The 101,420-nt window shown below is 34.4% G+C and overlaps 11 protein-coding genes and 1 non-coding gene across 19 annotated transcripts; 4 read left to right on the top strand and 8 right to left on the bottom strand.

The window, feature by feature from the left end:
• Positions 1–11,109: 11,109 nt before the first annotated feature.
• LOC109007831 (ankyrin repeat-containing protein At5g02620-like) lies at positions 11,110–13,798 on the top strand. Its single transcript, XM_018987683.2, has 3 exons — positions 11,110–11,632; positions 11,909–12,324; positions 12,579–13,798. Exons 1-3 carry the CDS (start codon positions 11,176–11,178, stop codon positions 13,665–13,667), a joined length of 1,962 nt encoding a protein of 653 aa, XP_018843228.1. The 5' UTR covers positions 11,110–11,175; the 3' UTR covers positions 13,668–13,798.
• Positions 13,799–16,355: 2,557 nt separating this feature from the next.
• On the bottom strand, positions 16,356–20,107 carry LOC109007852 (nuclear pore complex protein NUP35-like). 4 transcript variants are annotated; one of them, XM_018987716.2, is made up of 5 exons: positions 20,031–20,107; positions 19,577–19,677; positions 18,437–19,045; positions 17,359–17,470; positions 16,356–17,039 (listed from the first exon to the last, which is right to left on the bottom strand). In XM_018987716.2, exons 3-5 carry the CDS (start codon positions 19,006–19,008, stop codon positions 16,728–16,730), a joined length of 996 nt encoding a protein of 331 aa, XP_018843261.2. In that variant the 5' UTR covers positions 19,009–19,045; positions 19,577–19,677; positions 20,031–20,107; the 3' UTR covers positions 16,356–16,727. The 4 variants fall into 4 exon arrangements, with proteins under 4 accessions (XP_018843261.2, XP_018843262.2, XP_035539422.1 ...); XM_018987717.2 differs by having other exon boundaries at positions 19,577–19,712; positions 20,031–20,083; XM_035683529.1 differs by having other exon boundaries at positions 18,437–19,038; positions 19,577–19,712; positions 20,031–20,083.
• Positions 20,108–20,885: 778 nt separating this feature from the next.
• On the bottom strand, positions 20,886–21,482 carry LOC109007854. The gene is made up of 3 exons (XM_018987720.2): positions 21,408–21,482; positions 21,176–21,256; positions 20,886–21,062 (listed from the first exon to the last, which is right to left on the bottom strand). The coding sequence occupies exons 1-3, from the start codon at positions 21,480–21,482 to the stop codon at positions 20,886–20,888; spliced, it is 333 nt and encodes a 110-aa protein (XP_018843265.1).
• A 2,485-nt stretch (positions 21,483–23,967) lies between these two features.
• LOC109011205 (GATA transcription factor 9-like) lies at positions 23,968–25,605 on the bottom strand. The gene is made up of 2 exons (XM_018992310.2): positions 25,242–25,605; positions 23,968–24,710 (listed from the first exon to the last, which is right to left on the bottom strand). Exons 1-2 carry the CDS (start codon positions 25,536–25,538, stop codon positions 23,997–23,999), a joined length of 1,011 nt encoding a protein of 336 aa, XP_018847855.2. The 5' UTR covers positions 25,539–25,605; the 3' UTR covers positions 23,968–23,996.
• A 4,025-nt stretch (positions 25,606–29,630) lies between these two features.
• On the bottom strand, positions 29,631–31,853 carry LOC109016601 (protein transport protein SEC13 homolog B). 3 transcript variants are annotated; one of them, XM_035683530.1, is made up of 2 exons: positions 31,625–31,853; positions 29,631–30,767 (listed from the first exon to the last, which is right to left on the bottom strand). In XM_035683530.1, the coding sequence occupies exon 2, from the start codon at positions 30,748–30,750 to the stop codon at positions 29,845–29,847; it is 906 nt and encodes a 301-aa protein (XP_035539423.1). In that variant the 5' UTR covers positions 30,751–30,767; positions 31,625–31,853; the 3' UTR covers positions 29,631–29,844. The 3 variants fall into 3 exon arrangements, with proteins under 3 accessions (XP_035539423.1, XP_018854538.2, XP_035539424.1); XM_018998993.2 differs by having other exon boundaries at positions 29,631–30,818; positions 31,625–31,802; XM_035683531.1 differs by having other exon boundaries at positions 29,631–30,770; positions 31,625–31,802.
• An 8,470-nt stretch (positions 31,854–40,323) lies between these two features.
• LOC109011208 (homeobox-leucine zipper protein ATHB-15) lies at positions 40,324–49,724 on the top strand. Of its 3 annotated transcripts, XM_035683507.1 has the most exons (20): positions 40,324–40,602; positions 40,670–40,905; positions 41,528–41,828; positions 42,357–42,516; positions 42,736–42,836; positions 42,935–43,025; positions 43,328–43,423; positions 43,506–43,619; positions 43,710–43,793; positions 43,968–44,123; positions 44,229–44,303; positions 44,470–44,576; positions 44,664–44,856; positions 45,353–45,538; positions 45,708–45,788; positions 46,691–46,825; positions 46,917–47,242; positions 47,955–48,060; positions 48,909–49,058; positions 49,394–49,667. In XM_035683507.1, the coding sequence occupies exons 3-20, from the start codon at positions 41,623–41,625 to the stop codon at positions 49,538–49,540; spliced, it is 2,514 nt and encodes an 837-aa protein (XP_035539400.1). In that variant the 5' UTR covers positions 40,324–40,602; positions 40,670–40,905; positions 41,528–41,622; the 3' UTR covers positions 49,541–49,667. The 3 variants fall into 3 exon arrangements, with proteins under 3 accessions (XP_035539400.1, XP_018847857.1, XP_018847858.1); XM_018992312.2 differs by having other exon boundaries at positions 40,324–40,905; positions 49,394–49,724; XM_018992313.2 differs by having other exon boundaries at positions 40,324–41,828.
• Positions 49,725–50,497: 773 nt separating this feature from the next.
• LOC109007855 lies at positions 50,498–51,913 on the bottom strand. The gene has a single exon (XM_018987722.2). It carries the CDS (start codon positions 51,749–51,751, stop codon positions 51,182–51,184), a length of 570 nt encoding a protein of 189 aa, XP_018843267.1. The 5' UTR covers positions 51,752–51,913; the 3' UTR covers positions 50,498–51,181.
• Positions 51,914–53,714: 1,801 nt separating this feature from the next.
• LOC109007856 (casein kinase 1-like protein HD16) lies at positions 53,715–59,374 on the bottom strand. Its single transcript, XM_018987724.2, has 16 exons — positions 58,645–59,374; positions 58,091–58,225; positions 57,906–57,979; positions 57,748–57,817; positions 57,569–57,624; positions 57,394–57,465; positions 56,927–57,021; positions 56,769–56,835; positions 56,519–56,648; positions 56,226–56,444; positions 55,995–56,131; positions 54,895–55,069; positions 54,666–54,756; positions 54,391–54,551; positions 54,113–54,301; positions 53,715–53,991 (listed from the first exon to the last, which is right to left on the bottom strand). The coding sequence occupies exons 1-16, from the start codon at positions 59,011–59,013 to the stop codon at positions 53,932–53,934; spliced, it is 2,100 nt and encodes a 699-aa protein (XP_018843269.1). The 5' UTR covers positions 59,014–59,374; the 3' UTR covers positions 53,715–53,931.
• A 975-nt stretch (positions 59,375–60,349) lies between these two features.
• On the top strand, positions 60,350–60,422 carry TRNAK-CUU. The gene has a single exon. It is a non-coding gene; the product is annotated as a tRNA-Lys (tRNA).
• A 10,206-nt stretch (positions 60,423–70,628) lies between these two features.
• On the bottom strand, positions 70,629–71,201 carry LOC109007832. Its single transcript, XM_018987684.2, has one exon. The coding sequence runs from the start codon at positions 71,199–71,201 to the stop codon at positions 70,629–70,631; it is 573 nt and encodes a 190-aa protein (XP_018843229.1).
• Positions 71,202–72,372: 1,171 nt separating this feature from the next.
• On the bottom strand, positions 72,373–74,292 carry LOC109007833 (1-aminocyclopropane-1-carboxylate oxidase-like). The gene is made up of 3 exons (XM_018987685.2): positions 73,638–74,292; positions 73,076–73,430; positions 72,373–72,654 (listed from the first exon to the last, which is right to left on the bottom strand). Exons 1-3 carry the CDS (start codon positions 74,177–74,179, stop codon positions 72,424–72,426), a joined length of 1,128 nt encoding a protein of 375 aa, XP_018843230.1. The 5' UTR covers positions 74,180–74,292; the 3' UTR covers positions 72,373–72,423.
• Positions 74,293–87,771: 13,479 nt separating this feature from the next.
• On the top strand, positions 87,772–95,716 carry LOC109007857 (NADP-dependent malic enzyme). Its single transcript, XM_018987725.2, has 20 exons — positions 87,772–87,968; positions 88,286–88,563; positions 89,786–89,906; positions 90,010–90,084; positions 90,742–90,893; positions 90,997–91,102; positions 91,278–91,343; positions 92,450–92,545; positions 92,661–92,732; positions 92,817–92,900; positions 92,987–93,085; positions 93,379–93,426; positions 93,555–93,608; positions 93,704–93,802; positions 93,909–93,998; positions 94,092–94,169; positions 94,363–94,437; positions 94,528–94,618; positions 95,159–95,287; positions 95,380–95,716. The coding sequence occupies exons 1-20, from the start codon at positions 87,939–87,941 to the stop codon at positions 95,466–95,468; spliced, it is 1,932 nt and encodes a 643-aa protein (XP_018843270.1). The 5' UTR covers positions 87,772–87,938; the 3' UTR covers positions 95,469–95,716.
• Positions 95,717–101,420: the final 5,704 nt, after the last annotated feature.

Here is a 101,420-nt window from a genome sequence, read left to right as displayed (position 1 = left end):
TTTATTTTAATGTGTTTGAATTTAAAAAATATATTTTATTAACCAATATTGTCAATGTATCATTGCCTATATAATATATATATATATATATGAAAAATATTAAATGTACTTTAGAAAAATTTGCAAAAAAGTTTATTTCTCCACATGTCAGTTATTGATATACTGAAAATCATGAAACTATTTTGAATTTTAAAAAAATAAGTATTATAAATAAAAATATAAAAAAATTATAAATATATGTAGTAATACTCTATATATATAATAATTAGGATAGTACAGAAACCTTTTTAATTCAATTCTGCTATATACAGTCGCCAACTATAGTCGGCGTGCAATCGGTTGATGACGTGGCAGGTACTGTTAATTTAAAAACAAACAAAAAAACAAAAACAGAGTGCAGATTCCATTCCTGTTTCACTTCTCCACTTCGCATCTTCTTCCTCTAATTTTCTTCGGTGATTTGTGCTTCTTATCTTCAGCCAAGGAGTTCTAGTCGCGAAAAGATCGTCTGAAGGGGGATCCGCCGAGTAATCCAGCCGTGAAAAGATCGTCTCCGCACAGTACTGTAGAATAGAAAAACCCCCACCATTGTTTGCATCCGATTGAGTTAGGGTCTTTGCAAAGAAGGTTGGTTTTTCATGCGCTTCTGACCCATTAATCCCTCCAATCCCATCATCTTCAAAGTCTGGCTCATTGGCATTCACTGGAATCAGTCTCATCTTGGCGAAAACCTCATTGGTCTCAAGATCGGCCATGTATTTCGCAGCACAAACTCTGCAAGGAATAAACGGCACAAACCTCGGGCAGCTCCAGAAATCGACATTTTCGCAGGCATGCTCGGCGTGCCCCTGAGGGAAGTAGAAGACCTTGGCGTTGACCGAGGGCATTCGCACCATTCCACTGGCGTAGGCATGCCATAGTTGAGGATCTAAGCACTTTTCTACCCCCTTTAACTTCTCCTTCAAATCCATAAATATAATTATTTATTAGAAGATAACCTAAGCCTATTTCTTACAGAAACCACAAATCGACACTGGATTTCATGATTAACAGATTTCTCTCAAACCCATTTCGACTATTTCTCCCAAATCCACTTTTCAGATTTTGTCCGAGTAGCTCTTGTAAACCTTTTGGATCTCTTCCATTCAATCTTTGAACTCAAAATTTTCATCAATCTTCAGAGGCTTTAGACCTTCAACCTTGGTTGCAGACTCTAACTCTTCTTCTTCTAAAATAGTATGAAGTCCTCCAGTTATTTGATTCCTCAATTCCTTCTCATGAGTGACAAATAAATATACATTTATGAGTGATCTTTGTACTGCTAATTCAGCATGAAGAACTATAGATCTAAAGAAGTTTAAAAAAAAATGAAGTGGCTGAGCAGAGCAGAACCTGAGAGTCAATATGCAATAAAGGTTCATGAGTTTGGATGGTTTTGAGGAGGCTGTGCTTCGTACGTGGAAGGTGCGTAAACAGAAACGCAGAGAGCACGAAGGAAGGAGGAAAATTGAGGAAAGCCTCAATACGGTGCGTCCAGTTTTTTGAAATTGTGCGTTTGCATTATTCCACATTAGCAGGCATTTATGCACCGCTTACATGAGGTGCTTGTACTCATCATTTTTCATTTTTCTTTTTAATTCCCTGCCTGTCTCTCTACGTGTAGACTTGTCCTTCCTTATATCCATTCATGAAAATGTTGTAGTCATCGATATAATGTCTGAGGATTTCTACTGATTTGCTTTGTGTTTTTTCATTTATTTTTATTTAATGATTATGTAAGTATTTTTAAATAATTTTTTATTTTTTATTTTTTAAATGTTCGAAGGGTCTTAAAAAATGTTTGAAAAAAGTTTTCTTCTTAGGATGCTCCGAGCGGGCTGCCAACCTTTACTGCCTGGCAGACTTTTTTTTTTTTGTGATTTTTTTAAAATATTCTTAATCATTAAAAAAATATAAAAAAAATACATAAATTTACTAGTAGTTATTTTTTTAATTATTAAATAAAAATCAACTAAAATACATAAGCGATGTCAATGTATATATTTGTATATTAGAATATACCTAGAATATTAGGTCATATCCTTACTTTCCTAGAATTATGCTAGATCATATCCTTAATTTCCTATAATTATGCTAGGTTAGAATCTTTCATTTTAGATGTATTTCCTTATTTGTTTTGATCATATTCCACTATATATAGGTCTCCTTTATATAGTTTGATACACACAGAAATATCAACTTCTATGATTCTCCAGGATTCTCCAGACGTGAGGCTCCTACTAACCCTCTTTGGCAGCAAGTTATGTCTGATGAATTGAATGCTCTTGTCAAAACACATACTTGGGATTTGGCAGACTTGCTTCCTGGTAAAGCTACAATGGGATGCAAGTGGATTTATAAAATCAATACCCGGGCAGATGGATCCGTTGAGCGCTACAAGGCTCGACTTGTTGTAAAGGGGTTCACTCAGGATTATGGGATTGACTATGATGAAACTTTTGCTCTTGTTGCTAGACTTATATCTGGCAGATCTTTACTTGTTGTTGCTGCTGTCCGGCGTTGGGAACTTTTTCAAATAGATGTTAAAAACGCCTTCTTTAATGATGATCTCACTGAAGAAGTTTACATGCAGCCTCCACCTGGCTATGAGCATCCTCCACATAAAGTTTGTCGTCTTCGTTGCGCACTTTATGGGCTCAAACAGGCACCTCAAGCTTGGTTTGAAAAATTTTAGTCAGTGGTTTCTCAACAAGGCTTTCTTTCTAGCCCATATGATTTTACACTCTTTCTTCACACTATTGGGACAAGTACTATCCTTCTTCTTGTTTATGTAGACGATATAATTATTACTGGTGATGATATTGATGTATTCGAGATCTTTAAACTTTTCTTAGTCATAATTTTGAGATGAAGGATTTGGGACATCTTAACTACTTCCTCGACCTTGAAGTTACTTCAAGTCAGGATGGTTATTATCTCACTCAAGCCAAGTATACCTCTGATTTACTTTCCAAAGCTGGGTTGACAGATAACAAGATAACCACTAGTCCACTTGAGTATAATACTAAGCTCCTGGCCACTGACGGTTCCCCACTTGCAGATGCAACACTTTATCGACAGTTAGTTGACAGTCTCATTTTTCTTACTGTCACCATGCATGACATTTCATATGTTGTTCGTCTGGTCAGTCAATTTATGAGCGCGCCTCGGTCTACCCATTTTACTGCAGTTCTTTGAATTTTATGCTACATCAAGGGTACTCTGTTTCATGGTCTAAACTTCTCATCTCACCCTTTTCTGGAGCTCCAAGCCTATTCTAATGCAAATTAGACTAGCATGATCCTACTGATCGTCGCTCCACCACTGGTTATTGTTTCTTACTTAGTACTTCTTTGATTTCATGGTGTAGTAAGAAACAGTCCGTTGTTTCCCGTCCTAGCACTAATTAAGGTTGAGTATCGTGTCCTTGTTGATACGACATCTGAACTTTTATGGTTACGCTAGCTTCTAAAAGATATGCGTTCCTCAATCAATAAGTTCTCATCTTCACTATGACAATCATAGTACCATCTAGATTGCGCACAATGATGTGTTTCACGAGTGTACCAAACATACTGAGATTAATTATCACTTCATTAGCCATCATCTTCAACATAGTGTCCTCCAGTTACATTCAAGTTTCTTCTAAAGATAATCTTGCTGACATTTTTACCAAATCACATTCACCTGGTCAGCTTGGTGATCTTGTTTTCAAATTCCAGTTGATCACTTTGCCACCAAGAGTTTGAGCGAGGGTTGTTAGTGTATATATTTGTATCTTAGAATATACCTAGAATATTAGATCATATCCTTAATTTTCTAGAATTATGCTAGCTAGATCATATCTTTAATTTCCTGTAATTATGCTAGGTTAGAATCTTTCCTTTTAATTGTATTTCCTTATTTGCTTTGGCCATATTTCACTATATATAGGCTTCCTTTGTATAGTTTGATATACACAAAAATATACATTTATATGATTCTCCAGAATTCTCTATATTTCAACAGACAAGATTGATGGAGCAAACTCACGGGACCTTTTTAACATTTTCCTTTCTTCTTATCATCTCACTCATGATGCGTACGTTTCGTCTCTTCCGTCATTTTATTTCTCCATGACCACCGGCCGTTACATAAAGTTCACTACTCATCCTAATTAGGAGAATTAAGTCATTTCTTTTAGGTGCTACTTTGTGACGGGGGATCGGTTCCTTGACCTAATTCTCCCCTCCCTATAGTACTAGGCCAGGCCGGCCTCTGCTACTCTGTCGCCTCTTCCTTTCGTGGATTTTTTTCCCTGGCCTTCTTTTGATCCTTGTTTTTCTTGAAAAGATTTTATACCTGCTCATTTCCAAACAGTACTGGAAGCCAACCGACCGCATATATATCACACATCCATCCATGTCCTTCTTTATGATCTCTAGCTGCTCATCTCACACATAAATATGAAGAGCTAGGTCTTTGTTTCGGACTTAGAAAGATGTACGTTAAAGCTAACCCTTGATTGGACAAAATAGGCCGCAATTATTATGTATTATGGTTGTTGATTGTGACGAAGAAAAGAAGAAGTACTGAAGCAAAAGTGAAGGTAGCTAGCCGCATGCAAGCACATTGTTTTACATAGTGGTGACTGGTGGTCGGCCAATTAATAATCGATACATACGACATATATATATATATATATATATAGTACCACAACATGATTTGATCTTTTGTTTGTTTGTTGCGCTGTTTAATTAGCAAATTGTAGTTGTACTACTGTGATGCTTTAATTGTAATTTCTGTGTCGTTGTGTTGTTATTAATACTGCATGGGGTTGTTTTTGCTGTTCTGGATCAGTAATGTTCACGTACGTAGCATTGTTGAATGACGATGTTTTTGTACAAGGAGCTGTAGTACTACTCATGATCTTTTGGCTAATGAAATTTCAATTACCCAATTTAATTTTTCATCTCATGCATTTCATCTATACGTACGAACGTACCAACGTAGTACCTAGCTACTACTCCTACCATGCAGCTGCGTGCGCGCTATTTACGATTTGAAATGAGAAAACAATTCCGACAACCTGAGCTAAGGTACTAGACAATATGCACATTGTTTAGATAACATCGAAAATAATTTTGTACAAAGCCCTTTAAATAAAATCATGAAACTCGATCGTATAAAAAGTAGATTATGACATGTCTCCTTTTTAACAAAAAAATAAAAAAAAACTACACATGTCGGATATTTAATTGAAACAACTCATCATATTCTTCCTGCCAACTCCGGTCATGCGTACTATATTATATATATGTACCATTAAAAAGGAGAAAATAATTCTGACAAACTGACGATCGAAAATATGAACCCATGACCTTGGTTGATGATCACTTATTCATGCTATCAAGAACCCTAGCTAGCCCTTACCTCTCAATTTTGGCTTTACTTTCAGGAGACATGAGTGGGGCATTATTATTGTGCATACGATTCATATTGAAAATGACATTTCCTTAATTTGCAAGTCTGGTTGGTAATTGGTTAATAGATGGACCGACGAAAAGGACTTCAATTAATTTCACAGCGTCGATCGATCCATATGCATGATCCCATGCAATCTTCTTCCTCGATCGATCAATTAATTTCAATTACGTTGAAATTCCATATCCTCGTTTTTATATTTTATTAATTTCTACCTAAAAAATAGACCACCATGCAATCATTATACCGCGCGCGTCGTTCAACGTTATTTTCAGTTATGTCATCCCGAAGATCAGATGATCAAATTTTGAAAGATCTTGGCCAAGTCCATGATTAAGTACAAGGTATATACACATGATCAAATGTTTTCAAAAAAAAAAAAGCTTGCATATATTCAAACGGATCTCTTAATACTTATGAGTTATGTGATAAATCCACTGTTGCGGAGCGTTCTCCCCGTTGATTTGGATTTGCATACAATAAATACGAAATTAATTTGGGTTAAAAAAAAGCTAAGTAATTTCACAAACTTACAAGTCATGATATGGTTCGTCAATCATAAAGTTATTTTTATTATAAAATAGATTTAACGGATGATCAATCAATTTACGAAATTACTTTTGTATAATCTCTTTGTACTTGTAGTACTTGATCTCTTTTCGTAATTTAGACGTATATACCATCATGGCTTATACATACATACATATACATATATTTTTATAAGTAGTGCTATTTGAAAATATTTACACTATACACCATCTATATATATAGTATAATTTAATTTGTAAGATTTAAATTTTAAAATTTAAATTTTAAATTAAATTATGTCACTTGTAGTATAAAAAATTTTAAATAAAATTATTATTATTATAGTACACTGTACTGAAGCGGGAAGGAATGATTTATTTCGTTCGGGCTGTCATGGCAGCAGTGCATGGAGGTGATTCGAAAAATACAACACAAGCATTTACTATTTAATATTTATCGTACGATACAACTTCAAACCCCATCTGATTTCAAGGACGTCGTCCTAACAATCTGTGATCTCCTTATACGTACCTAATAATTGATACTATTCATTGCATAGTTGAAAAGGCCTCTAGTAGTACTGTAGATCAATGCATGCAGTGGACTGGATGGATTTTTCTACTTTTTAGAAAATTAAATTTGATACGGGAAGGATAATTAGTTAGTTAATTATAAATTAATGTTTCACCTATTTCAATTCTAGTATTGAAATGGACGTTTCAATCGTTATTATATATATATTTTTTAAATTTCATTATCCAGTATAGATAGTAAAAATATTTACGACCAAATCATGATATTATATGTCATAGTGATCTATTACATGAATTCAATCATGGTTGATGATAAATCTCTAGTCTTTCGCATGATTTTTCTTTTCCAGTTTAATTTGGTACGTAAGATTCATAAAGAGTCATGCTATTTACTGTATTGATCATATTCTAATATTTTCATTGTATTTTATAAATATGATTCTAATTTCATCACTTACGGATTATTTTTTTATTTAAAAAAAAAATCAAAACTTGGTACGGACAATACTACCTAATTAACCATAGTGAACTTAGAATATGATGATAGTATTAGTATATAATATATTTAATAATTTTTTGAATAAATTAATAACATTGATTTTTCATATCTTATAAGTCCGAAGCGTGTGATGAGGGCGGGACACTTGGGAAGAACATAATTCTAAGCATTTAATACAAGGAATTTAATCGCTCGCTGTCGCAAACGGCCAGATGAGATGACAGCGCCATATGTTTAAAAGCCGAAAGCCACGTTAATCGGTCCCTACTGACGGCCGGCCGACTACTCTTCAGACTTCAGTATTTTAACCTACTAAATGTTGATAGATTTAAAATCAAGGTGGTCGGTCCTACCTATTCTCGATCTGTGACATTCTAGTTCATAATTGCCAAATTAATTTACTAGTTTACATGATATTTATATGTAAAGTTATTTTTATTATAAAATAGATCTAACAGATTATATAAAATAATATTTTAATTTATGAAATTGTTTTTTTGTAAATATATATAGCAGTCTTTTTCGAAGAAAACACTTGATAAAATGTATATGAGGAAGAATGCGAGACAACTCATGATCATGATAAATTGATAATACTCTTTCGCAATGTTGTGTACTGTGGAATATATAGTGGTTTGAAATGAAACCACCGGTCGCTGAAAGAGTACTTTAACATTGATTGAGATGGAAACTTGAAAAGGGACTCATGATTTTGATGAAAAAAGGGAGAGATATTAGATCAGGAAAGCTGGCAAACAAGCTAGCTTCTCAATTATTGTACGTACCAGTAATTCTTCATTGGGGATGAGGAGGTCATGAAAATCAACTACTATTAATTAAAGAAGGGTCTTTTGTTAATCAATCAAAGGATGGAAACAAATTTTGCAAATTAATTGGGCATGGTAGGGTCCCCCAGCTTTTACAAAGACGATTTTGATCAATGACCCTTTTTTTTTTTTTTAAATTTATTGAGCTGATTGAAACATTATAACTTAAATGCAGTCACTTCATCATTATCATCTCTTTGAAATAAGATTTTCTGGTTGTTAAGGTGATTCTCTACATGAGCTGAATTGGTTGTAATATGCAAAAAAAGGATTGTGATTTGAAACAACGTACAACATATATACTCCATTTTATTTCATGTTTCTCATATGGAACATGGTAGTGATGGATGATGATATCATGCTTACGCTGGAAAATGCGCATGTCATGAAAGATAAACATTAATTAATTCATGTAAAGGTGGTGTTCTTTTATCATTTCTCTAGTAATGGTAGAATTAATGACAATCCAACCGCATTTTATTTACAACTTATCAATAAAATAATACTTTCTTTTTTAAAAAAATTAAATATATCAACTCAAAACTAAAATTAAAACAAATATTTCAAAAAATATTATTTTATTTGAAGACAGTAGAAAAGTTGTAAAGGTTTTGTTGTTTTATCATTTCTTATATAGATTTTTGGAAACAAAATACAGGTTTGCGTAATCCTCATAAACATTGCACATGTATCGAAGCTTATGAGAGTTTAAAATAATTTTATATAAATAGATAAACGTCTCATAATCATTTAAAAAAGAGTGACGTTTATTATTAAAAAATTAATTTTTTTTATATGAGTTCTATATTTTATTTTCTTTTTTTAAAATGATTATGTGATAAATATATAATTCATAATTATAAATATATTTTCTCAAAAATTTATAATTTTTTTTCCTCATTTTCGGTTCTAGTGGAGTAAATAAATATACCTTTAAGGCCCCAATTACTTGAACAAAATATTACCTTCATGTTACATCCAAGCCCACACTTACTAATCTCAAGGCCTTTATTCCTGGCTAGCAAAGCTTATTTCGGCCCACTCTCTGAAAGTACAAACCCTTGTTCTGGGCCTACAAGGCTCTCTTTCGTGAAAGACTTTGAAGATATTTTTTTTTTAATGGAAAGTTATGGTGCTGTAATATTATATAAGATGTATGTATTAGTTATTATTCGTTTTTATATTTTATATTTATAATTTTTTTTATAAAATATGAAATAATAAATAATGACTGATAAAAATAATTTTTTATTATAAAAAAGTAATATTTCCTTTGGTAAGACTTTCGGAGTTTTTTTAATTATGGTGTAGTTTATAGAAAAGGCAATGTTAATTGCTTTATAGAAAGACGCGTTTTTTAGGGCCCCTCAAGAGCAAAGTCCAATCTTTTACAAAGTTATAATACGTATTAAAGTAATAATGTTATTTATTTATATATAATTAATCACGTGTGCCTTTGAAAGACTTGAGAGGAAGACAAACAAAAAAAGAAACTCAACGTTTAATTAATATATATTTGTTTATTTTCTAATAATTAGAAAGATATAATCATTTTCTTATATAAGTTATATGGGATTAATAAAAATGAGAGGGAGGGAGAGAGAGAGGAAAAAAAATGAGGGAATGTCTGATGCATTAAATTAACCTTATCTTGTGTTTTTAATTGAGTTTTTTACTCATGCCCATGTGGATTTATTTTACTTATATTATTTTTTTAATTTTTTTACTGGTTTTAAATTTAAATGGTTTTTTTTAGTTTAATATTTTTTTAATTAGCAATTGCATATATTTTTATAAAGAAATTATTAATCCTTGATAATACGTATAGGGAATGCATGTATATGTATAAAAATGGATTTCTAAATTTATATAGTAATTTCGAAACTTATAAAAAGAGAAGAACAGATTTCAAATGGAAAAATAAAAATAAAAAATCAGTTATTATTATATATGTATAGAAACGAAGAGGTCTTTCAGAAAAATCTTCCATCAAAACAAGATGTCCGCGTCTCCGGATAGAAGAAAAAGTCCTGATGTGTTTTTTTTCTCCCATATAAAAGAAAACGTCTACGCGTAAATAATAAATATTCTGGCAATCTTCCTGGAAGATACTCGGATCTTAAGGCTGCATTTCTGGGCCGGTGACAGACGATACGTAGGAAGTTGCCAGCCAATTTTTTTCTCATTGTCGTGAAAGTTTCTTGAGGTCAAGCCACGAGAGTTGACGTCAACCGGCTGGAATTAAGTACAGCCATTGCATGGGACCTTAAAATGTGTCTGAATATTGAAGTGAGTTGAGTTAAGTTGAGAAAATAAAATATTGTTAGAATATTATTTTTTAATATTATTATTATTTTAAGATTTAAAAAATTAAATTGTTTATTATATTTTATGTTAGAATTTAAAAAAGTTGTAATGATGAATTGAGATGGAATCCAGACTCACCCAATAATTTCTGCAATTTTTTTTTTTTTTAAAAAAAAGGAGTTTTTCATTACAAATTATTAGCGTCATATAAATAATGTCAGCAATATAAATTATGTATTTTTCAGACTGACTAGGCTTCGTTTAGATTCGAAACACACTTTAATTCATCTCATCTCATTATTATAATTTTTTCAAATTACCACACAAAATATAATAAACAATTCAGATTTTTCAAATGCCAAAACAATAGTAATATTAAAATAATATTCTAATAATATTTTATTCAACTCATCTAAAATTATTTCAACTCAGCTTTGAATCCAAATGACGTCACAAATATTAAGGCCTGTTTGGATTCAAAAAGTATTTTATCTCATATCATCATTACAATTTTTTCAAATTCTTACACAAAATATAATAAATAATTTAATTTTTTTAAATACTAAAATAATAATAATATTAAAAATTAATATTCTAATAATTTTTATTTTTATTTTTATCTTTCATCTAAAATTATCTTATCTCATTTCATCTCTGAATTCAAACCATCCCTAAAAATTTTGATACAAATAGAACTAGGAAGCTGCTGCTCCATTTAAAAAATAATTGCAGAAATTGGTTATTAAAAACTATATTTTTAGGAGGAAAACTTATACAAGTTATTTATTTATTTTTTTTAATCGACACAATAGACTTAATTAAAAAAAAATTCCAATCTTTGCTCTCCTCTCTCTCTATATGTATCGCAACGTTTCATTCTCTCTTTGCTAGCTGCTTTTGAAGTGGATAAGTTCTTTCAACTGCTAGATTTATCACCGCACTGAACAAGGTTTTTCTCTAGTCTTAGCAGCTTACAGGAATGGATCCAAGACTATTAATGGAGGCCGTCGCAAAAAACGATGAAAACACTTTCATCAATTTAGTTCGCGAGAATGAAGATTTTCTCGATCAAAGAACAGCTGAATCCATGAACACGGTGTTACACTGGGCATCAAGATTCGGAGACACTGCATTGGTGAAGGAAGTTTTGAAGCTGCGGCCCATGTTCGTCGATGCAGAGAATGCTAAGTTAGAGACTCCACTACATGAGGCTTGTCGTCACGGTCAAACTGAGGTCTTAAAGCTGCTATTGGAGGCCAATCCCGAGGCAGCTTGTAAACTTAATGCTGAAAACCAAAGTCCATTTTTTGTGGCTTGCAGTAATGGGCACCTGGATGTGGTGAAGATCCTTTTGAATCAGTCCTGGTTGGTAGGCTTAGAAGATGAGGGTCTTGATGCAACTTGTCTTCACGTAGCTGCCTCGAGAGGTTTCAAAGGTGCGTACGTAGTAGCAACTTCATGTAGTCCAGAGAGTATTTGTTTGAGTTTTGTAATGTACAAACAAATTTGCGTACCAATCTATTTATTAATGTTGTTGCATTTATATTCTAAATTCAAATTAGTACTGTTTTCAATAAAATCTATTTTCTAACCAATCATATTAAATGAGTGCACGTATTAATACGCATAATCGTTTATAATTAGATTTTTCCTTCCTCCAATATTTTAATTTTTAACTAATTAATACTCCTGGGTTTGCTACTTTTTGGAAGATATTGTTAGAGAGTTATTAAATGTGTGCCCGGGCCTTGCTATCACGTTTGACAAGAATGGATATTCTCCATTGCACTATGCATGTAACAGTGGGCACCTGGAAATAACAAAAATGCTGTTGTATCTTGGACTGGACATCGCTCTGCAGTTCAGTAGCACAGGTTACATGCCACTGCATTTGGCAGCCATGAACGGCAAAACTGAGACTTTTGAAGAATTTGAGCGCATGGCTCCCATATGCTTTCACCATCTCACAAGACAAGGAGAAACAGTTTTTCATTTAACTGTGAAATACAAGCACTACGATGCTTTCATGTGGTTGGTGGGTGCCTTCCATGATACTGATCTCTTCCACCGCACAGATAAATTGGGCAACACTCTATTGCATCTTGCTGTCTCTAGAGGATGTTCTCAGGTAAGGAATGATCGTATTTATTTTTAGTTAAGGTTGTGCTATTTGGATGAACTGCAATATTCCAATATGCTGATGGCATGATCTGGCAATTGACCTGATTTACAGTTTGGAAAATTAAGAACTTGGTCTCTCCCTCTTTTTTGGGTCGCTTCCCCAAGACCACTCTTGTTATTGTGTTTTCATGTGTGTATGTTTGTGTGTTCTAATTGGACTTTCTTCTTTAATTCTTCTCTAACCCTTGAGTTTTGTTCCAGATGGTGGCGTACTTGATCAATGAAACAACACCGAAGATCAACTCCGAGAATTGTGAGGGACTCACAGCTCTTGACATTCTCGATCAGGCTGACAGAATGGATAAATTTCCTGATATTAAGGACTTGTTGGAGAGATCTGGTGGAAGAAAAGGTGCTAGAATGTTGAGTATGACAAACGAAGTCGATGATCCATCCAACAAAAGAAACAGTTCTGAAGTAAATTCAATCCACCATCAAGTTGAAGAGACAAACGAAATTCAGGATGATAACACAACAAAACCAGAGTATTCACCAAGGAAGACAGCTAGTCATTTGAGCAATGCATCAAGACACAAGCGCCTCAGCAGAAGGAGACGGGAAGAACTAGCAAAATTCTATAATGACCGTCGATATAAAAGACATGACATATACTGGGAGGCACTGCAAAATGCTAGGAACACAATCACTCTAGTTTCAATCCTGATTGCTACAGTGGCTTTTACTGCTGGCATGAACCCTCCTCCTGGTATTTTTTCCCCGGAAGGAAAAAAGGAAAATTCAACATTGAAGGAAAAAACAGCTTTCAAGGTCTTCATAATAAGCAATAACTTAGCATTGTTCACATCTTTAAGCATTGTTATAATTCTAGTCAGCATCATTCCCTTTCAGAGAAAACTACTAATGAGGCTGCTGGTGATTATCCACAAGGTCATGTGGGTGGCTGTGTCATGCATGGCTACATCTTATTTTGCAGCCACGTGGATGATTGTACATCGTCCTGGGTTGGAATGGATGTTTGAGGCTCTGATCGTTATCTGTGCAAGTACCATGGGAACTCTATTCCTCTATCTGGGACACACTTTGGCTACACACTGGTTGAGGAAGTTGAAGTGGAGGAAAGACAAAGGTAAAAAGGATGGGACTGTTGCGCCCAAGCCTACGTCCTCTGATGGCAAAATCCAGTCAACATCTGCCAATCCCAACATCAGAGTCGACGTCCGGCCTAACTCCAGTGACGCTGATGTTAAAAAAGAACGCAGATCACAATCCAGTTTCTCCACCAACTCTGACATTAGTAGTTCCATGTCCCGAGGATATCACCCATACTGAATGATCCAAATTGAGGGAAGGGATAATTATCTGCCATTGATGTAGCAATGAGGTTGTTACAGTGAAACCCACGCTCTGACTACTTCAAAAAACATATTTTGGTACTTGAGAATTTCTTTGTGATTGCATGTTTTTTCCCACCACGCCCCCCCCGCCCTTTTTTTTTTTTTTTTTTTTTTTTTTTTTTTCAATTCCTCGGAAGCATTAAAAACTGTGACGATTTCGAAAATGTAATTCCTGGTCGTCTTGCCAATGCCAACATCATGTGGTGATATATATACATATATATATATATATTTAATCTGGCCGGGGATAATGCGAATAATAGAGGAATTATTAATGCAAGTGATAATAGCCGCATTATCACTTGAGTAAAAAATGAATATATCCGACCCGTATTATTTATCTCAAATACACAACTTTTTAACTTTAATCTCAACTCATCTCATCTCATCTCATCTTATCTCTGAAAACAAATTTGTTCCCGTAATAAAGACGAGCGCGGGGGGAGTTTTTAAACAGAGAGAGCTCAGATCCCTCCGGTTACTAATCCTCCAGCTCGTAATCATTTCAATGATATGTAATATTATGCACTGCATGCCTTTTTCATATAATTATTAAAAAAATATAAATACAATAACACTAACATGATCTAGAATAAGCATCCTCTGGTACCTTAGCGAATTAGATGTTTCAGATTAGATAAATACATCATTTGGGTTATACGACATTTAGGCCCTGTGTGTATCTTGAACTGAGTTGAGATAGATTAAATTATTTTTTAATAATAGTAAGTTGAGATGATAGAGTGAGTTTTGTAGAATTCATCTAAGATGAGTTTAGATTTATTTAGATGTTAATATGAGTTTAGATATATTTATAGAAAGTTAAAAAAGATTGTGAGTTATATGTGTAAATAGGTATTGAGTTGAAAAAGGTTGTAAGTCTTACGTGTAAAGAGATTTTGAATTAAGATGAATTTAATAATTTTAAAAATTAAATATTTAAAAATTTAGATGTCATTAAAATTAGATTAGATTCTAAGTTCTAAACGGGGTTAATATTATGGAAAATGCTGGAAAGCCCAACTCCCGTTTGCATTTTCCGTCTAACATAGGAAGTTGGCATTCCCGTCCTTTTTTTTTTTTTTTTTCCTTCTTTCTTTTTTCTTTTTTACTTTCTTTCTTTTTTTCTTTTTTTTCTTTTTTTTTATCTTTTTCCCTCCCTCACCCAGATCTCTCTCATGAAGACTCTCCCTTCCCAATGAACTCATTCGCCGCCTCCCATCCCATCTCCCCCGTGTCTCCATCTCCTCTCCCTCGCGCCTCTGTCTCCATCTCTCCTGCCTAGTGAACCCATCTCTCTTGCCCGCCAATCACTGCCCAATTCTTCTCCAAGGCCATTCATCACGTCTGAGTAGAAATAACTGAGCAACTCAGGTCTTGGATATCATCAAGAACATCATCAATTAGTGCTAGAATTTGACTATACAATTAAAAGTTCTTTAACATTTCCAAAAACAATTAAACGTTTGGCAATTGGCACTGTTCTACAAAAGCATATTTACATTTCAAGACCTAAAATATATCCTCATTACTACTTACTCTCCAAAGGCCTCATTCGGGATGAAAATTTTCTTTTTTTCCTTTCACTTGCCAAAACTAATATATATATATATATATATATGAATCTATCCCTCAAGGCAAGGAACTGTATAAAAAATGTATACAACCCTACGGATCCACCGCAAAAGCAAACACACAAAATATAGACAAAACCTGCAAAAAGAAAGTACACGTTCTACGGACTAGCGCACAAACCCCTCTGATGGCGAAATACCAATTTTTTTTTTTTTTTGTCTTTTTCATTCCCTCACCCAGATCCCTCTCACGAAGATTCCCCCTGCCCACTGAACTCATTCGCCGTCTCCCATCCCATCTCCCTCGCGTCTCCATCTCCCCTCCCTCGCATCTCTGTCTCCATCTCCCTTGCCCAATGAACCTGTCTCCTCTGTCACGGCAGTCCAAATCGGACTCCTTAACATTTTCCTAATATTATTAGTATAATATTTTCAAATAGATTTGACCCCACATAAGTATTTAATACTATGTCCGTCTCTTTACATTAGATCATTCAATTCAGTCAACAAATCAGAAATGATCTCGATTATAAAATCTAGAGAAATTATATAAACAAGCCTTACACCACACAATTTTATTTAATTAATATGTAATTGGTCACTTTTATCATTATATTTAAACACACATATTTAAGTATTAAAACAAAAGGAAAAAAATGAGTGAACAGTGTCATGGAATTGATGCTTTGATTGGTTTGGTTTAGTTCAGTTTTTTTTTTTTCTTTTTTTTGGAGTCGAGTTAATTTGTCAAGTGTCATAATTTCTTGTTTCACACAGAAAAGATAGTGTTTCACGTGAGTTGCTATTCAAAATTAATATAAAGCATCGGCCTTTCTTGACAAATGATATCTTATTTTAATGCTAATCAAGACTTTCTTATTTCTCGAAAACATTACTATGAACATATTCAGAAGACAACTTACTCCCGTCAACATTTGGAGGTGTAACCGGGCGTCAGAAATTCTGAATCTGAGATGTACTTAATGCGAGGAAAAAGATGTATAATTTTTTTTAATCTATAATTTAGTTGTAAATAATGTTTTCCGTAATAAGCTTTTCATTTTACGAGCTAAATTTCAAACAAATATTTCCGATCTTATGTTTCATTGTCCCTTTGCCTGTACAATTACAACGACCTACTACATTGGTAGGTAGATTAACAAATAAATCAACCTCAGATATTCACATGCTAAGGCATCTTGTTGCTTTCACGTTACAGCTTTCCAGATGGCATAAGTCGCATATCAACCTCGAACTAAATGGTACTTTCAATCTTGCACCATTTCAACAAAAAACCAAACATTTCTCCATGGGAGGGACCAAAAAAAAAGTGCTTCAAGCTTACAAGTGCTAAAACTCTATTCTGTATGTTAAATTACCTGCGACGTTGCACATAAATGGCTAAAAGACTGTTGGCCCGCCTAAACTCCAAACATCAAATCCACGATTTTGGAGGCCAAAGATTCTGTTGGGGAAGCAATGGCCCCTCTGGACTGCCTTGCACTGGTATTGCCATTTTGAAGATAGTAAGGACGAGTAGGGGCCTTTGATGTGTTCAGGTCCGAGGATTTTGTGGATGGTGGAGTAGGTGGTAAGGTCATGAATCCCTGATTGCTAAGCCTTTCATCCAAAGCCTGGCGTTGCATCGGATCCAATGTCTTGACACCAACGATTAGTACCCCATTAATTTGCATGCTATTTTTGCTGAGAGCCTTCTGAGCATCAAATCGATTCTGCACCGGCAAAAACAACAAAATCAGTACATACTTTGTCCAAACTCCAAACATCAGAAAGAATAGGAGAAGGCCCCAAATGGGTCAAGATAAAACAATTATGAAGCAGCTATCATCTTCTGAGTTTAAGTCCCAATTTGGCATACACTTCTAATCAGTAGGACTGACAAGAATGCTTTTCAAATTTACAGCGTAATAGTAACGTCAAAGGCCCAAAGAAAAGATGGAATAAAGAGATTGCTGGTGTTTTATTACCACATCTATCCAACTTGCAATGACAGGAAAAAACACAAAAAACCAAACAAAGAACCAAACAAACCTGATACAGAATGTGCATCCAGTTGGCATATCTTGGACCGGGAACATGTTTCAAAATCACACCACACTTTTCAAACTCCCTTAATATTAGGTTTGTATCAGCTGGGGAAAACCTGGAAAGGGAAAAAGAAACAGTATTATAAAACTACAATATCATAAATGAATAAACAAGCACATTTCGTATATTTACATGGTTGATTACTAAGGAATATGACAAATAAAGCTTCAAAGGGTTTATGACTCAAGTAAGATGCATATATGCAGACCTAGAAGCTTCAAGCTGTAGAACTTTATGTTTCAAAGCTGGAAAACAACCATGAGGGATCTTCAACCTTGAAACTAGTCTATTATGTATACGGAAATTAGAAGCCCCAAAGATGCCTCAATGAGCATCAAATAGTCAGTCAACTAATGAGCCTCTTACCACCAAAATGTTTATTCATGTCCTTCACCTGCATTTTGAGACCACAACTATTCAAGCCTTCTATTGCCTTGGGTAGAGATATATAAACCCCATCAGCCTATTTCCATTCACTTTAAGACAAGGCGGCTACTTGATATAAGATCAACAGCATGAAAAATACTGTATAAGATAAAGAAGAGAACACCATATATACAAATTTCAATTGGTTGTCCATTTAAAAAAAGAAGAAGAAGAAGAAGACAAAAGCACTTATGTTACCCCTATAACTTAAATAGTGTTGCAGAGAACCATCCTACAAGTGCTTGTAATGCATAATTGGATCTCCTTATGTAATTTATTGCACAAGATATAAAGTATTCAATAAGCAAAGTGTAGGCACATAACTCAGTAATCACAATCTTCACAAGAAGGTTTGGCAAACAATAAATGTAAATCTCCCATAAGAAGCAATGCTCCCAGTATGAATAATGTCAAACTTTTTTTATATTCCGTGTCAAACTTCCAACACTGCAAAGCAATGTTTCCTAAAACTTTCCATTGATACCACCCTTTGAAGAGCCTTGAGCAGAGCAGGGATGAGGAAAGATTAAAGACAAATAAGATATAGGCATAATCATTAAAATTAAAAAAAAAAAAAGAAAGGTTAAAAATATACCCATAAACGGTAACCCATTCTTCCACATCGAGATTCCATGTGGGTGAGCAATTCCTCTGCATCGCCGGTCTTGCAACTTCCCTTGGTGGCGGAAGTGTGATCAAAGCACCAGGCTGAACCACACCCTCAACAGGTGAACTCTTTCCTTTCTCATCTTGCTCTCTACCACTCTTTGCAGATGACCACCAACTCAAACCAGCAGAACTCTGTTGGTTTTGCTGTGGACCCATCAGGGCATAAGAAGTGCTTGTCTCTGATTTGGTTTTCCCCGAAGTCAAAAAATTCTGACCAGAACTTTGGAGCGGAGTTCTGGGGTCCGATTTGACTTCTGGAGACATTGGGTAATCTGGAATTCCAGATTCAGGAGAAAAATCTGAGCGGTCTTCCAAGGTGTAAACAGGAGGAGGCGGAAGATCTGACCCGGCAAAGTTCTCACGCCATAGAGCAGATACTGCAGCTGCCTGGCCTGGACTTGAAAACTTCCCTCTCCTGGCAGAAACAGGAGATGCCAAATCTTGGAAAAACAATGACTGTCTCCCAGATCTGGGAGTTTTCTGTACTGTGTTGCTCATCTTAGGATATTTTAAATTGAAACACACTATCTGCAAACTGATAATGAACTTATTACCCACTGTTTAGTTTCCAAGAAATTACTAAGAGGAACATATTCAAGTACTACAAAATAAAGTTTTCAGTAAAATTCAGTGGCGTAGTTCATTCCACAGGTCAAATGGGTCAAAATTAGAGAATTATGAGGTCCATTCTCAGATTAAAAATAGATACTATTAAATAATCTATTTTCTTTTCATTTCAGCATTTTCTCAGCAATAAGGCATACCATAAATTGAACAAGGACTGCTCGAAGATTTGTTGAAAGAGGTGAAAAACCGTCTAAGAAAATACAGCTTATACGGCTAAACTTCACTGATAACTAATTGAAATTTTCACTAAAAAAGTCTCAAATAAAGCAACATTTCTTGGCAATTGATCCGTTTATTTTGCACGAAGTGGCAGAGAACAAACCAACTACAACTAACCAAATTGCCATTAGCATTTATTTTATTTGATTTTTTCAGAAACCATAGCGAGTGCAATAAAAACCAAGCAATAAGCATATAAAAAGAATAGACCTTAAGATACCTGTGGTTTGTGAAAGTAGCTAAGTATTAGATGCGCAAGTCCAGGCTCTTGAAGCTAAAATCCCTCAATAATGCACAGAAGTTGGACTGCAGAATATAAGCCTATATAAAATTTAAGAAATCCCTCTGTTTGGTAGCTAAGAGAACGAATAAAAAATAATATTAGCAATTTAGAACCTAATAACACTCCACTCAGTAGCTAAGCAGAGGACTCATTATCAGAGCAAAATAAATTTATAATCTACAACTTTTGTCCTCTGTTTGGTCGCCAGGAAAACCAATAAATAAATGACAAATCACCTCAAATAAACGAAATCATGTATACCAATTAAGGCTAGTGAAACTTCGGAAGTTCAGAATTGCAATAAAAGGAATCCAAATTCACGTTTAAATTCGCTTCTCCCGTTTTCTCGGCAACCGAACAGAAATGAGAGAGAGAGAGAGAGAGAGAGTACCTGGCCAGACTGGAGGACTGAGCTCTGTTAGATCGATTGGGGTTTCAGGTTTCTGAAATCCAAAACCTCAATCCAATTAAAATTTGATCTTCGATATTTATAAAGAGTATGTCCGAGATGACGTAAATACCCAACGTCCTCTTCCATTTTGGTCTTAAGCTGTTCGCTACCATTAAGGTTACTTTTGTCCCCTTGTAATCTTTTTTGGGAAAAAACAAAATCTTTTCAAGTTAAGTTCTTTTTCACATGCCTAGAAAAGGATGGATTGTTTCCACTCAGCATATTAATAGACGTAAGATTCATCACTGCCAAGTGCCAACTGTTCGATCCTAATGGCCTTATAATCTGATCATGACAATTCCATCTTCCGTGTTTGCATGAACTGAATAAAAAATGGTCAATTTCTTTTGAACAACCCATTGTCATCCCAGTTTCTAGCATGTATACATGCAGTCGGAGATGATCATTAATGGAAACAGACAGATCAGATACCGAATCGAAGCTTAATGAGATGATATAGCATTATTCATCAACCCTTATAAGGTATTAAGGTTCCCCCATAATAATCTGATCATTACCTTATCACAAGAAAAATAATTTAATTTGCAGCTTCTACCTCTCGATCTAAATGAACTGATACTTATGGTGTGCATGCAGCAGTACTAGACACCTCTCATGCAGGAAAATTGCCATGGGATAATGAAATAGTTTTATTGCGAATTATGATGATCTTTCCGTATGATTATTGTATATACATTATAAGAATTTCTTATGATCATGAGCACCAAACAACATATATAACAAACAAGTTTCAAAAAAAAAATAGGGGCGGAGAGGGGTGGCCCTCAGCCTCACTTAATCCGGGGATTCTGCATCATTTTCTGTAGTGCAGGCGCACAGGCAAGATCTTCCAATGATGTGAACCTTCATCTCCTTGCCCCCAACAGGCTGATCATGAAGCTGCTGCTTTTCCCCTCCCGTTTTTCTCTCTGCCTGATCATGATAATTTACTGGAATCAATGGCCTCGATTCCTATATACATTGACATAAGCATCAGCATGCATGCAGCATGTTAGCATGGTTACAAAGTTAGAATAACACTTGGAAGAATTAATATATGTTGTTTGCTCGGACTTCATTCAGACCTCATTAAAGCGCACCCGATCAGTGAATAGGGCGGATGCTTCATTTGGTTCCATCCTTTGAACAACATCTGCAGCCACTTCCTGCAGTACAAAATGGAAAAAGGCTGGTGTTAGATCATCAAGTACATTATTCAAATCAAGACAATTTTGTCTAACGTACCTATGAGGATAATAAGAATTGAGGTGAAAGTTTTTTTTTTTTTTTTTTTTTTTAAAGTGATATTTTACGTACCCTGGCGTGGTTAAGTTGTAGTTGATTCAAGGTCTTGGGCTCCATTTCAATGGAGCAACGGATGTTATTAGCCATATATAGCACAGAACCCAAGTCTCTTAATAAAAAGAATAATTGGGTAGCATTAGCAAGTGCAGGCTGCCAGTACTCTTACTACTGTTATTGTCACCGTCTTAATTCAACTAATTCATAGATTTGTCTATGTATATATATATATATATATATATATATGTATAGCCACAACGAACAGGCAATTAATGACATGATTTTATATATTTTGGTCACGGATCGAATCACTTGATTTTTAAGTGCATGCAGGCAGAAGCTAGCTAGCTAGAGGTTATATGAATAGAGCATTCTGCTCAACTACTCTCCCTAGCTGATCATTCATTCGCATCCCGTGCAATATCTCTGTACAAATCTCATTCATGTCACTTCTACTTTAAACTGCAAAAGCAACTACGTACGTACACAATCACGGATTGAAATCTTTTTCAGGGTAGGATCGAGGAACAACATTTATAATATTAGCTGTAAATTTGGTGAAACAGCAACCTTGATAGACGTTGTTTATATCATTCTGATTAGTGAGATAAGCTAAAGCTGGCGAGTATATATATATATATATATATGGACCTGATTGGGAGGTTCAGTACTACTGAGCTGACTATATATGTCATGTCTATCAAATAAGTTTGGAATATACAAAATTAGTAGTACTGGCCTGCTGCTTTTAGGATCATTACATATCTACCGATATTGGCCCACCATGGCCCATCAAATATTATCTTCTAAATTCAATTAATTACGTACGCTGCAAAGTACGTATATACCATATATATGTATAGGCAACCAAAAGAGAACCCATGATGATTCAAGAGACGCAGGAAGTCGTAGTCAACACAAAGGGTGGTGGGAGGGGACAAGACCCATCTCATCTTCTTATCAAATAACATGCAAATTAATAATCCCTAGACAACCAACAGCTAGCAATGACATTATTGTCAAATTTTGGATACATTTTCCGAAACATATACGAGAATAATAATAATAATAATAATACCAGTCATGTAGTGGTGCATGTGCTAGGTTCCATGATCCACATCTATGCTCGCTCGTATCACATGTGCTGCATATACACTCTGCTCCCATGCATGCATATTACAACATACCAACAACATTAATGTACATACATGATTGTCCTTCTGCGTACGTACTTTCCCTTTAATTTGATGATCAAGTATTGTACGCTAGCTCTGTATTGCTGCGTACGTTTGCATGAAGTAGTACCAAGAGAAATACAGTAAAAATTTTGCATTTGCAGTTTAATTCTAATTTACTACTCGGATTGTATTTACATAAATAATTCAAAAAGTAACAATTAGCCAACTAATTAAGGCGCCCCAACTATCTCTTATAATTAATTTCCATTTTGTACACAATCCAATGGAAAAGCTGTCATTTCTCGTTAGACCAAAAAAGGCATACACCATTAGAATTCAGTTTTGAGTAAGGAAAATCAACCACATAAAATAAAGAGATTAATTGCAAAACCATACACGAGTATATAAAAATTACAAGCTAAAACTATCAGATTTTGCAATAATATAGAAATTGACTGACTATGATCGCCCTGGTTTGATTCACAACCTAGAAGAAAGGATATAATCGAAATGACTAGGTAACTACATAATATAAGAGTGGACCCCATGGAATATCAAATGTCTAGGAATGAGTGGACAGTTTTGTGTGACCATGTCACCCCTCAAAACATTAATCCAATTAATTAATTAATTAATTAAATCCCTTTTCTTTATTTATCACTCCCCCACATCACATCACATCACATGACCCTATACCATTTACCTTTTTTTCTTTTAAAAAAAAATATTTAATTGGCTCTCTTTCTTTCCCTCTCGATCTCTCCCCTCACATTGGTGGAATGAATATTATTTAACGCACTTTCAGGTAGATGGTACGTACAGAAGACGATTTATGATTTGAGTTACCAACAAGCATAAAATCCAACTCGATTTTATTTTATGGGCACTGAAACCCATGTTCTTCTTCCCTCTGCTCGACTTCGTTTTGTTCCCTAGCTTTCATCGCCCCCAGCGTTTGGTCCTCTTCATTCATGATTAAAAGCGTCCTCATCAGCCATGATTGTTAAACAGCCTTAAAGTAGCATTTTTCATTACTATTTTGCATTTCTTTCTTTCTTTTTTCCTTCCTTTATAAGTAACATTTAGGTGTGATTTGAATTTAAAAATAATTAAAATAGATTGTGAATAATAATAAAAATTTGAAATTTTTAAAATAAATAAATTCATATAAAAATTTTACTCTCCAATTTCCAACGATAGAAAGTAAAACATATATATACCTTGGAGGAAGGAATTATTTGATTTGGAATTTGTCAAAATACGTCTAAATAAGCAAATTCAAATACGGTTTTGAATTCTACAACGAAATGAACATTTTCTTCCAACCTCCCCCGCATTTTTTTTATTTTCAAATTTTTTTTTTCTCTTGGCAAAAAAAAAAAAAACTAGGTGTTACTTCAAAGTTGTAAAATTTAAATTAACCACTCTAGATCAAATGTCTAAAATCGGGCCCACTATGATGATGGATAAAGTAATCATCACCACCGTTGGGAACACCAAAAATTGAACTTCGGCTAAAAAACTGTTGGTGCTGAGCTCTTTGCAACTCTTTCTGCCTCCTCAATTCCAATACCTTCCGATGCGAATTGGAGTGCTTTGCCGAAATAAAAGTTGGACTGGCGGCGGGCCGATACTCGGGCACTAGCCGACCCGATTTATACCGGACTCCACAAGCGTTACAAAGGGTTTTGGGTCCCATGGGCCCAGTCCGCCACTGCGGGGTCTTTTCAGACGCACAGTGTACACACTTGCGTCCCGAGGAGAAGTCCGACTCGTTTTGTTTGTTTCTCTCCTTTTCATTAGACGGCGTCGGATGTGGGGAATCAGGGGATGGTGGTTTTTGGTTTGGCGTGTCAAGTTCGGATGGGTTGGTGAGGTGAAGGAGGCGCGTGGACCAGTCACAAGGGGGTGCGCGTGAGCGCTTGCTTCGGGCCTTACCGGGGAGTGGAGTTTCGGGCTGGAAAAAGGGGGCGGTTCGGGGAGGAAGCGTTTCGGAGGAGGAGGAAGCTTCGGGCGTCTGAGGTTTCGTGGCGATGGTAGTGAGACCTGAAAGGAAGTGGAAGGCTTCGAGGTCTTGTTGGGCAGAGAACGAGTCCTCCACAAAGTTCGATAGCCATTCCAGCTCTGCCAACTCGTCGTGCTGTAATAATACAAAAAGCACCAAAACCGAAATTAATATCCATTATAAGAATAACATACTTGATTCGTACTTGAACAATCTCATGCACTTCACGCGCAAAACTGAATTTTGCTCGAACGAGAATGCAATACATTTTTATTTGTAGTTATATTTTTATTTAGAACATCATTTTATTTTTTTATTTTTTTAAATTTTATAATTTTTAAAATATCATTAACTTTCACGTAAATAAATTTTAATACATTTAACATTTTTCTGATGAGAACTTTTTTAAAAATATAAAAATTCCACTTTGGAAATGCAGTCTTGACCTTTGGAAGCTGAATACTAGAACCGTAACGATGACAAAGCAACAAGTTATGAATAAATTAGAAAAGTATTTTGAGGTTATCAGAACAATCTGCGGGAAAATAGTGGAGTTAACTCTGATCAAATTGGTTGAAAGCTTAAGCACGTGAACTAAAAATCGGAAGAGCGCTAGTACTGGTAGAATAATTCAATTTTGTTCTACTACGTGACACGATGAATTACCGGAACGCAGAGTTCGTTGGAGAACTGAGAATCACTAACACTCCGGGAGCTAATGTTGCTGTAGATCAACTGAGGTTCGTTAGCTGAATTGCAGCTGTCGACAGCAGTTACGATGGAAGAATCGTTAGAATTCCCAGCGACATTGTCGAAGAGACCGTCCGTCATCACGGCGTCTTCGTTGGAAAAGTCCAGGAGGTCGTCAACGGTGAAGTGGTCTCCTGGCTTCTGTTTTTCCGGCGAGAATGGGGACGCTCCCGCTCTGAAGCAGCCTCCCATAAATAGCTCTGGCACTTCCATCGTTCTAAATATTTATTTGTATGAGAGAGAGAGAGAGAGAGAGATTTGTGTCCGAGAGGTCGTGTCTGAGAAAGCGAGAACGCAGGTGGTGGGGTTTTGAGGAGGAAAGAGAGGGGTATGAGTGCAAATTTGATAAATTGGAGCATCTTCTTACATGCAGCAGCAGAGAGGTACGAATTAAATAAATAATGGAGAGGTGACTTGCAAGGTCTGTAAAGTTATCATTATTATTATTAATTAAATCAATTTAACTGTTTTTTTTTTATCATGAAAAACAGGAAGTAAAAACTAAAAACTATATATATATATATTTCCAAACTAAATTATTTGAATTACCATGCACTACTTTTTACTTTTTATGAATTTATTTTCGATGATTAAGTAGATATTGCCATATTGGCAATGATGTCCTCAGCATTTTATACACGTATTTAGATTTGGTTCCTAAGGGTGTTCAAGTAATTAGGATAGAATCATAGAACGGTCCGGGTTCATTTTTTATATGCTAATGTTTTTAATAAAAAAGCACTTTAGAGTTTAGAGATTTTGTATTTATATCTTAGATTATTAGAATTAATATGTTGCACTCTGGTTTTCAAAAATAATAGCATATCTAATTGTGACGATCAAGATGAATGAAGATATTTTATTTGATAACTGAGTACCAATTACAATCAGCCATGACTCAAATTGGAGTTACTTACTATTAGTTACTTGAATTTTATAGTGAAATTGGAGTTTAAGCTATGACTCAAATCCAATTTAAATCAACGCTTACGGTGTAGATTACTCGTGTATAATTTTCATCAAGTATGATGTTATTTTGATCACACTAAAGTAGAGAAGTCACATTTAAGGGCTCGCTAGGTGTTACCATGGGCCTGGATTATGGCGGCCCAACGAATCACTTCACTCAAGGCTTAAACTTTTCTGGCACGATAGAGCTTATGCCAGTTTGTTAAAGACATGAATGTCCAACTGTTTATGATGGGATGTTTGGGATGTTCACTCATTCAAAATGAGTAACTAGTCCGAATGTTTCAAGATTCAAATTTTAAATATTGGGCAAAACAGTTAATTCGGATAATACTAAAAAGTCAAAAATTTTATTTAAGGAATTAAAATACGCTAATAAAACTCTTGAATAATTTGGCTATAAGAATATTTTTATCATTACTGACTTAGGTATAGAAGGCACACCATCAAACCCCAACCCCCCCCCCCCCCAAAAGTCCATCTTACTCTTTAATTATAAGAAATCGGGAGTGCGTAACAGTAAAACATGATCTTAATAGGTACCGGATACAAAATTGATAATAATTTGTTGATACTAAGTTCACTTATTTGTCAAAAAAAAAAAAAGGAAATAGGTTAATTTTTTAGGTGCCATTTTTTGAATGGCAAACCAAATTGAGTGCACAATGTATTATGATACAAGGTACAAAAACTATGCAAATACTGAAAAACTTGTGGACAGGTCGACTCATTGAATCAGGCTGTTTTGGAGGTGGCCGTTACCGAGTGAAAATAGTTTTTAAATAATAATAAAAAAAAAAGAATTAAGGGCAATCAATATATTAATTAATGAGTTAAGATTAAGAAAGAACATATGAATGTTCAAATTTTACCCCATAAGAATCGATCTCCTGCAGGTTTTGTCGCTGTGACTCCTCCAATAATGTCCAGCATTACAGCCGGATTCCTCTGCTCCTGTTTATTTTAATTTAATTTAATTCAATTTTTGGCTCGGGGCCTGTGCTTTTTCATTATTTAAAAACATCTCCATCTGAAATTTCAATATTTTAAGCCTAATTAATCCTACTTTCTACCCCTATTGCCCCATCATTACCTGTTATTATATTGGCCACCCACGTTTAAGCACGATGGTTACAGCTCAACTAAATCAGAAAAATAACGGCCATGATGTTATCCACGTGGCTGCATCCAATGATTTTAACTTTTTTTATCTGTACCTGCCAAGTAAAATCTATTTTTATTTTTATTTTTTTAAATAAAAAAGGGCCAACGTTAATCGTTATTTAGTCACACCGATCCCCATTTCAAATTAACATTGCTAATACTTTATTACAGTTAACTGTGCGGTGAAATTCTTTGCAATATAGTAAATTCGCTTAAATAATTTATCTCTCCTTTTGTTTTTCCTTTTTTAGTTTACTTTATTTGCTTAAAAATTATTATTATTATTATTTTTTTTTTTTTTGCAAAGTGAGGAGTCCAAGGACCACGTGACAAAGGTGGAGGTGGTGTCAGCGATGCATGTGAGAGAGTTCTTCAAGGTTCGGTACAAAAGCCAACCCATTATTGCCCATTGGGCTTGTCAATTCCACGTGGCACGAATCCATTGACAGTTTTGCCACTTTCCTTTTGTGCCCCCTCACACGTGCGTGCCTAGCATGTTTAAAACCAACGTTATAGCACGTGCAAGCGAAGTTAGGACGATGGCACATTGGCACCCAACCTTGTTTAAAAAATAAATAGAAAACTCAAACTCACCTTATATTTTGGGCCACGGATCGAGTCCATGATGGAATTGGACAAATCCATGCAACTTCATATTCCAAGATCACGCACGTGCAGGTTTTTCCTCCGTGTTTGAGGATCGAATTTCCTATTATTTGAGTTGTATTAATGTAATAATTATTCAAAGAAATAAACAGAAAAAAAAATAGTGACTGCACCCTCTTTTTGTAGGGTATGGCCCGTATGGGTAGAGAGCAAGTATTTGATCCTAAAACTTGTTTTTTTCTTTTGTTTTCACTTTACTATGTGGTTGTTGTAATAAGATATTTGTTGGGAAAGCTCACCCTCTCTTTATATGCATCTCGTTTTTATTATCTGAATCATATATTTGTTTGCTCGGAGGAAAAAAATAAAAACTTGTTCCTTGACAATGATAAAGCCTAAAGGATAATGATACAACTACAACTATTTTACAATTCATTTTAAATCAACAAATATAATTGTGACACTTCATTAAAAGATAATTTCAATTTTACTTAACTACCCTTCATTTAAATAGAGTAGTAAACTAGTTGTAGACTAATTATCATTTTCCAAGCCTAAAAAAAGTGTGCTAATTGTTGTCAACACATAGGACAGTCATCATAGGCTGAATCATACCAAAAGCACTTATAAGTTTTAACTGAAGTGATAAAGGGTGAATGGGGGATTGGGAGTCAGGGTGGTTTCTCTGCCGAATCATATAATTTTTTTTTCTTTTTTTTTTTTTAATTTTTATGATGGGAGAATCACCTCAGAGTCCTTAGGACTCACTGGAACCTAAACTCCTGGGAAGACTAGCACATCAATCCACTATAATCTCCCACTTAAATCGCAGTTTGTTCACAGGAAAAATCGAATCTGTTACATACAGCTCATTAACACATGTTCGCCCTTACCACTTGGGCTATCCACAAGTGGGTGTGCCGAATCATATAAAATATTAGAATGCATGCTTTTATATATATAAATATATATATATATATATATATATATTAACCAGCAGAAAGTTGCAGTCATCAATATAGATTATGTAAAAACATTGCTAACAGATAGAAAGAAATTTCGAAACCAACATTAGAAATCCACCATTACTAATTGGACGATGTTACGTCCATCGCTCCAAGCTCCCGCTGGGAGCTACCGTCAGGTATAATTGATTTTTTTTCTTTTACATGTATTTTTTAATACTTTTAAATATTTTAAAAAAAAAAATCACAATATTATTAAAAAAATACCTCCTTAAGAAAAATAAAATAAAAAATTCCAACAATAATACCGAGCGGTAAAAACCAGTAGTGAGAATATCATTTTCCTTAAAAGACTACAGAAAAAGAAGGCACTACAACCACCGCTGGTAGCTTCCTAAGAGCTACCGCTAGTTATTTTGGTTATTTTTTTTTATATATATATATTTTAACACTTTTAAATTTTTTTTTTTTTTAAATCATAACATTATTAAAAAACACTTGCTTAATCACAAAGTTTAAAAAAAAAAAAACAAAAGTCTAGCGGCAGTGGGACTAGCATTATGCTAACTAATTTCAAGAGAGTTCCCAACAAACTAGAAGCTACACTTCAATCCTGATAGTCTAGGCTTTTTTTATCAAATATCGCAGTTTGAAACTTTCAACAGTGTTTTTTTTTTCAAATGTATATAAGTAAAACATTGAACGATGTCAGCAAAAATTCTAACATATATCATAATGTAAGGAAACAAAAATACCTACTACATTCAGAATGGAATCCACTACTTTTGAGCGCATAGGTATTCAGAATATGGATATTATGGCTCAACTGTAGTCACCTGTTGCCATTCCCCATCTACCGCCTCCTTCCACAATGTCACGTTGTTGTTTCCATCAGCCACGGCCAATATGTTTCCTGTCAGCGACCAGGAGACCCTCCAGACAGGAGTCTTAAAATCATTCAAAACCTTGCCTTCCCATTGGTCCCCCTCCTTGACCACAGTCCATATGATGACTTTGCCATCCTGTGAGGCACTTGCAATTGTAGATTTTGGAAGTCCCAAGTTGGGTGCCCAGGCGACATCACGAACCCAATCTGTATGCATCTGAAGAGCTGGAAAGCAATCCATCTTCCAATTCCCATTATAGAGCTTCCACACCTTCACAGTATTATCACAACCACCAGAGCAGAGTTTCTGAACAGGATCAAGCAAGCTGGAACCGACAAGAGCACCAGGCGCCGTTGAGGGAGCCCATGAGACAGAAGTTACACCAACTGGGTGAGCTTGGTCTATCCTAGAGGTGTCCCAACCACCATCTGGTCTTGCAGTGAAAACCGAGATGTTTCCATCAGAGGAACCACATGCTAAACAAAGACCCACTTCATGAGGTGCCCAAGCAATAGAATTGACAGAAGACTTGTGGTCATCAAAGACATGGGCTTGGGTCCACTCGTTCTGGTTACCCTCCTTCCATATTGTCACACGCCCATCATAAGAACACGAAGCAAGTAAAGACCCGAATTTTGGGTGAGCCCAGGCTACCTGCCAAACAGGTCCTTGATGGCCGGTTAAGGTTGCAAGATGTTGAGAGGCTGCATTACTGACCCCAATAATCTTAACGGAATGGTCAGACGAGGCCGTGGCAACACGCTTACCATAGTAGTCCATAGCAACATCGTGCACCACATCTTGATGACCAGTTTCAATCTTTTGTGAAGGCATTTTTCTGTGATTATCCACTGCTTCAAGAAAAAGGGTCACCGGATTTAGTATCTCTATCCATCCTTCAACTGTTTGCAAAATAATCCAAATCCTCATAAAAAATAGATTATCTACAATTTTGTTAACATATCCAATGTTTTGCTGCCCCGAATGTACAAGGAAAAAAAAAAGGTGAAGTATCTCTATATTTTTTTTTATAAGTAAGTATCTCCATATAAACAAATGAAAATTCAAAAGGCCGATGACTAAGTGAATTTCATGAGCTATCACTTGTTTCTAAGCTACCAAACTATAAACATGCGAATCTCGCAATCTCAGATTTTCAGTTTCTCTTCCATTTCCTATATTTTCTCAGCTATCAAAAAAAGGATTTAAAATAGGGTATAATTTGTTAAAAACTTTTTTTTTTTTTAATGACGGGAACCACCCCAAGGCAGAGCCCTTAGGCCTCACCCATGGAATCTAAACTCCCGGAGAGACTAACATAATTGGAATCTAAACTCCAATTTAAATCGCAGTTTGATCTCAAGGGGAGTTGAACCTGGGACATGGGGCTCATGCACACAAGTTCGCCCTTACCACTTGAACTCTACGGGTGGGTTAATTTGTTAAAAACTCCTAAATGCAGATCTGATAATCAGAAAATAAGAAACCGTTGTGTTAGATCTCGGATTTCACTAACTGAGATTGGATATAAGCAAGCGAGCAATCTCCTTCCGCAGGAATACGAACCAATACAATTTCAACCATTGGCCAAAAGGCTTTATACAAGTTGATCGGCAGAATCGGACCGAAAAACCCTAATAAACTAGTTCATAGATATTACATACATGGATAGAAATGATTTAAGAGATACAAGAAAATATAAGCAAACCTCGTGAAAACGACGATAGTGTGGACGAAACGCTCCGTTACGCCGATCAAGGCGAATTGCTCGCTCGATCTGCTGCTGTCAATGAGTAAAGCTGTAAAGGAAGGAGAGAAGGGAAACGCAATTCGGTGGAAGGAAATGCTAGCGCCCCAAGAGAATGGAAAGTACGACAATTCAAAAACCGCCAAATGGATGAGGCCCAATGTCTTGGATTTCTCTAAGATCTGGGCCTAGCGGAGACGGACAGAGAAATACTCACCGAGTTTTAAAGCATGTTTGGGATTGAGTTAGAAATTTTAAAAATATTTTTAATTATTTAAAAATTCTTTTAAAGAAAAAATGATATGTTGGATAAATTTATAAAAATTAATTTAATCATTTAAAAAAACTGAAGTCTACTTTTTTAAAAAATCACCAAATTGAAATTTTTATAGAAAAGTTCCTGCAGATAACTATATATTTTTAAAAAATTAATGTAATTAATTTTAAAAGTACTTTAGATACATGTTTATCAAACAATAAATAACTTTTGAATATTAAAAATTATTATTTAAATTATAAGTTATAAGTCCTAAAGTTATCACCTATACTTCTCACTACAATTCCAAACACACACTAAAAAAGAAACAATATTTTACAAAACATGATTATGGCATATTTGAATAATGAAAGTGTTTGATCTCATATCATTTTATCATTATAATTTTTTAAAATTTTTATATAAAATATATTAAATAATTTAATATTTTTAAATTTTAAAATAATAATAATAATAATAAATATTTTATTTAACTTTCAACTTTTATCTAAAACCATCTTATCTCATCTCACCATTCAAACCACTCATATATTAGTGATTATTTCTATTTTCAAGTAAGTGGTTAGAGCATGTCATCCATATCACTTAAATATTAATATCTGATTTGTAAAATTTGAAATTTAAAATTTATCTTATAAATTAAATGATATTGTATAAACATTTTAAATGTGTTGTATATACGACTTAAAAATGTAATTTTTTTTTTATTAACAATATGACATGTCTGCATTTCAAAACTATTTGCGTTACAAATACCACACAAAAGGACAATTCTAAACAAAGAAAAAAAAACAAATACCACACAGGTATGGCGTGGCTGATACGGCGAAACAAATGGTATGTATTACACATTTTAATCGCTTCAAAATCAAAATCTCATTGAATCGATATGGCAGTATCTGTAATTTCCACAATTTCATTATATTTATATGACGGTATTAATAATTCTTAGATCAATTCTTATCTTCTAGAAATAATTCAACGATTAATATATAATATTTTATTAATATAGTTTAATGAAAATGAAATACGAGCCTAATAATTGGTATTAGCACGTTGTCCTCGTTGATCTTTTTCTAGCTTGATGGCTCCTACCCAGATTCCCTCCCTCTCCCCAGATGTCAAATGTATCATACCCACCCATCAAGAAATTGGCCCACTTTCGATTTTTCATGCTTTGTAACATTGACCATGAAAAGATAAAAAGTCTTGCACCAAAATAACAAGGTCCGCAAACACATGAGCAAGGAAAAACATGTGAAGTGCCCCATTCATAAAATCGTGTTGCTACTTTTCCACCCTCAATCAATATACGAGGATAAATGACTTTAGTTATAAAATAATTTTATAAAAATAAATTTATAAATTGACGTATTTTAATCTACTATACTATAATGATTATAAAAGTTAAATATTTAATCAAATTAATATCCAACAGTCTTAAATTTTTTTTATCAATAATTGAGTTTTTAATAATTGGTATCAGAGTAAGACCATATCACACAAGTTAAAGTTATGAAAGGGACAACCTATAGGCTAGATTAAAATACTTTGATACTATGTACGAATATAATATTAAGTTGAATATTGATAAATGAGTAAAGTCTCCAAAAATAAAATAATTACTAACGAGTCAGTATCGATAGAATAGACTATCGTGGATATTGGATTTAAAAGTTTTGTAGAATATTATGATTCAGATGATTAAAGGTTTAACCAAATTAATATTTTTAAATCAATTATTAGATTTTAAAATTATTTTTATTACAAAATTAATGTCACGTCAATGAATTTATTTTTATAAATTGTGATTTCAATGGAAGGAAAAATGACATCAGTGAAACAGAGGCATCGAGTTCAGCGGAGAAAGCAGGGCCGTAATTTACTATCTATTACCTAATAACACAATCGTCAAAACGACCTACCACCTAACAGTAACAGGATATGAGCACTATATGGGGACACAAGACAGGTTGAATGCAGTTTTTGAATCCCCTTGCCAATTTAAAGCATCTGAGAAATTCTCATAATAGAAAGCTGGCACGGCATACCCCTTCGCACAGCATTTTTATTTCTCATTCGTTGAAAATGCATATCAGTTTCTATTACATAATGGAAAGTCCATGCATGTTCAGCGGGCTCCGAGATCATTATTACAAGTGGAGCCATTTCTCTAAACAACCACTCTCTCTCTCTCTCTCTCTCTCTCTCTCTAATATATATAGATAGATGTATTGTTAGTGGGTAAAATCTCTTGATAATGATAAATACACAATATTTTACAAAATATTTTTTACAATACATGTTATAAAATAAGAGTATTTTTATAAAATGATGCTAGTTTTATAAGGTATTTTATAAAAATATTCTTTCTTTTAAAACATTGCTGTATAAAATATTCTTTCTCTCTAATATATAAGGACGTAAGCTCTGTGTTAAATCACATAAATCTATGTATTTCCATCTATTTATATTTTTTATATTTATTTTTTATTAACTGCTATGGATGTACGTATGGACACTGTACCATAGCTCCGAACTGTTATTGAGGACTGCAAACCACCTCAATGGGCCACAAATGACTATTTTTTTCTTTTTGACTTGTTGTGTAATTTTCGACATTAACACGAATATATCATATTATTTTGATGGCATTTCTCCTTTTTTTTATTACTCAAACCTTCTCATTTAAAAAAAAAAATTAAGGATTAACGAACTATCAGAACTCGTGTGATTTTTCGTATCAAATATTTACTACTGTCGGTTTTTTTTAAAACATGATGCCAACGGTATGATTGAGCTCTCTACTAAGAGAGAGGGCAAGTCCACATCCAATTATTTTAAGTCCACAAGCAAGGGACAGGGAAAATCCATCGTATTTATTTACAAACTATCATGAGTTTTTAAGCTCTCTACTACAATAATATAAATGGAGAAGGAGAAAAAAAAAATATACATATAAGGTTGAAGAAGTCATGATACTTCATTGATTTATATAAATCGTGATTCTACAAAATCTCATATCCTCACATATCTATCAATATAATGGAGGAATTTAAAATTTCAATAAGTTAAAAACGATGTCTCCATTGAGATAAATCACTTGGAGTTCTTGTGCATGGTGGTGTCCGTAGATAAGCCATGTAAGTTTGTAGAGATCTCATTCTTTTATTGAGGTATCTTTCGGTCCTTGGATTGATTGGGTCTTACTTGCCATATCTCTTTTTATTTTATCTATTGGATTTATCTTCTCTCTTATTACTAGTGATAAGTTTTTAATAGACTGAACCCAATCAGCTTTAGTCTTTATCCTTAACATTTTGTAATTTTTTTTAGTTTAGCCATTGCCATTCTTTTCTGGTCTCACTTGTTTACATAGATAATATGAATAAAATTAGATAAAAGTTGAAAATTAAATAAAATATTGTTATAATATAATTTTTATTTTGAAATTTAAAAAAGTTGAATTATTTATTATATTTTATGTAGAAGTTTGATAATTTTATAATAATTAAATGAGATGAAATTAGATAGTTTATGAAAACAAACGAGAAATTTTATACATTATCTATTTTATAATTCATTGTTCATTACTTTAAGATGCCGTTTATATAGTAAATTGAGATGAGATGAGATAATATGAGTTGAGATAAAATGTGTTTGAGTCATGACTTATGATATTTGCTTGGTATAAATTAATGATACGTATATTGTTCTGATTCCCAAAATAAATAACCCCACACAAGTTTCAGAATTTCGTCTAATTAGCTTGTGTAATGTTACATACGAGATTATAGCTAAGATCCTAGCAAACAGATTGAAGATTATTTTGCCTCATATTATATCTCCAACTCAAAGTGTTTTTATACATGAGAGACAAATTTATGATAATGTTATAGTGGCTTATGAGGCTTTGCATTCGATGCACTATAGAGTGAAAGGGTTAGATGGTTATATGGCATTAAAGATGGAAATGAGCAAGGCGTATGATATATTGGAATTGAGCTTTATAGAGGCAGTAATGAAAAAATTGGGTTTTGACAAAATATGGATAGATCTCATACTAATGTGTTGAAAGTTGGGTTTTCAATGTCAGGTTGGGAAGCAAGTAGCAACCCATCGTATATTTGGAGAAGTATCCTATCAGCTAGACCACTGTTACATGAAGGTGCCTCATGGAAAATTGGAGATGGTAAATCAGTTAAAATTTGGAATGATAAATGGCTACCACAACCCATCTCATTCAAATCAGAAACTGGTATGAATATCTTGGGGCCAGAGGCAAAAGTTGAGGATCTTATTCAAGAAGAAACAATGACCTGGGATCTTAACTTAATCAAGGCAACATTTTCTAAAGAAAAAGTTGATCTCATAAACCATATACCACTTATAAATTGCAACAGGAGAGATACTCTAAGATGGAGATGCACAAACAATGGGTTATTTACAATAAGGAGTGCTTATCATCGTCAAGGATAAATTCAAGACATGCAAAATGGTTAGTGCTCTCAAACTACTCAAAATTATTAAGAATGGACCAAGATTTGGAAGCTACTTATCGCCCCAGCAGCTAAGAACTTCATGCAGAGAGCCTGCCTCAATATTTTACCTACTAAAGCTAATTTATGCAAGAAGATAATTTTGGAAGATCCAACCTTTCCAAATTGTTTAAGGGAACCATAAACAATTTACTATGGGAGTGTCCCCCAGCTACAAACATATTGGGACAATGTTTAAGAAAAACTCAAAAAACAAATGTACATTACAATAGCTTCAAGAATCTAGTGGAAGACATGTTCAAAAAACTGAATCAAAAGGAAATGGCAAAATTTTCTATATTCCTATGCAGATGTGGTGGAGAAAGAATCAATGTCTTTAAAAATATTATGATTGATCCTAACTCTATGATATATAGGAACCAGCAGATTATACAAGACTTAGCCTCACCAATACAAACAGCTTGTATTCAACCTACAATTTCAAACACAACTGATAACACATGGATGGCACCTCCACCAGGTTTTTGCAAAATCAACTGAGATGTAGCAGTTGATAAACAATATTGCAAAATAGGAATTGGCAGAATGGTGAGAGATGAAAAGGCAATTTCCTAGCTACTATGAGGAAAAAAAAAAGTTTATGAGCCACAACTAGTAGAGGCAATGGCAGCACTCACAGCTATCAGATTTGGCATTGATATGGGAATGAGGAAGGTTGTAATGGAAGGTGACTCGAAACTAATAGTAGAGGCAACTCAACAAAAATTTGAAGATGACAGTTATTTTGGTTTGATCATATTTGAATTCAGAGATAGATTCACTTGTTTTGATGAATGTAAAATTAGACATACATATCGGGGTGTAAATGTACTAGCTAATACACTAGGCAAGAATGCTTTGTCGATAGCAGATTGTATAGTGGATATGGAAGTCCCTTCTCTATGTATTCACTCTGTTCTGTTCAACAACTAATCAATGAAATGATGGTTAGTAAAAAAAAAAAGGCCCAACCCATGATTAAAAACCCACGTAAGAATATAAATGATAGAGTGACTTAGGGCAGGTTTGAGGGGTGAGATGAGACACAAAATTTTCATCTCATTTCATCTCATCATTACACTTTTTTCAAATTTTCATATAAAATATAATAAATAATTTAATTTTTTTAAATCTCAATTTAACTTTTTTAAATTCCAATACAATAATAATATTAAAATATAATATTTTAAACATTAAAATAAAATATAAAATTTTTATCTCACTCTCCAAATTTACCTTTAGATCCGATTTATTATTATTATTCTTATTGTTATTATTCCTCCCATACGGTAATAAATGCAAGGTAACACAGCCAATTCTAATATGCACGATGCTCTAGAAATTGGAATAGAGATACGACGTGCACAATGTAAATATTGAAAAGTAGAAGGATTCCGCTTGTGCGCATTACGCACCAGGAGGACGTTAGCTGTGGTCAATCTTGTCCTATCCTATCCTAGAATTAGATAGCTAGCGGCGTAAATACACGTTAGGCGTGCGCCTTCTTAAACACGCACGCAGAGCCGGGGCAGAGTCGGGGGGCACGTTAAATCGCCCACCGAAGAAGCCCCCACCATCATAACGTCCTGGCCACGTAATCCTCCAGCTCATCAGGCTCTATTCTCGATGTCTTGTCTCGGTGGACCCCTCTTCCAGTCGCTTGTCGGGCCGTGCACTCACTCGCCTCCTCTTCAGACTTCTCGTTTATACGTACGTACGTGCTAATTGCAATATGTACGCCGACGTATTGCTGGATTGGTGCGTGAAGCGTGAACCTCGTAAATACAATACATACATGGATGTATGAGGGATGTGAAGTGAGAGGAAATGTGTGTGGGGTGGGGTCATGTCTGCAACCAAAAAGATCTTCAATGGAGCTGTGGGCCCATGACCAATTCCAAGGGTATGCGCTCAAGTCCAATAAATAAATTTTATATTAAAAATAAAAAAGATTGTATTTGATTACTGCCCCCACCAATGAGAATTCAGATTTATTTTGTCCATTAATAACTGATTAATGTGATAGACTATCATATGTAATGCATGCTTTTAGTTCTGGATGGACATGCATCATTGCATGCGATGGACATGTATTTATAATTTTACACCGATACATATTGGTTTTTCCGTATAACAAATTGAGAATTTTGAATTATTAAATTAAAAATTTAATGTGTGAACTCGTATAAATTCTTAATATTTTTTTTAAATTTTCATCTTATAGTATTTACCATATAGGGTAATATATTCTTTCTTATTTTCTAAAAAAATATATTTCTTATTTAGGGAAATATCCTTCTCTCTCTCTCTCACTCTCTGTACCTTTTTAACAGTTTCTGAGATCCGAGAGCAGAGTCCAGGGCATCCACAGCCACGATAAGGCCTGCTAACTCCTTTTTGTCCCTACACTCTTACATCCCGCACCAACCAGGCACCATCCCATCACAATTACTTTCTTTTGATCTTCGCATGTCATCTCATATCTTTTCATCATGTCATGTATGTATGTGGGTATGTTATATATCGTCACGGATAGCAGTGCAGTGCAGTGCCATGACCATGATGATGTATCCTCATATGGAAATTTATATAATATTTTATTTTTAAGAGAAAATAAATAAATAATATATTTCTCTGAGCTTTAAAATCGAGAGACGCATGCAAAAAACTCATCATGGTGTCCTCTGTGTCCCACGCAAACCCTTCCCCCATGCCCTTTTGTATTTTTTAAGCTTCTCATTCCTACTCCATATTCCCCAAAATGCCCCCCCAAATCACCACCCCTCCTTGCTATTTTCCAGTTACCGTTGTGGCCAATCATCTGTTTGACAAAACTAACCCCTCCATAATTCTAGATTGATTTCTTTCCAAGTGTTTAATAATAATAAGTGTTCAATAATGGTTGAAAAATATCATGCCATTGCATAATTTATATATATATATATTTTCATACATATTATTGCATATTTAAATGATAAAATATTAGTTATAGCTTTCTTAAACAATAAAATATTGAGTTAGCAGCAATAAGATTTTCTATTTTACTAGAATCATTTAGTATATAATTAATGTACAACATGAAACGTTTTGATTTTTTTTTAAATATAATAAATGAATAGTATCTATTTGAGTTAAAGACCAACAACTAGAAAATCTAGCAAGTATATATCAACTAATATTTTGCTTATATCCTGTTAAAATTTCACTAGATGCATCCCGTTTGAAAAATGAATTAACAATATTGCTTTAAGTAAAAAAAGGTAATTGACTTTTCAATTAAACTTTCATTCTTATTCATTCATTTTTTAACAGGATTTATCCAATAAATTTTTAACAAGATGTAAGTCAAATTCATAGTAATTAAGGCTTGATCTAGATATAAAAATTATTTCATCGTTATAATTTTTTTAAATTTATACATAAAATATAATAAATAAGTCAATTTTTAAAATTTTAAAATAATAATAATATTAAAAAATAATATTTTATTTCAACTCATTTTAACTTACTATTCCTAAATGTTATTGTACTATTCAATTACTTTTAAAACATCACAATAATATTTTTTTCCACCGCAAAATTTCGAGTATAAAAAGAACTTAATTAATTCGATGAGATAAATATGTTGATCATTTTAATTATCAATCTATTGTTTTGGAAAATAGAATATTACGCTATAATTTGGGTGAGAGTGGTCAATATCCATTTTCTAACAACGGGGAGCAAGACCACACAATAGCACAGAAGACACAAAGTGAAACAAGGATATTTTCGTCATCACACAGCACCCCAACTTTTGAAAAAATTACTAAAAGAAATATATTGCTCCATTTCCCTAAACAGTGGGGAGGGAAGACCTCTGAGCCGAAAGTGACGAACCAATGAAAACCCACAGAAGAAACGCAACACCACCACCACCACCAACAAAAACACAAATGAAACCAAAAGTAAATCAAAGCACAATACTTTTCTTCTGTCTTCAGCTAGGGTTCGCTCTTTCCTGATTCTCTCCGTTCCATTTTCTTTCCTTTCCTTTTGCTTCTGAAAGCAACATCTTCCGCTAGCTAGCTCCATCCACAGAAAGAACACAAGAAGAAACAGGAATCCCATTTTTTTGTGACAGTGTAATGCCCTTTGATTTGAGCTATGTTTGTTTCTTTCTTTCCATGAAACCTTAGGAAAATGTTTCAGGGGGTAGCAGAGGAATCTTTGGGGGCCACGAAGGCTGGTCAAACTGTGTTCTTTTGGCTGGTTTCGAGGCCGTAAACGGGTGAGATCGGTCGGAATATTTGATTTCAGAGCAAGCTTGGATCTTTTGGGAAACCATCTATTTTGAGCTTGGCTTTTGATAGATTCGGAGTCGGTGGCTGGGACTCGTTCCGATAATGCTGAATTGGATCTTGACACTCGGTTGTGTCGTTGGATAGGTAAGAGAACTTATTTTTAAATCACGAGGAAACATCTGGTGCGAAACGTTGCGTGGTGATTTTGTTTCTGGTATTTTGGGAAACACTTTTTACTGTGGTGCTTCGAACGTATTCGTGAGAATTCGTTCGGTTTAAGCTCTGATCTCGAAATATTTATCATTTATTGTGCTTCGGGCTGTCTCGTATAGAGAAAACAGAGGTAACTGCGTTCTAGTTAGGGATATTGGTGCCCCTTTTTCGGTTTCTCTCTATCCTTCTGTTTCTCAATCTCAGTATTCTAAACAAATTTTACAATTTTATGATGTGGACACAAATTTAAAAAATGTTCAACTTCTCTTAAGACTTCCGGTTTGTTTCTCTTTTACTGCTCTGGAGCTCTAGCAAGTGCTTCGAGTTGTCATTAAGAAAGCAAAGCTACTTGGATTTTAGTTGGCTTTTCTGGGTTACTTGAATTTGAGGTTAACTTTCCATATGTGGCTAGTTGTGTTGCTTTGAAGCTCTAAAAGCCGCTTGAGATTGTCAAGAGGTGAAGCTACTGGGGGCTTTGTTTCCGTATTTTTGGTGGGGGTCCTTGAATCTGGTCTGAGTTAAATTTGCGGCTGGTTTTGTTGTTTTGAAGCAGCTCTTAAAAGGTTTTGGAGGTTGTGCTTAGGAAGGAGAAGCTAATTGGCTTTGGTTCAGTCTTTAGTGAATAAGTTAAATTTTAGCTGATTGGAGATGGCAATGTCCTGCAAGGATGGTAAGCTGGCAATGGACAACGGGAAGTATGTCCGGTACACACCTGAGCAGGTTGAAGCACTCGAGAGGCTCTATCACGATTGCCCAAAGCCAAGTTCGATTCGCCGCCAGCAGCTTATTCGTGAGTGCCCAATTCTTTCCAATATCGAGCCAAAACAGATCAAGGTCTGGTTCCAGAACAGAAGGTACGGTTTGTTGGGTAGTTTTGCAGTCCAAATTTGTGTATCCTAATGTTGGGCTCTTTGTTAGTTGCCAGTGAAGTTTCAAAAGAATAAAGAATTTCTCTTTTTGTTTGTTCATAATGTAAGCATTTGGCTTGTCCGAGTTTCATTGTTTGGAGACACTGCTAGAAGAGACTTCATATTTCGAATTCCATTTCTAGTATTTTTGTCAAGATTTTCTGAATAACCTACTGGTAATTGAAACTTGTTCTCAAAAATCTTTTGGTTATCTGGTTGATGAGACACTGGTAAAATGAATAGATATTGAGTTGTTCTGTTATATGTGTTATATTTCATTTGTTTAATCTCGAGGATGTAATATTGCTTTCATGAATCTATAATGAAAAATTGGTAATTTTTTTATAGGTAAAAAGCTGAAAAATATAGGTGGTAATTTAATTGTCTTCATTTATTTTCCTACTTTTTTATTCAGTTTTCAGTTTGTTACCTTGCCATGATTTTAATAACAATTTCAATCACTTGGTTCTTCAGATGCAGAGAGAAACAGAGGAAAGAGGCTTCGCGGCTTCAAGCTGTAAATAGGAAGCTGACAGCAATGAACAAACTTTTGATGGAGGAAAATGATAGGTTGCAGAAGCAGGTCTCGCATCTGGTGTATGAGAATGGTTACTTCCGCCAACATACCCAGAATGTGAGAATTTATGAATTTCCCTATTTTTTATCTTTATGTTTGCTGGAAAAATCATTGGAAAAGAAGAGTTTGTATGTTGAAATTGCTATTCCAAATGCAACTGATATAATATCCCAAGATTGCATTTTTCTGTACCTTTTGTCAGTAACCATCATATTATATTTATCCTCATCTAATGAATTGCGAGTAATTGAGATTGGAAGTTGCTTTTTCTGACAGACAACGCTTGCAACCAAAGATACAAGTTGTGAATCGGTGGTGACAAGTGGTCAACACCATTTGACAGCTCAGCATCCGCCAAGGGATGCTAGTCCTGCAGGGTTAGTGGTCCCATATAGTTAGGTCCTTTCAGGTCATTGTGCTATACAACTTCTCTTTGTGCTAGTGTCTGATAAATGCATGCTTGTATCTTTTACAGGCTTTTGTCCATTGCAGAGGAGACTTTAGCAGAGTTTCTTTCAAAGGCCACTGGAACTGCTGTGGAGTGGGTCCAAATGCCTGGAATGAAGGTATCTTTTAACACTTGTTTTTTTTAAATAAAAAAATGTCATTGAAATGATAGTTCTTTTCCAATGCCTTGAATAAGTAATACTAATTCATTAAATTGAACTTCAAGCCTTGGTTTTTGTTGTGCTCCGCAGTGCTAGATGTGTCTAATTCTGTCGGCATGTTTTTCCCGGTTTATGGGGAAACGGCATAGTCTAATATGCTGTTGTTCAATTCCATGTTTCAGAAGATGATGCTAAAAATTTTTTGGTTGAACGACTGGTTTTAATCTTTTTTCGTTTTCATCTCTTCATGATGTGCTCAGCCTGGTCCGGATTCCATTGGAATCGTTGCTATTTCTCATGGTTGCACTGGAGTGGCAGCACGAGCCTGTGGCCTAGTGGGTCTAGAACCCACAAGGGTAAGTGCTGTGGGTTTTCTGCTTAGTGTTAAGTTTGTAGTTTGAGTATATGAAATTGTACTGTTGACTATGTTCCTTCCAGGTTGCAGAAATCCTCAAGGATAGGCCTTCGTGGTTCCGCGATTGCCGAGCTGTGGATGTTCTGAATGTGCTGCCCACAGCAAATGGTGGAACCATCGAGCTGCTATACATGCAGGTAAACACTAATTGTAAAATCCTTCTAATGTCTGTTGGATCCCTTTACTACCCAATAGTTTATTAATATTTTTATTTGTTATTGACATAGCTCTATGCGCCTACTACATTGGCGCCTGCTCGTGACTTCTGGTTGCTTCGCTATACTTCTGTTTTAGAAGATGGCAGCCTTGTGGTATGTGGTTCCAAAGCATCTGGGCTTATGATTCATCATGAAACTGTACATTTTAGTTTATTGAGCTTCTTTTGTACACAACCACATGTACACACACAAGGACATGGATCTGGTTTGATATCTTTCTTGTCGATTGTGTCTCAAGTCATTCTGATTATTTAAAATGGTGTGCAGGTTTGTGAGAGGTCACTTAAAAATACTCAAAATGGTCCAAGCATGCCACCTGTGCAGCATTTTGTGAGGGCAGAAATGCTTCCTAGTGGGTATCTCATACGACCTTGCGAAGGCAGTGGTTCGATCATTCACATTGTTGATCATATGGATTTGGAGGTATGAAAACTGCACATTGTATTTGATAATCTTCGGTCATGTGGTTTGATCGTGGAGTATTTGATAGGGGAAGTATGACACTCACTTTTTTGTCTTTTTAAATAGCCATGGAGTGTCCCAGAAGTATTACGTCCGCTGTATGAATCATCGACTGTGCTTGCGCAAAAGACAACCATGACGGTAATATTAGCTATCTAGTTTTCTATTTTTTAAACTGACTGTGTTACCTCTACCACCTGAGACATAGAACCAATATGGAACTTTTCTTATTTACCTGAGAGATTCGATTATAAACTATAATGATAAGAGGCTTATATACTGTATTGTCTCTCTCATTTTCATTCAGGCTCTACGCCAGCTGAGGCAGATAGCTCATGAGGTTTCTCAGTCTAACACTACGGGCTGGGCCAGACGACCTGCAGCTCTTAGAGCACTTAGCCAGAGGCTGAGCAGGTTGACATATTCTTATCATTTGAAATGATCTCTACATTCTGTTAATGTTTCTCTGCGGTTCAGAATGCAATATATGTTGTCTGGCAGGGGTTTTAATGAGGCCCTTAATGGGTTTACCGATGAGGGGTGGTCGATGATGGGAAATGATGGCATGGATGATGTTACTATTCTTGTGAACTCATCTCCTGACAAGCTGATGGGCTTAAATCTTCCTTTTTCTAATGGGTTTCCAGCTGTGAGCAATGCTGTCTTATGTGCTAAAGCATCAATGCTGTTGCAGGTCAGGGTGCTTGTAATCTCTATTTTGCAATTGCCTGTGGGAAATACTTGGATATAAAATTTGATAGCAGTTTTTATGCTGCATAAACTGTATTGGTCGTTTAGGCACAGGACCTTTCGATGATGGGGTGCATTTGGAATATTTCTTGCTTCTTCGATTCAGGCAATAACCATGAAAAATAATCATGCTACCTTTATTGCTCTCTCTACCAGTGTGTCAGCCCTCCCTCTCTAGCATGGTGGTAGCATACAAGAGATGCACAAAAGAATATTATAGAATATAGAGGTCCCTTTAGTTACTGAGTTGGATATTCACAAATTTCAACCTTAACTATCTAGACGGTGTACCTCTAATACAGCATTTAATCTTGTGATTTGTATTTTAAGAGCTTGCTATGTAAATTGAAGTGTTGAAAGGATCGTTTAAAATATTTTGGACCTGCAGCTTGCATAGCGTTCTTCTTGTTTTGATACCGTACTGATAATTTCTATTTCAGAATGTCCCTCCTGCGATTCTTCTTAGATTCCTACGAGAGCACAGATCAGAATGGGCAGACAACAATATTGATGCTTATTCAGCTGCAGCTGTCAAAATTGGTCCCTGTAGCTTACCAGGGTCTCGAGTTGGAAGTTTCGGGGGTCAAGTTATACTCCCACTGGCTCACACTATGGAGCATGAAGAGGTGAGCAATAATATTAAAAAACTGTTTTCTTTTTTTCCATGTAATATACTCCAATCCATTTGTGTGAACCAGAAGTTCCTCTATTGCTGTAGTTAGTATAATTTCATCCAGTCATTTTGTTCGGATTGATATCCAAACCCCGTGATACATACTTCTTTGTGTGTGCAAGTTCTTGGAAGTCATTAAGTTGGAAGGTGTGGGCCCAACTCCTGAAGACACAATAATGCCTAGAGAAATGTTTCTGTTGCAAGTAAGTAATTGTCCCTTTATTGCTTGTCTTTTGATTGGCTATGTGATAATGGTGGTCCTACAAGTTAATGCTTGTGCCAGCTAATCTCCCCCTGGTAATCGGCCCAAGATCCAGCTGGGTTTGACCTTGCTTGTTAAGCTCTTATATCTCGTTCGATTTGATTTTATGAAGTGATTGGTTGTGTTCTTGTTTCCATTTCTTCTTCCTCGATAGTTGTCACATCTTGTATACCATCTTGTGTACTTGGGCTATGCCTATTCTTATTAATAGAATCGTTTACTTATAAAAAAAGTGATTGATTGTGTTCGCATTTAGCTTAGCCTGGATTGCTTTAGGCTTTATTTTATGATATTTCCAATTACTTGGACTCTGCTTTAGCATTGAATGGTTGGTTGAGTTGAAATTGAAGCTATAAATCTCGTAGGAACTAAGCTCAGTGACAAAAAATAACAATTTTTTGGGTTGCTGGCTTTCTCACTGTTCTATTCACATTATCTACGAATTATACTTACTGTGATCAAGTACTTTTCTCAAAAATGTATTTTCTATTATAAATTTTTTTGAACTTTTTCCTGGTTCTATTTGTTTGAGTTACCTCCCCTCCTGTTAAAAAAGAAACAGTGGTTTTCAACCAAGCAAAAATTTGCCTTCTCTCTCTGTTTTCCCTCTTGAATTTCTAAGTGAGCAAAACCACACTGCCAGTCTACTTTGTTGCCTTGGCCTAGAAAATGCTGGGAAAGATGTTGAGCAGATGGACTCAAGTGGTATTGCCATAACTGGTTGAATTGGTCAAGTTGGGATTCATCCTAGTGTGTAAACCAGCATTTTGTAGTCAACCCTGATGTTTTTGTGTTTGTTTGTTCCCGGTATATAAACTTACTCGTATTCTTGTTTTTCAATAGCTCTGTAGTGGAATGGATGAGAATGCTGTTGGAACCTGTGCGGAACTTATCTTTGCTCCAATTGATGCTTCTTTCGCTGACGATGCACCTCTTCTGCCTTCTGGTTTTCGCATCATTCCCCTTGATTCTGGGAAGGTTAGCTTCTGAATCATGTGTGCCTGTTTTGCTGGTTCTCTGCTACCACATTCCGTAGGTTTCTTAGTTGATGGACTCTAAAATATTGCAGGAAGCCTCTAGTCCAAACCGCACCCTGGACCTTGCTTCTGCTCTTGAAATTGGGCCAGCTGGTAATAGAACGTCTACTGATTATTCTGCTAATGCTGGCTCTGTCCGATCTGTGATGACAATAGCATTTGAATTTGCATATGAGAGCCACATGCAAGAACATGTAGCATCCATGGCTCGCCAATATGTCCGCAGCATTATATCATCAGTTCAGAGAGTGGCGTTGGCACTCTCTCCCTCTCATTTGAGCTCACATGCAGGCCTTCGGCCACCATTGGGTACCCCTGAAGCTCAGACCCTTGCTCGCTGGATCTGCCAGAGTTACAGGTGCAGCAGTTGTTTTCAAATGTGTTCTGGCAATTTTTGTTGTGCTGTCATTTAGTTGGCTTGCAGGTCATGGTGTTATATTAAGAGTTGATGAATCACTTGACAAGATGTAGATATTGGAAGAGCCATATGGTGTAGCATTTGGCCAATTATCATCATGATTTAGGGCTTGGCACTGACCCTTGGTTGCTGATGGTTTTTAAGGGTGTTGGTCCTCAGAAAGGACCCCCCCTCCCCCCCGGATTCACCATCCCCATCAGGGTTATCAAACTGAGCTGAAACCAACACTTGTTGGTTGATAGTCAATGTGAGCACTACGATATGCTGCTGGCTGGGTGGTGGTTTTGTAGCCAGTTTTCCAGCTCCAAGCTGTGACATACTGTCAAGCCCTATTGAAAATCTATTTTCCTATCTGGTGCTGCGAAACCAAAGTCTTACATATATATATGTGTGTGTGTGTTTAATTGTGAACTTTTAGCATGAGATTCTGTGTCTTGCTGGTAGCAAATGAAAAAGCACTTAATGATGCCTGACACTCATGATTTGCCTCATCTTTCCCTAGACTATAAGACTTTGGGAAGCATGCTACCTTATTTTGGACTTTTTTACCCCTTCTGGGTTAGTGTCTTAAGATGGCAACTTTTGTTAGGGGAATCAGTGTTATGTATATTTCCATGGTCAGATAAGTTTTGGCTCTCTCTAATGTTGCCAGGTGCTACATGGGTGTGGAGCTACTCAAATCTGGCAATGAAGGAAGTGAAGCCAACCTCAAAACTCTGTGGCATCACTCAGATGCAATAATGTGCTGCTCTATGAAGGTATGCATGAAAATTACTTACTTTGTTAACAGCCCACCCTGGCTCCCTGAAGGAGGGAGAACACTAAAGGGCTTGTTTGGGGAGTGAGATGAGATGAGAATTTTGTGAATAGTAGTAAGATAGTCTGTGAATAGTAGGGAGATAGTTTGAATAAAAAATATTATAAAGTTAAAATATTGTAAGAATATAGTTTTATAATATTATTTTTGTTTGGGGATTTGAAAAAGTTGGAATTGTTTTTTATTTTTTATTTGGAAGTTTGAAGAAGTTATAATGATTAGTTTGAAAATTTTGTATTTGAATTATGTTTGGGAATAAGTGGAATGGGATGAAATGAGATCAGATAATAATTTTGTGTCTCATCTAAGGCCACAAACCTGCCCTAAAAACCCCTGAAGCTCTCTCTCTCTAACAAAAAGAAAAGTCAGGTAGAATTATTAATCCTCAATCTGGGGTTCATTCTATTGAGCTGACGCCTTGTGAATATGGACTGATCAGAGACTTGCAATCTCTCCATATTGACAAAGGAGACTGGAAAGTCTCATCATTGGCTTTGGCCATAAATAAGATGGAAGAAATTTTTTTATGATGCACAGCTATTTTTATAACCTTATCTATCAAAATGATATCCAGCTTCTTCACTGACGAGGGCATTGAAAACGCAAGAGATTATTTTCAGACAACCATGCTAAATCAAACTTTGTTTTTTCTATCCTTAGAATGTGAGGTTGAACGAGTATTCATGAATTTTCGTACGGAGAAATGAATTTTGATCCATGTCTAAACATTATGTTTTGAGTTCTATTTTTAACCTTTAAACCCATAAAACTAATCCTCAATTTATGCAGGCATTACCAGTTTTCACTTTTGCAAACCAGGCAGGGCTTGACATGCTTGAGACCACCTTGGTTGCACTGCAAGACATAACTCTGGAAAAAATATTTGACGATCATGGCCGAAAAACACTCTTCTCAGAGTTCCCACAAATAATGCAACAGGTATGGCATCATCTCTGTCATGATTTCATGTCTTAGTAATCGAAACTAACTAATTGAAACCAAATATAAATATTCCCAAGTGGGAGCTAGCATAGGGGCCGTAAGGAGTTACCGTTAAGTATGGAAGTCCTCACCAATACATTACTTTATAACAGTTGCAATAATTTTCCTGCGTCATGTTAAAGTTTGACCCTTGAGAGGTCATTTTAATGCTGCATAAGGCACTACTCTGGCCTTCAGTTCTAAGCATTTATTCAACAAATTTATTCATAAGATCAGAATTGATTATAACTTGATTTTTAAACTTGGTTTTTCTTTTTCTGCTTGTTCGGCAGGGCTTTGCTTGTCTCCAGGGTGGTATCTGTCTCTCAAGTATGGGCCGACCCGTCTCTTATGAGAGAGCAGTGGCTTGGAAGGTGCTGAATGAAGAAGAGAATGCTCACTGCATCTGCTTTATGTTTGTGAACTGGTCTTTTGTATGACAACAACAGATAGGAGGGAGATCATGCTTACAGAACTCCTAAACCCTTATGTTTTATTGGCTTGTTAGTCTTTTAGAAAGGAAAAAAAACAAAAACCTCTTGAATGATTAAGACTGCGTATGTGTTATCCTGCTTCTGGTGCACCTTGAAACTGATACATGTGCCTTGACATGTTATGATTTTAATCAATCGATTGTTATTTCCCCTAATCTACAACCAACCATTAATAGCTTGAGGTTGTATTTTGGTGTTTTTGCTGTGAACATAAACATTGCTGCAGGGAAGGTGTGTTGCGAGTGTATCAAGCAACGCTCACTAAGAACTAAACTTGGTTCTCTTTCTCCAACTAGAACAAAGTGAAACTGTTGAGGTCCCAAGCCTAATTGACCTTTGCTTGATTGAAAATTGACCATCTTATTATTTACAGGGCATTGAACCCAAAATCTAATCTACACATAATTTGAGATTGTAGTAGGCATGGTTTCATGCTCACGTTGAAGCTGGCACCGGATGAGCAGTTCTTATCAGCCTTTGCGGCAAAGTGGCTTTTTTTATTTTTTTATTATCGCATTAGAAACTATAAAAAACTTAATGGATGATGTCTAGTTGTCCACTTAAATCAATCGTTTATTTATTATGCTCAAGACTTAAATCAAGGGCTTTATTTATAACCCCCAGTCTCACCCACATACAGCCGAAATCATGTACGAAGGAACAAATAAAAGGAATGCAAATCCGGAATCAAAATATGAAAAGCTTCCGTTAGCAGTACGTGATTGCTCTAGTTATTCTTAATAATCGGATTTGAATGAGAATACGATGTTGGATACGGAACCAAAACATGCTATGTCTGCATTTATTTACATTTGCAAATCCATCGAGTCCCAGTTGGGTTATTGCTTCCATTAGCAACACAAAAAGGAAGTAGATATGACACAAAATAAACTACTACAGAAGTAAAACATGGAAAATGACAATCTTATTGAATATGTAAATATGTAGAAATACATGATTCACAACCACTGAGGTTTTGGTTGTTAAATACAGTAGTTGCTGCAATATCTGATTTATTGTCAAGATATATGAACTGGCAATTTAGAAACAAAAACAGCTGATTTAGTGTCCAAAAGTACCCAAACAAAAACCCTAGCTAGAGGGAAACGGATTAATGCGAATAAGCATTTGAGCCAACACATAAAAGCCATGAAGGTTGAGATTAGGATTTAGAACCACTTTTACAACTTACTTCTGGAAAGTATAAGAGATCGATGCATGGGAGATCCTGAACCTACACAGAAACCCAGAGAGGATAACTGATCAAATTAAGGCATGCTGAGATCAAAACATCCAAGGTAAGCCAAAAAGGACCATAGATAAAAGAAGAAAGGTACATGGAACTTGGGAGTAACCCAAAAAACCTAGGAAGGTGGTTAAGTACGCAAAGGTTATTGGCTCACAAAATATTGATGATCAAAGAATATATGCAAGCTTAAGGAGATATTAGGATCTTCACTGCGCGCTATGCAATATCCTAATTAATATGGCTTTTTGGTGGATAGGTTTTAAGGGAGAAATTTTTAGCAGATTAAAGACGAGAGGGAACATGTTCATGACATATAAATATAGAATCATGTCGGTGAATCAATTGGCTATGGTGAGATCAGCAATCTCCCTTGTAATTGCAGGAATGCAACTTGAACTCCGAGCAATCCCACCCTTCTTTTGCACAGCTCCTTTGTCCCTAGGACTAATAGACTTGGTCCTCACACCTCTCCCTTCCGATTTGCTTTTCTTCAACATCTCTCTCATGGCCTCAGCTTGGAACAAAACTGGATAAGCCCTTCCAAACTTGTTAAACCTAACACATGCACTCATGTGTGAACTCAAAGCCTCCTCTCTATTTCCTCCATTTTTCTCCACCTCTTCCTTCACTGCCTCGGCACAAAGCCCACATATCCACTTCCCGGAGAATTTGTTGCGCACCTTGTCAATGTACTCCGGCGTGCATTCCTCGCACATGCCACAGCACTCGCACCTTGCATCTTCAACCTCGGATACTGGAGGGAGTTCTAAGTCAATCCCTTCTTTGCTAAGCTCGAATGAAATGTCTGATATCGTTCGTTGAAGGCTGTCGGAAGAGAGCCTTGGCGGCTTGGAGAAGTTGTTTTTCCTGGTGTAAGGGCTTGCAATGGCCTTTCCATGTGGCGCCATGATACACGATAACGATCGAGGATATTGGAAGAAGTTGGGGTTTCGAGCTTTGAACAGAAAACTACAAGCTAGCGATCGAGTATAACGCTAGAAATTATTTTGAGGGTTAGAGAAAGCGAAGAGAGCAGCGGTTCTGGAGTTACTAAGTTGAAGTCTATCTCATGGTGGAAGATTTAGGAAAGTACAGCTTCTTATTTATATTAGAGCTGATCCTACTTTCAGAATCTCGACAGTGAATTTATGAGGATCTTGGGAACTCACATGTCAGTTTCAATGCATGCGTGAGCAGTCGTGTGAACATGCTATATCTTTACGGAAATTTTTTATCAACGGGACAAGTTTTCTGCTTTTTGAAACAAGTATGCATGTAATGCTACTTGTAACATCTCAAGCATAACATCACGTAGCATCATTGATGAATGATGTGACATATATATATATATATATATATATTGAAGATTACGTTTTGATTTTTGAGTTTCAAAGTTTTTATGACTAATGCATGCCAGCCACGTTAATAGAAGCACACATCCTCTTAGTCCAAGTTCGAACTTCTCCCACTTCCTCCGCGACATCATTTTAAGCATTGGGGGGCGGTGCTACTCGGTGCACAGTTCATATGAGGTGATCATGTACAAGTAAATGAAAGAATCAGTCCTTCAAGGATAAACAACTAGTTTAAAACAACTAGATTTTTTTTTTAAAAAACTTAAACTTAATGAATTTTTCTACTCATTATTCATATACCACACATTTGGTAAGAGAAAAAAATAAAAAAATAAAAAAATAAAAAATAGTGTGAGGATGATGAATAGATTTTTTTTTTATTGGTACCGGGTGTCCAAGAATAGAGTCCCGACTAATCCTGGGGATGCACAGTCTCTCGAGAAGGAGTTTCCCATAAGTACACATCGGGTAATTCAAAAGAAAAATTTTTATAAAGATTATTTGTATCCAATGAAATTTAAACCTTAAACCTATGGGGAGCATACCCCCAAATATAAGGCCTTTACCACCTGAGACAACCCCTAAGATATAACAAATAGTTTCTCTTTTATGAATTATACATTTTTCAAATCTCACAAGCAAATATTAACATAATAGCGATATGAAGAGAAAAAAAAAGAGGACATGTTTGGTTCTCTGAGATGGAATTACTAAAGTATAATATGCATTACTGTTCTTTTGTTTGATGATCATAATAATATAAAAGGATGTAGCAAAATTTCTCAAAAATCCAAGGCCTAAAAAATCAAGGGAAGTATTGGTTTTATTTTTATTTTTTTTCCTTTTGGATATCTACTTTTGTAGATGTATCTGTAAAATGAAACGAGTTGGCCATTCACGTGCGTGCCTGTTGTAGCCATATAAACCTTAGCTAACTGCTTTTCATGAAGTGGGGTTAAAAATGAAAGAAAAGGACTGCTTGAACTGGGTCTTGGTCTTCTCTTTTCCCTGGAGCTACAATCCCAAGTCACGAGCAGCTGAAGCATCCATTAGAGAGACAGAGAGCGGTAGTTGAAGTTCGGCATCAGAAAAGGCAAACAATTAAATAAAGTAAAAGAGTATATGTCTATGAAGGCAATAACGTATATCGTCTAACGGGAAAGTAAGAAAAGGAAAGATATAAATAAAGTTGTGGGTATTACAGTTCCCATGTGATTGATATGTGCATGGAGGCAGTTTAGCCAAGCAAAGAGATATTTGGATCGTAATGAACTTCGCTAGTCGCTACTGCCCGTGGCTCATGTCATTGTTCAATATTTGAGCTGAAATTAAAACTTTTGTACAATACATGTCATTACCACCCATTTTCAAGTTGTCCATCTGCACGTGTAAATTCGGCACTGCGATAGCGCCATTTCCATTTCTGTATGGACACTCGTTAGCCCGAGGGAAAATAGAAAAGAAAAGGAAAACACAACGAGGGAACGCTGAGAAGAAAATAGAAATGGAAGATTTCTTGTTTCTTTCAAGACTTAAATTTAGCATTGACATCAACATCACCGAATTTCCATACAATTTGTGAAGCACAAAAAACAAAAAAGAGTTTCTATAGTCTCTTCACTTTAATTACATTTTGACTAAATTCCTAACCATCAAAATTTCTCTCAGCCTGGAAATGAGAGAGCAAGCAACCTATTATCAGCACATTTGGCGCCCTAAACTACATTAGCAGATCACGAAACTGTGCGTCCATAACAAATGGATGCAACATAGAGATTCTTCGCCCACTTCTCCTGCAAGGACCCACTGTTAGGTAAGGCTCCACAAAGATCTTAGAGATCAGTATCAATTATCCATAAAAATCAGTGTCAAAGAAGAAGTCAACATAGTATGTAAAAGAAATATAAATTTCACCTTTACATGTGAACTGGGAAATGCAGATGTTCGAAGCGTCTCCTGCATTTCATCTGTAGGCGTCCTTCTTGGAATACTTAGAACAAAAGCAGCTTGATCCAAAGTTGCTGCAGTAGCCGTGATTCGATATCCATAATTCCATCGCCGATGAATACCTTCACTAGGGTAAAGGAAGTCTAGTTCAACGACCTGAGATTTAATAAAACTTTATCAGTTAGTTGTCAATGCCTCGCACCAAAGTACATAGTCACAAATATTATTACTGAATCAGAGATGACCTGGTCAGAAAATCCTGCACCACCACGGGACATAACGACTCCCCATCTGCTCCCAGCTGTGCCCATTGCAGTAACATAGAAGCCCTCCCTCCATTTTTTGTTTATCCACTTGCAAGGAAATGAATCACTAACTTTGTAAGATTGCTGAATATACGGTGTACCTGGTTCAACAAATAAGATGTCAGTCAAACCAAAATCAGATCAACTTCGCCACTAAACACTACACAATAAAATTTTGCCCACAAAGGCAACATGACAAGCATCTTAAGACTAACCCTTGGACATTATTACTAAGGAGTTCCCATTTATCGCTCCAGCTATCGCACTAATATAATAGTTCTTCTCCCACTGCTCCATTATCCATTCCTACAGGCAGAACAAAATGGTAAATCAGATACTTAGATATGAACGGCACTGTAGTGTAAAAGTACAAAACTGTTTATGAACAATCCATTAAATTAATTAACACGACAGTTGTAAACTGGTAAAGATACAAACAAGTACCTTGTGAAGAAAAAATGGTGAGATTTCATAAACTTGTGAAATAAAACCAGTGCCAGCATCCATAATTAGGGCCCACAAGTTCTGAGATGAAGCCACGCTGCTGATAAATAAGCCATCTTCATTTCCTTTTTCAATGTGCTGGGAAAGCTTTGTATCTGCTACATTATAGTGATACCTACAACACCAAAGGCAGCACAAACCGTCATCCCCAGCAAAACTAATTGCTGTATAACATTTCGCCCCTTCTATCTATAAAGCAAGATTTACCTAAACAGTATATATCATAGTTTTAAATTCCGTTCCATTCCGACCATTCCAGCCAGAATTGGCATTTCGATCCCTATTCCATTTTGGACTGTTTTTGTAATTTTCTTGTGCTTGAATGGCATTTTTGTAAATTTTAAATCCAGATGGTATTTAATTAATTTTAGAATATAAAATGTATTTGTATAATTTTAATTTTTTTATAACTTTAATTATGTCCCCTCATTTTCTCTTTTTTTAATATATCATTACTTTTAATAATTTCTCTATTCTTTTATTTTTTTCTCTTTGTTTTTGTGTCTCAACTCAAGTTTTTATCTTTTCAACGTATATTCATTTTATAAATCTTCAATTCTTCCATATATATACACTTCCATATATATACACATATACATGATACACACTTACATATATATCATATATGTATTTATTCTATTAGTTGTTAATTTATATATATATAAATATTTATATTATATATTAATTATATAATATATAATTAATCCCAAAACAGTACACCAGAATACACCGGTACCGAAATATTCTGTTCCAATACTTAAACAGGAATGATCACTGGAACGGAATTTAAAACATTGGTATATATATATATATTAATATTAAGTGATAATATATAATTTAAGAGTACAGAACATGAAATAAAAAATTCAAGTATAATCACAAGAGTAAAGTGCATAATGCATGACGAGACCATAGATGTATTTGTATAACTCTATACCATTGATAAAAGCAATCAGAAAATAAAATGAATAAAAACAAAACAAAAAATGATAATCACAAAAGAATAATGCACCATGCACTACAAGACCATAGATGTATACCTTTGTTTCATTGGTCGACGAGCATTGTAAACACTAATCCACTGTGTAGCTGGCATGCCCAAACGAACCTTCTTCTTTGGTTGTCCATCGTCTTCTTCCTCCTCCATAGCCAATCGAGCTCTCTTATGACCAATAAGCTTCACAAAGTGTAGAGAGTAACTTGCTTACTTTCAAACATAAGAATACTCCAAGAGTAAACCACCAACAAACACAAATGGAGAGCATCATTACCTTCTGTGCACCCTCTGTGTTGATTGGCCTGATATCCAGATTTGGACAGATAATTCCATCAAACAACGAAATATATTTTGCATAATTGGGTTCCTCATCAAACCTCAAGTTCACCACTAGTTCAACAAACTGTCTGAAAGGCGGTGGACAGAAGCAACACAAGGTCTCCGAAGATGTTACCATCTTCTTCTTGCAAACAAGGAACCCTTTATTCTCTCCCTGAAAACACCACCTTACTAAGAATTATACACTAAAACGACACAAACTTTTATCGCAAGTTAGAAAGGACAAACCTGGTATCCTTGCCAAGGCAGACGACCACGAAGAAGGAAAACAAGTTGATACGCAAGAGATTCTAGATCATCTCTCCTGCTGCCAGTTCTCCCCAAATGAGCATGAACACTAGCATAACGTACTGTTCCCCTGTCAAACCAGAAAATATCAACTTGTGGATCAACAAATTAATGGAAAAAATAAAGATCCAGGGTAAAGCAGGCTACACAAACATTTTGCATACTGCACAGATAAAATGACTGGTTGTACCTGAAAACATCGGGTCTCTGGTCATATTCAACATGCATGCCAGTTCCACTATCTCTCCATCTAGTAGCTGTAGCCCATGCAGGTAATAAAACAATAAGTACATGCACACTACTGCACAATGAGTAATTAACATTATAATGACTTCATTGAAAAAGTACCTAATCCAAGATCGACTAGGAACAGCCTTTTCTCGTCAGGAGTCCCAGGAGGACCAAGCAGAAAATTTTCAGGTTTCACATCCCCGTGCACATATCTGTTCAAAAAAACAAAGATTAATTAGCGCATTAATTCTTCTCACAGAAGAACACAACCCTAAAGACATCACTCATGCATCCATCCAAGAATGATCCCTATTTTCCGGTAACTACCACTTTCCATTACTGTTATGACTCTAATACTCATACTATAGAATATTAACTGTTATGTTACTCTTCATGGGATATCAAATAGTCAGAATGCATGCATGACCCCTCCATAACATAGAAAACACAATAAAAAAGAAGATACTGCAATTCCTGATCAATACCTTCCAGCTTACGCCATAAAAAACAAAATTACAGAAAGGACAACGACCTAAGTTTGGTATGGCCAGAAAAATGAAAAAAATAAAAAATAAAAATCTCACCCTCGAGAATGCATCTTCTCCAAAATTGATATTGCTTCAATGGCAATACATGCAACCATTTCAACGGACATTCTGAGATTAAAAAATTGCTTTAATAAGGAGATTTAAGCAATGAAATGAGAATGTGTTTTACAAAAAATTGTATGAAGTTATGAGTCAGTTCCATTGAACTCACGTATGAGAGTTATTATTCCAAACATCCCACAAGCTTGGACCCAGCATATCCATAACCTGCACACAGCAAAGTTCTGTTAAAAAGCCATTCTATGACCAGTCAATGGTAGATTGAAAAGAAACATAACATGAAAGCTTTCAAAATGCATAATCAGCACCACAAAGCAAACAATATCATACCATGATATAATATTCACCCTGTCGGCCCTTGTAGTGTACGCGTGGTACTCCATGACTGCCACCAAGAGTGCTATAAAAGTACAAAGAGTCCATATTAGATTCATAAATACTGTAAAAAATGACACTAATAAGAAATTAAGAGAAATAAACATACTCACTTGTACACTTGCCACTCATGGGGCGGTCCATAATTACATCCTTTGCTACTACCATGCTCGAATTTTAAGGCCACCTATTTTATGAAGTGAGCGTGATGGTTACAAGAAAACCAGAGAGATCCAAAAAAAGGGGGGGATTAACTCAGTAAAATCCATCATGTAACAACAAAGAACAAATCACATACCTCCACAGCTCCAGGGCCAGTAGTTCTCTCATTTTTACTTAAAGCAGAAACACGGCGGCCAACATACACTTGTCCAAAGCCACCCTTGCCCAACTTTCTCTCTATTCTGTACAATGGGGAACCACCAACCTGAACCTGCAGCAACAAAACCAAAGAAATCAATTAATCGCACACACGCACACAGATATTTGCAGGGCAGTGGAACAAAATCAAAATGCGAGACACTATTGACACTATTTTACCATCTTCATAGCATAAATAATTGACTCTTTTCACCTTTTTTTTTTTTATCAGTAAAGAACTTTTTTTTCACTTAATACTCGTAACAAACTCAAACGTTCACAGAACCCCGCCTTCCCATATAACATAAAACACACATAATGGAAATACAAACAAAGGAAACGACGATCAAAAGTAACCAAAGAAGAAAATTTGCAGTCACGGTCTTCAATCACGTCCTTATGTAATACCTAAGAAAGCAACTAAAAAAGCCCAAAACAATCAACAATGAACTTAAGTATTTAAACACTGCAAATACCAGAAAAGGCCCAAACCTTCTCAGGAAGCGGAGGGGTGCTTTCTTCGTCTTCACCGGCATGCACCTTGTCATTGCTCCTCCCCGCACTATCGTGATCATCCATCTGCTTCTCCCCTACCCCCTCCTTCTCCGCCCCACCACCGCCTTCCTCCAATCCTAGATTATCTTTCTTCTCCGTCTCCAGGAGAACTACGTTCTCATCGACCCCTCTCTGGTGCAGCTGCTGTTTGTTGTTGTTTTTGTTGTTTGCTGCTGCCGCCGCCGCGCGTCTTCGCCGCGTCCTCGTTGCAATCGCCTCCTCCACTTCGATTGGATTAGGACTCGGCTGCTGCTGCTGCTTCGCTGCTGCCCGGCCCCTGCGCGCTCTGCTACGCAGTACCGGCATCGTTCATTGTACGTATCTCATCATCCGCTCCAAAAAAAAAAAAAACCCAACACTTTCTCTTTCTCACACACGCAATCTCAAGAAATATCACTCTCTACCTCTGCCTTATCACCCTTCAAATAAAAATCACAGTGTAAATCCCTCAACAAAGAGGGAATTGCCCTCAAGAACGAAGAAATGAAGCAAACTAGTCGGAGCTATGTAGCTGATTCGAACAATGAATGTGTAAAAATCCGGACCTTTAAGTCGGGAATTCAAACAATCGGGGGAGTCAGTGAACAGGAGATCGTGGCTTAGAAGCAGGAAATTAGGGTTTTGGACAGATCGAAAGGATACGGGCAGACAGAAACAGAGACGAGAAGGGAAGGGAAACTGACTTATAATATAAAGTGTCCTTTTCCTTATTTATAATATAACGAGATTTTGTGAATTTGAAAAAGACCGCGTGGAAATTGTGGGTAATTATGAACGGCGGGAATCAACAGTATCAATCTCGTTGGGGGATTTTGATTTATGGAGGAATTTCAATACAAAAATTTTATATGACATATTTATTATTATTAGTGATTTATTATTAAATTGTTTTTTATTATCCTTTAATAATAAATATATACATTTTATAAAATAAAAATAAAATATAATATATAACATTAATCATTTCGACAATAAATGAAAAGTATGTTATAAAGTGCTTGCATTGCCATATCCCAATAAAGGTTATAAAGGTTACGTAATCAATTAAGACGTTACAAAAACTGAAATAACTATAATCATGCGATATTTTATGGATTTTATAATAAATTGTTTTAAATTTCATGATATTAAAGTATATAGATGATGCAGTAATTTAATCTTAAAGTAAAATATTATGTCATTAAAATTTTTATTTAGGCATTTATTTGTAATAGTAATTTAATCTCAATTCTATATTTTATCATTGTAAGTTTCGTGTATTTTTTTTAAAATAAATAAATACAATATTTATATGAAAAATAAAATTAATAGTAAACTCTATTATTTTTTAAAGAAAATGCACAAGACTACACCGTGATATTATATCTAATATTACTCTTTTAAATTAGTTTGACGTGACAATCACTTAAATAAATATTACTTTATTCTTGATATATTGCTAGGAATTTGGATAAAATGATGCCACTATCTTTTCAGGCTATGAGCAAATCCTTTCAAATTCAGTTCAAGCGTAAACACTAATAAGAGTTTATACAAATTATGAACTCTATACGAATAAGTCCTCATAATTTGGAGTTGAATTTAAATCACTTCCACTACGAAAAACGGTCTTTTTAATATTATTTAAGGATTGTAAGCAAAAGCCCGTCTAGCTCAGCCGGTAGAGCGCAAGGCTCTTAACCTTGTGGTCGTGGGTTCGAGCCCCACGGTGGGCGAATGTCTTTGCTACTTTTAACTCCTCTGCATTCGGGCTAATGGTTCTTAGGCCTGCTGTAATATTTTATCCGAAAGCCGAATCATCGTCTCTGGGTTGAAGGTAAAGAGCTGGTGTAAATTCAAACAACATAAGCACAGCAGATTGGCTGGGCTGGGCTCGGCTGGGCCTATGGCACATTATATGTATTGGATTTTTAATTAAATGGGCAAATTGGTTGGATTTTGGTCCAGATGGTTCGAGTCTCTTGATTTAGACTACGTTTGGATGTTGAATTAAATTCAACTGAGTTTATAAATCAAATGCAGCCTTAAGTTCGTGAATTGTCTCTTCTATTCCCAACACCAAAAGTAAAGCACCATATGTTTTAGAATAACTCAATTTATATATTTTTACACCATACACTATTTATATGGTACAGATTTACATATAATTTATATATTTTTACACCATATACTATTTATATATAATTTAAATCTTACAGATTAAGTTATATCGTGTGAATGATAAATTATGTCATCTAAATAATGTGTTGTATAGAGGCATTAAGATATCATAACTCTATGTTTTAAGCTTTACGTCATAAAAAATAAAATGCAGAAAAAACATGTGCTTCAAAGCTACTTTAACGAGCATTATATTGTTGAAACCAAAAAAAAGACAATTTTAACTTTTTTTCTAGTGCAACTTTTCTTCTTCTTATAAATCTGAGTTTGCGAGAATAATCTGGCAAACAAAAGACAGAAAAGCTGCTTTTTTAGGGAGAAAAATAAAATAAAAAAAGGCAATAAAAGCTGCTTTTCTTATAAGTCTGAGTTGAGATTAATACGTGTTAAGTTCCGATTTGTCCAAATGTTTAAGCTTAACGTGATGGTACTGTGTTTTTTTTTTTGTTTTTTTACTTTTTTAAGAATTTCATTAAAAACGTGCATGGCATGCCAAAGGTCACAAATCCAAATAATTGTAAGGCATGTCATGTCGTCAGCAACTTATTCAGGAATATTCACTTTGTTTATGTGGCCAAAAAATAGTAAAAAAATGTTTGAAATAAGATTTCCCTAAGTTTTTATTTCAATACGAGAAATAGTAATAAATCCTGATAGTGATATTCACGTCCTTTTCTGCGTAGGAAACTTTCTCAAACTCTCCCTTCTCTCAAAAATTTTATCCGCAGATCTGGCTAGAAGGCCCCCTCCTCCCTCCCTTCTCTTTTGCATAGTATTTTTGTTTTGTGTTTCTTGTATTTTCAGGCGAAATAAGAGAAAATCACGGATCTGAGTATTCCCGCCACCCACAATCCAACACGCACCCCGCCATGATGTTTCCCAGTCGCCGATTTTTAAATTCACCGATTGCGGCACCAAACGGAGCGGCAAGTAGCCTGCACACACGAGTTGAAGTTTCGGCATCGTCCGGCGCGTGGCTTTCACGCACCACCAGTGAGCCCTCTGCCAACGCCACACGAGATGTTTCTGGAGCCCGTGAGTCCGAGATCTCCAATATCGCCCGTCAGTTTTCTTCCAAGAGTACACGCGCCACAGCAATCCCTATGCACTGCTTTTCCATTTTTATGCAGTATTTTTTTGTAATTTCTTTTGTGTAATGTTGTTTTTAGGAAAATAAAAATCTAACAAAAAAAAAAACAATGGCTTCGGACTTTGGTCCGAATGGAGTAGTGGTCCCCCCTTCGCATTAACGAGATTTGTTGAGGTTTGGTGAACCCTATTCTACTTAGTCGGGGTAGGGGCTCTGTATCTTTTGTCATGGATAGATGTGGTTTTTCTCTAAGACTTAGGTCTTTAGAGATTTACCGTTTGGACTAGATCATGTCAGTCATGAAAGTGTATTGAGAAGCTACTAATGATTGTAATTGACTTATTTTTCAAGTCAATTTTGTACGTCCACTCTTAATGAGGGGTTATGATCCATTTTATCAAAAAAAAAAAAATAGTAATAAATGTAGTCCAAAAAGTTCATACAAATGGTAATAAATATTGTAGAACTTATATTATATCTCTCTCACTTAAGTTCTACAAATTAATACACTCACATGGGTATGAGAAATACTAATTCTACTTAAGAATAAATTTTGTACGTAAAATTGTAAATAAAATTATAAGTACATGTAATACTACTCTATTGGTATTCGAACATGAAAAAATATTATTTCTATTCATGTTAACATATTAGAGGGGGGGAACTAATGCATGGGTTAATAATAGGGGTGTGCATGTGACCAGAGCACCCGTTGATCCCGATTAGACTGCCCCGAACCGACCCAGCTTTTTATCAAATTTTAATTGAGCGGGTCTCCAACCTGACTAAATAACAGGTTTGTTAATCGGTGTTAACCCATCCGAGCGTATAAAAGATTACTGATTAATGATTCCTCAAACTCTAGTTTTGGGTTTGCTATGCAGAGAAGATTAGAAGAGAAAAACGCAATAAAATAGAAAATGGTGAACAAAAAGTTTTGGGTTTGCTATGCAGAGAAGAGGAAAACGCAAAAAAAGAAAATAGCCTACATATACTGCATGCAGAGAATTCTTTCATTAATTTTTGCCATCACCTCTTCCTACCAAAATCATATTGCAACAACCAGAGTCGGATCTGAGCTCCGAGCCAACATGATTAGGTTTCTATTTTTCCTTGTTTTTTTTGGGTGTGAAATCAAACACAGCATTAAACGGCAATTAACTGATGAAAAAGCAAGCAGTGATCAGAGCGGTCAAACTCGAAGGAATCACGTGAGAGGCACTGGTGACACTAGTCATCTCGAGGTTGGTGGTGACAAAGTCGGCATATCGGTCTTTCCTCTCCCATATTATTCAAACTAAAACCCACAAATTCCTAACATCTGATCACTTACTTTCTTCAACATTAGGGACATAAGAAGCCGGAATTTGACTAAGTTCAATGAGAACACAAGCACAGAAAGAGAAAAGCTAGAGAAAGCACAAAAGAGTGAACATCACTGCGTTCAAAGAACCAGCTGAGCTTCGTAATCCGATCCAGTCCTCGACGAAAATGAACATTGTGATGTAATAGACAAAACCCGTTAGCAGAAACACAGCAAAGACTGGTATCGAGATGAATCTTTCAAACTTCCTAACAAATTCCTAACAACTAGATCGAAAATTTTTTTAATACCCAGATCAGGGGGCTTAAGAACCGAATGGTCTGATGAGTACCCATTACCCAATACCCAAAATAGACCACTTCTAGGGGTGAGAATCGGGCAGTCCGGACCGGCCAATTTGGTCCGGACTGGACCGAACTGGGAATGGTCTCTGTCGGTCTCGATCTGAACTTCGACAAGACCGAATTCATTCAGTCCGGTCCACAGTTCAGGGGTTTTTCAGACTAAAAAAAATAAATAATTTATAATTTATATATATTAATTATATAATTTTCATTTAACTAATTAACCTAATCCTATCACTAACTCACTATTAAGTAATTATTAACTAATACTAATATTTATACTAATACAAGTATTATATTAATAATCTAGACTCTAGACTCTCACATGGTATAAAAGAAAAATATTAATAGTTTAATATAGACTATAATTATACTTATACTAATATAGTTATAACTTATACTAAATCACTATAACTAATATTAGTATATTACTAATATATAGCTATACTATATTACTAATAGTCTAATACTAATACTATTATATAGTTATACTAATCATGATTCATAATAACTAATCAGTATAAGTTTATAGTATTAATGTTATTATATAATATATAGTATTAGTATCACTATATCATTATAATATATAGATATATACACACATACTATAAGTCTATATGTAGGAGTAACAGTAACACTATAATAGTATAATATATAGTATTAGTATATATTAATATATTATGAGAGTTATAACATAATATAGTATATAGTATTAGTAATAATTTATTATCAATGTATTATTATATAATATATATATATTCCACAATTAGTATATATTAATATGTTATAAAAAAAAATATAGCATAATATATGTATAATAGACTAATAGTATAGTTAACTTAATATGTTACTTTAAGTCTATAACTATATATAATATTAATATCACTATTAGTATAGTATATAGTATTACTATTACTATTAGTGTTGGTATAGTCTATAGTTATCTAGTATAATATAAGTATGATATTATACTAACTATATAACTATTATAAGTTATAATGACTATACTCATATAAGAGTTGAAGTATTAATAGCATATTATAAAAGTTATAGTATTGTAGCATAATATATGTAAAATAGTATAGTATTAATATCACTATAAGTTATAAGTTATAACTATATATACCTAATAGGCTTATAGGCTAATACAATAATTTATTAATCATATAATGATATACCTAATACAATGATTTATTAATCATATTACAAATTTACATATACAAAATGTAAAAACTTGAAAGTTTAATATATTAAAAAATTGAAAATTATCATAGATTCACATAATCATAAATTATAAATTTATAAAACATTGAATTTGAGGCATTGACATACTCTAAGTTAGCAACAAATTAGCAATTAACATTTAACATCAAAAATATAATTATTTTTATATGTTAAGTTGTTAAGTTTTGGAAAATATGGTCTTCATATTGTTGGAAAATATGGTCTTCATGCCATGTACCCATTATATGTTAAGTTGTTAAGTTTTGGATTGTAATTTGTAATAATTTTTGTATTATTATTATTATTTTAGTTTTTTAGTCTTTTATATAGATTAGTTTTCTTTTATCATTGTATTTTTCAAGATGAAGTTTTTTTTTTTTTTTTTAGTATTTTTAGCTAAAAAATGTACAAAATTTGAAGCGGGCCGAAAATAATTGAAATTGGACAAAAAAAAAACCTAGATTTAGATGGTTGAATGGCCCATTTTGGGCATGGTCCAAACCGAATTGACCACCCTAGACCGAAATGGACTAGGCTGGTCCGGTCCTATACATTACTCAGTCCAGTCCAGGGTGGAAAATCCCTAGATCGAGTAGGTCTGGTCCAGTCCACAAAACCGCCTAAGACCGGGCCAGATAGATATCACCCCTAACCACTTCTCTCTTCCTTTCCCGTGGTTTGTGAAATTTTTACATTTCTGGAAGCATATTTGCTCGTTTGTTTTTGTAGATGAGATGAGATGAGTTGAGTTGAAATTAAAGTTAAAAAGTTAAATAAAATATTGTTATAATATATTTTTTAATATTATTTTTGTTTTAGGATTTGAAAAAGTTGAATTGTTTATTTTATTTTGTATTAGAAGTTGAGAAAGTTGTAATAATTAGATGAGATGAAATTTTTTCTGAAAACAAAAGAGGCCTGCTAATTTTAATGGTCGGGTCATACGAGTTTGACTCGATTTGATTTTGTTAGGGTCGGGTTGCTTTGGTGTCTTAAATGGAGCCAGACAGGCCAAGTCGGGCGCAAACCCGATTGTAACAGATCGAGTTCCAGCCCTAGTTAATAACTCAATTATTAAGAATGTCTCATTTATTTTCAGAAATGAGATAAGATAGGATGAGTTAAGATTAAAGTTAAAAAGTTAAATAAAATATTGTTAGAATATATTTTTTAATATTATTTTTATTTTGAGATTTGAAAAAGTTGAATTGTTTATTTTATTTTGTATGAAAATTTAAAAAAATTATAATAATGAGACGAGAAATTTTCAAAATTTTGAATTTTAAGTCTTTGAGCCTAAGTTAATTCCCCTTGCACTCCACCAGCACCTTTTTTGGGGGTCGATGTCTGGAGTACTTTGCTTTTTGTAAGATGCAAAATCCAACAAAGTCACCTTATTTACCAGAAACCTAATGTCCTACATGACCATGCAAGAGCCTTTCCTTCGTTTTATATAGTTACGCATGCAAATAAATTCTTTCCATCCAATCACATAATAAAACAATATTAATTTCCTTGTTTTTTATTTCCCCTAACATGATTTGAATACTTGTTGGCTCTTAAATGGGGCCTCATCTTATAATTAGTATTACAGTACTACAACGATCGAGGTACTCTCAATTATTATATATAGACCCAAATTTTAGAAAGCTTCAATTATTCCAAATTAAATAAACATTCATTGCGATTGTTTTAGGTCTCGTTTGATTATACAGATAAGATGAAATTTAAGAGTTGAATAACATATTATTATAATATAATTTTTTAAATTATTTTTATTTTAAAATTTGAAAAAATTAAATTATTTATTATATTTTATATGAGAATTAAAAATAATAATAATAATTAGATGAGATGAGATTGTCTGTAAACGAACCCTTAATGTAAATTTATGTTCATCTATGTGGCACGTGCAAAGTATTGTCACGTGCCAAATTTAGTCGGGGTCGGGAAAGCAAGCAAGCGAGCATGATTTGAATTATTATTATTATTACAACCTCTTTTTGTTAGTGGGAGACTAAAGAAACTCGAAGCTTTTAACAAAGCCCTAGTCGGCCTAGTCCTTTATTGGCCTCCTAATTCCCCCCACCTTCAACTTCAAGTTGCCTTCCGATCGAGCTCATGGTTTTCTGTTGGCAGTCTTGCGAGCACATGGTACCCTTTTTTCGTTCAATCAATCGATTAATTGATATTATGTTTAGTTAGGCGTGTCAGTAAGCGAGCTTGTAAATATTTTTATTATTTATAGACTGCAATGGTGCTCCGAAAATGCCTAAATTATTTCGAAATAGAAAGGCATTTCATTTTTTTTCTAGTGGCATGGTTTTTGCCTTTTAAGATGGAAAAAAGGAGCTGGCTCCGATGATCCTTTTCCATATGGGAGAGCTTTAGAGCACGTTTGGTTTCGAAGATAACTTGAGATGAGTTGAGATGGATTGTGAATAGTAATGAGATGAGTTGTGAATAGTAGTGAGATTTGTGAGTTAAAGTTGCTGAATAGTAATGAATAGTAGTGAGATGAGCTGAGATGACTTATGAATCCAAACGTCTCCTTAATTGCAAGGCTGCAAACCAGAGAGGCAAAACATACAGATCGAGACATCAAACTGGTATATACGTTGAACAACAACGATATACATAGAGATAAACTTTACAAAAGTATACTCATAAACTGACGTATCTTGATATAAAGTTACTCTTAGATCTAACGCAGTGGTGTTAGTTTAAATTTATGGATTTATTTTTGTAATTTTTTTTTTTTTTTAAATTGTAGCACTTTCTTATACTGATAATAACATTTCCAATTCGAGAAGGACGGCCCTGCATGCAGGATTATTTACCAAACCAAAAGAAATTAATATCGATGAAAGAATATTATTAATGTAGCTAAACCACAAATATATTGGTCTGATGGCCAAATCTATAACCAAACCTAAGAAATTGAGACGTAAAAGATAACGAAGAAAACGAAGGGTAAAAAAATAAAAACCAAGCATTCAGAGTAGGGTTGAGATTGCAGGACCTACAAAAAAAAGATTGCTGAGCATGAATTATAATATTTAATGGGGCCAGCTTGCTAATTACAACAGAAATTTTGCTGAAGGTAACCATTTTTTTGGTACACTACGTGAATTATATATATTATTTCTGAATGTTATATCACGACATATTTAATTTTTAAAACGTCACGACAAATTAATTAATTGCACAATATCTTCAATAAAAATATACATTATATACTAATTAATTGGTGAAAATCATATAATTCCTCATCCCTCCGGCCATATCCACATTAGAGTTAGCATGCAATTTTCTCTGATTAGCTAGCTAGCAGCTCCGATCTGCAATCAATAAAATGACAAAGATGTCATATAATTACGAACGATCGAGACATATATATATAATATAGACATGCATGCATGCATGCTTTGAAGATATAAATCTCCTCAAATCTCAAGCAGCTAGCCTTAATTATGTGAAAACTTTTATTATTAGTTTCAAATAAATGGTGGCTGCATCCGAGCAAATTAATTAATTAACTTAGTTAATTAATTAAAATGTACATTGATTTCGTGGAATAATATTAATAATATTATTAATTGATTATAATTATCAAACTGTGATTGAGCATAATTTACAGTACTAGTACTACATGCATCATGAATCACATCAAATTAATTAAGGTAGTTAAATGTGATCAGTTCCAAAGGTGACATCTATCCCGCAGTTTCCCTCAATTTCTAATTATTTTAATGACCTAATACTTCACCTAAACTTTTGGCTTTTGGAGTGTTAAATGCTACTTTTCATCATATATATAATATATATGTGTGTGTATATATGTATGAAAAAGTTAAAACGATCGAGTAGGCCGCAACGCGTGTGTATATATATATATATATATATATATATATATATATAGATGAACAATATGTATGTTGGAGTACAACTGTAAAGATATGTCGTATATATAACACGAATCAATCAGGGATATATGTCTGCCCAGCTAGCTAGCTTGTTTAAGCGATCTTTAATTTATCTGGATCTCTAGCTCGATCGATCATATATCGGCGTACGTACGTTCTACGTAGCAGATATTATGATTTGGTCAAACTAGCTAGCAATTAGCCACTAATTAATTAAGTAAACGACACGTGCATGCATGTATAGTAATTGGGTTAGCATTCAGAAAAAATAATTTAGAAATTCATTAAAAAAAGGCATACAAATTAAGCACTGTACTTATACGTACGAGAAAATATTTTTTGAACATTTTGATTATTCTACATGATATATAGTTTCGAGAAGTATTGCATCAGCTTATTGTATGGAAAATCTTTTATCAAGGGAAATTTGAAAAAATGATCAATGACATTTTTTATTTATTTATAATAAGGTATCAGCCCCGGCCCTTATGTCAATTCCAAAAATATATATTAATGTTAACAGAATGAGTTTCAAGAAAATTATTCAGAATTATTGCATACTACAGAACCGTGCAGGAAAAAAATAGATGTACAATTAATTGAAATTAATGTGTTTAGATCAATAAAAACAGTAGTAACAGCTTAAAAACATAATAAAAATAAATAAAATATACATCTTCACATCGGTGATAATTTCATGCAATAGATCAAGAATCAACAATAGCGCGCAATCCAAGGGTGCATACGTAGCCAGTTTAATCTTTGAAAAGTTCTATTTTTTGGATTCACGATGATCATCATGATCTTCGATGATGCTTGGATCAACGTCCCTGATGACTGGTCGGCCTTGCTAGAGTTTTGTTAAAAGGGCCAATAAGCAATAAATAAGATTAATTTAGATTTTGAGAATCTTGCTCAAACGTTAATAAAATGAGTCATGTTATTCATAAATCTCACATCCTACACATCTATTTAAAAATATGTCATTTCATTTTTTTATCATATTTTACTTACAAACATATATGAAATCATTTTCATTACGTGAAAAAAAAAAGTAAAATGAAATTTTTTTAAGTAAGTGTACATAGTATAAAGCTTATGTATATAATTTTTCTAATAAAATACCAGTGCCGCCTTTTAAACGAACGCTTAAAGTTAATTAGGATCGATGTCTTTCAACCAATTATTAACCAAAACAGTAAAGAGGTTTCTATAAAACTTGGAAACCCCAAAAGTTAAAAGGACAAAAGAAAACTAAAAACAAAAATGAAAAGGAAAACCATGGGGTGCTAAAAAAGGTTATTAATATGTTTTGGAAGGGACCAGCTGATCTCTAGGTCCACTTTAGCATAGTGGAATCATATCGGGACATGTCCTTAGTGGAGACCGGATGTTCATGATGTTTTGGCTGTAAATTAAAGCATTGCAATTCTATAGCACCTTGGATAAAATCAGGTTAATTAACCGAATACAAATCACAAAGCATTGCTCATTTGATAATACTGATCTACGTACGTACCACAGTGATATTTAATTTACCAAAATGGTTATATAAATAGATCGAGCGTGCATGGCTGCCAATTCCTTACGATGATCTTCATGGTTGTACGTGCTTTCGATCTCTATGGTTCCCAATTAAGATCGGGACATGCAGAGTTTTGATCAATTGCATATATAGGAAAACTTAAACTCAATTCATATAGATTATTTTGTTGTGATATGAACAACAACATAGAGATTAGATCAGGGCATCCCATATATATATATATATATGGCCGAAAAGTATATCACAAAGCTCTCTTAATTGCAAGCCCGAACTTGTTCATCGAATTATACCGACTCGAGATACTTCTTCACTCCGACGTTCTCTTTTGCTGCTTCAGCTGCTTGTAAAACCTCTCTATGAACTCTTCGGCAGCCTTGTCCACATAGGGGTCCTCGTCGGCGTCCCTCAACGGGAACGGTGAGTCGGTTATCCTTAGCTGCCTCACCATGGGGCTCCGCCCGAAGCCCGGCAGGGCCGGTGACGCCTCCACTGCCACAGATTCGTTGTTGTTCAGCATCTCCAACAGCACAGCCTTAACGGCATTCACAGTGGCCGTGTCATCGTCCAGGGTCACGGGCTCTTGGGCGCAAGCGAAGAAGTGGCTATGGCTGTGGTGGCGGCGCTTGTTGTTGAGGTGGAAGGCGTAGCTAGGGGTGTTGCTGCAGCTGAACTCGTACTCACGCGGGGCAGCCGAATTAGAAGCGTGGTGGTGGTGGAACATGAGGTTGCTGATGGCTTTGCCGGCGATCTTGCCACGCTTCATCGCCATGTTGAGGTCGAGCATTAGCTTCCTCTTTGATATGCCTTTTCTCGACATGAAGAAAGCCACACGTACTATACTCCATATTCTCTTCGCTATCACTTGCACGTTTGGTTCCATTTCTACTACTTTGTTTTTGAGAGAGTGAGATATTTTCTTCTCCTTTTTAGAGAGAGAGAGAGAGAGAGAGAGAGGATATTGGGTATGAGAGGCGAATGTGGGAAGGGAATGGTAGTGGTATATAAAGGGGACTATGGAGTTGGAGGGGAGGGTTTAGTGATTTAATTTGGGACTAGAATGACCCGAGGGTGCACAGATATTGGGGACTATTTTGGTACTGTTTATTGTATTATTTTTTAGTGGAGTGGTGATGGGTTGGTTCCAGTTCAGGATTATAGAGGTATTAATCAATTGTTTTATAGCCTTAATTTGACCGTAAATTTATGAGTTGTTAACCAAGCTCGACCATTATATATACGAAAAATTTTATTTATAAAAAAATTAATAAAATATTTATTTAATACAATTTAATTTAAAAAATAAATTTTAATATTTTAATATTACAAATCAGATTTTTTTTAATAAGAAAAAACTTTAGTTACAAACAGACAGTTGGAGATTACAAATAAACATAAAGGCTCGAACCCAGGCATAAAAAAAAACCGTGCTTTGTTGAACTTGTGCACTTCAAGTTACCAAAAAACAAAAACGTGCGCTTCTAATTAATAATACTTGCTCTGCAAGTTGATATTTGGAAGAATTCATAGCTTTAAGATATTAAGGGAACTATGTACCGTGATTTTTCAGTGAACAAATTTACAAAAAAACGCAGAAGGTAATTTTACTAATTTACTTGCGACGACATCGAATGCAGGTTAAAAAGGGAATTTGAGTGCTGCTTGGATATCAAAGGAGGCCCATGGAAGCATATTGAATAGCCCCTGCTTGGATATCAAAAGCGGACCCCTTGTGTAGGCCTGTTTAGATAATTATGTTGCAGGCCTCCTAAAGAATATTCGATACCTCTCCGTCAATCGAAGCCCACTTTCAAGGCAAGTGTTGGGCCTCCAGCTCCTTGCTATATTCTCCTTCTTGGAATGGGCTCCTTATGCATATTTCCTACATTTGCAACACGTTTACTGTACAAATCTGGGATCGGAAATTCTCTCTGGGCCCATAGTGGGCTGGTTTAAGTTTACCAGCCCGAAAGACCATATATGCACGGCTTAAATGACGAGCACTTAAAATAAAACTAAAGGTATAAAACATATATATATTATGAGGTGTCATTCAATGAAAATTGATGTATAATTGTAAAAAGATTGATGTAGTGATGGCAACATCAAAACTTCTTGTAAATGTAAACAAAAAACTGGTATATAAAAGTCAAAATTAAAGCCACCAAGGCTTGTTGACTCAGTGAAATGGCCCTCTTCTGCCTGCTGGTTTTGGAGTAGCTGGATGTGGAGGAGTTTGGAGGGGAACAGAGGAAAGTCATTGATATACAGTCCTCTTTCTCATCCTTAAAGATTGGCCTTCCTATAACATGCTTGTAATGCCCACCACTCAATGCCTGCAATAGGAAAAGTGGAATATATATATATATATATATGATTACTTTAATGAGACCACACATGTTGTTTGAGAGATGGAAAGAGTGAGAGGTAAGTACAAATTTCCATCATTAACTTGATGAAATTATTTCATATTTTATGATTATATAGCTGTCCAAAAACTCCTCCAGGTACTACAACTTTTGTTTTTGGTCCAGATTTTTCACAACCATGTTGCAGCAAATGGCTTCTAGCCTGCAACTTGTGCAATGTATTTATGCTATGTCAATAGTTGATATCATGGCCTTTTTACGCTCTCTATGGCAAAAGATATGGTTCCGTGTTTTCCAAGCTTTTGTTGCTTGGTAGGCCTACCATGGTCTAAAGCTCCACAGACATAATAACAACTATAAATCTGAAGCTTTAGCCAAGCAAATTTACCTGGATTTGGTCTCCGACAGTGATTATCAGAGCACCTTTCTCTGGGCTAAAAGAAATCCAACCTTTCTTGGAGTACACTTGAAACTCTGAAGATCCATCACATATGTGTAAACACAGGGTATGAGAGAAATCAGTACCCCTCATCAGCATCCTAATCACATCATACCACCGACCAGCTGGTACGTTTCTGCGGTGCTTGTACACACAACACACTGAGTCTGACCCTGACCCAAGTTGTTGCTGTAGAATCATATCATTTCCAAAAACTGATTTTCTGAGAAAATTTTCCCAGAGGGCTGGTAGAATTTTCTCAGCAACCTTTTCTATCTCCAACAGCAGGGTTTCCATTTTCTCGCTTCAAGATTACAACAAGTTTGGCATGAGATATTGTTTCATAATTTGTTGTCACAAACATAGGGTCAAATGATGATAAAAATCATTTCCATAATCATAGGGCAACGAAATTGATTTTTATTTTATTTTTTTAATTCGCAGACAAAATAATTAACGATGCCCACAAATGCCAAAAAAACATATTCAAGAAAAAGCAGTCAGTTAATACCTGAAATTTGAATATCCAACAGGCCAAATTCCCTCCATTCGCAACTTCAAATCTTCATCTCTACATGACCACACAAACTCTTCACTCAATTCATCAATCTCACCCTCCTCTCCATGACCTTCCTCAAAACCATACAACCTTTCCAATGACCTCGTCACCACTGCCTTCTGTTCCGGTGGGACATGATGGAAAAGTCCGGCGGCAGCCGCCAATGCCGCACCAAAAGTTTCCTGCGGGATCCCGTGATTCACTAGCTGAAAGCATCCAATACCGGACAAAGAAACCAAAATCTTCTGTATTGAATCGCTTTCCTTGGAATCCAAGGATAGGAAATCAATTACCGGGGGGCTTTCGATGAAGTGTTGGCGGGGAAATGACTTATCGGGTAAGGCGAGGTCGGGGACACGTAGCGAGTGGTGGAGGAATTCGGTGAAAATGTCGTCATTGGTGACAGTCGATCGGCGGCCAGAGGCTATAGGAGAAGGCGGCGGGGCACGGAAATCAATCGAGTTTCGGGACATGGGTTCAGGTGAAATCGCCATTGGAATGACTGAATCGCACTAATTTGTAGCAGACAATCTTACATATGATTAGTGTGTGTTTGTGTCTGAGTAATTCATAAATGTTTTTGTTCACCCGCTTTAAATAAATCTGTAAAAGCAAAAGCAACATGAGGAGCAGCAAATGCAATGATGGCATGTCTTAAACAACGCCAACATTCCGAGAATCATCGAGCTATATGAATTTCTTTTGGCCAGGCAAGTATGGGATCAGGGCTCTCTCTTTTTGCACAGCTGTGGTTTCTTTTTTTCAAAAACTGATCGGAATCTCACTTTATCTCTTTATCATGCAATTCTCTACCAACTTTGCAGAAGCTGAAACTGTTTTCAAACCTACAATATTATTATTCTACCCGAATAATCAAGATCTGAGTTTTAACGATTATTACTTAGTTTCAGGGAATTTATAAGGAAAATTCTGAATATTTATGTTCATTGTGTAGTTTATCACTTGATGCTGACAATCTAGATGGAAATATGTCTTGTATAGATCACACGACATATAGCATCTTTCAGTGGAGTTAGGTAGTTAGGTAGAAGCCACCATTAAGCCTCGGTTTATATATATAAACACACTAGCAGTGGGGCAATGTGCACCTTGCATGGTTGAATGAAAAATAAGTTGTTTTGTAAAATATAAACATGCTTTGCGTAAAAAAAAAAAAAACTTAATCATAAGCAAAATAAGTATTATATAGAGAATCTTTTATGGACTCAGTTTCTGCACGTAACAGGTGAAAACAGATATGGAGAATTTATGTAATGATGACAGTACTTCACTGCATAAATTGAAGCAATCCAACCGAAGAAAATAAAAAACGAAAAGCACTAAAATAAAATTTAAAATTAGTGAAACCAAAGCATGGTCTTGGTTGCAGAATAGAAAATTCTGAATCAATTTTATTAGAGTGCAAAATAATATGTATCAATAGAGAAAAACACATTATAGTTAGGAAACAAAAAACAACCCAATTGTAAAATTCTGAGTCAATTGCTCCAAAGTAGTAGTCTACATGTAAAGCCACAAAAACTCCTATGCAAATTGAGAACCTTTTCATGTATTTAATGTCTAGATATTACAAATTTCATATCAGAAAGGAAAACGTATGTCAGAACATCTCATTCAGTTGCTATGAAAATAAGGGAAGACATTACAAAGAAAAAACTTAGGATTTATTGGATCCAATAAGAAGTTAAAAATAATTAAGTGATAGTAATATCGGAAATATCTTTTTCGTTCCATTTTCTTCAGTTTTCACAACAACTAAACAATAAACAAAACAACACTTAAGATCAAACCCAATACACCGATCAGGGAAGAAAAATTAAAAAAGGAGAAGAACTACTTCAGCCTAAACAGATGTCAATTGTAGGGAGTTGAAAGGGCGGACCTATAATGGACTTGAAAGAATTAGAATGTGGTCCATTGCAAGGCAAAGCTGAAATTGAGGTCAGAGAGGCCAACACCAAGAAGGAAGAAAGCCAAGGAACCAAGATTGCCTTCATTGCAATAACAAATCCCTCTCTCTCGTCTGTCTCTCACTCACTGCAAGCACTGCCTCATACAAACAAAGCCCATTCCCAAGATTATCAAGAAACCCACATACAACTTAGCCTCCACATGCTTGCATAAAAAAGATTCACACCATCATGCACAATATAAATTATAGAGAAAATTGAAAGTAGATAAGACGAAGGAGGAGAGTTTTTTTCGAAATTTCTGGGTTCCTCTAGGGAATGGGTCTCACACGGTTTCTCCACCATAGCGCCGCCATACGCCGTCCCCACACCACCGCACCACCACCGAGCTCCTCTTCCTCCGGCAACCACTCCTATGGACCCAAGCCATCATTGAAGCCCCCAAGACAGCTCTTTTCTCCTCGCAACCTCATCTCCCGAATGAGTCTCATACGGTTTCCCCACCATTCCGCCGACGTACGCCGTTCCCAAGCCACCGCACCACCACCACCGAACTCCCCTTCCTCCGACGACTATCCCGTGCTCTTCCAGCCACCCATAGCTCCTCCCCCTTCCCCCACACACGATCGGCAACTCCTCTCTCTCTCTCTCTCTCTCTCTCTCTCTCCAAATCTATTCCAAAGTAACTGAGTCCTTTTCTTCTCCCATTGGATTTTATTTAATTGCCTTTGGCACTTCTTCAAGTCATCTAACTCTTTTCTTTTCTACTTTTTTGCTTTTCTCTTTGCTTATTATCATGATCACATTTGATCATATTACTTCTAATTTTTTATGTTGCTAAAAATAGTAATAATAAGTATAATTATTATATATTATTCAATAAGTTGTATACAAATTAAATTAGAACCCGTTTAGATACATAAGCGATTTCATTTCATTTCATCATTACAATTTTTTCAAATCTCACACAAAATATAATAAATAATTTAATTTTTTCAAATTCTAAAATAATAATAATATTTTAACAATATTTTATTCAACTTTTAAATTTTATCTAAAACTATCTCATTTCATCTCGCTATCTAAACGGGTCTTAATGTTAGGTAAAGAAATTAGTATTGATTTTTGACTGACAATATTTTCTTTAAAATTATAGCTTGTTACGTAAAGAATTTATAAGATTTGTGGTTCTTTGGATCTTTTAAATTTCTCAATCTAATTCTATATTGTATTTTTTTTAAATAATTTTTTCATAATTTTTTAAATTCGATTGTTTAGATCTTAATATCATAATGGCCCTTATATCTTTTCTATATATGTTTAGTTTTTTAATTTGTATCTCACCAAGTTGTAGGTTGAGACAAAAAAATTTAAACCATTCAACTAAAAATAATAGCCGAATTCTAATAAATTCACAATGTACCCAGTGACAACTTTACTATGAAAATATAGTACCAGATCTAGATGATCCTTATTTTTTAACTTTGGCTGAAAGATGATAGAGAAATTAATAAAATAAATTTATAAATCGACATGACTTTATATAATACACTATATTATTAAACATTTTTCTATCATTAAATAAATTTAATTTATTACATCAATTAATAACATCATTTTACAAATTTATTTCTATAAAATATTCGCATATATATATATATATATATATATCTAGCACTCTCGAGTAGCCGATTTATGGAGATTAAAAATGCAAAAAATCTTCACAACCTCCTAACACTCCACACTCCATATTATTTTTATTTTTTATTTTTTATTTTTATCAAATATTTATTATATGAATAATGAATAGAAAATTTGGAATAATTTAAAAATAATAAATTCAAAAAAAAAATTAAAAAAATTTTAAAAAATGTGGAATGTGAAATGTGGTGAAGGTTGTATAGCAAAGCTGTTAAAAATAATAGGATTTTGGCAAACAAAGTGTCATGATCATATTCTGTCTAGTTCATATATATATATATGACCTAAGGCTTAGATTTGACACGATCGAGCTGGGCCATGTCTGTTGTATCGTATCTGGTTTGAGTTAATGTTGTTGCTAAATGCTAAGTAACAAAGGGGCCAATCGTAATTATAGTAGGTCACTAAGCGGCTCAGAAAGTGTCAACTATTCATTCATGTTCATCGTATAGCCGCTTTTAAGATATAAGATATATATGAATGTTATACATTATTTACTATTAATTTTCACACTCCACACCTATAACTTTTTTATAGGATTTTAGGGTGTTTTTAGAAGGTGTAAGAGTATTTTTCTTAAAATATGGGGTTTGTGATGGTGAATAATAACTGATAAGAAGCATTAATTTTTTCATAAGATGTGGGGTATTTTTAGAGAGTGTGAGAGTATTTTTTCAAAAATGTGGGATGGTAAATAGTAACTGATAAGAATAATTTTTTATATATATCTAGACATTGATGTTTTTAAATTTTTTATCTTTTTATTTGTTGGATTGTGAGGGAAACCTTTGATTATGAAACTGTACTAGATCTATCTGTTTCTGATTTGAGGTCCTGCCTTTGTTATCATTTGATTTCCATCTCACGTGAAGCATCTCGCCAGGCCTATCTTGGGCCAGGTTATCTCCTTTTAAGGCCTTTAATCATGTTTTTGGGGGTGGGTTATGACTATCTATTTGACCCCACCACTGTTTAAGGCTTTAAGCATACATTTATTTCAAAATAATAATAATAATAATCTGTGCATCTAAATCAATATTTACACCTGACCACGTGAAAGTTTTAGGAATAATTTGGATTCAGATATGAGTTGAGATGAGTTGAGATAATTTATAAATAATAGAATAAAAGTTAAATTATTTATTATATTTTATGTAGAAATTTGAGAAAGTTATTTTAAAATTTGAAAAAATTAAATTATTTATTATATTTTATGTGAAAAATTAAAAAAATTATAATGATGAGATGAGATAAATTAAGATGGGTTACGAATACGAGGCCTTAGGTTGTTTGTGATAGGCACTCCCCCCCCCCCAAAAAAAAAAAAAAGTGCAGCCCAACCCTGATAGAAGGGATGGAGCCCAAAACAAGAACAATTATTGAGGGCATGGGCCTCTTGCTAGTAATTCCCCTTCCCAAACCAGTTGGTTGATGTACAAGATTTTATTTAAACAATAGAAAGATAAACGAGTCATTCGAATTGGTCCAAACTCATGATCGGCTCAATTTTTAAAGTAGTTTTTATGCATTTTACAGTTGTATATAGAATTATTGTTTTAAAAATTATAGCGCATCAACGGTTTTAGCATCCTCAACTATAGTTTTTTTTTTTTTTAAGTGCACGAACAAGTTGCAACAAACTTGAAATTCATCTATCACGTGACCTTTTCTTTAATATTTTGTTATTTTCATTTTTGTCTACCAAACTTAAAAGTGTTCAACTATCTTCCTCTCGTTCTTATGCGACTGTTAAAATTTTCAAAAGAAAGTAATATTTTGAAAATAAATAAAACGAGTAGGGTCAATGGGAAATGCAGTCTCCCGGCTCACGCGAAAATGCTATTTATATATACTAGTATTATTTAGCAAAGAGAAAAGATACTTACAACCGTGATTGCGTAACCGCCGCGTAATCGTTTTGAAAAAAATGAATAAAATATGGGACTCACATAAAAAAAATTAATTTTTTAATAGTGGACCTCACTATTTTTCAAAGCGATTACGTGGTGATTACGCACTTCACGGTTGTATGTAGAATTACTCTTTAGCAAATTTTAAATTTTCATTTTAGACTATAAGTATTGAACTTAATTATGAGTAATGAATAACGTGTTCAGTATAATAAGCATTGATCAATGAAAGAAGAGAAATACTATATATATATATAATTGTTACGCATTTTATTTTAAAAAATTGTATAATTTATTATTAAAAAATTAATTTATATATATTTATTTTTTTAAAGAAGAACATGATAATGCCGTTGATAATTTGCCACGCTTTCGATTCTGAACAGCTTGGTAAGTTGTCAAACCAAAAAGCGTGTGCTGCGCACTGGTCTTTTGTTGTTTGTTTATAAAAGTCGTCTGTCCCACCTGGAGGCTGCTTCAAGTTGACGCGGTTTTTCTCCCACCAACTTACCGCACCCCACCCCACCCCCTTCCTTTTCACGTCAATTCGGTTACGTTTGAATGTTGAAGTGAGTTGAATTAAATTGAGTTGAGATGATAAAATATTATTATAATATTATTTTTTAATATTATTATTATTTTAAAATTTTAAAAAATTGAATTATTTATTATATTTTATGTTAAAATTTAAAAAAATTATAATGATAAATTAAGATGAGTTGAAAGATGTTTATCATCCAAACGAAGCCAAATGAAATCTAACCCAAACACGTGAACTACTATCCCTCTTTTACTATTTTTTTTCTAACTAATAATAAACTGACTCGTGTTTATCCCTACTCTGACGCCTGAGACCATTAGTTTTATATAATATGAGATAATTTTATATTTTGTTATTTTACTTAAAGTTTATTCTCATATTAAATTATTATTTGTTAGTTATAATAATAATAAAATATTTTAAGTTTACTAATTTTTTTTTTCTAAATTAAGAGCTATGTAGAAATACATTAATACATATTCAACACCAAATATAACCACCAATCAAAAATTACTGCAGTTATAAGTCATATCATTTTGAAGTTACATAATCTAATGTAAACTATTTTTTGAGTCTATTACCCAAACTTCTCATTGATTTGCATATCCAATGAAGATGCTCTTGTACAATTTAGGTTGCATTTGGTTCGTTATGTATTTTCAAATATTCTGTAAATAGTAGTAAAAAATAATAATAATAAAATATTAAATAATAGTGAAAAAGTAATAAAATAATAATAATAAAATATTAAATAGTAGTAACAAATAGATAAATAATAATAATAAAATAATAAATAGTAGTGAGGTATTATGAGAATGACTCAAAATACCCAAACTAGGCCTAATTAACTCTATTTTTTTAATGAACAATGCTATACATAATTTCAGTGTGTACAAATTATGCATATTATTTTAAAAAAGTAAATATATTATTTAAAAATTAAAATTTTTATGTGAATCTCATACTAATTCATTTTTTTTTCAAATGAAGTGTGCAAGACTTATAAGCTCTATAATTGAAAATATTATTTTTCTTTTTTAATTTTATTATTTATAAAGGAACATGTAAACATATATTTATTATGAATTTTATTATAATTATAACAAAATAGTTTGTTCCAACTTATATCTAAAACGTCCACATTATTAATACGTTGGATTTATTAACAAACATACTTAAAAATATATTTTTTATTTTTGGTTAAATCTGGTAGTTGATCAGTATGATTTATTAAAAGTAGAATTAGAATGGGTCAATGACTTGTGCTCGGAGATGACAAGCATGGACTCGCGCGTGAGAGTCTCAAATGGCATTGATTTGTTCTCTGACAAATATTAGCTAACAACACATTTAAAATAATATCGTCTATTTTAATTATACAGATTAGATAAAATGAAAGTTAAATAAAATATTATTATAATATAATTTTTTAATTTTAATTTTATTTTAAAATTTGAAAAAATTAAATTATTTTTTATATTTTATTTAAAATTTTGATAAAATTATAATAATTAGATGAAATTAGATTGTTTGTGAAATAAAAACAGGCCTTATTTTTTTGTTATGCACAAAGAAGATATATAGCAATGAAAATGAGTCAATTACAAGTAATCCTAAGGTAGTATATATGTTATTTGGATCGTTAGTCCTTTTTAATTTTGTTATTTATTTGATAATTGAATGTGTCACGTTTCTAAAATAAATTCATGAAGTTGGTAGAAAAGTCGTGTATCGGTAGCCAAAAGGTTTCTTGATGCGTGGTTGGACTTGACTTGGACTTGGCCGAACTTTCAAAGAAGCTGATTAATTTATTTTTAGTCGTTTTGAATTTCTCAAACGGCAAGCAAGCAGATAAAGCCTCCACCAAATGCATGTCATTTCATCGAGAGGGAAGTGGAACAGATTGGCAAATTATTATTATTATTATTATTATTATTATTATTATTATTACGAAATAAAAGTAATAATATATTAATTAATATGAGAATGCCATTGAATGAATCAATGCAATGGGAGAAGACTTAAGAGCATCTTCAATGGTTTAGGTAAACTTTTATCTATTTTAGCTAACAAAAATTTACTTTATCTTATTCTAGCTAATGATTTTTACAATGTATTATACATCAATTTATTTATATCATTTAAATATATTTTTGTATTTATATTAGAAAAATTACATTTACATCTTCTAACTACTAAATAAATTTGTAATATTTCATATACTTTCTCATCTTTGCAATAATCTTTAATATATTATAACGTGTCTATCCAAATTCAAAATGAAAACAAAATAACATACATAAAAAATCAAAATCAAAAGAAAAAAAAAAGAGAGAGAGTATGTTACTAGAGTAAAGAGTAATAATATACGCATAAGTTGTTTTTACGATATTTTATTTTATAAAACAATTTATAAATATTAACATTACTTTACATGATAACTATCGTTAATTTAAAATATAATTATATAAAATACTGTAAAAAAATAATGCGTCTATCATTTTCATACAAACAAAAAAAAAAGTAAATACATAATGGACGGGAATGAAGTTTCCAACAATCGACATCTAAAAGTTGTGTAGACAAAGACTGGAATAAAGGTAACATCAATTCCAAAGGCAATTATACGTTACATCACGTCCTCTAATTAAATAACGCCGCCAAATCTGATAATGCTTACTTTCTTGCTTTTATACCAACAAACATATGAAATAGGGGCCGATGACTTTTGTCACAGCATTTGATGAACGTGATACCATTAAGCGTTTTGTTTGTTGGGCTATAATCTAGGTGCTTCGCGTAACAACCATGATCCCATGCATGCATGGCACTGAGTATATATATATATTTATATATATTTGATGGGACACTCTTGAGTAAATAAAACATAGTTTTTACTAGAATCTTAAATATAAGGAAAAAGGATTTGGAGGATGACGACTCCAATTGGAGGGAAAGCAATAAAATTTCAGATATGTAGTAAACTCATGTAGATTAAGCCTCGTTTGTTTTCAAAAAATATCTTATCTCATCTCTTATAATCTCATATAATCATTATAATTTTTTCAACTTCTAATATAAAATAAAATAAACAATTCAATTTTTTTAAATTTCAAAACAAAAATAATATTAAAAAATATATTTTAACAATATTTTATTCAATTTTTTTAACTTTAATCTCATCTCATTTCATCTCTAAAAACAAACGAACTGATCCTTGGTAGCATTTAGGATGTGCGAGTCACGGTATCAGCTAATGGAGAGGATGATGCATAGTATTAGAATGTAAAACTCACTCTACATTTAAACGACGCATGAATCTCATGTATTCGTTGTTGTTGTTCACCATTCATCAAATATTATGGATATTCTTTGGTCCTTGACTTCAAAGATGGCATGCATATGAATCGAAGACACATGCAACGTAATGGATTGACCTTCGTGCTATCTAATAAAGAACAAAAAATATAAATAGATTCTATGGACAGGAAGGAGTGTGTTGGGTTTGTGGAGCATGGTTTGTTGATGCGTCAATTGGATTTGATTACCCAACCCAACAAATATGCATTATGGTTTTTTTGATAGATTTTCAAGAAAATTGTTGGCACTGTTTTGAATCAAGAAGCGCCAAACATAAAGTCTGCTCGACATTCGTGCAACAAGTTACTAACTTACTCGGTCTCAAGTAGAGAGTTTACACGCGGCTCGCTCGAGACCTGTTGAGCAAACATCAAACAAAGAATTCGCTCGAAACTCACTCGATACTCCATTGTAGCGAAAATCGTATAAAGTTAAAATTAGGTATTCCACTGAATAACCCTTAAATATACTTATTATGAATAATATGGTTGACTGGATAATATTTATTTCATCCTAAAATATATTTTGTGATTCATCAATACAATAAAATGGATAACATAGATATATTGTCGAACCACATTAATTATGTATCATGTGATTAATTTACTTATGTTTATTTTATTTTATCTGTTATCGTCTTCACAATAAAGTGAGGCCCTGGCATTATAATTCTATTGATTTTTTTTTTCTTTCCCTTTTCTTAGTAAAATGGAGAAAAGGGAAGTATAAATGGTTTAATAATGAAGATAGGTTCGTCCATCTACTTTTTTATTTTTGTTTTTCTGCAATGCTATTCCTGATTAATTAAGTACATGTTTGTGATTGCAGTAAGAAATATAACTTATAGCTTATAGCTTGAGTAATAAGTTCTTATTAAAAATTTATTTATTGTTTGATAATCATGTGTTTAAAATACTTTCAAATATGATATATTTGTTTGGAAATAAATTAAAAAAGTGATTTATGATGTAGAAAATATGATTATTTGATTTTGTAAAGACTTTGATCGTTTCCTTGAAAGTTTAAAAATTATAATTATCTTAAAGTTATAAGGGTATTTTCGCTCATTGACAGTATTTTTAAAACATCAATTACATTCCGCATTATCCGGAAAAGCACGTTTGAGGAAAAACATCGAAATAATGATTTTCCTCAAACATATTTTTTAGCTTATTTGAGATTAACAATTACTTTAATATGTAACACTCAAACAATTTAATTTTTAAGGCTATTTAAACACTTTTTAAAATTCATAACGCAACCTCAAACAAGCCATAAATGTGAGACAAGGAAAAACCATATGAATGTATGCTCAAACTAATCGTGCTTCACATGCTAGGTTTAGATTATACAGGAGAACCCTAGTACTTTGCATACTCATATCGAATTTTCAAGGCAAAAGACAAGAGTAGCTTAGTTTTTAGTTGAGTAACATGACCTTGTAGAGAGCTTTAAAAGAATTATAAATACAAATGAATTATATAAAAATAATCTCATAAATAATATGATTTGATGTAGGTCATTAGATTATAAAATTGATTTTATTATAAAAAATATTTAAAAGATCTCATATTAATTTATAAGTTTATTTTTATAAAATTTCTTTATCTTTAATACTTTTATATATTTATACATTTAAAAATAATTGAAATTTTCTCCATTTATTTATGGATAATATAACTCACACGGCTACACTCTCAACTACCATTGCTATTATCTACCACATCTGGCTTCTCCACCTACCTACAAAAATAATAAAAGCTATTGTGCGGCACCTTTCATTAATGTTTCATATTGGATGCTTATGACTTCTGAGCACGAAAAGACGATTATATTTTTAATTATTTTTAATTATTAATTTATTTTATTACTTTTAAACTAATTAAATTATTCTATTTATCATCTATATATTACATATTTAGTAAAAGAAATAAAATTAAAAACTTATGTGTAGAATGAAGATTATGAGTAAAATATTTGTTTAGAAAGTGATATAAACTTAAGATTATACATATAATTTATATTCGGAAATTTCTCAAAATCTCCAATATTAAATATTAGTGGTACTATTTGTTAATACCAAGGCAAAGATATAAAGTGACCCAACAGCCTAGGCAAGCTACAATCATAATTATCAATGAACAAGAAATGGTAGGAATTTGTATGTCTAGTTGCTACTTGGTTTTTGTAATGTCATGTTGCCGTTCATGACAAGTAGGCTAATTATGCGTTTAAATTGCCAACAAGTGTTGGGGGTGGACTACTTCTCAATACCCAGTTGCCGTTTTCTGTACATTCCCTAAATAAAATGGCCAGTTCCTCGCATTGTCACATATCACCAAAGAAAATGACCATGTGCCATCATATGTCATTATCCCTTACACGCCAATAAAAAGGACTTACCCAAATTGAAAAGAGTAAATCCTTGGAAACTTTCGTTCATTAGACTGAGAAAAACAACCCTCTATTCACACGGCAACACATAGGCGATTTATTGTTTTTATTCTATATATGCATACATCTGATCAGAGAATCTATTACACCCCTTCTTCCTCACTTGTATGCCTCCCTTTGAACTTCTTCCACTCCATTCCCGATGAGCTCAAGATCTTAACATTACTATCATCCCGCACGGCACTCGACCCATACTTCATCTTTTGATGCCCTTCGAGCTGCATTAGCATAAAAAAAACCCTCTCTCAAGCTCCAAGAATACAATAACCTACACTGCTCGTTGTAGCCACAAGTCCCCTAAATCCAAAATTTACAAATCTTGGATTCTCTTTCTCAGCTTCCTAACTGTTCTACTATTTGCACCGCTATGGGAACAGTCCCACCCAACCGTTGGAACACACGCTTGTTGCCGCTGTCTAAGTCCATAGCTTAAATTCCCAATCTCTGACTTATCAATTTGATCAAATTATCTCTCTCTCTCTCTCTATTTCAGAGTTTGTTACTTTTGGAAAATGAGAAAGAGATAGTGGCAGTGGGATAATAAAGAACTGTTTATCTTGGAGTATTTTGGATTGGAAGTAGAAAATCTAAGTTGGAAGAATCGAGGGGATGAGTAACGTAATTAGAAAAAATCATAATTTTGTTTCTGTTTTGCTGAATCTCTCTCTCTCTCTCTCTCTCTCTCTCTCTCTCTCTCTCTCTCTCTCTCTCTGGGGGTGTCTCTGTGTCTCCTGGGGTGGAAAGAATGAGATGGTAGTGGTGGAACCTTGAAAGTCTTGGTCGGTGGGCAGCAGGCTTGGTGGCGCAGCAAGGATGCGAGCTGGAAGTGCACGAAGACGAAGAAAAGAAATCGTGAGTAAGATAGGAAACTGATTATGTGAATTGCTTGTGATTCTGTGTGGCGAGGTTTAATGAGTTTATTGTATTTTTGTATACGTGTCATCGTATGAATAGAGGGTTATTATTCTCAGTTTAATAGTTGGACCGCACTGCAGCGCGTCTCAATTAAAAATATTGAATTAAAATTAGACCCATTTTTGGTTGATCAATGATCACCAAAGTTTTGGGTAGGAGAAAAGTTATAATTATCATTATTATTTTAAAGTCAAAACACTAATGAGCCAGTAGGAAGATAAAAATTTGATCTTTACAACAATTCATTGGATGCACTTAGGTTGTAAACACGCGTGCATGTTTCAAGGCAGAATACATATAAATTTTAATCTTAAATATTTTTAAATAATGTGTATTACAATCATAAATATATTATAAAAATAATCTCATAAATTGATATGATTTTTTATTATCTGTCATATTTATTTTATATTAAAAATAATTTTATAATCTGATAAATTACATTATATTAATTTATAAAATTATTTTTATATAATTATTTTGTAATTAAAGTATTTATCTTTTAAATACATATTGGGGGTTAGTTAAGCGAATTTACAATTATTCCCCATCGATAATGGTTAAGAAAGGAAAGGCCCCCACATCCCAGCCACGTCCTCTGCATGAACAGCCACGAAGGTTGTGGTGGAGAATTTTCTGTGAAAGCCACCAAGAGGAGAGCCATATGGCGTTATCATGCATGATGCCAACAGCTGATTACAGCTTATCCACTTCTCTTCTCTGTTCTGGGGGTGGCCTGTGAGTTGTTGCTGTCCTTTACGAGTTTTGAGGTAGCCCTTTTACACTGTTTTTCGAGGTTGTTGATCGTGAAATGAGATTTTTATATTTTATTTAAAAATTTAAAATATTATATTTTAAAATTATTATTATTTTAAAATTTTAAAAAAATAAATTAAAATTAAAAAAAATTAAATTATTTATTATATTTTATATAAAAATTTTAAAAAATAAAATAAAAAATAAAATAAAAAATAAAATAAAATAAAATAAAATAAAATTTTATATCTCGTTCCGTTCCATCCCAACCCTGTCTTAACTCATCATTGTCAGCATCACTTTCCCATATCACAGCCACACCACAACCCTATTCCCAGGACCCCACCCTACGGCCCTGTGGGTCCCATGATCTGTGTTGAAATGAGTCCGCCCATACCCGTAGGCTGTTGTGTTTTTGCACTCCATTGGACGACACATCCACAGAAGGGCAATTTGGTAATAGACAGTTTGAGAACGAGAGAGAGTTCACCGTATTTATAGCTCCTGTCCAGTTGGCCATTTCCGGTCTCTCTCTCCCTCTCCCTCCCTCAAGAAAATCAGGCGAAGAGAGACAGAAGAAGAGGAGTTTTAAGAGTAAAGGAAGGAGAGCTTAAAGAGTCTTTCTTGCTCTTAGCCTCTCTCCCTCCGCCAAAGATACAGTCTTTCCACATTTGTTTTCACCAAGATGATCTCCCTGAATAGAAGCTCTTTTCTGGTAATGTAAACTAAGCCCCCATTTCCAGTTTCATTTAAAATCAAATCCAAACATCCCCACGAAAAAAAAAAAACCTTTTCTGGGTGTTCCATGTCCGGCTCTCACATTTAAATCCACAAAAAGTCACAAACTCTTCCTTCTTCACAATCGGTAATTATTTGGTATAACAGAATTCAAAGCCAAAGAATCAAATTCCTCTTCGGGGTGTTTTTTCTTTAGCTAAAACTTCCAAATCTTCTCTTTTCTTCGTTAATTTATTTTTTCATCTATTGGGCAAAAACCCATTTTTATTTTTGTTTTATTTTTTATTAACGCAGAATAAGAGCGGATTAGCTGGGTCTTGTAGTCCTTTCTCTGGGGCGCAGATAAGACGGACAGCTTCGGTGAGAGTGGTGGCTTTGGGCTCAAACGGCCGGGCAGGGGAGAGAAATGCATCCGTTCTGATAGAGAACACGTTGAAGGAAATGAGAGAAGGCTCCGTGATTGATGACGTGGACTCCAAACCTACCGTTGGTGGTGGAGTCCAGGATGTGTACGGCGAGGATGCCGCTACTGAGGAGCAATTCGTCACCCCTTGGAGTCTCTCTGTTGCTAGGTGAGAGACAAACGATCTATTGTTCTACTCAACATTCCTGCTTTTGCAAATTTATTTTTTAATTTTGTTTAATCAATAATGTATGTGTTTCGATGATATCGATGTTCCCTTTTCTTTTTCTATTTTCTGCTTGACATATCGTGATCTATATTTGTATACTTATATATAAAGGGTTTATTTCTGAAGTTCCCTTTATTCACATAGATAAATATATATATATATATATATATATATATATATCCGTTTAAAGTACACATATTCATTGTTCTCACTTTTTTTAATGAACACAGATTGTCTTTCAGAATGGCAACAACTGGTGTCTTTAGAGTTTCTGTTCCAGTATTCATATTTTTTTTTCGTTTTGTTTTTATGCCCTCGATGGAGGGTATTGTAGCTATCAATGTTCTGAGAAGTACAACATATTATGATATTCTGATCTAGCTGTTTCTTATTTTCACAAATTTACTAGCCAAGTACAATTAGCCCCGGTTTGGATTGTAAACTCAACTTATCTTTACAATTTTTCCAAATTTCCACACAAAATATAATAAACGATTCAACTTTTTCAAATCCAAAAACATAATAATATTAAAAAATAATATTATAAAAATATTTTATTCAACTCATCTAAAACCATCTCAACTCATCTCTGAATCCAACCGGGGTTCTCACTCTGAATTCATGTTCCTGATCAGGTGGCAACTAGACTTCGCTGAATTTTGCATTTTGGCATTTATTTAATATACTAAAATAATTATAAGTTAAAATATCAGCAATGTTTCTAAACTACAATTCACTTCCACGACATTTATGTAATTCTGTCTACGTTTTTTTTAATCTCATACTCCAATTTCATGTTTTCCTCATCAGTCCCATGGTTGAATAACATAAAGCTGAGTGGTTTTTGCTTGAATATAAGATATCCAGGGATGTCAACTAGTATAGAGATGAGTTTCCAATTAATCTATTCTTTGAGTCTTTTTCTGTACTTATAAAAAAAATTCTGTTAAGTCTTTCCATATTTATCTGGATTTGTTCCATACAACAAAATATCTTAAGTCTTCTATTTTTCTGCGACCCTTGACATATTATTTTGGACTGTTATTTCCCACTATAAATGTTATTATCTGTTTGATCAACTACCAATTCCGTGAATCAGAGTAGGATTTGTTATGACATATATTTACCTTTCTCATTTGACGTTTATTCTCTTGCTCTGTAGTGGTTATTCTTTGTTGAGAAATCCACACCACAACAAAGGGCTTGCCTTCACTGAAAGAGAGAGAGATGCCCACTTCCTGCGTGGTCTTCTCCCTCCAACAGTTGCTTCTCAAGAGCTTCAGGTTACCACCCAGCTTATAGATCCTCCAACCCTTTTCACATAGCTATGGGGTTTTATTATTTATTATAATGCTTACTTATCAGTAGTACCGCCCTACTCACCAGGTGAAGAAAATGATGCACAATATCCGCCAATATCAACTTCCACTACAGAAGTACATGGCCATGATGGATCTTCAGGTAGGCATCTACACAATTAATTTATTATTTATATATAAATATATACACACATATATATATATAATTAAATTTGTTACAAAACGACGTCGTTTTGGGTAGAATTCAATTTTTTTTAAACAGACGAAGAAAGGTTGTCATTTTGGGTGGGGGGTTAAGTTAAACCTAACCCCCCTCCCCTAGGCAGTCTTCTCTTCCCCCGCTCTCTTTTCCTCTCTCGTGGTTCTTCCCTCAGCAGAGCCTCTCTCTCTCTCTCTCGCCATGTCAGCATCCTTTTCTCCTCCTTCTCCTCTCTCTCTCTCTCTCTCTCTCTGATGGACTGATTTGTTGTTTGGTAAGGATTTTAAATTTTTTTTAGTAGTTGTGGATTTTGACAACTTTGTGATTTTTTTTTTGTTTTTTCCCACAATTGTGGGTGGGGGTTGCCGTGGGGGTGGATGGTCCGATGGTCCCCCCCCCCTCCCCGGGCACCAGTGCGGGGTTGGATCTTGGGGGGGGGGAACTCCACCCTCCGCCCATGCGGAAAGGGGTCAACCCTGCCCTGTAGGGTGCAGATAGCACCCCTAATGCTGACTCGAGTGCTCTGAACTTATTTCTTTTTATGATTTAATTTCCTGGCAAAATTGTATTTATCAAATTGTTGCTTTGCTGGTTTTTCAGGAGAGAAATGAAAGGCTGTTCTACAAACTTCTTATTGACAATGTTGAGGAGTTACTCCCAATTGTATACACTCCCACTGTTGGTGAAGCTTGCCAGAAATATGGGAGCATCTTTATGCGTCCTCAGGGTCTCTTTATTAGTTTAAAAGAGAAGTATGTATGGTTGTACATGTTTCTAGTTACATGCATTTGCGGTCGCATCTAATGCATTGTTTCCTTGATACTTGTGTTGAAACTGATCACTAGTTTTTTGCAGGGGAAAGATTCTGGAGGTTTTGAGGAATTGGCCTGAGAAGAATATTCAAGTTATTGTCGTCACTGATGGGGAGCGGATTTTGGGTCTGGGAGATCTTGGCTGTCAGGTAAATGTTATCAAGGATGCGAATCATGTGAAAGATGTGTCATTAAAGTGTGAGATTGGTCTCATGCCTCTCTCTCTCTCTCTCTCTCTCTCTCTCTCTCTCAAGTGCGTGCGCTCACACAAACACATGCTCACTTGACTGGGTCAATTGATGACAATTTATGAAATATCGACAGGGGATGGGAATACCAGTGGGAAAACTTTCCTTATACTCTGCACTAGGTGGCGTTCGTCCTTCATCTGTAAGTATTTGCATAATTGTTGATTTTTGTTTTCTTGACATGGCTGAGTCAAAACCAATGCGCATCTCCTAGTTAACACTATGTGTTGCTGTTTTGCAATATCTGTCATTACCCTGTTGAAATCTTGGTTTCGTTTCTCTTCCAAAGGAGGGAGCAAAACATAGGTTGCATGCTTGGCTTCCATACACATACAAAAAAAATCATAGTGTCCGAAACTTTTATGGTTGATGTAGTAATGTGTTATCATAGCACAGAGGAGGTGCTGCCGTTTTTCAATAGGGGTAATTTTGATTAGGGCTGTTCTTGAAAAAATTCGCTGCATTGGCCTCGTTTGGATAATCATATGAGATGAGATGATCTATGAATAGTAGTGAGATCTTTGAGTTAAGATGACATGAGTTGGTTTGTAAAAGTTTGTGTTTGGATGTACAAGTGAGATGAGATTGTTTTAACTTTTTATAGGGATTTGATAAAGTGGAGGGTCCCACCAATTATTAGAAATTATTTGTAATGATGATTATTATTTTTATGAACATGCTAGTTACTAGTTCCCAAAAATAGCACTTGCCGAATTGCTCATTGTTCTCCACTCAATCCTAGTGCCCTTGAAAAGGTGTTTTATCCTACTTTATTTTTTTTTTTGTTTTTGAGTTGACATTTGACAACACGGGATTAGAGAGGGAGCCATAGCTTGGGCTGAGGGATTGGAATTGTGTCTCTCTGTTTTGGGTTAGGGAATGGTCATTCAGTGAATAGTGTTGAGATAATGCAAAAAATCAACTGTGATTAGAAGAGATACACTCTTTGATAGCTGTTTGGATACAAAGGTGGTCTTTCTGTACGAAAATACTGAGACGGTTTGTGTTTCATCCCAGTAACCAAACGGGGCCTGATACTTACAATAAATCCAAATTTTAGAAACTTTTTTTTTTTTACCCATACGAGTATTTCCTATTCTCGCTCACAGGACAAGCTAATGGTGTTTTAGTAATTGACATGGTTTCGTTGTAAGCAAACTGATGGTAATGCTACCCCAGATTATGAATGGGGGTATCTTTCTTGTTAAAACAAACTTAATGAAATATCAAACTTGTTGGTTGTTTCAGTGCTTGCCCATAACCATTGACGTGGGTACAAACAATGAGACACTACTGAATGATGAATTTTACATTGGGCTCAGGCAAAGGAGGGCTACTGGGCAGGTTCATAATTTGCTTACTATATCATCTAGCGTCAATTTACATGTTTGAGTTTTATACAAGATGTAATTATATGCCATTCTAACCTTCTCTCTCTCTCTATCTTCTTTTACTTTAGGAATATGCTGAACTTCTTCATGAATTCATGACCGCAGTGAAGCAGAATTATGGAGAAAAAGTCCTCATTCAGGTAGTTGGCCTAGAAAACAGGTTTGCAGGGGCTTGCATATAATTTTGATGGTAATGTTCTCTATTGGTTGACAATGCCCTGCAGTTTGAAGATTTTGCAAACCACAATGCGTTTGATCTGCTTGCAAAATATGGCACAACACATCTTGTTTTTAATGACGATATTCAGGTAAACTGTTATTGTTCTTTATGATGATATCTTGGAAATTGGAATACACATATCTCTAACTTCCAAGTTATTCATTTTATGGCCAGGGGACAGCATCTGTGGTACTTGCAGGGCTAGTTGCGGCTCTGAACTTAGTTGGTGGAACCTTAGCTGACCACAGATTTCTATTCCTTGGTGCTGGAGAGGTAGTCTATATTTATCACCCTGTATTGAACGATTAATAAGGAAAAATACCTAGAAATGAATTGCTGGATTTGTAAAATCTAAGGCAATGGATAAATAGGTGACAGACCTGTCCTTTTCAGTCTTTCTTTAAAATTAACATCTTTTTATTATGGAGAATATTAGATGAGTTTTTGCTATTTCAAGTGCATTTACCTCCTGGTACCCCCATCTATTGCCCCCCCCCCCCAAACTTATTTTAGGACTGTTCATTCTGCCACTTTGTTGTTGTGTCTCACTCGTCTGATGGTTACAGGCTGGAACAGGAATAGCAGAACTCATAGCCCTTGAGCTTTCTAAGCAGGTCGCCAGCTATTAGCAGTGCTATTCATTTTACTTTTTATATTACCTTTTTAGGGGTGATATGATTTATGGAAGACTTTGATTTTGGATATACATCTCAAAACAGTATAATTCCTGATATTTGTGCAGACAAATGCGCCACTGGAAGAGACCCGCAAGAAGATTTGGCTTGTTGACTCAAAGGTAGTACGAACCTGATCTTGTCGCTCTTTTCTATGTGAAGTAGAGTTTTGTTTTCTTTCCGTCAGTTAAAAATTTGCTTACAAATCCTTCAACAGGGATTGATTGTCAGTTCCCGGAAGGAAGCGCTCCAACATTTCAAGAAGCCTTGGGCTCATGAACATGAACCAATTAAGGAACTTGTAGATGCTGTTAAGGTGTGAACTCTCTCGGTCTCTCTCCCTCTCTCAGATAAATACTTATCTAAGCATGCATTATGCGTAGGCTCAGCCTTTATTCTCCAAGTTGTCTTGTGTTTATTAGGATATCAAGCCAACTGTGTTGATAGGAACATCAGGAGTAGGAAGAACGTTTACTAAAGAAGTGGTTGAGGCCATGGCCTCCATCAATGAGGTAGATTTTCTGTCTATTTGTCTGCACATATGTTTCAGAAATTGTATATACACCCTAAAGGAGCTGACCATTGTGTATGCACACAACTTGTAGAGACCTATTATTCTCTCTCTTTCCAATCCAACTTCACAGTCCGAATGCACTGCTGAGGAAGCTTATACATGGAGCCAGGTAAGACAAATAGCACAAGTTTCTTATGTTCTTCAGGCAAAAGATATCATACCATTTAGCTTCTTCTTTTTTTTACCAGTACATAATCATACATTTTTTTTTTACTTGAGATCATTCAGATTTTATTTCACCTCCAGATAACCAATGATGACCTACTTCTTTTTTCTTTTTTGTTCCTCTTTGTTAACCACAGGGTCGTGCCATTTTTGCTAGTGGGAGCCCGTTTGCTCCTGTTGAATATGATGGGAAAGTTTTTGTGCCCGGCCAGGTCTTTAAGAATTTAACTTAATATGTGCCAAATGTAGATCCATGAGAGTTGACAACTGACTTTGATATCAATTTATTTTTTGTGACTCAGGCAAATAATGCATACATTTTCCCTGGTCTCGGTCTGGGTTTAATTATGTCTGGTGCTATCCGTGTTCACGATGACATGCTCCTGGCAGCCTGTAAGTGCACCTAACCTTGGACGTTAAGAGATCACTTTCGTTTTGCCTTGGGATAGAGGATGTAGGATACTTCTATTCAGATTTTCAGCTGTAACCAGAATTTTTATGATTTCCCCCATAACTTTCACCTTGTATACCATGTTTTTACGACTTACGTTATAAACTTTTTTAATAGATGGGCTAAATATTGGCTCAAAACTAAGTTAGAATCTGGACCTGCTGGGTGAAGACTGAAAGTAACAAAAAATATTAGATAGATGTCGGCCATTCCTTAACAAAAAATTTTATCCTACTTTCTGTAGAATTCTGTAGAAATTGGATGTTGAAATAGGCACTTCTTATGTTTGAAAGAATCAAGTCAACTTTAACAGTGAACTATTTCCTCATTCGTCTGAATATGTTTGTATCATATGATCATCCCTATTCTTGTGATTAAAGTTTTTGTTGAGTTGTGCCATTTGATTTTATTTTTTCTATAAAAACTCAGAAATTTTTTTGTAACCCGTTACCTCTTTTGCTGTGTGCTCTTTCTTGGAACAGCGGAGGCTTTGGCTGCACAGGTGAGCCAGGAGAACTTCGCCAAGGGACTCATATACCCACCGTTTACTAACATCAGAAAGATTTCGGCACATATTGCTGCTAAAGTAGCTGCCAAAGCTTATGAACTTGGTGAGTTCTCTCCTCTGATTGTTCTGCACGCAAAATCTTTGTTTTTGAACTCCAAAAGCTGTATCATTCAATGTGGTTTAATTGATATGTAGGTCTGGCTACTCGCCTTCCTCAGCCCAAGGATCTGGTGAAGTGTGCCGAAAGCTGCATGTACACCCCTGCTTACCGAAATTACCGATAAATTGGTAGAAACTTCACTAGTGTTATTGTATGAAGTTCACTATAATCAACCTCACAGTCAATTTCTTTTATTTTTTGAACCCTTTAAATCCTTTCTCCTCTTCCTTTTACCCTTTAAGTTGGGGCGAGTAAGGAGAAGTAGTAGGGTTGCTGCTGGTAGTTGGATTACAGGTCATAGTTTGGAAAACGTTATGTTAACTTTTTCATTTTACATGAAATAAAAAAATTCACATTACCAAGTTCGGACCACATCTATGGAGTTCCAAAAGTATAAAACCCGAACTGCATATCTGGATTCTAGGGTAAGGCCAATTCAACATAGAAATCTGAATGTCGGGTGTGGCCAGAGTTTGAGTACGTTCTATTCACTTTCGGCAGAATAATGCACTACGTACGTTACAAATGAAACGAGGCTTACGTGACTTCCATTTTTGTGGTTCTGCATGTTTGAAATATGGGATAAATTTGAAATGAGCATTAAGCTTTTACCCCTACATTGTCTGATTTAATGTGACCAACTCATGAGGCCCAGAAAATAAAGATAAATACCCTCGAGAATGTGTTTTTTATTTTTCTTAAAGAAATTTTTGCAATTACTAATATGAATTAATTTTTTTGAAGAATTTAATTCTTAGGGCTGGTTTGGTTACACAACTAAATTAACTATCTCAACTCATCTTATATAATCATTACAATTTTTTCATACTCACACAAAATATAATAAATAATTTAACTCTCTCAAATTTTAAAATAAATATAATATTAAAAATAATATTTTATTTAACTTTTAATAAAATATCTCACTTCAGATGAAACCGCTTAACCAAAGCAGGCCTTAGTCCTTCAATAGTAACTACGGTTGTATTTGAATGTTGAACTGAGTTGAGTTGAAATAATAAAATATTATTAAAATGTTATTTTTTAATATTATTATTATTTTAATATTTGAAAAAATTGAATTATTTATTATATTTTATATTAAAATTTAAAAAAATTATAATAATGAGTTGAGATAAGATTAGAAAGCAACTAAGGCTTATAACTCTTTTACTGTATTCTTAAGAATGGACCCAAATTATTGCCAGCAGCATCTGAATGTGGTGTACGCTCGAAGAAAGTGGGGGGACATAAATAAAAATAATAAATTCCAATGTGTACCATAATAATAACGCCATAAATCCACTGCAATAATTCCACACGTGGTTCAATGTTACATGTTACCAGCAGTTTGCACTGGTCAAAGGGCCAAAGTATTCATAAAAAAAAAAAAAAGAAGTCCCATTGCGTGTGGATCTATTCAATTTCAACCTCTCAACCACTAAATAATATCAATATTGATAGCAACATTTCTAAGCAAATCGATCGCCTTTCATGTTGTTGTATTATTAATTTAATTGTTAGCACAAAAAACATGTAGAAAATGGCAACACGGTTTCATTTTTGTCACTTTCCTTTTTCCGCCGCGTCGTTTTGCAAATCTCAAAGAAAAAAGAGAAGCTATTTTGTCCTCAATGGTATCATTAACATCTCGTTTATATTCAAAATTCATATCAATTCATTTCATTTCATCATTATAATTTTTTTAAATTTTTATATAAAATATAATAAATAATTTAACTTTTTTAAATTTTAAAATAATTTTTCTAAATTTCTACATAAAATATAATAAATAATTTAATTTTTATTTTACTATTTATAAATCATTTCAACTTATCTCAACTCATCTCTAAATTCAAACCACTTCACGTATTACTTGATATTTTTTATTTTATTTTATTTAATAATTAAATAAATAATTTTAAGTGTATTGATATATATTTTTTATTTTTTAAATATATTTAAATATATTAAAAAAAATTATAAAAGTAACTACGATAAGACTGACAGTGCTGCTCAAACCGCAGAGTAGCACTCAAGAAAAAAAACGTTACTTTTTTCCTTCGTTCCCACTGCTGTTTGACACAATGTACAGATTCAGATTGAGATAGAGATATGATCAGTCTCCGTCCTCTTCCACATTTTCAAACAGAGCTTCCTCTAGCTAGGCTCTATGATATGTATGTATCATGCTCATGTCGTCGTCGCGCGCGGATGGATCATCACTATGTTAATGGAATGATCGCAATCAATTGGGGCTGAGTACTTCATAGGTGCAGTGGTCGATATCTGGGTCAAGGCTAGCTAGCTAGCTGTCTATTTGTCGATCGAAGAAAACTACCCACAAACTCTCAGCTTCTTTTCATCTTTTGCGTAATTGATTATAAACTGACTTATTAAAGACATTGATCTTTTCTTTATTTTTGGGTCTTCTGGCAAGAATAATTAGAACAACATGATATTAAAGCAGTCGTAGTATTCTCACATGAAGATCAAATTTAATTATTATTCACTCTGGACGCTTCGAATCTAAGACAAGAGATCTTGAGATGATAACGATATTCTATTTTGATGATCATGAAACAATCCACGCCATTAATGCCTGATGATCGATCACTTATCTCCAAAAGAAGACGTCGACGTTCATGTATCTTGGGCGACTACACATGATGAATATGCATGCATGTATATATATATATATATAAATGTGTTCACATATGGATCGGAGTGTAAATAATGTAACTAAATCAAATCACAAAGACTTCATTCACGATCTACAATATAATATCCAGAATGTAGTACTACTGTCGGGAGATTAGATTCTCTCTAGATCAGACTTCCCTCTACCTTTTTGCCCCGCCCAGTTTGTCAAAAGATCACAACTCAAAGCCTTAATGAATCTTATCTTAACATGATCAAAAGTCGCACAAACCCAAACACCACAAAGTCATCTGCAGAGCATCCTGCAGGAAGTTTATCCCCAAAGATAACGTAATATATATATATATATATATATATATAATATCGCTTCTTTACATGCAAAGTAAAGATCCATCATCCATGCACTAGGTAGCTACTACATTGATCATAATTTATTCTCTGCAATATGAATGGCTTTCTGCAAAGCTTGACTTTGTTTCAATTATATCTTCCTCTAATCTCTAGTTTCTTGCAGCATGTGCTTCCACGTACGTATGCACGGCATCCCCAAAAGTTGCCTACCCTCTGCTTTCACGTGTCCCGTACATATCAGCTTAATTAATTACATCCTCCTCGTCTTAATCTTGAGAAGAGATCCGTTGCAGCTTGCCAGTAAAGAATCTCGAGACTCGGGAACTATATACTCGACCATTTCAGTGTTTTTTATTTTCTTTTTTAGACTGGCCGGCCGGCCTGGCCTAGTGTTTTTTCGTGTTTGCTCCCAAGCCTCGGGGAAATCCATGGTTATGTCTCCCTACACGTGATGGTCAATGTATTTATCTGGGCAATACAACAGCAGATAACGTGTGGTAGGGTGGGTCGACTGTTGCAATGAAATGGCAGATCAATAGGAGATCTAGAAGTGATATTCCATCTGAATCATTTGAAACTGGCCATGGTATAAGGTAGTTATATATAGGGTTTTTCTGGACCGAGAAAATATAACATATATAAAACGAATGGGAATGTGTTCGTCCGTATCCCCACGGCCCTTAACCTTAAGGGTGGATTGAGATCTTTAAGTCTGGTTTGGCAAAAAGATCCCTACTCCTCCTGCATGCATGATAATCATGCGTTCTCTGTGGGAGATTGCGAGGAAATTGAGATATATTCTGGATTCCATTATTGGTCATTTTCCGGGAAACCCGCGGATATGCATGGATGCCTCCCTTGTGGAAATTATGGAGGGTGAGAGTCGTGACCGCCTTTGCTTACCACACAGGATGCTTCTTCTTCGAAGGTTCAAGCTTATATGCATGGCCCCTCCCATCCGCAGAATATATGTAATATAAATCAACAGCTTAGATCTATAATATTTTCATCCAAACACTTTTTACAATTTAGGAAACAAAAAATAGACATATTTGCGGAGAATCTGAGTTTCAACATTAAGGATATTTGGATAGTAAGTTGAAATGAGATGGAAGTTTAATAAAATATTATTTTTATTTTGAGATTAAAAAAATTGAATTATTTATTATATTTTGTGTGAGAATTTGAAAAATTATAATAATTAAATAAGATGAGTTGAGATGTTCTCTCAATCCAAACAACCCCAACCCCTAAATACATGTTGTATTTATCCCTAATAATTAATATTGGAAGAAATTTCTACAATATTATTTTACAAAAACACATTCCATTTAAAATTATAATTAAAAAAAAAACGTAAAAAGGGTTATCTCTATCGACATTAACTTAATCTGAATTTGAAAGAGACCATTCAGATAGATGGTGTCATATTTTGACTATTTTGAAGGGAAGTCCCTATGGAGGCAGCTTACAGCCAAATCAATTATTAGCAGCTGCGGTGTGTTTATCTTTGGATGGAGAAAAGTTAAGAGGTTTTTGAGAAAGCACATTGAAAGTAAGGTCTACCATTATAGGAGTAAATGCTTAGATGATGACCATTTTCGTCCTGTTACTTGGATCTAAAGCATCCAAAGCTCTGATCTGGTTTATATTTCTTACATTTGGTAAGCTGGACCAATCTCATATATATTTGGAAAATGTTAATCTTTCCACTCAAGTTATTGCTGTGACTTTTTTATTTATTTTTATTATTTTTTTAACTTAATGATTAAATAAATATTTTTTAATAATATTTTGATTTTTTTATTATTTTTTTAATTTTTAAAAATATTAAAAAATACATATAAAATAAAAATTATAAAATAATCAGCAAAACCAACGAAAGCTTCCAGCGGTGGGAGCAGCACACCCATATATATTATATAATCATGTACATCCCTACAATTAGTAAGCCCTCGTACTTTCAATAATCTGCTTATAAGAATGCAAGGGATATGACCAAAATATATTTGATTTGATTTAGAAATGAACAAAACAAGCTATGGGATGGGGCTGTTTACCTGATGTGACATCCAAACCTATTAATAGCTATAATTAAGTATTTTAAGCAAAAGATTTTCACGTGACAAAGAACAATTAATAGATATTCCCTGTGATTAATTAGGTGGCTTATTGCAAGAAAAAGTTTATTTATCATTTTATTTATTATTATCTTTTCAATATTTTCTTTGATATGAGATTAAATAATAAATATATCATTTTAGATAGTGAATTGAAATGAGATAAAAGTTAAAAATTATATAAAATATTATTAAAATTTTAAAATATTATTTTTTAATGTTATTATTGCTTTAAAATTTTAAAAAATTAAATTATTAATTATATTTTATATAAAAATTTAAAAAATTTATAACGATGAGATGAGATAAGATAAGATGATATAATATATTATTCAAATAAAGCCTAAGTCTACGAATAAAACATAATATCACGTGATGAAATGATAGAAGATGGGTAATAAAAGAGATGAGAAGCATTATTCCTCTTGCGAGAAATATCCCATCCTTAAAAAGTGGTTCAACCCCACGATTTAGCAGATGTGGGCCACCACCAATTCACACGTCGTAGATTGTGTCTGGCTGGAGGCAGGGACTTTTTTATTCCCTTTTTTCTCGGATAAGTACTTTTAGGGGAAGTCGCATTAATTTGAAACACCTCCTAGATCTTGTATTTTTTTTTTTTTTTTCTTTTAAGATATTGAAGAATATTTAGGACAGGATAAGAGGGATGGACATATAAGAAGGTTTATTTATATATTTGGATAATCATAAAAATATTTTGATGCACCTATCCATTTGCATAAGAATTACTACCAGCATTAATATCTGATTTTTGGCGTAATTTCACTCTAAACTCTCTTTCATGGTTTGTTACCTTTTGACAAACAACGCTGATATTTGGATATCTCAAAGTAATTATTATTAAGAGTAATGTTAGATATAATTTTTATTTAAGGATTGCAATGTAAGTCTAGATAATTTGATTTTTAAAATTTTTTAAAATT

Source organism: Juglans regia, chromosome 12 (assembly GCF_001411555.2).
Source record: "Juglans regia cultivar Chandler chromosome 12, Walnut 2.0, whole genome shotgun sequence".
Classification (NCBI taxonomy): domain Eukaryota; kingdom Viridiplantae; phylum Streptophyta; class Magnoliopsida; order Fagales; family Juglandaceae; genus Juglans; species Juglans regia.
This window is presented reverse-complemented; position numbering and strand designations above follow the sequence as displayed.

Coding starts and splice junctions, on each gene's coding strand:
- LOC109007832 (XM_018987684.2), bottom strand. CDS start 71,201: ATGGAACCAAACGTGCAAGTGATAGCGAAGAGAATATGGAGTATAGTA.
- LOC109007833 (XM_018987685.2), bottom strand. CDS start 74,179: ATGGCGATTTCACCTGAACCCATGTCCCGAAACTCGATTGATTTCCGT. Junction 73,431..73,637: donor GTTGGATATTCAAATTTCAG/GTATTAACTGAC, acceptor GTAATCTTGAAG/CGAGAAAATGGAAACCCTGC. Junction 72,655..73,075: donor CTGTCGGAGACCAAATCCAG/GTAAATTTGCTT, acceptor TTCCTATTGCAG/GCATTGAGTGGTGGGCATTA.
- LOC109007855 (XM_018987722.2), bottom strand. CDS start 51,751: ATGGCGCCACATGGAAAGGCCATTGCAAGCCCTTACACCAGGAAAAAC.
- LOC109011208 (XM_018992312.2), top strand. CDS start 41,623: ATGGCAATGTCCTGCAAGGATGGTAAGCTGGCAATGGACAACGGGAAG. Junction 43,620..43,709: donor TCGAGCTGCTATACATGCAG/GTAAACACTAAT, acceptor TTATTGACATAG/CTCTATGCGCCTACTACATT. Junction 45,789..46,690: donor GAGAAATGTTTCTGTTGCAA/GTAAGTAATTGT, acceptor GTTTTTCAATAG/CTCTGTAGTGGAATGGATGA.
- LOC109011205 (XM_018992310.2), bottom strand. CDS start 25,538: ATGGAAGTGCCAGAGCTATTTATGGGAGGCTGCTTCAGAGCGGGAGCG. Junction 24,711..25,241: donor CCAACGAACTCTGCGTTCCG/GTAATTCATCGT, acceptor GTATTATTACAG/CACGACGAGTTGGCAGAGCT.
- LOC109007854 (XM_018987720.2), bottom strand. CDS start 21,482: ATGGCTAATAACATCCGTTGCTCCATTGAAATGGAGCCCAAGACCTTG. Junction 21,257..21,407: donor TACAACTTAACCACGCCAGG/GTACGTAAAATA, acceptor TTTGTACTGCAG/GAAGTGGCTGCAGATGTTGT. Junction 21,063..21,175: donor ATCGGGTGCGCTTTAATGAG/GTCTGAATGAAG, acceptor CAATGTATATAG/GAATCGAGGCCATTGATTCC.
- LOC109007856 (XM_018987724.2), bottom strand. CDS start 59,013: ATGCCGGTACTGCGTAGCAGAGCGCGCAGGGGCCGGGCAGCAGCGAAG. Junction 56,132..56,225: donor ACACAGAGGGTGCACAGAAG/GTAATGATGCTC, acceptor CACTTTGTGAAG/CTTATTGGTCATAAGAGAGC. Junction 53,992..54,112: donor TTCCCAGTTCACATGTAAAG/GTGAAATTTATA, acceptor GGGTCCTTGCAG/GAGAAGTGGGCGAAGAATCT.
- LOC109007857 (XM_018987725.2), top strand. CDS start 87,939: ATGATCTCCCTGAATAGAAGCTCTTTTCTG. Junction 93,086..93,378: donor TATTCCTTGGTGCTGGAGAG/GTAGTCTATATT, acceptor TGATGGTTACAG/GCTGGAACAGGAATAGCAGA. Junction 94,438..94,527: donor AAGTTTTTGTGCCCGGCCAG/GTCTTTAAGAAT, acceptor TTTGTGACTCAG/GCAAATAATGCATACATTTT.
- LOC109007831 (XM_018987683.2), top strand. CDS start 11,176: ATGGATCCAAGACTATTAATGGAGGCCGTCGCAAAAAACGATGAAAAC. Junction 11,633..11,908: donor TGCCTCGAGAGGTTTCAAAG/GTGCGTACGTAG, acceptor ACTTTTTGGAAG/ATATTGTTAGAGAGTTATTA. Junction 12,325..12,578: donor TCTCTAGAGGATGTTCTCAG/GTAAGGAATGAT, acceptor GTTTTGTTCCAG/ATGGTGGCGTACTTGATCAA.
- LOC109016601 (XM_035683530.1), bottom strand. CDS start 30,750: ATGCCTTCACAAAAGATTGAAACTGGTCATCAAGATGTGGTGCACGAT.
- LOC109007852 (XM_018987716.2), bottom strand. CDS start 19,008: ATGAGCAACACAGTACAGAAAACTCCCAGATCTGGGAGACAGTCATTG. Junction 17,471..18,436: donor GAATGGGTTACCGTTTATGG/GTATATTTTTAA, acceptor TTCCCTTTCCAG/GTTTTCCCCAGCTGATACAA. Junction 17,040..17,358: donor GGATGCACATTCTGTATCAG/GTTTGTTTGGTT, acceptor TTGCCGGTGCAG/AATCGATTTGATGCTCAGAA.